General features: G+C 40.5%; 8 protein-coding genes across 10 annotated transcripts; 5 read left to right on the top strand and 3 right to left on the bottom strand.

The window, feature by feature from the left end:
• The first annotated feature begins 3,156 nt into the window (after nucleotides 1-3,156).
• Nucleotides 3,157-9,283, top strand: slc51a (solute carrier family 51 member A). The gene is made up of 8 exons (XM_068304199.1): nucleotides 3,157-3,401; nucleotides 5,122-5,273; nucleotides 5,384-5,457; nucleotides 5,748-5,906; nucleotides 7,351-7,462; nucleotides 8,498-8,644; nucleotides 8,756-8,861; nucleotides 8,981-9,283. The coding sequence occupies exons 1-8, from the start codon at nucleotides 3,326-3,328 to the stop codon at nucleotides 9,127-9,129; spliced, it is 975 nt and encodes a 324-aa protein (XP_068160300.1). The 5' UTR covers nucleotides 3,157-3,325; the 3' UTR covers nucleotides 9,130-9,283.
• A 1,564-nt stretch (nucleotides 9,284-10,847) lies between these two features.
• On the top strand, nucleotides 10,848-18,627 carry LOC137587488 (pyruvate dehydrogenase (acetyl-transferring) kinase isozyme 3, mitochondrial-like). 2 transcript variants are annotated; one of them, XM_068303922.1, is made up of 12 exons: nucleotides 10,848-11,205; nucleotides 12,877-13,018; nucleotides 13,119-13,190; nucleotides 13,674-13,858; nucleotides 13,953-14,042; nucleotides 14,363-14,440; nucleotides 14,858-14,934; nucleotides 15,038-15,139; nucleotides 15,226-15,333; nucleotides 15,452-15,565; nucleotides 16,105-16,225; nucleotides 18,005-18,627. In XM_068303922.1, exons 1-12 carry the CDS (start codon nucleotides 11,103-11,105, stop codon nucleotides 18,022-18,024), a joined length of 1,212 nt encoding a protein of 403 aa, XP_068160023.1. In that variant the 5' UTR covers nucleotides 10,848-11,102; the 3' UTR covers nucleotides 18,025-18,627. The 2 variants fall into 2 exon arrangements, with proteins under 2 accessions (XP_068160023.1, XP_068160022.1); XM_068303921.1 differs by lacking the exon at nucleotides 18,005-18,627 and having other exon boundaries at nucleotides 16,105-17,756.
• Nucleotides 18,628-20,000: 1,373 nt separating this feature from the next.
• On the bottom strand, nucleotides 20,001-25,156 carry LOC137587489 (choline-phosphate cytidylyltransferase B-like). The gene is made up of 8 exons (XM_068303923.1): nucleotides 24,977-25,156; nucleotides 22,907-23,006; nucleotides 22,468-22,584; nucleotides 22,201-22,352; nucleotides 21,654-21,732; nucleotides 21,423-21,565; nucleotides 21,149-21,337; nucleotides 20,001-21,067 (listed from the first exon to the last, which is right to left on the bottom strand). Exons 1-8 carry the CDS (start codon nucleotides 25,013-25,015, stop codon nucleotides 20,843-20,845), a joined length of 1,044 nt encoding a protein of 347 aa, XP_068160024.1. The 5' UTR covers nucleotides 25,016-25,156; the 3' UTR covers nucleotides 20,001-20,842.
• Nucleotides 25,157-27,404: 2,248 nt separating this feature from the next.
• pola1 (polymerase (DNA directed), alpha 1) lies at nucleotides 27,405-77,549 on the top strand. Its single transcript, XM_068344023.1, has 37 exons — nucleotides 27,405-27,536; nucleotides 27,982-28,109; nucleotides 29,030-29,126; nucleotides 29,348-29,425; nucleotides 29,518-29,633; nucleotides 29,760-29,822; nucleotides 30,084-30,179; nucleotides 31,030-31,183; nucleotides 31,276-31,429; nucleotides 31,512-31,681; nucleotides 31,782-31,894; nucleotides 32,109-32,222; nucleotides 32,320-32,394; nucleotides 32,483-32,621; nucleotides 32,693-32,847; nucleotides 32,987-33,071; nucleotides 33,159-33,220; nucleotides 33,406-33,495; nucleotides 33,594-33,710; nucleotides 33,794-33,969; nucleotides 34,123-34,252; nucleotides 35,114-35,233; nucleotides 35,334-35,424; nucleotides 35,500-35,621; nucleotides 35,821-35,970; nucleotides 36,531-36,653; nucleotides 49,119-49,151; nucleotides 49,522-49,614; nucleotides 49,703-49,908; nucleotides 50,006-50,138; nucleotides 50,722-50,853; nucleotides 50,976-51,150; nucleotides 52,349-52,530; nucleotides 55,510-55,641; nucleotides 62,413-62,529; nucleotides 69,538-69,634; nucleotides 76,505-77,549. Exons 1-37 carry the CDS (start codon nucleotides 27,488-27,490, stop codon nucleotides 76,639-76,641), a joined length of 4,404 nt encoding a protein of 1,467 aa, XP_068200124.1. The 5' UTR covers nucleotides 27,405-27,487; the 3' UTR covers nucleotides 76,642-77,549.
• Nucleotides 77,550-80,925: 3,376 nt separating this feature from the next.
• Nucleotides 80,926-88,404, bottom strand: arxa (aristaless related homeobox a). Of its 2 annotated transcripts, none has more exons than XM_068304009.1 (5): nucleotides 88,202-88,404; nucleotides 87,340-87,901; nucleotides 85,919-85,964; nucleotides 83,486-83,817; nucleotides 80,926-83,076 (listed from the first exon to the last, which is right to left on the bottom strand). In XM_068304009.1, exons 1-5 carry the CDS (start codon nucleotides 88,389-88,391, stop codon nucleotides 82,815-82,817), a joined length of 1,392 nt encoding a protein of 463 aa, XP_068160110.1. In that variant the 5' UTR covers nucleotides 88,392-88,404; the 3' UTR covers nucleotides 80,926-82,814. The 2 variants fall into 2 exon arrangements, with proteins under 2 accessions (XP_068160110.1, XP_068160111.1); XM_068304010.1 differs by having other exon boundaries at nucleotides 88,226-88,404.
• Nucleotides 88,405-99,567: 11,163 nt separating this feature from the next.
• Nucleotides 99,568-106,589, top strand: hgd (homogentisate 1,2-dioxygenase). The gene is made up of 14 exons (XM_068304634.1): nucleotides 99,568-99,735; nucleotides 100,850-100,921; nucleotides 101,025-101,113; nucleotides 101,195-101,300; nucleotides 101,780-101,839; nucleotides 101,934-102,025; nucleotides 102,168-102,202; nucleotides 102,318-102,397; nucleotides 102,682-102,781; nucleotides 103,455-103,579; nucleotides 105,322-105,426; nucleotides 105,568-105,694; nucleotides 106,070-106,251; nucleotides 106,435-106,589. The coding sequence occupies exons 1-14, from the start codon at nucleotides 99,721-99,723 to the stop codon at nucleotides 106,576-106,578; spliced, it is 1,332 nt and encodes a 443-aa protein (XP_068160735.1). The 5' UTR covers nucleotides 99,568-99,720; the 3' UTR covers nucleotides 106,579-106,589.
• A 793-nt stretch (nucleotides 106,590-107,382) lies between these two features.
• On the bottom strand, nucleotides 107,383-109,723 carry ndufb4 (NADH:ubiquinone oxidoreductase subunit B4). The gene is made up of 3 exons (XM_068304635.1): nucleotides 109,533-109,723; nucleotides 108,414-108,557; nucleotides 107,383-107,535 (listed from the first exon to the last, which is right to left on the bottom strand). Exons 1-3 carry the CDS (start codon nucleotides 109,707-109,709, stop codon nucleotides 107,473-107,475), a joined length of 384 nt encoding a protein of 127 aa, XP_068160736.1. The 5' UTR covers nucleotides 109,710-109,723; the 3' UTR covers nucleotides 107,383-107,472.
• A 225-nt stretch (nucleotides 109,724-109,948) lies between these two features.
• LOC137587897 (sperm-associated antigen 16 protein) lies at nucleotides 109,949-110,635 on the top strand. The gene has a single exon (XM_068304579.1). The coding sequence runs from the start codon at nucleotides 109,949-109,951 to the stop codon at nucleotides 110,633-110,635; it is 687 nt and encodes a 228-aa protein (XP_068160680.1).
• The last annotated feature ends 2,806 nt before the right edge of the window (nucleotides 110,636-113,441 follow it).

Genomic DNA, 113,441 nt, shown 5'->3' with positions numbered 1-113,441 from the left:
GCTTAAAAATACAACCTATTTATTCTGAAAATGTGAGGGGGCTGTTGGTGTCTCAACAACAACCTGTATTTGGTTTCTCATGAAATTTCAATGATTTATCCATAGCAAGATCAAAGGAACATAAGCTTCATTCATTTCTCAGGTAACACTGGGGTGTACGACATTTACACAGTTTGTTACGATTGTTGGCCCACTAGTAATCCTCTTTATGGACTGGTACATCCTCTGTATCATCCTCTGTGTCATCCTGTGTGATGGCAGCCCACTCTAAGGCAAGTACTGTCTTGAGATGCTGCTGAGTCTGTGCAGGATTTTATCACTATCGCACTTGTTCAATGCAACACTAGAACATCCAGAACTGTGGCATCTTTCCCCACAAACTGGACAGACATGCATTCCTAGGCAGCGCCAGTGGAAGGTTGTCCAGTTCGAAGTCCATCATCAATCAGATATTTCTGATTGTTTTGGCATGGACAGGCCTTTATCTAGTCAAAGTTGGCCAGACTGAGAATTTTTGCTTATGTAGCTTCATCTTTGATTGTGGAAACATGAATTCTGAATTTACAGTACATCACGCTTTACAGGAGATGGAGAAAAGATGTCAGTTTTCAAATGTTCATTACCTAAAAGTTTCTCATGCATTCAGCACAAACAGGTACACGTGTTTAGCTCTGTGCTATCAGAGAAAGACAAAGAGCATTAGATTAACTCAGAAACAAACTAGAACAGACACGTAGCTTCATACTCCCTGCAGACTGAAACCAGATGAACTCTGCCTGTTTGACACCCAGGGCCTTGACTTCTACTGTGGAGACCAATGGAGACAGCTCTGCTCATGCCCTCAAACATTCCTGATGCCTCACTTTAATTCCCTAAGAAAAATGGTTGTGTGTTGTTTTGTTTGCCTTCAAAGCATAATTCAGGAGAACAGACCTTTAGTTTATCCCTTCTGTTTGGTTGATCTGTACTGTGATGATAACGTACTACATGGTGTAATGTCAAGTTGAGGTCAAATATTGCTGCATCTGATGCAGTGGAATCCCAGTATAATTTTAATATTATGTATTGTAAAGTTAAAGAATTGTGACTATGGCGCTTTAAGAGTTTGACAGAGCTTTTTTATTTTTTGCCTATGGGTGTTTTTAAGGTGTGTGTCCATGCACGAGTGTAATCTATGAAGTTAATGACCTCGGTGTCAGTTTTTGAAGGAGGGTAAACAGTGACTTGTTAAAAAACCAACAAGGTCTAATGTCCACGAGCCCAAAGGAATCACACTTTCACTAAAGACTTATGGATAGCTTATCCATTAAAGGGAAAATTCAAAATAAAGCGTGATAGACAACAGTATCGCTTAACAAGAGGCTGAAGCATGGTGCGATCAGGAGACAGCTCAAAGTTGGTCCATTGATTCAGAACCTGCGATTATAATCTCAAGTTCTGATTTTCATCTGCATCTACAGTAATTCTCCAAGTTGACTTCATCTTCCTCCAATCACAGGTGAAATATTTCAGGAAATTTTCCATTCATTCTCATTCTCTCAATCACATCACAGTACTATCAATTTCACTAACTCAGGCCAGTCAGGACAAATCTTCTCTGATAAGATTCCTCAGGGTGAAGGTGTGCCTTGACGTAGTCATTATAAATTACTCAGGTGATTCATGAAATAGACTGTGTATAATAGCGGTGAAAGCATCTATGAGTACAAATGTATCTGAAAAAAATCAGAATTTCAATGAAAAATTCAATATTTTAATCAGTTATTTGAGAGAGTGAAAACTACAGTCATTGCATGGAAAGTCAACAACCATCTGTCCTTCTGCATTCCTCTACTGAATACCAAACCTGCCCATCACCTCCTCCCTGCAACAACATGTCCATTGACTTATCACATGTAAAATATAAAGGTTTTTGTAAATAATTATGGCCTGAATTAAAAAACAACAACATGTACAATAAAGGAAACTTTCACCACTTTAATGAAATTACAGGAATAAAAGAGCATTTCCATGATATTCTAATATTTTTGATGGACATATAAAGCTTTACAAAACAAATCAATAACAAATGAGTCACATTTTACGTGACATCCTTCCTTAATGTTCGAATGAGTGTTGAATCACCAGAAATCTTTCATTTTTGTGGCCTTTTTTTAACCTTTACAAAAGTGATAATGCAGCTCAAGGTTTAATAGATTTAACCTCAGAGCAGAAGAAAAACAAACTGCCCTGACCTCATCTTTGAGACACAGACAGGCAGAGGATGTGGTAAAGAGTGACAAAGGTGACTTTTTCTGTCAATGTGAAGAAGGTTCATGATAATCAAAGATGATTTAGAACAAATTATAACAAGAGACAACAAATATATGAGTGTTTTATCTGATGAAACTACATTGTAGGCATCATGGTCATTCACCGGAAGCTAAATCAGCGACGTCTTTTCTATACAGGCCAGTCAGAGCTGTAGGGAATTATTCAAAGCAGCCAAAGATTTGCAGCAAATGCCTCACATGACAATACCCCCCACACATGTTGCCATGGGAATGGAGGGCGAGTAGGGGTACTGGCATGTGATGTGACTGTATGTGTTTTCAGCAGCCTCTACCAATAAGGTGGAGCATAAATATTAAGCACAAGCAGAAGCTGCAAACTTAGTTTTCCATTATGTCACTGCAAATAAAAGACACAATCCAGTGATTTAGTTGGTAGTGTGTGTGGTAGTTTTAGAGAATATAATCACTATATTTCACCAGTTGTGTTCTTCTTCAGGATGTGAGTCAGCAGCTTTTAAAATGCCAAATGATTCAACACAATTTAAACTGTGACTTCATCTTTAAGTTAGAATGGAAAATGATCACTTCCAGCAAAGTTGAACAGATTCAGGATCCAGATGATGATGATGATGATGATGCTGTGGAAGTGACTTCCTCTTCCTCAAGCAATCTCTTTAAATCCTCTCAGGTAGTCTCATGTTCAGCACATTTATTTATTTATGTGTGAAATGAATGGACTCTTACCTGACACATTTCCTGGCCTGGCACAACGTTTCACAAAAATCCATCCAGTATTTTTTAAAGTATTCCTGCAAAAACAAGACTCCCAGTAGAATGATGCCCTACTTTTTTTTTTTTCTTTTTTTTTTAGCCAGTTTACGACGTCGGGGAAGAGGCGGGTCCAGTGATTGCAACAAGTGTTTCGGGGTGTCACCGGGCTGGAAGCGGTGGAGCACGCTCTTTTCGGAGAGAGGACACTCCTGAATTTTACGCACCGGGCGTAAGCGGGTGGAAGCGGGGCTTGAGACATCACTGTGGAAAATCCAGCCAGCATGAATAACGGATCAAACCGAACGATGGACCCGAGCTGCAGCAGCAGTCCTCCTCTCGCCATAGAAATCATCCTCAGTGAGTAGAAAACACCAGGTTTGTTTCAGGTCTTCACCGAGAGATCACGTCAGGTAGAGAGGCTCGTTAATCCTATCGTTAAACTATCTCTGTGGATGCGTTTGAGGTGTGATGGGATATGATCTAGGATTCCCATGGTGACATCTGCAACTACTATCAGGAAACAACCAAACAGACCAAAATAGAATTTTAGAATTAAACTTATTGTATAAAATATACATTATAATAATCCATGTGTGTGTGTGTGTGTGTGTGTGTGTGTGTGTGTGTGTGTGTGTGTGTGTGTGTGTGTGTGTGTGTGTGGTGGGGTAATTTAAAGAACATTTACAGGCATTTTATGAAGGTGCATAAATTAATTTTATTATTGCATTTATCTTTTTTTTTAACATATATAAATTAGTTTTTAAAGCATGTGTTTAATTTAGGTTCACCCAGAAAAGTTCCTCCAAGAGAGCTTTCACAAACGTCAATTTTGAAATGGTCTTATCACTACATACCTCTGTTATATTTCTTTAAAAGAAAAAGAATGATAATTGTCTTAGTTTTGTTCATATACTGTAGTTTGCTAAATTGAGCTCTCCATGCCATATTCTAAATTTGTTTTGGCCGGAGTGCTTCTGGCGCTAAAGCTTTGAAATCCTCACCTGGATCACCTCACCTTGACAATGTGTCTAAGCTTTACTGCACACTAGCTGCACATGCATGTGCAGCTGCATAAATTAGATGGTTAAGAGCATAACTAATAGAATACAGAAGAATACTGAAGAAAAAATAATTTGTTAGAATCAATCCAAAATATCAGAAGAACTTTAAACTCTGAAAACCTAGATGTACAAAGTCGACAGGACCATGGTGACCACCCAGAGAGACACCAGTAAATACTACTGTTTGTTTTCGTGTCATTATTTTGGATACCAGTGAATAAATGATTCAGTTATTACCAGAATACCCACAGTCACTGGCACCATGTTGGAACAATTTACTCCAGCCTTCCTCTCACTTATTGTTTCATCGTGACTGAAGTAGCAACTCTGACAGCATCCACCCATGTCTGAGACATCTGGCAGAGAAATTATCAAGCCCTCCATTTATTGATGCAACGTCATCCATCTGTGAGCGTATTTTTAGTTTGTTACCAGCTGAAAAAGAAGTAAACTACTTTGATGCACATCATAGACTGTTCTGTTTCATCAAGCAGAATCATTCCTTTGCTTAAGTGATCCAAATAAGCACAATAAGGTGGACAATAGAGCTGAGGTCAGCGTTTAACACACACTGCATGAACAACCCTTTAAATGTTAGATCCATTATCCCTGTCAAAAACTTTTGTCACATTTTGTTTTCAAGGCATAACTCAATAACTGTCCAAAATTTATTCATGTAACTTTCTATAAACATCATTAAAGTATCAAAGTGATGCCTTTTGCCAATTTAAGAATTATAATAATTTCTGTTTTCAATTTCTGTGGTTTTAAAATTAATTTATGCTCATTGTGTGAGTGGGGCATGTCTCAGGTGAGGGCTCCTGGGGTGTAGCTCAATAAATATTCTGTCCACCATAGTTTCTCAGCAGATACACCATTTTGCTGCAGAGGCTCCAACATAAATACTGGATAATTACTTTTAAAATAGTGCAGATCAAGTTTCAGTTCCTCGACAACGACCTGAGGGTCCAGCATGACACGTTTCAGTCTTTGTGACTTCCAATCTCTTATTCTAGAGCTGAACACCCTTGGCATCATCCTGTACTCTGTGCTCACCTTCATGGCGGCTGTGTCTGTTCTGGTCTACATAGAGGAGTGTGTTTACATCTACAAGAAAGTGCCAGCCAATAAGAAGAGTGTAATCATCTGGGTGAATGGGGCAGCACCGGTGAGCATAACACTGCAGAAAAATAAAAGGCACTGCCCATATCTATCATCTGTAGATTCTGATGAAAAATAGCACACCGTCATAGCCCCTCTTTCTCCCGTTTGTTTCAGGTGATTGGCACCATGGCCTGTTTGGGGATGTGGATCCCCAGAGCCACCATGTTTACTGATATGACTTCAGCCTGGTGAGACTTTCTGTCTCTGCTTCTCTTTTACCCACCTCTCACACTGTGAGGTGTTCATCTTACCCACAGATCCCTTCTGTTAAAAAAAAAAAAAAAATCACAACAGGAAAACTTGGTCTTTACAACCTGCTGAGAATTTATGAGAAACAGTGATGATGTTATGTAATGTCTGACTGCCATATGGCTTCCATTCTTTACCTCTCTAATTCCAAACTTCTTGCATCTGTTATTCTCCCTGCTTCTGTAACTCTGCTTCCATCATTCCCACTCATGGTCTCATCTCTCTCTAGTTATTTCGCCGTTGTGGTGTTTAAGTTCCTGATACTGATGATCGAGGAGGTGGGGGGCGACGAGGCCTTCCTGCGGCGAGCAGGGAAACATAAACTGAAGATCAGCACGGGCCCATGCTGCTGCTGCTGCCTCTGCCTGCCACATGTTGCCATCACAAGGTCAACACCCTCCCCCACAGCCTTAAACAGTCTGTAGTTTGCTGAATCAATACATCCTTTCTGCTTTTTCAGGACGTGAGAGCTGAAATGAACATTTTTTCCCCTTATGAACCTGGAAATGAAAAGCTTCTGAGGAAAACAGAAGCACATATTTATCTTGGTAACGGCAGCAGATGAGTGTTGGTCAAGGATTACTTGATTGTATTCTTAGGAATTTTGATATCAAAATTTGGCCTTAAGTCAATAATGTTAATATTTTGCCTGGCACTGACCTCCAGTTCAACTGCATGCTCTCTGTTTTGATTGTTTACCATGACACTCTCACAGCCTGACATTAATTTATTTTCACACCTCCGCTAACCTGAGCAAGTGTAGCTTTTTCATTCATCCTTGAAGGATGAGTTGTACATTAAATAGAAGGCCACAGTCTGCAAATGGCTGTCTTAGCCAGCTAAAGGGAAATCTACTAACCTGGTTTGAATTTTCTTTTTTTTCTTTTTTTTTTTTATTTGGCAAATAGAACAAACAAAATATAACCTGTTAACAAGTGAGATTTTGAGATTATGAAAAGGATTGTTAAGGGGCTCAGATAACAGGGAAATTACCCATTCATCCAGAATCTAACCTAAACTGACCAGCAGTTAGCTCCAGCTCAGAAAAAGAAAAAGGGGATTTTATCCCCATATGTATTCAAAAACTTTTTAGCATAAAGATAGCACTCCTATTGCTTTGTGGGATTCCACCTTCTCCTTACTCTCTGTTACGCAGATAGTGAGCGCTACCTGAAGAGAAATACATCAGGGTCTTATACTTTTTTATTCAGCAGTTGTTGCCTTTCTGCTAATGGAACACAGATCCTGTGCAGCGTCTGAGACTGACATGACTGGCTGCAGTTTGAACTGTTACATCAGAGATGTGCACACAGCATCGGAGGGTTTGATGCAGGTTGAGCACACGACTGGTCATTCAACTCTGTCAAGGCATAGCACAAGATATGCAGCAATCACATCATGCTCCTTTCTGGCTGTACTTCCAATTTGCTTGATTCGATTTGTTGTGTGCATCAGATATACTCGATTCATCACAATTGAATCACATCACATTCATCACATGTGAAACACAGAAAATCCTTTTCAACAAATCTTCCTGCCTTCCTACACAAACCAAACAGTGATGACGATCTCTTGAACAAGTGACACAGGTCTGATGCATTTCAAAGGAACTATTAATGTTGTTGGTGTGTGAGAACAATTGAACATAGAGAAAACAATGTTCCCAAGGCCTCTTTCAGTTATCTTAAACATCCAGTAATCTACATTAAATCTGATGGGGCTATCGGGAATCCCACAATAGATTTCAAATATTTGTAAAACCATTAATAAGTGAACACCATTTGTTTTCTTCAGAACGTACTGTAAAACCATTTCCTGTCTTCCAACTCCAGGCGTTCTCTCTTCCTGCTCAAACTTGGCTCCTTCCAGTTTGCTCTCCTGAAGCTCGTCTTCACCGTTCTCTCCATTGTCCTCTATACCAACGGAACTTTTGACCTGTCTGATGTGAGTAAGAAAAGCTGCTTTCTTTTCTATTATCTCTGATTTCTGTTTAAATCTCCAATTTCCTTACTTTTCACAATTAATGAGGCAGGGAAACACAATAGTTTTGAACTACAGTCCAGACTGACATTATTCTGAATTGTTTGATTGCAATTTAGGAATTTTAAGAAATGAAAAACACAACGCTGCCGAATCATCATGTTTAATGAACAAATTATGTCTTACTCTTGACGAGTCTAGTAATTTAAACGTCCATGAACCCTCCCCATAATGATATTAAAAGTCCTTCTATCTGTATTACCTTTTCTCGCACTTTTATCGACTGTTTAAAGCACTTTTGTGTCCCACGAAAGTCCGAGACTCACAGAATGTAGCGCACTTCCATGTGCCGTCAGCCAATAAAATGTGCGTACGGTATGACGTGACTGCCTACCAAAAATAGGCTGGGAGCAATATAAGTGAACCCAATGTTGGGTGATAATGGCTCCAGCTTGCTTTGACCCACAAAGTACAAGCAGCTCTAGAAAACGATGGATGAAGAAATACCTGAGCCTTGCAGGCCATTTTCTAAGTAGCAATTAATTTGTGGCATAAACACCGATTCATGAAGCAACTGGGAGATTACGTTCAATTGCTCATGATTCATAAGTGCCTACTGATCACATACCTACACGGTAATTTGATCCTAATGATGGGCAACAGGAATTCAAATTACACACGGAATTAGTTGCATGAAATTTCCATAACTCACTTATTAATAAGTATGTTTTTGCAAAGTTATCACAACGCATGTCCTATTTTGCTTATGACATAATAGCTTACAATCAGAATAAAGAAACTTGGTGTAATGAGAAAGCTGAGAAGTAACTGACTACATTGCATTTAGTCTGTTTATAACCCTGGCAGTATAGACCGTGTTTTCTTTCCTCATTGGTGCCTGCTATTTCCGTTCACTCTGTGTCATTATTATTATTCTTCATTGCATTTGCCTTCCTTGATTCTTCTGCTGTATGTGTGTGTTCATGTTTCCATTTTTAGTTGACCATTACTGGAGCTGCTATATGGATCAACCCATTTGTGGGTATCTTGACAATCACAGCCCTATGGCCGGTCGCCATCATGTTCATGCACCTGAAAACAACCTTGCGGACAATCAAGATTATCCCCAAATATGCCATGTACCAGGTAAGGTTCTGAAGGTGCCTTACACACATAAGCTGGACACTAGCACTGGGCTTTTACAAGATTTTTTTGGTAACCTATTTGTCAGTTTAAGCAGTATATATTTGTTTATAGCTGGTGCTGGTCCTCAGTCAGCTGCAGACAGCTATCATTAACATCCTAGCTTTGAACGGAACCATTGCCTGCTCACCGCCCTTTTCTGCTCCAGCCAGAGGATACAGTGAGTGGACATAGAACTCATCCATTGATCAACAATCCATCTTAAAGAACTCTTGTAGGTTTTTTGTGATCCTCATGTGGTCAATTCCTTTGCTCTCTTACTCCTCTTTGTCTCCATAGTGATGAGTCAGCAGCTTTTAATCCTGGAGATGTTCATCATCACACTGGTGACGCGACTGCTGTATCGTCGACAGTATGACCCTTTACCGGAGGAAGAGGATTATGACAATGAAAACTCCAAGATGGCTGTCTCATCTGAATCTGCGTGAAGACTGAGGCTTGTGTGTGTGTGTGTGTGTGTGTGTGTGTGTGTGTGTGCTTGCGTGCGTGCGTGTGCGCGCGCAGGTGTGTTACCTGTACTCCCATCATGCATATAATTTAGGGATTTTCTAAGTATATAAATAAATATAAATATGAATTATTTGCAAATTTATATTGTGGGTGTTTATTCAGGGCCACAAAATTGTAGACTGACTGCAAACACCAAAGACACACCTATGGAATGCTGCTACAATAATCGACTGACTTTTTTCCTATTTCTATCATTTTAATTCATTAAAGGATGTGATGAGCTCATTCATTCATCAAGCTAGGGTTGTCAAAAAGGGGTATGGTAGTTTGTGGGTTCTTTATAATAGCAACATTCAGATGATATACCTACAATTGTGAGATTCCTTCAGTTTAGGGGCCCAGTTACACCTATCACCAATTAGATTCTTTGGCTTTCACTTTCTATATCTGTTCCTGTTGTTCCTATCCTGTTATTTTGCAAACTTGTCTTGGTCTTTTTTCTGTCTGTCAGCTGAGATTGCCACATCGATCACAATTACTTACCCGCTGTCAGCATTTTAATTGTTTTTTGATATATTGGAACCAGTGTATCTAATGTAGTTTATTTAATCAGATTTCAAATTCAGCTGCACTGTTGCGCCTGGCTTTGGTTTTGTCCACTAGGTGGCAGTAAAAACATTTAAGTAGATTCCTGAACAACCTGAATTGGACTCTGACTACAGTATTTTCATCTGTTAGTTATTATCACTTTAAGGGTTCTCGTTTTCGTCTCTGTTTTGACCCTTTTGCCTCCAATCTCAGTCATCACATACAAGGATGTACAAGGCTATATTTTCTGTAGAGATGTCCATAATGTATTTAGAAAATCTATTTTACGAATGGATTTTGATGTTCTGTCTGGATGGATCTTGGGCCAACAATCATTGCATTTTGCATTGGACATAATTACATTTTGAGGCACATCCAGGTACACAATACAGATTTTGGCCCATTCTATTGAAGATACAGTAAATTTTAAGCATTTGCTATATGAAATGATTTTTTTTTTTAAAGTTTAAATGAAAATTATGCCGGCATAGATGTTATCAAACAGACATGTTAAAGACGTCAAACGCCGAGAAAGCTAAGACATCTAGCAACAGTCCACACGTCAGTGTCCAATGGGGCCTTTGTTGTTTCTCACATCCGGGTTGTAGACCAATCATCGCAATGTAGAAAACAAGCCACGACTAGTGCGGTATACGTACTGCCCAAAATGTCACAATAGGCCGGAAGTGTTAAAATGTGAACTTCAAAATAAATAGTTTCAGGCGTTCGGGTATTGTCTCGTTTGCAATTAGGCAGTTACAACTCACTATTTAGAAAGCCACTGGCAAAGATGAGTATTTTGCAAATATAATCAAGGTATTAATAATCGGCTCTTATAGAAATCAATTAAATCTTCATTCGGAAATGTCGACACATTTTTTAAATACACTTGTCTAGCTTGAATATTTATCATTTTGAAATCAATTTTTGAAGAAAAATGTATTAAAATAAGCTATAGTAAATATTAGGAGGCGGAAATAACGAGAGGTTATGTTAAAACATGATTATCTAAACGTGTTTGGTATTAACCGATGCGTTCCTTTTGTTTAGTCCAGTCTAGTGTTTTATTCTGAAAAAGCGGAAGTCGTCGTTCGATTGGTTTTGACTGAGTGCTTAACTGATGCAGTGAATACATGGACGCTTGAGACGGAGGAAGCACTCTGGAGCACGCAGTTTCTGTCATGTAACCTTAAGGACATGTATTTATCGCTAAGCTATTTATCTCGAGTGGACGAAACAAATGTGGACACAAGCTGGACCTGAGTTTTCGTGTGGCTGTCAACATGATCAGGGATGAAATGGTCGTGTTGTGTTGATTCTCATTCACACGTTCTGATCCGGGCATCTTTATTCAACTTTCAAAATGAGGATCTTCACGTCTTTGTTGAAAGACGCTCACCCCAAAATCGAATATTACTCCAAATTTTCACCGTCCCCACTCTCCATTAAGCAGTTTTTAGATTTCGGTAAGTAGCATCTTCAATAATAGGACCATTTGGCCTTTTTATTGCCTTTCATTTTGTCATGACAGTCCTTATTTGTGTGGATTTCAAGTCTCCCGGTCATACTATGATGGTTATTAATAGGAGTCCCCTCCAAGCTGCTGCGAAACATAAAACTTGCTAATGCTCGGATGACATTTGAATTAGCTGTTTACTTTTAGCAGCTCAGTCATGACAGCACCAACAATCCCGCGCAGGTTTGTTGACTCTGCTCGAGTACTTTCTGTTTCAAGTTTACTGGGAATGACATCCACCTCATTGAAAGTCATTTCAGGAACAACATCATGCCCACAGTGATGGATGCAATTTATTTTACCGTACTTGTCAGTGTGAAATTATGTTGCATGAAGGCTCTTTGTTTGATTTTTTTTGTCCTCTGGCGTGTGTGTCTTGTCTCAGCATATAGTCAAAAACACTGAAATGAGACATAGTATGTAAGATGACAGTGTAGAAGCTTCACTCAAAGCTTTTCTTAATCCATCCCTGATTAAATACAGTCATCTCCTTATGTAATTTGTTCTGACAGCTGTGGATCTAATGTGAATGCTGTTTATGTTTGTACAAGGAACATGCAAATATTAATTGTCCGTCCCATCAAGGCAATCCATGGTGTGTGTCAAAGGGGAGCAAGTAAGACATCCCAGAACAGTTATCTGCAAAGGGTTTCTCTCTAGTGCTGAGTCAGTGTTTGATGGTTTCACTACCCTGTTTTCTAATTATTTGGGCCTAATTTTACGCCACTAAAACAGACCAAATGTGCACTTTTTAGCAGCGATGACAGGACATTTCGTTCCATTCATTTGTAATTATGTGTTTGCACTGATTGTGTTAGAAAACATAACCATTGTTCTCCTTTAGCTGGCATAACCAAAACACATGTTCCCTGCAAATTTCCGTCATATATTTTCTGTGCTGAAGGTTAGGGATCATATGAGTTCTCACATGCACTCATGAGGAAGGCTGAGATATTTGCATGCTGAGTTAATTACATTTTATCTTAGGAAAGAGTTTATCACGCATAGTAGTTCTTCACATACTCACTACACTCACTGTAGTTAAAGTTACACCACAATAATTGAGTTTTTCCTGTTTAGACCTAAACCATAAATCCCCTCCAACCTTTCCATGACTCCATCCTCTCTATTGGATAACAATATTTATGATTTCCTTGTATGGTTCAAGCTAATGTTAGCAAACATGAAAGAGGGGGATTGTGAAATTAATTGCCCCTCTGGCATGAAGAAAGTTTCTTGAATCAGGAGTAAATGGAGAAAAGTTAAAGATGGAATATTAAGAGCCACAAACTGTATCCCATCCAGATAATTATGTTTTAGATTTACAGTAGTTCCTATGTAAACCTCCTCTAAAAGTCAAGTAGTTCATACTTTTTATCCGATGAATCATTGTCAGTGAGTGAAAAAAGAGGGTATTTTGTGTTATTTCATGTTGACTGAAAGGACTTAGCCTGGCGTTTTACATGAGGTAAATTTTGTTTCATATATGTCACTAAAATATATTTACCATAAATAAATACCTTGGGTGAAAAAGTCCACACCCCCATTTGCCTGTTTCTTCTATACTGCATACTTCCCTTTCACAGGAGCAGCTTTCAAATAGTACAGCCATTTCTTTCAGGCAGGGAAAATGCTTGTGAGAAAACATCCTACATGTTCCTACGTAAGGAGCTGCCGGTGCGTCTAGCCAACACTATGAGGGAAGTCAACCTGCTACCTGACAACCTGCTGAACCAGCCCTCTGTCAAACTGGTTAAGAAATGGTGAGACACCCTGGACCAGTAACTCTAATAACACTGTCACTCGTGAAATTTCATAACAATGGTATTTAAAGCCGCCTTCTGGCCTCTCCTTGCCTTATAGGTACATGCAGAGCTTTGTGGAGCTACTGGATTATGAGAACAGAAAGCCAGAAGATCCCCATGTTCTGAATGAGTGAGTGGATACAGCCCGGATTAATAATTCAGAAAAGCAGGTGTGATACCAGTGGAATAAATGCCACCTTCTTGGAACTCTTCCATTCTGGATTTACAACATGTATTAGTGACTGCAAAATTTCTTCAGCTGCAGTTTTCATACCCACATATCTCTGCTGACTGTCCTGGTAACGGTGCATATTTATACTATAACAATGACTGTGTGATAAACACAGTTAGGAATTTGGATAGGGCTGCCTGTTTAGAGAGCACATTTTCAGGAATTGTTCAGTTTGCTGAAAATAAAAGATAAGCGACATTGACCCTGGTGCCTCCATACAATCAAACAAGGTGGATTTAAGATGGATGACTGTTACTTTTTTCCCCCCTGAATTTAAATTTACAACTATCAATTTGTGGAGGATAGCAATGTGCTTTTCTGTGACGGTTACTGAACTACTGATTTATTTTCTCCCTTGTATTTCTTTGCTTTTCTATTCAGTTTCCTGGAGGCCTTGATCGACATCCGTAATCGTCACAATGATGTGGTTCCTACCATGGCACAGGGAGTCATTGAATATAAGGACAAGTTTGGCTTTGACCTCTATATTAGCGGCAACATCCAATATTTCCTCGATCGCTTTTACACCAACCGCATCTCTTTCCGCATGCTCATCAATCAGCACAGTGAGTCTTACAAACTGATCCTGTTAATTTGTATAAGGAGCACATATTTCATGCTGTCCCTGTAGCTAACATATTTCAACATGTTTTGGTGCAGCGCTCCTTTTTGGTAATGACATCAACCCTGCTCACCCAAAACACATTGGCAGTATTGATCCCACATGCAGTGTTGCTGAAGTTGTCAGTGGTAAGTCGATCAAGTCATTGTGTGAAAGTTTTGTTATCCACAAGTTCAGATTTCTGTCTTTGCTGCAAATATTTTGATAGTTTTTATGGTTTATGGAGTTGTGTCGGTGGTCAGTATTTACACAAATCAAACAGACCCGTTTCTATCTGTATTGAATGTCATGTTTATTTATGAGAGCTTGTAAAGATTCCAGCTAAGTTTAACCAAAGTTGTCCTCTCAATGACCCAGAAACAGAGCACTACATTTGTTTAACAGGAATTCAAGTTATTCTCATTCTGCATGTTCTGCTCTGATTTGTTTTGTCCTTTCTGCTAATTAGATGCCTATGACACTGCTAAGATGCTTTGTGAAAAGTACTACCTGGCTGCTCCCAAGTTGAGGATCGAAGAGTTTAACAGTAAGTCTTTATTTTCTGAAAAATTGCAGCTGTTCATGTTTCAAACTGTAACTTACATTTTTGGACAATTTTCTGCCTGTTCTAAGTTAGCTTCCAGCTGCTACAAGCTGCTTTATAAATCCCCTGGATGCATGTTGCACATGTAATACATCAAAATGTCCTACCCCTTCCTTGTCCTGTTTCATCGCTGTCTCTCTGTTTCAGCAGATATGAATTCAGTTCTGTGTCTTTCTCAGATCTGGAAGTTCAAGGTCCCCAAATTATGTCTTTGACTACCTTTTTTACAGAACAGCAAGGGGCAACAAATGCTAGGATCTTGCGGATGAAGCTTTGGATGATTTTAGCATCCACCCTCCCGTTAGCATCAAGTTTTGTAAAAAAAATAATTTGTGACTATTTCATATTCTTATCTTCCAGTGAAGGCCCCTAAAAAGCCAATCCATGCAGTGTATGTTCCCTCACATTTGTTCCACATGCTGTTTGAGCTCTTCAAGGTGAGCACAGTCAGTTTGCTTCGCTTTAAATGTAATTCATATGTAGAAATACTATGATTCTAAAAGGATTTGTGGTGAGGTTATTAACTTTGGGACTCTGTAGAACTCAATGAGAGCCACCGTGGAGCTTCATGAGAACAGCATAGAGGAATTACCACCAGTAAAAGCAAAAGTTACTCTGGGTAAAGAAGACCTCTCTATAAAGGTAAATCTAACACAAGTGGATATGCACCAAATAAATATATGTAAATTTGTTGCTTTCACTCCTTCGCTCACACACTCCTCCTTCAGATTAGTGACAGAGGAGGAGGTGTTCCTCTAAGGAAGATGGACCGACTATTTAACTACATGTACTCCACTGCTCCTACACCAAGTCTGGAGCCAGGAGCTGTCCCTTTGGTAAACTCTCTCAAATGATCAAAAATCAAATCAATATTGGCCGTGGTTATTATTTCAAACACAATAGTTACCCACAGCCATAGAAATTAAAGTCTATCAATCTCCCTCCTCCATCCAGGCTGGCTTTGGATATGGTTTGCCAATTTCTCGACTGTATGCTCGATATTTCCAAGGAGATCTTAAACTGTACTCCATGGAAGGTGTTGGCACTGATGCAGTCATCTATCTGAAGGTGAACTGATAAAATGTGGAGTATGTTGTAAAAAAAAAGTCATGTTACACAGCATGGTCAGAGATTAAAAATAGATGAATCTGCTTATACCCTTTTTAAGAGTTGGATGCTGCCGTTCTCATCCTGTGTGACAGGAAAGCAAGCAGACACTTAGCATAAAGAACAGTCTTAGTTGGAAGCAGTTTTTCCAAAATATGACTCCAACATTACCATATTTTTAATAATAACAACAATGTAAATATGTCTACTGGAACATTCTTAGAAAAACATGTCAAACATGACTAAATCCACAACAGAATGAGAACATTAGTGGTAGTTTGTTTATTTAGCAAAGGTGGAAGAATTGGTAGCTATTGCCTGGTAACTATTCCACTTCGCGACTAGTCATTATGCTAAACTAAGTTAATCACCCCTGGCTGTTGTATTCATTTCTATTCAGTTGTGTTAGGTAGGAAAAGTTACAAAACAAAGTGCTCCCTTCGAGACAAATACCCAAACGTTAACTCATATTGGCTCTGATGTTTTGCTCCTCTTTGAAGGCCCTTTCCAGTGAGTCCTTCGAGCGCCTGCCTGTCTTCAACAAGTCAGCCTGGCGACATTACAAGACCAGCCCTGAGGCAGACGACTGGAGCAACCCCAGCAAAGAGCCTCGTGATGCCAGCAAGTCCAAATACAAAGCCAACAGATAACTGCCTGGCATGCTAGTGCATCTCCCAGCTGGGAACCCAAATACCGGCGCTCTGCCCTTGAGCATGTTTGATGAAACGTTGCCCTTGGGTTAACTCTCGGTTTCTTCTCATGACTCATTTTTCTTTTCAGTTCCTAAAGCTTTGGAAAAGACGAGTGACCACAACTTGTATGTATACCCAAAGGCAATGGCATTCATCAGTGTAGCTTTGAGCGTTTTCACATTACCTCTGGCTGTCCTAGAAGTTTAAAATGAACCTCTTCCACATTATAAATTCTCACTGTCGTTTAGTCACTTAGTCACCACTTATTCATTTCCTCTTGTTTTATTATTTTAAGCAAAATTCACTAGAGCACTGTTTGCTTTGTCTCTGTCTCATGCTCAGTTTGACGTTGCTTATCTGTGCTGACCGAGACACTGCTCTCTTTTGCTGAATAAGCCATGCACAGCCTTGCACAGTCTTTGCTTCCGCGGTGTAGACGAGGATCCTGTTGTCGTCATCTGAAATACAAGCAGAGTCAGGGATTCTGAGTTTCACTGCAGATAGGAAGGGGAGGAGGTTCATTTCCATCCTTTGGGAGACTCTTCATTGAACAAATAGGCCAGTGGGTCACTGATGGAAAAAAAATTGTGTAGAAGAGTATTTTCAGGATAGATTATAACTCCTTTGCAAACATTCTAAGGGAAGTGCATCCAAAGTTTAAAGGTCCCAGATTTTGATTTCACATTAAATAGAGAAAGCCTTACTTCTGGATATTTAAAGTATGATTCAAGATGAAGAATCTGCCTTGAAGGTTCTGTTGGAACTCTGGAGAATGTTGGGAAGTATTGTTTTTCAGTATTTTGTTTAGAGTATAACCATTAAACCCTCACCAGATATCCGTCACTGATTTACCAACTATTTAAGGACCAAAGTAGCACCTGTAAGATGCTTATGAAACACCACCATTTCAACCTTGTCTGTCACTTAGCTTTGACCACCAGCATAATTTATTATATGAACCATCATAGAGAGAAAGTAACTTATTTCATTCAACCAGGCCTTTGAGAAATGTATACTTCACAGATGTATTCTGCTTTCTGCAAACCTGCCATGTTGGATACATAACTTTCTCGTAAACCTAACAATGCAATGTTTGAGTGAAGCTTGTGTATTGTTCAATTGTGTGTTACCATATGTTTAATACGTGGAGAAAAGATTGATTATTGACTGCTTTTTATTTTCTCTAAGAGCAAAAAACAGTTTAATAACTGCGATTTCATTCTCCTGCACTGTTTTCTGTTTTTCACATTACTTTTAATGATTATTACTTCCAATTTTGTTTTCTTTATACATTAAGAAAATAACTATTGCAAAAGCTGGAAAAGGAGTATTTAGTTAAAGGAGCAACTACTGGAATCAAAAAGGTCGCTCCAATCCAACGTGATTGTCTTTGAATCAAATTCAATAAGTTTTTAAAGCACTTTATAAAGTTTTTTTTTTTAATCAGTTTTCTCAAAATGCTATCCAGGAATAATATTAGACTTCTGTCAATAAATTTTTTACAAAGGGAAGAATATTTCTGATCTTCTAAGAACCCAGGTCACCACATGCACTCCCAAAACAGCTGTAATTGCAGCTGTAGTTGCCTTTGAAACTACTAAAATTGACAAATTCCAAATAAAACACAGTCAAAACCAGATAGATTTTAGGACTGAATGGATGGGAAATTAAAATAATCTGAAGTGACTTCTTTTCTCATCTTGTTTAGCTCCATCAGATGTGAAATGAAAAGAGTATAGATGAAGAATTCACAAAAGAAAGCCGCCTCATCCTTGTCAACCTCACTGTAAGATCTCGTCACTGATGCCTTCATTTCCTGTGAAGTGACAAACCTGCTTTAGAGCGAAAACAATCCTCATTAAAGGACTCAGTTCACCACTTTTAAGGTGAAAATCATTAGTAGAGGCCTGAGGATCCTTTTTCTTCAGTAGTTGTTGAACTTCAATGTTAGAGAGTGTTTCTGCACCTGCTTTATTGTGTACATAACTTTAATAGTGTGTTTGCTGCCAGTGTGGCGTTCCTGTACCTCAAGCTTAACCAACAAATGTAAATCCACAGGAACCCATCACTTTAGAGGTAGTCATAGAAAGGGGTGCATTTAATGCAATGTAAATACATACATAAAACAAGTCACAGAAAAGTTTGATAATTTCATCCAATGTTGTCATTGTCTCAACAAATGTTGAACCTGACAATAAAGAGAAATGCTGTTGTCCAGGGCATCCTGCCAATAATGCCACGTTTGTAGTGGAAAGTCCCCAAATAAAGATTGAGATTAAACTTGTTTCTATTAAGCTAATTAAAAAAAATGATGGACTAACTGAAAATGGAAGCATTTGTTATTGGTGAAGCCAAGTGTGTGTGTCTGTGGCCAGTATATATTTGGATACAGAATAAGTAATGTCTGCATTCATTCCTGAGATGTCTTTGTGGGGTGAGGCCTGAGGCAGCACGTTTTTGTCTTGTTGATTAGATAACTTAATAATCCCTCAACAGTTTCAGAACAGACAACAACAAACATTTTCTCAAGTAGCTTCCACCTTAACTTAAAAAACAATCAAGAAATCAAGACCAAGAAAAGTTTCTGAATTCTAAGACCTTATAGCAGCTGTTACAAAAAAAAGACTTCCTGTATCTCTCAGATTTGCACATTGGTACAGTCTCTGGCTGAAAGTGTTGCTATTGATGACCTGGAGTGGGTGTGTGATTTTGGTTATTATTTAACCCTCTGCTCAGAATTCTGGCCTCATCCACCAGCTAGACCATTTGTTGGCCTTGTCAACAAGCTTATCTTGTCTGGTTTTGCCTGTTGTGTGGGGGCCGTCTCCACAAAAAAACAGGGCAGTCCCCACAGTGAGTTTTAGACACTGCACAACAGGGGTTAGCAGATGCTAAATGACCCAAACCCCCAAATAGTGTGTGGAGCTGAGATTGTGTTAAGTTACTACAAAAATAGCAACTTAACAGAATCAGAGTGTGACCAGCTCAGAACACCTTGAGTCACAGTAGGTCCACGGAAAAGGGAAATCAGGCCTACTACAATTAAAAAACTTCCATCAATTACATCATTTGTGATTTTCTGCATGCTGTGTGTAAGGAGTTGAAATGCACTACAATCAACATTCAGCTATAGTGTTTTTATTTATTTACACAACAAGCTGCTTGAACAATAGAAAAGACACACATTCCCAAAGTTTGTACATATAGTGCAGATTAACATGTATTGCGTATGCGACATTAAGGTCTCTACATTGCATTAGGGTAATTATTGTATTATTTCGATAGAAGAGAGGTCTGCTTCAGCCTGCATGAGCGAGTACACCTGAGGAATACAGTTATTACATACATCTCCAGTAATTCCAAAGGATGTTCTGGCTTTTGAGGACCTGACAGCAACCTGGAAAGCTTCAATTCTTGTGTGTTTCAAGTATTATCAGAATCCTGGAGAAATTCTTAAACCAAGTTCAAACAGCTGACATCATAATCCAAAGAGCAAGAGCGACTGCAAAACATGGAGTACTGTACTGTCAAGAAAGAGATGGACTTTATCAAATCAACACACTTATATTAATAGAAGAACATACAGTATGATGCTTGTGTGGCTGATTGAATGTTGAAAAAGAATTTTTGTGTTTGTATGGCTTGTGATTGGAAATTAGAGTGATTATATTTATTCTCTAACATTAGTGTGGTCTCAAACACCCAGTTTACATTCAAGAAGCTAATAAATGAAGGCTGTTTTTCTGTTGCATCAAAATTAGACACGGTCCTAAAACGTTTCCTGTGTTTGGGAGTCTAACTGGACCTTTGATTTTTGCACCGATCTTCCAAACTGCTGTTGCCAAATGCTAGTCTTATATATTTCTTTTTACGCACAGTACTAATTTTTTTCTGTTGTATAGCTGGGGACAAGTGAATCAAAGTCTGTGAGTCTGAATTTTATTTTTCTTGCAAATCATGCTAAAATGTTAAACTAGCTTTGAGTCTTGGTTAAAGTCCGTTTGTTTCGTGTCCTTTTGTTAATTCCGGTCAGTTGAACAATGACCCACACACACACACACACACACACACACACACACACACACACACACACACACACACACACACACACACACACACACACACACACAGTGACGAATGGATCAAGTTCAAGTCACTGAATGCACAGTGTCTGTAACTCCTATTATTCACATCTAGTGATTACAGTACTTACAAGTAAGCATCATCTTAACCAGTAATGCTAACCAGAATATATTGAAAACAATGAAGTGACAGTCTGCTGCAAAGCATTCTGGGCCATCTTATGGTACGTGATCCTGTGTACATACATCTTTGTCCTCATTTTCCTTTCTCAAGTCGGCTCTGGTGCCCTGGTAACAGAGACGGTGATGGCTTCTATGCTCTGCAGCACAGAACTTAATTTCCCATGACCACCAGCTACCTTGCGTATCAGCCGTTTCCTTGAGAAGACCTATTTTCAGTGTCCGGCCAGTGTTTGCAGGAATACATGTGTGAGTGAAAGGTGTGTGTGTTTTCAACAGTCCTTTCACTTCTCATCTTCATCACCTTCACTCATGCTGCTTATAGATGCAGACGCTCCTTTGGGGGAAGTTGGGGGTGAAGGCCGTGCATTATGCCAACGGGCAGGGGGAGATGGGGGCGAAGGAGATCGCAGAGGAGACAGTTCACGGGGGGGACTGTTACACGGCGACTCCCGTGGGGACAAAGCGTAAGACAGCATCCGTCCACTGCGCTCCTGAAACACCTGTTTCTGTAGGAGCAAAGAAGAAGTTAGCAGATTCCTCCAAATATGACCATGATGGTTATTTCCTGTATTAATATTATTGATTACCCAAGTCCCATCCGGTCCGAAAAGTTCCAAGAAGTTGCCAATAAACTCCCTGGATTTCTCTTCCCACTTCTGAATGAGGTCATGACTTTTCTCCTCCACGCGATAAACAAAATGTTTGCTCTTCTCCTCAACAGTGCGAACCTTCTCCTTCATTCGGTCCACTTGATTCTGCAGGCGGTATTTCTTCTCCTGCTCGGAATTGAAGGTGAAGAACAAGAGTCACAAAAAATTCATACCTTATTAAGGTGACATGTACATCTGATCAGAATCTTACATTTATGTAGCTGACGTTGAGTTCTTTGGCTGTGTAGCCACGTTGGAGGTTGCGTCGGGCGTAGACGTCATAGTCTCTGACGATTCTGGTAATTATGTCAGATGTGGAAATTCCTTCTGTCCGTTGAGTAGGCACAAACATCCCTAATTTAAACACATAAAAACATGGCCGAAATGTATTTGAAAGAGGAAATATATGTTGTTTCATCTTCCTGGCATCACAAACACGGACCTGCCTCCTTGATGTGTTTGTAGACGTCCTCAGTTCCTGCTGAGGAGTATGGGATGTCATCATGAGCAACAAAATCGATCTGAGGAGCAATCAGAGGACACATACTGTATAGCAGAAAAGACAAAACACACATGACAGGGATTTCATTCTATAATTTATGTCAACACATGTTATTACATGTATTAAATTAAAAGTGGACACTAAGTGGAAATGAATTACCTTAACATTAAAAAATATTTTATAAATTTTACAAAAAATCAAATGAAACACAGTAAAAGATTGATTTTTTATCCTGTTTTCTACATTCACCATAAATTTTTCACACACTCTTCATAGCATGGAATTAGCTTCATTGCATTCAGAAACAAGTCTCTGAGACTGATGACATATTTCTCTCAGTCATTTAAGGCTAACCAAATATGTGTTAAGTGGTCTGAGTCAAACATCAAAGACTGACATGACTGACATGTTTTGTCCCTTAGAATTTACTTTTGCCTGGAGACCTTATGCGCTGTTTGACTGTAAACAATAGCAGTCATACACGCACCTTATGTTTCTCTAGAAACTCTGGCGTGAGAGTCCAGGGCGCGTCTCTCAAAATCTCATCGACGTATCGACAGTGTCTCAGGGCCTCGTAACGCTCAGTCTCCGTCATGACTGTGAAACCCTTGTACTTATGGGTGAGCTCGTCACTGCACACTGTTCCAAACACACAAGATGTCGACCCCACAGAACACAGCAGTGTTTCAATCAAGGTCAAATAGGAGCTATTTTTGAATTTCAGTGCAGTGTTTTGTCAGTGGCTGAGTCCTACCTCCTACGATGAGGTAGGTGTTGGGGAAAAGGTTCTTGGCCTGCATGAGGGCACGAGCATGTCCAGAATGGAACAGGTCAAAGATGCCATCTGCGTACACTCGGACTGGCCGATCCACTGGAGAAAAAAAAAGAATAATCAAACATTTTTCAAAATATTCAACAAAAACAGTTCATAGTGTTCTTTTTTTTTCTACTAGGTTCGTAATCATTTTGCTGCAAGTAAAATCAGTCGATTTTCCACTTTGTTAGTAGCATGACTAGATTAACCTGCTGGGCCAAAAATTTGAGCTGCACAAAAACACATTTGTTTTAGAATATCCCCTACAGCGTCAAACCACACGACAAACATATTTGAAGCTGATTAAGCAAAACACAAAACAGAAGTATGTCACTAATTCCTGTGGTGATAGTGATAATACCTTTGCTAGCCATCATACCTGGGGTGCCTCTGCGGGCCTGAGCAATGGTAAGTTTTTCATGAGGGGCACGACAATCACAGCTGGTCTCCCTGGCAAAGATGGCAGGCTCTGTCAAAGTCTGAGACACAGACACGGAAGGTGATCACGTATGGATGGTACAGCATGTAAAATACCATCAGACACAGCCACTCATGCCTTCAGTGGGACACAATACATCTCCCTTTAAACGCTGGACAGTTACAGTAACCTCCATTAAGTAATTGACCACAGCCTATCCCTTCTCTGTATTAGGGCGATGGATGGAGAGACATGCAGAGATGCACTCAGCTTTATTGATTACTCCGTGTGAGAGCAGACTTCTCTGCAAAACCTGTGTGTGCAATAACATGTGGTAGAAAGGTTAAACTAACTGATCAGTGGTCAAAGACCTTTGAAGAATAACTTCATATTCAAAAGGAAGGAAGATGTAGATGGTTCCAAAACATGACAGGGAGAAAACAATCAGCATCTTCAGTTATATAGAATTAAACATGTTGAAAAAATACAAAATGAGCATGAAACAAATATAAAGACTGGAAGACATGTTGAAGGATGAGGCTGGTTTTGAGCTTAACAGGCAGACTACATCAAGGTTAAAGTGGTGCAGTGTCTCTGCCTGGAAATTTGTCTTTTCATGCCATCTGTTGACTGCAGGGAATATTCACTGAATCTCATTCACACTGTTAAAAGAGAATCAGAGACGGCATCAAACACAATGCTGTGGGAGTGTGAGAGGAGGAGGAAAAAACGGAAACAAATTCAGTGCCAGGGGATGAGATATCGCCTGACGTCATCATATCCTCTAGGATCAGCAACAACACCAATATATGCCGTGATAAAACGGTCCACAGACGCAGATGAACAAGTTTGGAGGGTGAGAGATTTCACATATACCTTATCGCAAAAAATAGACACCAGAGAATGTCAGCTCAAAAACATCTCGCATAGAATTATCACCTTGATGCTGTGTGACCGTTCTTCATGTAAGGAAACTTTACGTAAGATGGTTTTGAACTGACTACTCCACAGGAGACTCAGTTCGTTGAATGAAACATAAAGTACGATGGATTTCATCTGCTGTCTATCTGTGATTGTTTATGACCAGCAAACAATGAACCTAAACAACAGGGCATCACTATTAAGGAAAACATATGGTGCACTCCCTCTTTTTGTTAATATATATTTATTTACAACCCATATAAATGTATATTTATCACTGATAATAATAGGAAATAGGACTTATTTTGAAACATGTAAATGTCATGGTAGAAAACAGAGTTTGCAACAGTTTGGGATCTTGAGACAAATTATACATGAAGAGTATGACTTTTAGGAAAAAAAATGTTTCTACATGTTACCTTACATTTTAATGTAGATTCACTGCTTGATGTTGGCAGCAGTAGTCCACCCTGCAATCAACATGTAATTCATGTAGGCATAAAAAAAATGTAATTCCAGTAATGGGGCCCATGTGCCCCAGCAGGGCTTTATGTCTCGTGACGCCCCTGGAGTTTATGTTCCACTTGGTTGCACATATTGTTTAAAAAAACCCCCCAAAACATTAGTCCTGCTGTCTTGTGTGTCCTTTTTCGAGAAGCTGGTTGAGGGAGCATCCTCATCACCCGTGATCCGTTGAGCAAGGTGATAACAGAGGGTAGGTTTACTAACAACCAGCAGGATAAACCGTAAACAGTAAACGAAAGGACACGTCAGTCAAACAGTCTCTGGATCAGGAAAAGAACATCTGGCATGTGGGGATTAAAGGAAAAGCCATGAGAAAACAACCACAACAGACAAAGATGTGCCGAGGGGACATGCAATGCCAGGATGAGGAATGGCATCAAAAAAATGAGGATTAAAAAGAAAAAATGCAAATACAGAATTACACCAATGCATGTGGTTCATTCATATGTCCACTCTGCATTCTGAGCATAACCCATGATAGAGGAGATGTGTTTCGTAATAGGAGAGAAAGCAGGACCCTTTGTCTGCATCTTTCTCCCACACACAAGAAACACAAGAGGTAATAAAACACACAAAACGCCCTACCGTCCGAGGATGAGGGCAGGTGTGTTCAAGCTCCTCCATGATTCCCAAAGACACATGGGATTTATCTGTGGTCCCTCTATTATGTGACTCAGCATCAGTCGGACGATGCCTCTCTCCTCTCCACTCAGCCTCTGTCTTCAGCAATTGTTCACCCCTCCCTCCCTCTGATCTGCCTCCCTGTCTGACCTCCCTTCTCCTCCTCCTCCTCCTGCTGCGGTCTGATCCCCTGCTGCAGAGGGGAAGATAGAGCGATAAGGTCTCACTCTGCAATTATGTCCCGATACCACAAAATCACAGATCTCTGTCTAAATGATGTCACACAAAAATTCAAGTAAATTCCGTTTTAATATGTTTTATACTCCCTATTTACAGCTTAACGATGTTTCAAAATGTGATTAATGTGCTATATCTATATTCGCATTCAGCATTGATAATACAGGTGTTCAATAACGTCAAAAATGCACCTATGTAAGAATGTTTTTTAGGGCGAAATTGATATGGAATCAGACATGAATAATTTATGATAAACAATACAGCGCTATTAATGTGTAGTGTTTCTAATATTATTATTTTGGATTTTTAAAAATTATTTTTAAAGCTGTGCGTGAGTGTGTTGATAAAGAAACGATCTTCGATCACAGAGCGACGAGCTCTCGCCATGGCGACGGAAAAGAGGAGACGGCTGTAGAGGAAGAGCCAATCAGAGAGGAGGACTAGAAGTATGGACGGAGATGATTGGTGGGGTGATAATCACTGAACATACAGCATGTCGTGATGCTCGGGACCATCTGCTGATTATAACTACATAACTGTTAAGAATATGTGAACATGCGTGTTGTTTATGATTTCAAAGATGTTTCGAAAGTTTGTTGCTGACCTAATTAAAAAAAACCGACGAGAATAAAACTTTCAACTCACTGTATAGCTTGAGATACCATTACAATGGTAAACCTCTGGTTGGCTCTTTTATGGCTCGATCTTCAGCATGTCTAATGTTGATTATTGTGTGCAGTCGGAAAATTGTATCTTCGTAAAAGCTGCAAATTCACATTTATTTATTTTTTTTAAAAAACCTGGTCTGTATACTTTTTATATTGCAGTGTAATCGAAACAAAGTTTTAATGTGGAATTCCATTGAAAGGGATGCGTGTTTACCTTCAGTGGTCCTCTTCTGCAACAAAGACGCGCCACAGATGCGCAAGAGGAGTGTGCTCGGGAGCGCCGCTGTTTCACCATGGTGTCCAAATCCAAACAGATGAAGCAAAAATATTTTTTTATTTTCTTTTTCTGTTTTGCGATGAACTCAGGAGCACAGCACCTCCGTAGTAAGAACTGCGGAGCGTCGACAGTCCGTCCGTGTGTGGAGGAGAGATCGTCTGTTCACTGCTGATGAGTTGTGACAACTGTGGGCCACTGTCCTTTAGGCGGACCTTATACAGTAGACCATATGGTTATTAAAATGCGCATTCATTAACCCTCATCCTATGTGCAGTTTGTTTCCTTTTGTAAATGGATAACAATAGATCTCTTGCAAAACAAAAACCATATCAAACTGTTAGTTTAAAATTGAGACTAGATATGGTACAAAAACTTAGCTTTGGGGTTGACTGACAACCCACGCTTTGTGTTTTTAGTGCCACTGTAATATCTCTCTTACCCAAATAGGACAGGAACCCTTTGTCCTGTCCGATGTGCCATGGGTACGGACTTCCTTGGGATTCACAGGGCATTGACACTGGCCTCTTTAAACAAAGACGTCTATGTTATAATTAGGCTACAGTATATGCATATGGAATCCTGGTTTAATGACAAAGTTGTGATATCATTCCTTTGAGACACCATCGACTCACTAGAACCTAAGATATTGTCGATAGATGCAGTCTATTAGTTGAAGAATATTTACATACATACATGAATACAGTAAACCGTTTTACTTCATACCTGGAGATTCTCTATCGAACCCTTCCATCATTAAAGCATTTTTACGAGGAACTTTATCAGTGTTTTTATTTATGGAGTAAAATATGCTGGTTAAAATTTTAAGTAAATTGTGTCGATACTTTAAAGTTGTAAGCGTTTGAGTGCCAGTTTCAAGGATTTTTATTTGAAGCAGACTACACCATATCATATACCCATATTAAACTTTTATATCAGTTGCTGCTGATGAAATAATTTTTGCATATTATTTTTAATGATATAACATTTTTAAATTACATCTTTAGATCATAAATACTCTATACGTACTTATTAAAAACAGATAACCCGTCTCAGTCTGGGGAAATTACAGTGCTGGTCAGTTTTAGACGTAAACAACACTGCTACATGGAATAACACTGCCGCTGTGTGGACAACGTGGACGCTGAGGATTTTTATTGGTTGACAGTGCTATGACGTCATTTCCTGCATGTGACATTCCCCGGGAATTTGACGCGGGCTGTTCTGTTGTTCTGTTGCATCGCAAAAGCTGTCAGAACAAATTTAGGGCGGATTTTTTTTTTTAAAAAAAGAAGTATGGCACCAGTATCTAACCCGGACAAAGACATGGAAGGTCCGGACAACGGTGAGTTCTTGATTCACGTCACTTGTCTGCTGGTTTTCGGTGTTTTGCGCCGGGAAAATGATCCGTTGGCTATCACATAGCTAGTTAGCTAGTTGTCGTGCCAAGTGTATTGTTGGCTAGGATAACGGACTCGGCTATCCAAGTTAATGCAAGCTAATTAACGTTAAAATGCAGCTTTCTTGGCGCTCTGCAGACGATGTGGTCATAAATTAAATCTCGTTCCTATTTCAGAAATTTCAAGTTAGCCATAACAAAATTAGAAGAAGTGAGGAAAAAGTTGCACATGTTCAACGAAACAATAAGTACATTATTGTGCTTTTGCGTCACACAAACAATTCACCGCGATATGTCTGATTTATGTATTACCGTATTATGAACACGGTGAAGCGAGCCGTCATGGCCTCTCTGTTGCTGAGTCGTTATGTTGATGTGTTTTTCTCGTTAGTCGATGGAGACGATGCCTGCGGTCTGGCAAAGTCTCGCTCCAGACGAGAGAAGAGGGAGAAGGTCGGAAGGAAGTCTGCGCTGGAGCAGCTGAAGAAAGCCAAGAGGGGAGAGAAGATCAAGTATGAGGTGAGGAACTTGAGTAGTTGTCAGTATTCCACGATCCCAACCTTATTTGGGTGACAACATGATGTAATGTTATTTAATATTACAGGAAACTCAAGCAGCACCTGGATTAAATTTGGTTGGATTAGGATCTGCAGAGATGTTGGCTATTAATGTGATGTCATGAATGTTTTTGATCAAGTTTACTGTGATTTAAGCTTTTGAAAAAGACGGAATTATTTCCACATTTTTAGCTGTCTTTTTTCATTAGCTTAGTCATTTTACCTCTTTTGTTGCATTTGTACAGGTAGATAGATAGATAGATACTTTATTAATCCCGGAGGAAATTGCATATATCCACTGCTCAGGCATTACATAACAAATAATACTGGATAAACACCAGGAGAAAAGGAAACATTGACATCACAGGACATACCACAAGACATACATTACACTAACAGACAGGCACATGCAGCACTAACAGGACTTATATACTAAACTATAACTAAAATATAAACAGTATAAAATTTAAAAATATTACAGTATTAAAATATAAACAGTATAAAATAAAATTTAAACAGTATAAAATTGAATTAAAATATAAAATATAAAACAGTATAAAAAAAATAAAAAAAAGGTGTAATTTATAAAAAAAGGTGTAATTATATAAAAAAGGTGTAATTTCTTCCCAGTATTTATGCATTTTTCACAATGGAGTGGTCCATTTGGGATTACAGTAGTTGAATAAAGGAGTTGTGATTATTATTTGTTTTCAGATTTAAGACTCTTCTTAAAAAATTGGTCAACATGACCAAATCTCATGTTAACAATGATCATACAGCCTTCCCTACATATTCAGAAATGACGTAGTTTTTCTTCTCTTATCCAATAGCGAATTATACTATATTTTGGACATAACAGTGCAGCTTTATAATGTTTTCTAGGTGGAGGAGGTAACTAGTGTATATGAAGAGGTAGATGAGCAGCAGTACTCAAAGATGGTTCAAGACAGACAGGAGGATGACTGGATTGTTGATGACGGTGAGTCTCAGTCTCCTTTTCATTTTCATATGTAAACATTTAGTCACACCTAATTATCATTTTTCATCCAAATCTAATCTTTGCCTCAAGTCGTCTGTGTTTTTGATGCTTTTTCGGAGTCAGTGTAAACTTGGATTTGAAAATATAATTTGGGTTCCATATGTGTAAGCATGGTCTGTGTTTAATGGGGAGATATGATTTGAGTGTTTCTGTTTCTAAAGATGGAACAGGGTATGTGGAAGATGGAAGAGAAATCTTTGATGATGATCTGGATGATGATGTACTAGAAACCAACAAAGGTAAAAATTCATACAAGGTTATCCACATCAGTTTTTGTAATTTGAACAGAAATTTTGGCAAATGTGAAGTACTATTTATTCATTCAATCCAGGAAAAGCCAGAGCTAAAGTAGCAGACTCCAAGAAGAATGTGAAGAAATCAGTTGTCACTAAGCCCAACACTATAAAGAGCCTCTTCATGAACAGTAATGTCAAAAAACCTGTTGAGGTATGTGCTTACTGTCATAATTGACTTTCTTACATGTTTTCTTTTATTACACATATCCCTAAACGTCTTCTGTGCAGATTGACTTCAAATGCCACTTTAAGTCAAACATAACTTTGTCTCTTGCAGAAAGATGTTGACTTGTCCAAAGACGATCTGTTAGGAGATATCTTACAGGACCTTCACTCTGAGGTTGGTGCCATATCATGATGACAATGCAGAGCTTTACCATTATTAAGGACCATTGATGGTTGACTGATTCAGTTAGGGGCTGTGTGTTAACCACTATTAAAAAATAAATAAGTTGCACATTTATTTTTCAGTATTGTGTCACAAAAAAGGACACAGAGTGCTAAAACTAGAATTAAATCATGTTCATAGCTTAGTTTTCCATCTTTGTTCTATCAAGCTAAAGTGTGTCTCATTATTCTTTGTCTCCTGTTGTCCCTGAAGCCGATTCTGACGCCTCCACCTGTTGTCACTGTGAGGAGGAAGAAGTCTCTTGGGTCCCCAATGAATCCCTTTTCCATCAAACCTCAGAACACAAAGGTATCCTTTAACCATAGTTCATTTTACTTCAATAAAGTAGATGCGCTCCAAGAAAAATTTGTGCATCCCAAAAGTAATAACAGAATATACGGTCGAAGCGTGTGCAAGGATTGAGTTTTGCCAGTAGTACAATATAAAAACAAAAAAAACTGTTAATTTTAATGTTTTTATTCATAACATCATAACTGTTTCAGTAAAAAGAAAAAAAACAGTGGAATTAGATATTAGTTTTATCAGAATGTTAAAGCTTGATAGTCATTTAAAAATAAATAAAGATGTAATACAGTTTTGTTTTGTTTTTTCACTTTTGCTTTTCACTCAATAGTTTTCTTTGCCTTTAATTCATATACTGTATTCTCCTGTGGACACTGCACCAAGCTGACAAAATCTTCTCCACACACACATATCAGTAATATGTCCAACCTTTGCATCTTTTTCAGAGGCATGGTGATAATCAATCAATCATTCATTCATTCATTGTCTACCACTTTATGCGTTGTTGTGGGGAGCTTCGGGTATGAAATGGAAAAATTGTGAATATTTTTGTTGAATGGAAGTGCGTTTAAAGCTTGCGTTCCAGGGACGCATGCTGTCTGACGATTGTGCATCGCTGTCAAAAAATGTGCTTCAAAGGCGCAAGGACACACGCAGACGAGAACACTGTTTTAACCTATCGTAGTCTTGAAACTATATAAACTCATTAACGTAGCTTATTCTAAACCACATTATTACCCAAATTATTTTTATTTCAGTTCATTTAATCACAAGCCCCCTGTGGTGTACTATCTTGTTTTTGTGATTATTGAAATCCATAAATGTAAGATATTTCATGTCGCTTCTGTAACACCAGGAGTCACCTTTATCATCAGGGCTGAAAGCCAAAGTCATCAGGCCGCCCCCGCCTTCTGAACCGATCCCTAAGTCATCAGCCCGTCTCCCTCCCTCCACCCCTGCACCCACTGTGGAGGAACGCAGGACAAAAAAAGAGGTTGTTGAAGAAGAAGGTAGAATCGACTGATACTACTTTACCATTGTCTTGTTCTTTTTCATCCTTGTGACATCTTAACTTTTGTGTTTGTTTCTATTTGTATGCCAGTAAGTGATTCCCTGGCATTTAGCGAGGTTGACTTCGATGAGCCAATGGAGGTTGACGTCGAACAGGAGAAGCTTCCAGTGACAGAACCCAAAGCAACCGCTGAGGTAGAACTTAAAGTGGAGCCCAAAGTGGAGCCTCATGTTCCCGTTTTACTGTAAGCTTTCTTCCACATTACAAAAATTGTTTTTTTTACATTTTGATGGCTTGATATTGATATGTTTTCTGTCCTTTTCCAGCTCCAGCACAATTGGAAGCTCATGGGGACAAGAAGTAGATGGGGCAAGTGATCCACAAGTGGAGATACAGGTAGATTCCAGTCAACTTCCTCTGGTGACGGGGGCAGATGGGGATCAGGTTTTCCGCTTCTATTGGTTGGATGCCTTTGAAGAACCTTATAGCCAACCAGGCAAGACTCATCCTCACCTATAGTGAATATATAGTCCACGTTATTCTGTAATCCCATGATTCAAGGATCACTGTACTTATTTATACTTGACTGTGTGTAGGTGTGGTGTATTTGTTTGGAAAAGTGTGGATCGAGTCTGCAAATTGTCACGTCAGCTGCTGTGTTACTGTCAAGAACATTGAGCGGACCATGTACTTCCTGCCTCGCGAATATGTAAGTGTTCTTCATGTGTGACCTCACTCTCAGTATCATTGAGGTGCATCAGTTTTCACATGACTTTATTCATGGCTAAAGAACTCTGATGTCACACTGATGGCTACTCAGCAGTATCCTCAGCACACAAAATGGGACACTGTTTTATGCCTTTGCAGATGTTGCATTTTATGAAGGAATTTTTTCCGTTGGTTTGTTATTTTTTCCCAAACAGAAAGTGAACACCAAGACCGGCGAGGTCTCGGACACTCCTGTTGAAATGATGGATGTGTACCAGGAGTTTAATGAGCTCTCTGAGAAATTCAGGATTATGAAGTTCAAGTCCAAGGTCAGTGATGTCTGTTACACTACTATCTAAAACAAATGTCATCTTCTGCCAGACAAAAAAACTTTATAATTGCTGCTTGTTTTTTATTCTCTTGCAGAAAGTGGAGAAAAACTACGCTTTTGAAATTCCAGACGTGCCCAGTCAGTGCGAGTACCTGGAAGTCAGATACTCTGTGAGTAGATCATGCATCCTGTCCAGGTGATAATTAGTAGCTGTCCTTTATTACATGAAGATCTACCTTATTAATGCTGTTTTTGCAGGCTGAATTCCCTTCACTTCCTGCAAACCTTAAAGGGGCGACCTTTTGTCATGTTTTTGGGACCAACACCTCCAGTCTGGAGCATTTCCTGCTCAGCAGGAAGATTAAAGGGCCTTGTTGGCTGGACATCAAGACCCCACGTGAGGAGGACGGCACTTTAAAAGTTATAATTGTAAAGTTCACATGTTCACTAGCTGTCTGCCTGTTTCAGAGCTGATTGGCCAGCCGGTCAGCTGGTGTAAGGTGGAGGCTCTGGCTCTGAGGAGTGACCTGGTCACTGTAGTCAAAGACCTGTCACCTCCACCTGTCATTGTCATGTCCATCAGCCTCAAGACTGTCCAAAACCCCAAGACTCACCAGAACGAGGTCAGAACACTCTATTTATACACACAGTCGATAAACTGTTTCAGCAGGGGGCACACTGGACTTTGAATGGATAGTCTTATGGCCCAAATGTGTGGTTTTATGGTGGGAGAGACATGATGATAAAGTTATGCCTCTTTAGATCGTGTCCCTGGCAGCGCTGGTCCACTATCAATTCCACATGGACAAAGCTCCTCCTCAACCTCCATACCAGACTCATATTTGTGGTCAGTCATCCACACTTACAATAATGATTTTAATGCAACACAAATGAGGAAATAAATATTTATGAAATATTAATTTTTCCTTTTCAGTGGTCAGTAAGCCGTCTGACTGTATCTTCCCTTACGACTTCAAAGAGGTGGTGAAGAAAAAGGTGAGTGGAGAAGGAAAAAGTCTGTCTTTATGGTTTTCATAGAGACAGGCTTCACACTCAGAACACCAGATAAAATAATGTCAAACTAACTGATGTGGAACTAAATACAAAAGCAATGGACTGAGAATCTACTGCATCGTCACAGCACTGGAACACATGATGACATGACTCCCTCTCTCCATTAGAATGGGAAAGTGGAGATAGCTGCTTCGGAGCGGACTCTGCTTGGCTTCTTCTTGGCCAAGATGCACAAAATCGATCCTGATGTGCTGGTGGTGAGTAAATGTGATGCATTCTGTTTCATCAGTTACATGCTTCTGTGTGTAAATGTAGCACAGGTAAAAAACAAAAAAGATGTCTTTTATGTTTGTAGGGTCATGACATCTTTGGTTTTGACCTGGACGTGATTCTGCAGCGGATCAACGTGTGTAAGGTTCCCCACTGGTCAAAGATAGGACGCCTCAGGAGGGCCAATATGCCCAAGCTCGGGGTAAGAACAATCTTATCCCGCCATTATGTTTTTATCTTGTGCAAAATCAAAACATAATGCCGGTTTCCAATGGTGTTTGGCAGGGTCGGAGTGCATTTGCAGAGAAGAGTGCTACCTGTGGCCGTCTGGTGTGCGACGTGGAGATCTCAGCCAAAGAGCTGATTCGCTGTAAAAGTTACCATCTGACTGAGCTGGTTGCACACGTGCTGAAGATGGAGAGAGCCACAGTCCCTCAGGAAAACATAAGGAATCTTTACAGGTTATTTTTTTATTTTGTTTGTTTTTTAAAAAACTAGCTGCACAAACTTGAATTACTCAGCATGGTTGTCACGTATTCCTGCCACTAAAATTCTGTTTTTGTATTATGTACAAGTTGGAGCTGTGCTTATTGTGTGATGTGTTTGTGTGACAGTGACTCTCCTCATCTGCTTTACCTGTTGGAGCTGACGTGGACAGATGCTAAGCTGATCCTACAGATGATGTGTGAGCTCAACGTGCTACCACTAGCCCTGCAAATCACCAACATCGCTGGCAATGTCATGGTAACACACAGCACTGTCATGGTAACACACAGCTATGGAGTGAACCTCCGTTCACTCCATAGCTGCAACAATTTATACATAACACGAATGCAGTCACTTTGAATACAAACAAAAAATCGACACGCATAAAACACTTCAGCCTAAATTAGAATAGAAAATAATATGCACCATCACAGAACACACCAGACAAAAGAATCAGATGACCAGTTTTACGCTATAGGATTTCTTTAAATGATTTGAATACAAATATTGAAAAGTGAAACAAAACAGTCTCCAGAAAACAGTAAGACTCTTGTCTCTTGTGAATGAAATGCAGAGAATTTATTCACTTGATCAAAAGAAAATCATCTATTTTTATTACTAAATCATTTGAAAATGCTAAGAATTAGTTTCCTCCATCTTCGTAATTGTAAGGATTTGTCATTTATTTAAATTTCCCCTCTCTGGAATGAATAAAAGATTATCTGATTTTATGTATTGAATGAAGAGTCTTTATATTCTGTAGACAAAAACAAGATTTCTCATTAAACTAGATTGTTGTTGGCTTGTTTTAAGTTGCACAAATTGAAATAAGTATATTTCACTATTAATCCTGAAAATATTGTGTAATTTCTGATTAATACAATCATTAGTCAAAGCTTTAGGATGAAGGGAAAAGGCTTGAAGGTTTATATCTCAAGTCAGAGCATGGAGCCAGCAAATTTTGATAACCCAGTTTGTTTCAGGGAGAATTAACACAGAAATTGTGATGGTGTAAAATAACTCAACACACTTTGGTCAACTTCTGATTAACCTCTCTTTACTTTTGAGTGTCATTTCCTCCTGCTCCAGTCACCCGGTGTCGTCCTTTTTCCTCTGTAGTCTCGTACTCTGATGGGCGGTCGGTCTGAGAGAAACGAGTTCCTCTTACTCCACGCCTTCCACGAAAAAAACTACATCGTCCCGGACAAACCCTCCTTCAGAAAGGCCCAGCAAGAAATGGTGAAGCCAAACAATCACACACTTCTTTTTTTTTTTTTTTTGAAGTACATCCTGGAGAGAGATGCTTCATGCTCTTCTACTCTTTGTTGTTGTGTCCCAGCTTGATGGAGAAGAAGATGTGGATGCAGGGAAAGGCAAACGGAGGAAGAAGGCAGCCTATGCTGGGGGTTTGGTGTTGGATCCTAAAGTTGGTGAGTCTCATCTCAGTTTAAGGTCAGTCTCCTTGTGTCTGTGGACATACGTCTAAAAAGTGTCTCCCTTTATAGGTTTCTACGACAAGTTTGTTCTGCTGCTTGACTTCAACAGCCTGTATCCCTCAATCATCCAAGAGTTCAACATATGCTTCACCACCGTGGAGAGGGAGGCTCACAAAGCACAGAAGAAGGAGGTGTGTGTGTGCGTGTGTGTGTGTGTGTGCTTGTGTGTGCGTGTGTGTGTGAATAGTTTGCTCTCCATTGTTATAAAATAACCCTTTTATAAATCATCTTAAGGTAAAATTACCTGTGAAGGTCAGATGTGACTTGTACCTGTACATCAGAGGCGTAAACGTCAGAGCTTACCTACAACTCTTGTTTCCATGGTAACAGCATGAGGAGCCAGAGGAGGTTCCTGAGATTCCAGATCCAAGCTTGGAAATGGGAATCCTCCCCAAAGAAATCAGGAAGCTGGTAGAGCGACGCAAACAGGTCAAGCAGCTGATGAAACAGCAAGACATCAGCCCAGACCTCTACCTGCAGGTACAAACACACTTACATAACTGTTATACTGTACATCTTATACTGTATACACACTTTAACCAAGGGGGTTGGTGCAGATATTCACCTCCCTCAGTTTGGATTTATTATTATTGAGGAAAATGTTGACAGTGTTTTATTATTTGGGGAAACAATTATAATATCCACAGAAGCTTCACAAACACTTCTGCTGAAGTATTGACTTTTCTGTTTGTTTATCACCTTAAAATTTAAAGAACCACATCACGTAGTTTTTGTAAATCACCCATACTTGTCTGTTGTGGCCTGTTTAGGTCATTCTGAGCATTCAGGCAGCTGATATTTGAGTGGATTATATTAGTCTATTCTCATGAAGATTGTTGTTAAGCAGGAAAAATGAAGAATACAATCAAACTACAACTTTATTTAAATAATTATTTTTAGCTAAAGTTAAAATGTATTAAAAATTATTTTTGTCGTTTTATTTGCCATTTAAGCACAATTCAACCTGATCGTTTTCATGAATGATCCATTTAGTCTGATAACCTGATTGTTGTAACTTTACGTCTGTGTGTGTCCATCAGTACGACATTCGTCAGAAGGCTCTCAAGCTGACCGCTAACAGTATGTATGGCTGTCTGGGATTCAGCTACAGCCGTTTCTACGCCAAACCGCTCGCTGCTCTGGTCACGCACAAAGGTAGAGAGGTGAGTTGAACCCCTCCGCCGTTCACACATCAGCACATCTGTCGGCCTTCACAACCCTGCTAGGTTTCACAACCTCCAAGTTAACAAAGTTCAAAGTTCTAACTCAGAGTTAACTTGCTTATCTTCCACAAGAGGGCAGTGCTACATAATTTTCCACCTCGTGCGCAAACCGTTCCTCTGTTCCATTGTCTTTGACTTTTTTTTTCTCCTCCCCTGGTTGTTTTTGGTTTTGTCCTGCCTTTTATTATTTGTCATTCACAGAACTCTTTTCTTTCACTCACCATGTGCCTTTCCATAAATATGACATTCCCTTCAGGTTGATTTGTCAGATTAAGAGACCTGTTGTAGTGTCCGACACATTAATAACATTATGTAGATGTATTTTGTGGTAGAAAAATACCACAAGAGCATGCCTGAAGCTCACGCTCGCTCCATTAAATTTGACTGTTCTATCAATCCACATAAATGCAACACTGTGGGCGTGCACGCTCAGTAAATTGGTGCAAAGAGGCGTGCATACTGCATCACATGAACAGCTAAATCATGTGGTATTGCAACCGAACACCACACACACACTCTCTCCCACCATGTCGGTGGTAGTACTCATGTTCATTTAATGAGCTCTAACAGTACACATCCTCAGCAGAGAGCGTCAAGCTTAGCCTCAGGGGAGTCCTTCATTAAGATCCCCTTACACACTCATTGTGCTCCCTAATAGAGGGCAGGGCAGTTAGTGTGTGCGTGCGTGTGTGTGTGTGTGTGTGTGTGTGTGTGTGTGTGTGTGTGTGTGTGTGTGTGTGTCTGCGCACCGTTTTGTTCATTTGTGCCTCCAGTAATGCTTGTTTGGCTGACAGCTACATTGTAAAAGGCGAACACTTGATTTGCTGGGACAGGTGGGAGTTCCTCTCCCTCCAGACTGCTTGTATCATCGTCAGCAGCCAGAAGTGGATCCCTTGATTACATTTTACATCATTCTGGCTGGATTTCGTCCAGGAAATGTTGCTGCTTTCATGCGAGAAGCCGGCTACTCTGCACTGAAATAGATAGTGGCATTGATGCACTTTGTAAGGAGCGGTAGTTGAATACTCAAATATAGTTGAATTCTATTGCTAATAGTTTCGGAGCTTGTAATAAATCCCTCTACACTAAAGATTTTTTTTTTTTTTTTTAAATATCAGAGGTAAAATATAAGTTAAACTAGATCTAAGGACCCACAAACTACTTACTATGAAAATTAACATTTTTCACTTTTAAAACAACAAAGTTGATCAGTTTCTTTCTTTCTGTATGTTTTTTTTCTCTTTCAACTTTCCTGGAACTTCTCCAGTCACATGGTCTAAGTGTTTTCTAGTGTCTATGTCTGTAACTAACATCAGTGGTGGAATTTAGTTATTTTCAAATTGTGCCATTGCAACTTTTGCTTTGATTTTCAAGTTGGGCTTTTTTTTTTTTTTGAGAACCAACTTGTAATACCATGGTTGAGGAAAAACTGATTTCTCACTTATTGTCTGTAATATTTCTGGATACTTTTTTTGCGTGTAAATTAGCCGCCTACTTCAGCTAGCTTCTGTTGAAATCTCCTTTTTATACAGAATGGGGAGGTGGTATAAATTCATTGTGAAGAGGCTGTGCACAGGGGTGTCTGGTGATGGCCTAGTCTGCCGGTTGCATTTTCTCAGCCTTCTGAAGTTAGCCACCGTGTTGAAGGCATCATAAACAAATGGGGTTGTATTTAATTAGGACTTAACTGCATTCGTACATTCCATACAGTGGGGAGTAATATGACTGAAGAGGACGTGGATAAAAAGGTCATCAGATCAAGCTGAACCCACAATGTGCTGAGGACTAAGCATGGATGTCTGCTTGCACAATCTTAGTGTTTTGTTTACTTTGTATCTATGATCTGAGATGCATCTATTTATACTGCAGGTAGTGTGTTTGAGGAAAACACGGTGTTGACACAACCACAGCGTGTTACTGTAAAGAAGATAGGGTAAATAATGTGGAGGGCAATTTAGTACTCTAAGAATGTGTGCCAACATTTCTTTTTTGTGTGATCATCTTTCTTGAAAATTCTAGAACTGAAACTCAAGTTGATGGATTTTTATCTAATTATATTTGTGCTACTGTTACCTGTATTATTTTTGGTTCTTGTCGATGTGAAATTTCTCTCATTACTCTCGATGAATCATCTAAACCCTGTTTTTTTTGGATCGACATTAAAAAAGTAAGACCAGCTTCTATAACACCACCAGCTGTACTCCCAGTGTATCAGCTGTCACAGCATGACCCTTTTCAGACAACTGTTAAAAATGAGGCAGCTTCTTATTTGCATGGAGCCCTCAGTTTAAATAAACCTGATCTAAGTAGTTTTTGGTGGTTTCCGACTGAGTGATCCAGATCGAGCTGGCTGGAATTTATATCCATGTTTCTAGTATATCTGTGCCGATCGCATTTTGTTGCCAAGCCCGGGTTTTAATTGTCACATTTGCACTCCGCTTTCATATCATGATTTAAGAGGCTTTTTATTTTTGTAATTTAAAATCGCACTCAGGCAGCTCCTCTGTTTGCAGGGTAAATCTAGCCTTCCGCGGCTCCCTTCATCCATTTGGACCTGGTGCATGTGTTCTATGTATTTATTGATTGGCTCGGCTCTCATCTTTCTCACACTCTCGTTTTAATTTGAGGCCTGAACTCCCTCAGTAGTGGGACGGGTCAAGCCGGAGGCAACACTGGCTGACAGAACCTTGGCGGCGTCTCTTCTGATCAGCCTCACAAAGTTAAGAGAAAACCCACACTCCCCTTTTCACTCCAGCGTATGCTCCTTGAGTATGTCTCACATCTATCTGCGGCTGCATGTATGTGATGATGTACATGTGTCGATGCGTGTGCTCACACAAGTGCTACTGGCCGAACTCTGCCCTTTGTTGGGGGACCATTTGTTGTGGCACTACTCTGTCCTGGTATGTGTGGGTATTAAAGGGGGGGATGATGGGTATTAAGAGGAAGGTGAAGGTTTAGGATTACACATCCATAAATTGATGTCCCCCTCAACCCCTCAGCGTTATTTTGGGTTCTTTTGTATATTAGCCAGAGAACAGTTGGGTGCAGAGAAACAGATACACAAAGCTGAGACAGCTTACATGCATGCAGATATAATGGGCTGATAAATGCATTCCTCATGCCTGAAAGACTTTGATTGTCCACTGACTGGTGTAACCCTGACTTAAACTGACAAATAGACTTAAACATAAGACAGGAGTATTTTCTGCAGACACCCTTTGATATCAGAGGGGTTGCAAGAAAAAATGCACAGGGTTTGGCTGGTTGTTGGTGTTAATTTGTTACACTAGTCTTAAAAGTTACCAGTCATGACACATAGAGAAGTGTCTGCTAACAATCAAAGGCAACATTAAAAGCTGCTTTTGCTGGAGTGTAGATAATCTTTCACTTTGGCATCTTGTAATCTGCTGAATGATGCAAAATCATTCAGCAGACTACTTCTTTTACATTTGAATTTTTCTAATTTTTTGACATGATTTAGTTCAGAAGGCTCGTTGACCTTCTGTGATATCTAAATACTAACTATACGCATGTGTGTTAATGTGTGTACGTCCCTCTAATCAAGTAATGTTAACAATGGAGTCTAGTGGAAGCCGCTGATTGTTGCGGAACGCAGATTGGTTCGACCTTTAGACCCCTTTGCCAGCAAATCTGACAACTATTGGCAGGTGTGTGTTCCTGTCCGGACAGAGGACGACTCTTCAGATCCATTCTGCTGTAATTGAGTCCCTGTCCTTGTGTTTAAAAACAGCCTGACAGGAGCTTGTAGTTGACATTATTGGATGGCATGCAGAGCGAAGGCTAGAAGCGGGCTTGGGTAACAGAGCCGGGTGTGTGGAGGGGTCAGAGTTGGGTTTAGGTTAAGCCCCGATGCGCACTTGTGTGTGAGCGCGCATGTGTTTGTAATGAAGTCTAAGTAAATATTATTATGCCTGGTGTCCCTCGATCAGGTTCGGTATCATTCCCCATGTCTCAAGAACCACAAATCATTTCCCAGAATTAGACACAGGAATACCTAACCCAGCCTATCATGACTCATTTGTGTGTTAATGGGGCATGTCTGTCAGGCTGTATTGAGACAAAGTGCAAGTAAATGTCGCTGCGCCCAGTGCTTCCATTAAGGCCCTCGGTTGCTGCTGCTCTCTTAGAATCACAGGGGTCCTTCTTGCATTTCCCTGAATTACACATAAGAATACATAAGCCTTCATCTGTTGATGTGTGTGTATGTGAGCATATGTAGGCTAATGTCTGGGGAAATGTGGGGTTGCATGTTTCCATGGTCATGTAGTCCTCATAAAGAACTGGCTTTACTCCTAATAGCAGTGGGCTTAACAAATAGTCACATGGGAGCAGCGCTGCTATTTTGGCTCCATCGGCTTGTCTGTGAGAGCTGACAGTGGACAAGTATCAGAATCTCAACTGCGACTTTAGTAACACCTTCTAATGAGGCCGTGAGAGACCAGGCTAATGGCAGGGATTATAATTTAATATGGACTGATCTGATACACGGTGTCTTTAACATGGAGCTGTAAATGAGTGGGTAATTAGTACATCGTTTTAGCTGACTTGGCAAGTAGGTGATATGTATATTCTGTTCTATTAAACCCTTCAAATCTCTTGACCTCACGAACCTGATAATCTAATCAATTTCAATGCATCACAGAGACAATAAATGCATCATGTATCTGGTTGTAAGTACTAAATAACAACATGATATGACCTAGTCTTTTTTTCTCTCTTTTGCTTGTCTTCACTTTGACAGTGGGGTAAACTGCAACTTATGATGTTACCAAGTTGTTAGAGAGTTATTTTTTAATATTTGTACATATAAAACAGTTAAAGATCACTGATCATTTGTTACCTAATGAATGAACGCCAGGTAGTCCCTCCCTTTGAGCTCTGTTTTGGGCTCTATTGATCTCTGAGGGAAATATTTCTGGGAAATGCTTCACTCGGGTGCATCGTGTGGATATGAGTAGTTTGTGTACTGTGGTATTTATTGTTTTATAGATTTTCAGCCACTTGTTGAATTGTGCTGGTATACCACCCATTGTTGCACTTGACTCAGCAGTTACCCCCATTGAGCCCATAAAACAGACTGAAGCAGGCCTGAAATCCAACAAGACACCTTTAACACATGTTGATGTTTCTGTTTCTCACAGTCATTAAAGTATAGCTGTCCTCTATCCAGAGCATCATACCAAATAACGAAATAAGGTTCGGTATCATTTTAAAAAACATTTTAGTAGCTATGTTTGAAGTGTGAGATGCTTGCAGCAAGTCATTACTGATGATAGTTCTCTCTTTTATAGCATGCTCTCAAGTAGCCCTACAGAATAATAAAACAGGGAGACAACATCCTGATCTGACACCTCCATCTGATAAATGAAGGTTGAGTTAGTTTGCAGCTAATGAGGACAGGTTATAACAGCTCATATAACCGGCTCTAGTTTTTTTAGAGCTTCCCTGAATGCAGTTTACAGCTGCTGCTGGAAATGATGCACATAGAGTAGAGTGAACCAAAAAAAGAAAAACAAAACAGTGAAGTTGTTAAACAGGTAGCAAAACACCAATCTGAAACTCATGATGAGAATTTGTTCTGAGTGGAGTTTAGATAAAGTATAAATATGATACAAAAAAATATTACAATCTGTAAATCACTCCTCAGTCCTGCATGTTCTCTACTTCACTGAATTGTAAGGATTCATTGGTGTCTGGTTGATCTGTGTCTGGGCTAAAGGGACACATCAGGTTTCGTCTTTACTAACGATTGAAGCAGAATATTTTTAATTGACCAGACAATAAGAGGATTGCTATCATTGAGCTATTTTCAACTAAATGCTGTGTGTGTGATCTCATCCGGTTGTATTAAATCAGACATGGCTTACAACAGATTGACCCTCCCAACAGCAGACATGAGAACACAGCTATGGCATCTGCCAGAACAGGTGTGCGTGTGTGTGTGTGTGCGTGTGTGTGTGTGTTGTATATGCAGCCTTGCACTTTTGCATTTAAGTTAAATTGTTATAACGAAAGAAGGATTTTCATTCTCTGCATGTGCATGGAAGTGTGTGCACATGAGAGTTCACAGCAGAAAAAGGGAACCCAAAACTTTTATGCATCTTTGTGTGAGATTTTCCTCAGTGAATGAGCATTTCTTTGTGTGCGTGTGCATCTGTGCATGCATACTCATGCATCTTGTGTACTTGTAGTGGATAGAAGCCCCCCCCCAACCCCACCCCAGCTCCGACAGTGGTGTGTTCCTTCACAGGTGCTATTTCAGTCTGACTGTCATCCCAAAATGCTTTTCAGTTGAATGCTTTTCAAAACAATCGTCAGCGGTGCCCCAAGCGCTTTTTACGAGGGTCCTCTGCTGCTCTGAGGTTTAACATGCCGATCAGAGCTGCGTGGCTCACATCAGAGTGAGGGGAAGAAAGACGCAACTAATTTTATTATGATTTGTCTCTGTGTAGCAATTGTTTGCATAGCAGTGATGCAGTTTGTCTATTTGTGGCCTCTTAAGATCACTAACTGTAATATGATAATGATGATGAAACAATCTTACCTTTGTTCATGAACATCGTTTACATGTACCCCTACAACTACTATTAGTCCTAAATGTGAAGAGAGAAGTGGGTTAAAGAGATTATATGAGACCAACATTATTAAGTAAATCCCTTAGTAGGACAGACAAAAATTTAAGTTTAGGTTGTTTGCGTTGCACCATTTACAGATCACAAAGATAGAAATAGACAGTTTAAGAAACAAACTAATAAGTGGTGAACAAGGATTGCATAGCAGCATTGTAAAATACATAGCAACAACAAACATGTACAAAAAAAGCTAACCCAGACAGGGAAAACGCCAATAAGAGAAGTAAATAAGATACATGGAACAATTTTTTTAGACAGCTTTCAGCTGCATCATAAAAACATCACTGGATTCTAAAGATGGCAGTGGTCTGGGACTATTCTGTAATTTGGGTGCTGCAGCTTGAAAGGCAATATTCACCTCAGGTTTTGCAGAGAGATTGAGGGACAGCCAGTAATTTTTGAGCACAGGGCAAAGAATAAGAGTCAACTAAGGTCGATTAATGTTAATGGTTGAGGTGTTATTTACATTTGAAATTAGTTGGCAGCCAGCAAAGGAAAGATCAATTTGCAGAATATATTTTTTATTTGTTTTTGTTTTTTTAATAAGGCATGGTCGCTGCATTTTGGCCAACTTCAAGCTTGATCACAGATCACTTATATTAGCACCCCTCATCCCCCTTGAAGATCAAATTAATTTTATTTCATTTTATTCTCTATGTAGCACCAGATAACTGTTTTGTTATTAAACAAACTGAACAGCTGTGTGTCATTCCTCTTATTAACACAATGGCCTGTCATTTCTCTCTCTACATGTTTACACCTTTACAATTGTCCTCTGCTCTCTGTATTTCGCACGGGTGAATTCCACCCAAAACATGCACTCACAGGTGAGCCCACTCCCACCGGGAGACAGAAAGCAAGCATCGGAAAATATGTGACATCAACCACCTGAAAAGACAAAGTATCTAGGGTTGTTGTTTTTTTTTAAACTCTCCTGGAATGGTGAAGTTGACAGCTTTCGCTCTCCTGTGAGTAGCAGCCGTAGTCGCTCTCTGGGTCCAGTACAGAAAAAAGCCCGAGTGCAGCAGACCCTACCCCTGACAAGCAGCAAAAGACTCTGGAAATGTTTTTCCAGAAGCCCAAAAAAAAAATACACTGTGGTGACAGAAGCTCTACACTTTGTGTATAATTGTCAAAAAAAAAAAGAAATGTTGTGAAAGGTTCAATAAATACAGTTCACAGAATTGTTCAGTTGTCATATTGACTGCTGTCATTAAAAGAAACACCTGACCACCATGATGATGTGTTAGTGTGTGTGAGACAGTGTGATGCTTGGGAAAATTGACTCTGATATTACCGACTTTGTCCGCAAAACATTTTAGAAACACCCCAAATGGACATTTGAGCATTTTCTGTTGGAAGAAAATTGATTAAAACAATAAGCATCTGTGGCACCTTTTTAGTAACTAATAACTCATCATTATCACTGAGTAAAACAGGGTGTAATAATAAAGTGAAGGGCAGAGCTCATTCGCAGGCATCAAGTTACATGTCAACATACAGCACGCATTTGCGCATTAACTCTCGCGACTTCACCTCATCGTGGATTTTTGGTAGGCAGTCACGTGATACCGTACGCGCATTCTATTGGCTGACGGCATCCGGAAGTGCGCTGTGTTCGGTGAGTCTCGGACTTACGTGAGACACAAAAGTGCTTTAAGCAGTCTCTATCATAGTGCGGGAAAAGGTAATACAGATAGAAGGTGGTTTAATATCAGTATGGGGAGAGTTCATAAACATTTAAATTACCGTAAATTACAAGATAAATAGTTTGTCGCTCTATTGCGGAATTCATTAATCGCGTGTGGTTCCTGGAACACATTAACCGGAAAGAACGAGGGCACACTGTATTGCTGAAAGGAATTAAAAGGGTAGCAAGTGGCAAGATGCAACCCTTTTTCACTTGTTTCTACTTTATATCAGTTCTGTAGGACCCGCTTTGGGTTTACGCAACTGCACACTACTCAGTTCGACAATATGTGTTTTTCGTCACTGACTTGTGCTGCTGCAGTTGTCTCCCAGGACACTTCATGGCAGCTTTGAGTGTTCCAGACTGCGGTAGCACCACTTAACCCAACTACACCTTTTAGCAACATTGGCAAGGTCAGGTGCCCTGAATCTGTGCCCTCTGTGCTGATATTGGGGTAAATTATGTTTTTTTTTTTTTTAAATGGGGAGTATGAAAGAAAATGTCACTCATAAGTTGTGCAAGTCACTGGTGTATCTGTTAGAATTGAAAGAGCTATTCTTAGCACTATCACGTTTGACTGTCCAAAGCTGTTGAGTCAGAAAGCTGCAGCTACTTTCATCTGTTTGTCCGTCCATCTATAGTAATTGTTCAGTATTAATTTCACCTATTTCACACATTAACTCTTTCATGCAGATTGTATTTTGTTTTGTCTATGGGAAGATGGTTGTGAGGTGACTCTGAAGGTTGGTCATCTTCTAGATAGACAGACGATCCTCAATATACTATTAGTAAGATTGAAGGAAATGATAATGGAAGCAAGTTTGTGTCCCAATTTTTCAAATGTTTTTCCCCATTAAGAGACGCAGTCGCTGTGGTGACGAGTATAGTTATCAGAGGGAAGGCGCGCACTCTTTTTACCCCCTGGGGTATGTGTTTATATTGGTTGGTTTTGTGTATGTGTGTTGGTATGTGTTTAAAGATGAGGGCACGCATTGAATCATGGTCAAACGACTTATCTTTCACAGAGTTGATACCACACAGCAGTTCATCCTGCTGGAACTGACAGCATATGGAAAACCCGTCTAAATGAGTCCACACATCAATTACATCAACACGTTCTCACCTCGCTCTGTGCCCCCTCCCGCCGCCGCCGTGTCAATGTCTTTCCTACATCTCTCTATTCAACACTTCTCTGCCCTTTCCCTCTGTCTATTCTTTGATCATTCCAGACTTTGCTCCAGTCTCATTTCCTCCACTGCTCCTCTTCTGCTGCCAGCAGTTTGAAATAAAACATGGACTTTTATAAGTCTTTTCGACACGGCATTATAGGCATGTGTGAAAATTAAACGATTTGCCTTTATTGTTTCTTTTTGAGACGTTGAAGGATGTGCTTATCCGTAAAGAACCATCAAAGAAATGCTGCAAAGCATGTCTGCACATATTCAACTTACCACACTGTGGTTCTTCGCTGAATGACTTTGAATAGAAGTTCAGCCAAGTTTCATCCAAACAGATTAAAGGGCTCTGCTGTTTTCTAGTGTAGTGTTGTTGTGTGTGACCACTGTCAGCATCTATTACATTTTTGTTTGCATCAGTTACATTACTATTACATTATATTACACTTTGATTATCGAATTAATTTAATTCGAATTGCTGAATATTCTTCTCATTTGGTAATTTCTCAATACATTATTTTGTAATTGATGTGATGTTCAAAAATTGTCGCTGTATAATCTTGTTTGTAGTGATTATTAGAAACTTTGTATTTAAACCAAATATTAGACAACCGAGCAGAGACTTTGGTATCTATATGCTCTGGTATATCTGTAGCTTTTCTGCGTTGCATCCTCCTTTACCTACGACCTTTACCCTTTCCCAGTTGCAGCATTCAACACAGTTCACGGTCAAAAATGTTTCCATATGTGTGGACTTTCTAAAAGTGAGACAATAAATTTGACCTGGCAGGATTTCAACAATGAGGAATGCCTGCTGGCCCGGGGGGAATAAAACGCCACTTTGGTTTAGTAAATCTAGCTATTCAGCAAACTGTGTCTGATTTGGCAGAGGATGTAGTCATAACTTAAATTATGTATTACACTGGTTTGAAGGGCGAGACATGACAGATTCAATATGGTGGTTAATGTGGTCTTTGTTGTCATTTGATCATCTTTAATTCATAATAATCATTGTTTATCAGCTTAAAACATGATTTGATGATGCATTGTGTCTAATGGCATGACTCTTTTCCAAAATAATTGTTTAAAAGCAACATCAGTTGTTTTTTATTAATACTTAATCTAGTGAGGTTTTCAAAACTGAAAATTAACACACCTTGAATGGAATGAGACAAAATCCGGATTCAGGCTCTTAATGAGGACAGGTCTACTTTACAGATTACATCCATTGTATATGGCATTTCTTCAGAGTCATTTTTAATATTAGATGCTGCTGCAGTTGCTCACATTTCACTATAAAAACAAAGTATTCTCCATTTCATCTCAGGCTCGTAGTTCTTAATCTTAATGTACATTCTGTAAGAATCTAGCTGGAGACAGGCTAGTCACTGTCTGCTGGAGAGCTTTGCTGCACAATTTAGTGTGAATGTGCTAACGCCAAGATTTGTGTGTGTGTGTGAATGTGAGCGTTAGTGCCGAGACCTTGACCTTGACTGAATGGAGAAGGCTGTTCTGTGAATGACTCAAACTCCCTCTGTCATACAGTGGTATGTAGCAGCCTATAAAGCATGCTTAAGTCCCACTCTGGTTACAGGGAGTGGAATGCCCCACCCCCTGTCCCACTGTAGCCTGACCCCGCCCCTTCCTCACACTCTGAAATAGCCACGTCCTTGTCCCCACGGAGCACAGTGTGAGTCGGGGTGTGTATATATGCAGCCGTGGTTGATTGAGGAGCAGATTGCTGGTGACAGGTCACACTGCGTTCCGTCCCTCCTGCCCCCCAGATTAGCCACCCAGAGCGCCCCACCTTGCCCTCCCCTCCCCACCTGTTGGGTGGGGTGTCAGGAGGGAAGGGCAAACAAGGCCTTCATCACTTTACATGTGATGAAGGCCATTATGAGTGTTTCTGTCTTTCTGTGTGTGTGTGTGCGCGTGCGTGGGTGGGTGCGTGTGTTGCCTAGCTAGGAAGTGTGTGGGCTGAAAAGATGCCTGTCACAGCAAATTCACATAATTGCCCTTTTAGCCAATTATCCCCCGTTTAAAAGCAAGTCACCTGCTTTTGCTTCCTTGTACACACACACATACACACACACACACACACACACACATATATATGTGTGTGTGTACTGTATATATATATGTATATATATACGTATATGTGTCTATTATATATATATATATATATACATATATATATATATATATACCGATATACATATAAAAAAAATAAAAATAAAGGGAACACTAAAGTAACACGTTGTAGATCTGAATGAATAAAATATTTGTATTAAATACTTTTTTCTTTCCATCGTTGAATGTGCTGGCAACAAAAATTATCAATAAAAATTAAATGTATCAACCCATGGAGGTCTAGATTTGGACTTATATAAAATTAAAGTGGAAAAACACAGTACAGGCTGATCCAACTTTGATGTAATGTCCTTTAAACAAGTCCAAATGAGGCTCAGTAGTGTGTGTGACCAAAACATCATCCAGAAAGGATTGGAACTGAGTGGTCCGTGGTCACCACCTGCAGAACCACTCCTTTATTGGGTGTGTCCTGCCAGTTGCTTATAATTTCTCCTGTTGTCTATTCCATTTGCACAACAGCATGTGAAATTGATTGTCAATCAGTGTTGCTTCCTAAGTTGACAGTTCGATTTCACACAAGTGTGGTTGACTTGGAGTTACATTGTGTTTAAGTGTTCCCTTTATTTTTTTGAGCAGTGTATATACTATATATATGATATAGAAACATAGAAACTAAGTTTGTAATGTTTGCTCCTGATTGTTTACTGTACTGAAATGCTACATCTTTTGTCATACTTGGTGTTTTGTTGTTGAGTTGCCAGTTATAATGTTGTGTTTGCTTTTTTCCCTATAGATTCTGATGCACACTAAAGACATGGTTCAGAAGGTGAGTCTATTACCAACTTTAGGTTGTCTTAACAAGAGTTAATTTTCAGTACTTCAGCTTCAAGTATAGCCAAGTAAAACAAATTGGTTTTGTGTTCAGAGAAGTTTCTAAATCTATAGCGGTTCATCAAGTTTGTGTCTCGCGTGCTCAGCAGGTGTTTGATAAATTGATTATACAGTCCCTTTCAAATCTGATAATGCCAATATTGTATATAAAATAATATAATGCTGTGTAAAATAAACTTGCGCTCAACATGTTAATACTTCTTACATATCTGCTGCCATTGTAATGGTATTAGCAATGTATTGTTTTCCCTCCTTTTACTTACACAACTTTTTTTTATTTTCTCGTATCTTCTTGTGGGATTCAGATGAGTCTGGAGGTCATTTATGGAGATACCGACTCCATTATGATCAATACCAACAGCAGGTCTCTGGAGGAAGTCTTCAAGCTTGGCAACAAGGTATGAAGTAGAGATTCTCTGCATTCATCTTTATCAGCTCTTTTTGTAAGTTCACATTTTCATCCATTCACATTCTTCTCATCCCCAGGTGAAGGCAGAAGTAAACAAGCTCTACAAACTGCTTGAGATTGACATTGATGGTGTCTTTAAGTCTCTTTTACTGCTGAAAAAGAAGAAATATGCAGCGTTGGTGGTGGAGAATCAAGGTGATGGACGATACAGCGTCAAGCAGGAGCTTAAAGGCTTGGACATCGTCCGTAGAGATTGGTGTGACCTGGCCAAGGAGTGCGGAAAGTATGATGAGTACACAAGACAACATCTTAGAAACACATCAAAAGCAAGGGGTCTTAAGCATTTCATTCTAACCTGCTCCTGCATGCTGCTCTTTCAGTTATGTGATCGGTCAAATCTTGTCAGACCAAAACCGTGATGTCATTGTGGAGAACATTCAGAAACATCTTGTGGAGGTGGGAGAGAAAGTAACAGCTGGAGAGATTCCACTCAGCCAGTATGAGATACACAAGGTGAAGATACTATTGTTCATGTGTAGAGTGTATGTTGGGAGGTGATTCAAAACAAATTAAATCAAATCCACTTTTATTCGTCCACACAATGGGGAAATTATGTTTTCCACTCCAGTTTTTTGTACATGCATATATATACGTATATATATATGTGTTAGTCAGAATACACACACACAAACATCGTATACAGGCCCCTGAACACAACACACACTAGGGGCCTGTAGGCATGCAGTTAATGACAACCAGTACAAGAGAGTTGGAGGGACGGGTCGCGACTTCGGGGGTGCAGCTTGTGGGGGGGACGGCGCCTTGCTCAAGGGTGCCTCGGCAGTGGCTGGGAGGTGAGCTGACACCTCCCACGGTCAGCTCACACTCCGAAGATGTCTGGATGGAGTGGGAATTGAACCGCCGATGGCTGGGCGCTGTCTGGTCGCAAGACGTCCGCTCTACCGCTGAGCCACTGCCGCCCCCATTGCATACATTCAATAAAGTACAAGAAATTCAAGAGATGAAATGGAAAAATTAGTAAGACCTGGAAGAAGCCAGAGCAGATATTTCATTATGATCTTTTTCTTTCTTCCAGGCTCTCACTAAAGATCCTCAAGACTATCCCGATAAGAAGAGCCTTCCTCATGTCCATGTGGCCCTTTGGATCAACTCCCAGGGAGGTCGGCGGGTCAAAGCTGGAGATACAGTTTCTTATATCATCTGCAAGGTGTCTATACATGAAATGTTTCTTTAGTGTCATGTCAGTCATGACTGTACTGTACAGCCATTGCCATATAAAGTACAAAGTAAATCAGTTATGATTGCAGTGATTTTTTTTTCTCTCCATAGGACGGCTCCACGCTGGCAGCCAGTCAGAGAGCCTATGCTCTAGAGCAGCTCCAGAAGCAGGAGGGTCTCGTTCTGGACACTCAGTACTACCTTTCCCAGCAGGTCCACCCTGTGGTATCCCGCATCTGTGATCCAATTGAGGGCATCGATGGTGTGCTCATAGCCTCCTGGCTAGGTACAGTAGAGTGGCTGATTGATTGATCAATCAATCAATCAGCCTTTATTTGTATAGCGCTTAGTCACACCAGCAGACGTTTCAAAGCACTTAGATGCCTCTAGATTAGAATGGGTGGCTGTTGTTGAATTATGAATGAATGAATTTTTAAAAATTTTTTATTTTATATACTGATTATAATCCCCGATGGGAAATTAGCAGCACACTCTAGTAATCAAAAGCATGCATACACATATTAGTTTGTATAGTCCCTGAGCACACATGCACGCACACACACACACACAGGGCCTGTAGGTATGCAGTAGGAGGTAGAGTGGCTGGCAGCTCCATCTTTGTGCGCCCTAATGAGCAACTTGTAAAGGGGGATGGTGCCTTGCTCAAGGGTGCTTCGGCAATCCTCAGGAGGTGAGCTGACAACTCTTACTGTCAGCTCACAGTCTGGGTGGCTGGGCGGGAGTGGGAATCAAACTGCCAACCTTGTGATCATTGGACAACCGGCTCTGCCACTGAAACGCTGTCACCTAATTTAAATGACTAATAGGGGAAGTGTAAAATAAAACCAAATGTTCAATGAAATGATTAATTAGAATTAAATGAGTGCAAGGATTCTAATTGGTGGTGTTTAAGTCAATTCCCAGCTCCTTACCAGAGTTGTCATTTTAGGTTAAATCTGCTCTGTAGTATTTATAATTGGTGGCCTTTGGGTATTCATATGGTGCCATATCCAACTACTGCAGTCCCCCTTTGGGACACAAATCCATGCTGAGCAGTATAACATCAACACCCCATAGACTAAGATTTCACATCATGTCAAAATAACTCAGTAAATATCAAACTAAGTGAACAGTTTGCTCTGTTTCAGACTGGTTTTTTTTTGGGGGGGGGGGTTGGGTTTCTATTGGTGCGCCAGCTGCAGACTTTTGTCCTTCTCTTATCCACATCAATGCGAAATTGGGAGCAGGAAACAAACCCACATTGTATTTATGTTTCTGGGAATGGTCGCGAACATCCGGACTGCCGACAATTTGGGTCAGGTTGAAAGTTACTGTCAAAATTGATTCAAGTCAAATGATTTGAATCCATATTTCAAGTATAAATACAAGTATATATACAAGTATAAATGGTCATTCTGATTAATGTAAAAAGTGAAATGCAACAAATCAGTGGTCTGGCTAGAATTATTTTTTATCCATACCAGGTCTGGACCCGAGTCAGTTTCGATCTCAGCAACAGTACCAGAGGGAGGAAGAGGCTGATGGGACCCTGGGAGCTCCGGTCCAGCTGACTGATGAGGAGCGTTACAAAGACTGTGAGAGGTTTAGCTTCACCTGCCCACAGTGTGGCACAGAGAACATCTACGACAGCGTCTTTGAAGGAGCTGTGAGTCGACACACGTTGTTCTTATGTCATTCCTTTGGCCATTAAATAATAAATGAGCATGACTGACGCTTATCATAGTTCCAGAGTTGAGTCTGCTGTCTGTTTGCCATATTTCAGATCTGTTTGTCAGCTGGTACATTGATCATTTTGCTAATGATGTATTTCAATCATGCAATCATTGTTGTCTATCCAGTATAAAATGTTGTTTGAATGAGGTATTCACTGAAATCATGCAGCTGCAAGGTTGAATATTCCAAAGTACTCAGGGAAAGGTTTGTAGTTGGAAAGAGATCAGAATATCAGTCACTGCGAATTCTTTTTCTTCAAGAGGAATGAAAATTATGTACAGTCTAACAACAGTGTACATCATCCCAAAGGAAGCATATCCAAAACGCCTCCAGATGCTGCCCTGTTTAAGAAACTTCTCTGCATCTCAGAGTTCACAAGGTACACCAAGCTAAAGCTAATGCACTTTAATCCATTAGATTTATTTAGCCTAGCCTCATAACATACTGTACAAGCAATAACTAAAGATGAGTAACACAGCTTTCATGGAGGGAGATTTGCTGCAGAACTGTCATCCAATGAATTGGAACCCTGATGTCTATCAAAGCTACACAACTTAGGATGTATAAGTTCTGTAGTCAGGATAGTTCTGAAATAGATTTTTCATATGACTACTGACGTGTTTTGCTAGATAAACGGATGAAAGAGTTGAGCAACCAATAAAGAGAATCGTGTTTCCAGAGGCATTTCAGTCAAACTTCCTGTGCTGGAGTCATCCTCCATATTGTGTCTCTGCCTGTATTTTTAGACAGCTGCCTGGCTCCAATACTGACTCTGTTTTCATTGGCATAGTTTGGACTCCACAACTTGAAAAGCCTTTCCTTAACCCCTGCCGCTCTATGGATGCACACATACACACTGGTCTCCTACCATTTGTCAAGCCAAGGTCGTGTGTGTGTGTTTGTGTGTTATCGGTGTCTAATGAGGAGCAGGGCATGCAGCCTTTTCTTGTCAGAAAGGCACTAATAAAACTGACAAGACTCTGGCACGGAGAGCTTGCATTGAATTAGAAAAGGAGAATTATACACACACTCCATTAAAAGGTTGATATAATTACATGCTTCAGCTGGTGCACTGCTAGGTTTCATTGAGAGGCATTCTCACTTGTGCAGGAATCATACCAGTAAAGCTGTATTAAATTAATTTAAATGAAGCTGTATCCTTATGCACATGTTTTTAACAGTAGAATACAGTCTTTAAATGTTGATTTCTTTAAACTCGCTGATTCATGAAATTACTATGAGACCGACTGTTACTATGAGACTACACATGTGCGTATACACACACACTCGCAGACATAGTGAAATTGATAAGACAAGAAGTTAATTAGGGTGGTCAACATGGTCTAACAGCTCAGTGAGAGGGGAGGACAGATGGGCCTTGACTCGACGGCTGACACCGAGCCAAAGATGGTTGGAGGAGGCGGTGATGGATGGAGGACAGACAGAGGAGGAAAGTTGTTTGAAAGATAAAGTATGCAGGGAAAAGAAATGCTGGATGGAGCTGCAGGGATTTCCCTGAGTTCAGTTTTAATAGAATGTTGCATTGGACGGTTCAGTCAACAGGCTTTGGAAGCCGCAGATTATCTGACCAAGACATGGATGAAAGCAATGCGTGTAGATAGGGCAAATTTTTAAACATTTACAACTAAGTTCAGACTTTAGGGAGTCTAAAAGACAGATGTGAAGTTTCACACAAAAACGAGAGAAATTTCTTTCGCTATTTCATATTTAAAAATTTTTTTTGCTCAGCCATAAGATAACTGGCAAGTCAATGTTGTATAATCATTTTTAATTACTGCTTGGTTGGGGAGTTTTCTTTTATCAGAATGAAGTTTGGAATGAATCAAGGGAGATAAAATGAGTAGGAGGAAAAGTGATCATGTAGAGAGAAGAAGGGAGGATGCTTTCATCCAGAGCAGACAGGAAAGAAAAGCTTGAAGAGGGTTTAAGTGAATAGCTGCATATTAGTCAAATACATTGATTGACTGAAACTGGCAGACTTTTTTTTTTTCTTTCAAAGAAAAGAAATGATTTTGGCAAATAAAAAAAAAACCCTGTGTGGCAGAGTGGGGGGGGGGGGTGTCACATGCATACCTGCGTGTCGTTGACTTCCCTGCAGAAACCATTTTTTGCTGCCATCAATTTGACAGTTAAATGGAGTTCAAGTTTAAAGGAGCAAGTGTTTAAAGCTGTTCTGTTTAGTCTAATTGTAATGTACTGTGGCTTCATTTTAAATTGCATTAACTATAAGCCTGGCTGTCAGGTGGACAATTGAGAAGTACCGGGGTTGCATTGACCTGTTTTCTTACTTACAATATTATTAAAAACATATTGGACCGGATGGGGCTTTAAGCCCTCCACTTCCATGATTGTGACATGTTCTCTGAGGAGTTTCAAATGTAAGCTGAGACATTACAAACTTGGTTTTCCGACTATGTGTTAGTTATATTACAAGAAATGACGCTGAACGCCTTTAATGAGGCTTCTAGTTTTGCTCCTCTGTGCAAACATAAACTTAATAGACATTCATTATGTCGACAATTTTGGATGCATCTAAAGTTTGGGGGAGAGGAATGTAGAAATGAACTTGTGGATCCTTTCTCACTCTGTACAGCTGACAATAACTGCATGAAAAATGTGTGAAAGTAAGATGTCAGCTGCTCTTGAGAAAACAGACTACACAATCGGCATCTTTGATAGAGTTTCAATTTTGCTTCTACATTCACATTTAAGTGTCCTCCAATCCATCAGCGTGTTGCACGTTTGCTGGATTTTGCTGAATTTTTTTCTGACTTTTCTCTCGGTCAGTACTTTTTTACCACACTTCTACGAACATTAAAATTCAAGCTGCAGTATTTGTGTTCATAACCTGAATGGATTTTGTGAATTAATCTCTTGTCATCTTTTTCAGGGATCAAGGTCAGAGCCTAGTTTGATGCGATGCTGTCACATCCCCTGTTCCAGCCGCCCCATCGACCACGCCGTCAAAATCAGCAACAAACTGCTGCTTGACATCCGTCGTCATTTAAAAAGATACTACTCAGTAAGTCACTCTGTGTTACAGTATGTGAATATTACTGATTCTTTGGTTTAACACACACAAGCACACACACGCACTCCTTTATTTTACTTCACCGCCTGAAGCATTACAAATGGACTTCATGTAGTGCCAAAATGGTTAGACTATCACAGCTGGCTGGCTGAAGCTTACCCCATTGTCTTCCGTTTTTCCCTCTTTTGAAAAATAATGTTTGCTCACGAGATACCTCTGAAGTGAAAAGAAGCTGCGTTTTGTGTAATGAAGCAGTCAAAACCTGTTCAAATTGAATCCACAATGTGTTCATTATAGTTTTGGATTGTGTTTGATGCAACATGGGATCAAACTGATGCAGTAATATGAAGAAAAGCCATCAAAAACAAGCTGGACAGGAAATGAGGGAAACCACAGCAGGGCAGTGTTCCAGCATTTTTGACTAAAATGAAAACAGAAATGGAAAGATTAGAAATTGCACGAACTATGAAAATAGTTAGCAGCCGTTCTGACTTTGAATACCAAGTTTTCGATGTTATTTTAGTTTTTCCAGGTACAATAAATTGAACGTATTGACTATAAGGATTGTATTGATTTTGTCTCAATAAGGTACGACTTGCCCTAGCTTGATAAAATAATCATTATGTGACATTCTAAACTTTAAAGGATAACCTGTTTTTGCAGTTAATAAAAGGCAGTCATTGTAAATAGAATGCAGCAAAACGTCGATGCTTTGAAGACATTTGATTAGCATAGTCACTGTACGCATTTCATCAGATGCTTGTCTCGGTCCTTCCTGTTACTTTTGACTTTTGAATACAGACTACTGCCTCCTGCTGGTGTGGAGAGTCACTTTCTCTCTTGCTCAGTGTCAGTAAGCTGTGCCACTTTTTGACCCCCCGACACAGGCAAGGTGATGTGACACAAGCGCCGGTCTTCTTCCCTGCTGGTTTTGTGTTGTTCGGTTTGTCTGCAGCTTCAGGCTGAAGGGGAACCGGAGGAGAAGTAAAAGTCTTTTTCTGAGTCCGAGATGTAAACTGGATGTCTGCGCTGCGCTCTTTGGAAAGGGTTTCTTCTCTCTTGGTAGCGTCTAACACCTTGGTCGTGAGTGAGTGGAATGCACTGTCTGTGAAAGTGTGTGTGTATGTATGTGTGTGGGTTACTCTCCCACAGTGCTGAACAGAAATCAATTAGTTTGGTGAATGTGTGGGGAGCGAGCCCCCTCAACTCCTTTGTCACTATGTGTGAAACAGCTGCTACCACTGAATACTTACACCTCACACAGCAACACACATACACTCACACCGATTGAGGCTGAGCAGCAGTGGACACAGCACACACAGCGGGGCAATGAAGAGGGGTAATATTGTGTAATTAAGGATTCCTTTCAGGCTGAGGGAGAGTTCAAATAGAGCTGTTTGTCTGGCCAGATAGTGAAAGCTCTGCACCTCTCTCTCTCTCTGTCCATGTGTGTGTGTGTGTGTGTGTGTGTGTGTGTGTGTGTGTGTGTGTACCAATAGATGTGTAGGTGTGTTGGCCTCCTAAGCTAGAACCAAAGACGTTAATCATTAGTGAAATTACCTCCTGTCCCCCCCATCCCATCCCTACCATTATCAATAAACCAGCACCCTGAGAATGGGCAAACACTCGTTCACTTCTCACTTTCTTTAACACACACACACACCCACACACACACACACACACACGGAGTTGTCTTTCTTTCCTTCTCCCGTCAAGGGATTTGCTCGTTTCCTGAACCACCCAATTCTTTTTTCCCTTTTTTTTAAAAAAACCCTCCCATCTCACCACCGTTGCCATGGCATTTAACAAATTATTGCAATTACCCTCGTCATGTGGGTCGCCCCTGGAAACGGGCTGAGGGGCAAGAGAAGAAAGGAGGAGGGAGAGAAAAGGGTGAATGAAGACCAGAGAAGGTGATAATCCTGTTTTGAACAAAAGGTCAAATTGTTGAATAGAGAAGCTTTGATTAAGCAGAGGAGGTACAAAGTGGAACCATTTGAGCTCTGTGTGTGCATGTGTGTGTGTGTGTGTGCGTGTGTGTGTGTGTGTGTGTGAAGTAGACTTATTTTATCTCTATTCACTCCAGAGCTGGACGTGTTGACTGCTGAAGGACAAAAACGGCGCCTTGTCTGATGCTGGTGTGTGTTGTGTGAGGCAGGTGGATTCCTCTGATGCAAGAGTCATGTCAGAGGGGCTTCTCCACTGGGTTAGCATCAACAAGGGAACTGAAACCATTAGTCTGTTAATGACTTGGCATAATTTGCATGAATAATAAATAAGTGAGTATTTTTTCACGAAAAAAGTTCTCACAAATGTGTTTATATGTTTTGTCAAAGTAAAGCAAAGATTTGATAATGAAAAACATTGACAATCATTGATGTTGGATAATGATTACAGTATTTTCCGCACTACAAGGCGTACCTAAAAGCCTATAATTTTCTCATAATCCCGTATTGCGCCTTATCACCCGGATGCGCCTTGTATATGGATTAATATTAATACTAGTATTGGTTAAAAACAAGATCGCTGAAAAAAAGCCGGCAGTCATGCTGCACTATGTCACCAGGGGCTCCCTCACACAGTATTCAGGCCGTGCCACGCCCCCTAACAACGGGAGTCAAGGGGCATCGCCAAAGTGCCGACTCTCACACCTGCTGTTTGATGTCAGAGAAGAACACTGGTGACCGGCTACGACAACGTAGCAAAACATTGGGAATTTTCAACTATTCTATTAATAAAGTTTGACTGACTGACTGATCTCAGTATTTCCCAACTACTGTGGCGCCGGAAATAACCCACTTTAAGTTAATTGGTTTAAAAAATGCTATTGTCGAGTGTCAGTACTGGATTCTAATAACAGTCAATTCTGTTAGTTTGCGGAAACACACGGAGAAACTGACATAAAGGCGAATGAAAGACCATCAAAGCTGAACTTCCAGCCTTTTCTGAAATATCAAGAGCAGAGTCACTGCTAGACAACGGTACCTGGTGTGCTGCACTGATTTACAAATGTAGTTGATAGCTCTGAGGGGGCGGCAGAGGGGCGCGTTTAGGTTAGTGTATTCTGTCTGCAGCGGCGTGCGGTGAGATTCACGGCGGTGAGACACCGACGTTAAAGTCAGTTCTAGGAGTAAAACAGCGTCGCATTTGCCAGTAAATTAGCAGCCTGACATAAAAAACTGGTTAAAAATTGTTTAGGCAGCAAATAGGTGCACCTCACCACCAACTGGACTACCGATCGATCGAAACAATATTTAATAAATGAAGACGAATGTTGCTGCTTCAAAGTTCAGATCAGGAAATAATCCGCCGTGTTCGAACTGAGTGGACTCGTAATGAATTTAACCAGTTTTTAATGTCAGGTTTTTTAATATGAGTGTTGACTTCTTTCTAAAATGGCAACATTCCTCTCCCGTCAACATCAAGTGATCAGGTTTCCTTGATGAGGCTCAAATGGCTTCATTGAAATAACAATAGGGACCGTTCACAGCTGACTAAAGGTACTCACAGTCATGAATGCTCTGGCTAGTGGACGGATAGCGCAACTACAGCCACTAGTTTTTTAAATCTATTTTAATATTTTTTATTATATGCGCCTTATAATCCAGTGCACCTTATATATGAAATAAATTATAAAATAAACAATTCACTAAGGGTGCGCCTTATAATCCAGTGCGCCTTATAGTGCAGAAAATGCTGTGGTTAGCTCAGTAGAGTGAAGATGAATTGATAGTGAATGCTGTATTGTTAATGTAATTGATCTAGAGGACGATCATCTGTTAGTGCTACATGTAAATATAATACGATTAAAAAGGAAGCAAGCCACAGCTGGCGTTTACAAAAGCAAACATTTACTGCTGCTGTTCTTACAAAAAGGCCAGTTTAGCCTCAACTGAGAGGTATTATGCTACTACAGACTATTTACTCTTCCTCAGACAAATATTTTTATAAAAATGTCTCCATTGATGTCAATAAGCAGTCAATCTGTTTATTAAGGAGCTCATAATTGGAACAGAAATATCAAACAGACCCTCAGCCATGAAATGGTTCGCTGTATTTGTCTCTGAATCCTCAGTGGATTACAGTCATGAAGATGATGAAATTGTGCCGGATGCCATAAGATGCACAAATAAGAGGTTGTGCAGGAGATGAGAGTTAAAATAACAGAACAGAGGAGCAGAGAGAGGCTAGATTTCGTGGCGGGCTGAGTCGTGGCCTGGTATTGCCTCTGTTTGGTTAAATTATGTGGAACTCATTTGACGTCTGCATTCAGTGTGTCAGGTATCCACTGCTATAATTATGCAATTACGGGCCTTTATTCTCTCACGTCCGACTGTACACCTCCACCCCCACCCTCACGCTGTCGAAATACCTCAATTACGTCTCATGTGCTCTTTGTTTTTTGTCCATTCTGAGCGACTCATATCATTTTCTGCACTTTATCTCAGTGATATTTTGTATTTTTCTGACTGTGTTGTTATGTGTGGATGGGTTTTGGGACACTGCAGCAGAGCAGAAGGGCGTCGTGGGTAGATTTCCCCACATGAATAGGAAATAATGTATTTATTTGCGCTGGAACTGTGTGCGTGTGTGTGTGTGTGTGTGATGAATCCCATGGGAACAGCAATGTGTGCCCAGGCCTGTGCCCCAAAAAAATAAAAACACCGACCCACACACTCTGATACTACTTATCTCCCACATCCATGAATGATTGTCCTGCACATGTCTTTATCAGAGATGTTGAAGCAGTCTCATTTCCCATGATGCCCTGGTCTTTGTTCAACTGCAGCAGAGGTGTTTGGATAATTATCCCCGGAGCTGGGTTTTTGTATATGAAGCTGTGATCTCTGGGACTTTCTAATTGATTTGGACATGCGTGTGTTAGTGTAAACATGTGTGTTTGGTTTTCATTTAGCAGAGATTGGCTTTCCGTGTGTGTGTTTGTGTGTGTGTGTGTGTGTGTGTGTGTGTGTGTGTGTGTGTGTGTGTGTGTGTGTGTGTGTGTGTGTGTGTGTTGCAGGAAGCACTCTCTTTACAATATCTTTTCATTTTGTCTTTTAACTTTTTTTATTATGAAGTTACAAAAATTTTCATGATAGGATGACTAGAAACATTCAGATTAAATGTTTAGTAGGTGGAATTGTTCATCATCATAGAAATATGATATATATTTCAAATATATCCTATATTTTCCATATATGCATAATGTAAAATAATCAACAATGGCTTTGTCCTATTTAAGACACGTTTACGGGTATCTGGTGGTGTTTTTTCCCATCATCAGACAAACTAAAAATAGGTAGTGAATGCAAATTTGTTTCTCTTAGAGAACCTGGTAGTTGTGCCTCTGAGGATGGTTGTACGTTAATTGTTATAACGCTGACATTTGGGATGCATGATGCAGTGCAAGTTGTCTCCAGCAACTTGAGTGAAGTCATTTGTTCGATTGTTAAAAGTTTTGTTGGGAGACGCATGCTTGTGACCACTTTGTTCTGATTGGTTCTTGCCATATTGACAGTTTTTGCACCTATACTCCTCAAGACTGCTGTAAAAATAAAAATCTTTATTTCTTTTGTTGCTGCTCAAAACTGATCAAGAGACAAGACGAAGCTAAACATAAAAATCAATCAGAGACGTGGCGGCTGCTTGTGTTTGTGAGGGGGATGTGGATGGAAAAACAGGTGCAGTGGTTTTGAGGGGGTTTATTTTGAGTGAATGGAAGGAAGGAAAGAAGCAAAGGCGTTGATGGTGGTGGGTCTAATGCTCTGTCATTAGTTGGGCATTAACCCCCTCTCCTATAAACCCCCTTTAGTAATGACAGGCCATAAGAAGCAGAGGATTCTGGAAGAATATGGTGAGATTGAGAGGGTTAGACCACAGCACCTGCCCAGGGTCACTACCTCATCCCAGGGGGTCCTAAATACTGCCGTTTTAGCTGTCCGCTGCTCTGCCTGTCTGACAGGTACTCTCAGAAGAGGACCCTGACACAGCAGCTTAAGATACATTCATATGTAAAGAGTGAAGTCAGTTGTAAACAGCTGTTCTTTATCTCTACCTTACCTGTTGTTGCGCTTGTTTTTTTATTTTACCAACACTTTTCTTGTCAGTTCTGTTGTGCACAATTACATTTAAATGGCAGTGACAATTTTCAGAGAAATTTCCTCATTACCAGAAAGTGTTTATAAAGTGTGCAGAGGCAGCAAAAGTTTTTGTTGGTCAAATTTTTTTTTTTTTACCAACATCTTTATCAGCACAGTTTACAAATAAGTAATCATGTCGGGCTGTAAAGGCTGCTGTGATTTTTTTTTTATCTGCTTATTTGTTTTTCTTCTGTTGTAAGTTTTTATGCTGTAAAATAAAAAGGTTATAATTTAAGGTAATAAATTATATGCTGCAGTGTTTTGAAAAGTGCTTGACATTGTGGTTTTTAGTGTTTTGGACCAGCCAGACTTGCTACAGATAAATAACTGAGGAAGTTCAAATAGTATTTTAATTAATTTTTTTGTCTATAAAGTACAATTGTGATGGAAAAATGATGACCCTAATATTTTTTATAGCCTTAAAATATTTATTTCATCAGATTGAGAGCCCAAAACTACAAAACATTCAATAAAATGAATAGAAATACAGCAAATCCTTTATTATTTACATATTTGCCACTCTACAATCATGTCTGTTAACTATATGTGTAACCTATCAATTAGTTAAGTATAAAAGTTTCACGTTTCATATTCGTAATGTTGACCGGTTTGTCTCTCCCAGGGCTGGCTGGTGTGTGAGGACCAGACCTGCCAGAACAGGACCAGACGTTTGCCCATCACCTTCTCCCGCCACGGACCCATCTGCCCCGCCTGCACCAGAGCTACCCTCAGACCTGAGGTATCTGCGACACGACACGCAGCACGTCCCCGTATGGTTAGAGAGCACTTTAACCAATTTGAACGGCTGAAACAGTCACTCCAGTCCCAGGTTTAGACCAGCGACCCACCACTTTGTTGACTGCTTTGTCCAGGTGGTGGTGCTATGGAGCTGAAGCGCTTATGTTCTGTACATCTTGAATCTTTAGCGTCACATTTCACCATATATTAACAGTAAACGATCAAAACGGCATGTTGTTTTCTCCCCAGCGTGTGTGTGTTTGTTAGTGTGTGTGCGCGCTCATGTGTCTACCTTCATGTGTGTATAAGGCACTCAAAGCTGGTTGGTAGTTAAACCATTAAAAGCATCTGTCCATCTCACGGCGACCGCTGCCATGTGAAAGCTTTGTTAGCTTGACCACTGGATTTAACAGAAACCCTTTCAACACACTTTCAATTTGAGCCTGACAGTTCAATCTGGGTTTTTTTTTTTGTCCTCTCTTTCTCTGTCCCATTCTTCACAGTCCTGTCTTAACCCCTGCCTTAACTCTCTTGTCATTTTTTTATTTTTTTTTTGGTCATATCTGCTCTTCTCCTATTTGCCCCCTTGCCTGCTTTGCTCTGTCTGACTCTGTGGCGACAGATTGTAAACCAGAAGGCCAATTTCTTCTGTCACTGTAGCCACTTAGGCGGCCATCGCTGTGTCTGAGGGCTGTGGCACTTTAAACTGCAACGCTGAATAAAACATTTAACTCTCTGTGCGCACTCATGCACCCCTTCTCAGCTCTAAAACTTATAACTTCTCTTCAGTTTCCCTGCTCCTGAAACAGACTGTTTGAGATCGGCGCACTCGTTCATGACATACTCCTCCTATGAGTGCTGATGGTGACAGTGCCAGCCTACAATAAACTTCAAAAAGGTTATTAATATTTAAGACAGTGGTTACATGTTAAATGCATAATGTCACAGTCGTCTGTGTCACTGTCTGATAAGCTGGCAGAAGGAACCTTAGACAAACAAATCATGGTCTCTATTTTTAATTCATGACTTTCTTTTTATAAACCACTGACTATATAATAAAATTATTCCGTCAGCTCTAGCTGGCCCGTGATAGCCTCCATCTGTTAGATGGTTCCCTGTCAGCAATACTGTATGCTGTTTTGATCTTGTTAGCACCACAACCTGTTGACTGCAAATAAACCAACAGATGGCATGCTATGTAGGCACTGCCCCTGTAGCAGTTGAAATGCACAGCATACATTTTTTTTAAAAGATAAGAGATTTTTTGTGTGGGAAAGTTTAACGAATGCATCTTGTGTAACAGTAAAGTACATACTGTAACTTTACGTTACTTTACCTGGAGGAACATGTGAAAGAGTTCATACTGTGCTTTATTATCTGATACAGTTTTCCACCTCAATTAATGAAACGACTTATGTTTCTATAGCAGGCTAAAATTTTAAATCCACAAATCAAACATGGACTTTTAGGTTTTGATGTACCGTGTCCCAGATGACAGCCAGGACCCAAATACTGCGCTGGAAAGGATTTCTTCTGATTTTATTTTTTTTATTTGGATTTTATTTTGTCAGAATAATAGAATTTACTTCAAACCACTACCCAATTTGTAATGTTGTCATTTAATTATGAAGGATTTTCTTATTTCCTATACATTCTAGCTCCAGACTGTCTGATTAGCATTTTGTCATTCAGTTTTATTTTAATAGCTCAAAGAGATGTGGCAGTCTGCTGCTGCATCTCTACATCTGTTCATTAGTTTACAACTGTGCTGTTCCTTACATTTTATCCTGGCCCATCAAAGTCTGTAATGAAGGTTTAAAGTAAAAATAAATGAAAGAAGATTATTTGATTATTTATATTTCCAAACATATATATTTAATAAATGAATGCCTGTCCTTTTTAATACTTGTAAACTTCAGTGCTAATTAGTCATTGTAACTATTAGTATTGCATTAAAACTCAACCAGTGCTGGATTGTCGTTATACAAATGATACAACACTAATATTATTGTAGCCTAATATGTGTGCAGGAGAACAAAGTTCAAATTAATTTAATGCAGATGCAAACAAAATTTGAAAATAATTTTTAATATGAACTTATGAATTTGAATTTCTTTCTTCAAGCTGTGTTTTGGTATAATAAATATTTCTTCACACTAGTGCTGTCTTATGACTGTTGGCTGAGCATGGAGGGCTACAAGCAGTTTACTTGTTAAATTCCTGCCAGTTATGGCTGTTTGATTCAATGGTGGATCGGCCACATTTAAACAAGCTCAGACGATGGAGGAGCATCCACCGCTCTTTTTTTCTTATGAAAGTTGTTGTTGGATGCTCCGCAAATCTTCTGTGCATCAAGCCAGACTCGGCCTGCTGCATCCCTCTGGCAATGTTTCCTTTTGCTTTTTCAGTGCCAGTTTCATCATGAGGATTGTCAACCAATACCAGCTCTAGCCTGAAAGACAATCAGGGTCTCCTCTTTGTTTATCTTACGCTAAAAACACTTTTTGTGCCAGAGCTTCTGGAGGAAAGGCTCTGGTTTGTGACTCTGCGCTCCCCTGCCTCTCTCTGTGGGTGCTGCCTCTCCTCCCTCCATCCATCTTTTCCACTCTGCCTCTTCCTTTTTTCCTCCCTCCCTTCCTGGACACAGATTCAGAGCGTGATCTGATCTCCATGTAATGGGAGAGTAATAGGCACTCTGCCTTGATTGGTTGGTAATTTGGGGGAGTTATGCACAGGTGCAATTTATAATATTTTCAGTAAATTAAATTTCTTTCTCTTCCCCCTCTCTCCCTCACTCTTTATCTCTCCCACTCTCTTATCCCTCCCTCCACAGTGCTTAACTCAAATGGACTATTTTTTCTTCCAGTTGTCTCAACCTTCTGTCCCGACTCTCATTTTTCTTCCCTTTCTTTATTCAGTGCTTTCTTCCTCCGCTCCTTTCTCTTCAGTTTCTCTCCCTCCTTGGCTCTTACACCCATTCTCTTTTCTCTGGCTTGTTCTTTCTCTCCTCCTGTCTCCCTCCCTTTCTGTCTCTCCACTCGTTTTATTGATGTACGCTCAGGCGCCCATTAGAGCTCCCTTTTTCCCTCTAGTGGAAATTGCAGCATGTTAATTTTCACACAAATTACGGCAATAGCAGGTATCTCTATTTGATACATTATAGCGGGAGCAATCAGAGATAATTGAGTGCCTTTCAGAGGGAGACGGCTGCATTCACTGTCGGCTCAAAGCTGCCCCATTATCGCCTAATCGCTCTTTAAACACTGAATTTTGTCGAACAAAAATTCTTGTCATAATTTTGCTTAAGTGTATTTGGAAATCACAGTCCTTTGAGCGAGGATAATTGAAATCAAATCCCTTTCACTGGAGCTGACATTTCTACATTTCCCTCCAATTGAAATTAATTTCAAAAATTGAGCATGAATATCTTCAAATAGCAGGCAATTATGCCTTTCAATGGGGAGAAATTACCGGTGCTGAATCGTTTGAGGCTTGCGGGCGAGAGCACCAGTTAAATGCCTTTGTTTCCTGCCGTGTTTGCCGAGTAAAGATTTACATATATTGACTCATTATGGTGTCTTGTGAAGCTGATCGGTGTGACTACCACAACCGGCAAGAACGCTCATTGCATCTAAAAAGCTCAAGAGTTTTAAAGCCTGGTGGCCGCACAGCTGACGGAAAATGTATGTTTGTTTCTCTTCACCTCCCTCCCCTTTTCTCTCCGTCTCTCTTTCTGCAGCTGTGGTTATGTGCACGGGCTCTGATACTGTAGCTCCAGTATTTACAATGCACGCTTGACGAGTATACGGAAGAGTGTGTGATGCTGAAGGCCTTGTTTTGTGTCCCTGTAGTCATTTTTCTCCCCCCCCCAAAAGCCACATCCATGTCAAGGCACTAAACAGTTGTAGTTTTTCAACAGCTTGGACGCTTTCCAACCACCATAAACTTTGCATGTTTTTGTTTTTATCCTTTCTGGTGTTAACAGAGACATGTTGTCTAACTACCTTTTCATTAACTGTTCCACTGGCCGGGGCAACAAATAGGGAGTGCAAAGGTTTTTTGGAGGTCATGTGTGTTTATTTGTTGTTTTAGCCATTTTAGTCCGTTTCTCTGTAATTAGGATCAATTTATGTGGTTTAGCATCTTTAGCTTTTCTGGATAGCTTTCTGTTTTCTTCTCTTCTTTCTCTGTCTTCTACTCACACACTTACATCTCTCCTCTTTTTCTTTTTTTCCCCTTAATTGTCTGTGTGTACGTACATGCAGCAAAACATGTGTGGTGCGGGTCGGTGGGGAGGGGCATTCAAGGGAAGAGGGAGGCAAAGGACCAAGGGGTACGTTGTGGGGGGTTGGAGGGTCCTACACTCCCGGGAGAGAGGCAATTTCACAGCTGGTTTGCTCCTTAGGCAGTCAGGCTGAAAATGCTGCAGATTTGTGGGGCAAATTGAAATGGTGTCAGTGCAGGAACAAAGCTCTGAGCTGAATGACGAGGTGTGTGTGCGTGTGTGTGTGTGTGTGTGTGTGTGTGTGTGTGTGTGTGTGTGTGCGTGTGCGTGTGCCTTGGTGCGAAAGAGAGAAAGTAAGGTGGGGTTGAGGGGCCCTAAATTCAATAACAACCCTGTAACATTTTGGCCACGCCTTCCTGACACCTGTCAGTCAATCACTTTGCAGCGGCTGACCCGCCCTCAATCAGCTTTTCATTGTTTGAACGTGTGTTCAAGTGTGTGTGCCGTGTCTGTGCCAGCCAAGTTTGTTCAGCCTTGGCAACCACAAACTGGGTTCCATTATTACATGCATAGCTTGGTTGTTGACTGATCAATAGCTTGACGTGCTATGTGGGGAGCTATAGAAAGCAACTGAATTCACACACACACACACGCGCAGACACACACAGACACACAGTTTGCGTTTTGTTGCATTAGATACACTTGCCACTCAATTATGCCTCAGCAGCGAAAACTGAAATTACAATTACACACATTGTCGATTGGCATTTATAATGGGCACACACAAACTCTTTTTAGCTTGTTCACGCGCACATACACACACACACACACACACAGCTACTGACACACAGCACTTGTCAGGGGATTCTTCTTGGTGGTAATAATAAAGCACTCGTTGCACACCTGATGGCAGTGTGGGGTCGGGGCTTAGCGTGCCCTCTCCAGCGTAGCAGGGAAATGACGAGCCAATAACTGCAATTAAACATGCAGTATAATGGCTAATCAAATTGACAGCCTCGCCTGCTCACATGCCTCTCTCACAATGGCTTATCACAACAAACTATTATGAGGGAGGGTGTTTCAGTCCTGATCCCCCTCTTCTCTTTCACTCTTCCTTGCTGTCTGATTCTCTCTGTCTTCACTTCTTTCTCTTTCTGTTCCTCCTTGTTTTCTCCTTTCTGTTTTCCTCCCACCTTGTGTCTCTCATCCTTTCAGTCTTTTTCCCCCTTTCTCTCTTTCTCCATCTCTCTCTCTCTCTCTCTCTCTCCCTCCCTCCCTTCTGGCAGGCTGTCGTGTGGCTCCGGTTAATTGCAGTGGAGATTAACAAAGCAAGCAAATTTGTTTTCTTGCTGTACTGTGTCACAGAGGAAGGGAGATGTTTTCAGGAAGAGTGCAGTGAATCAGGGCGGTGCACATTTGTAGAGTCATGTTCAGTCTAGCTGTTTCTCAAACTGGTAAATATGGGTTATTAATGTGTTGGAATGTTTGGTTTTGTTTTTACTTTTTAAATTTGGACAGTCTCGAGTCATTCGATTGAGATAACTGGGATTTACAACTTGAGTATACAAACGTGAAATCAAGTGAATTAGTGGCAAGTATCGACTTACTGTGTGCTTCTTTTATCTAGTTGGTTTGAAAAAAGAAACTAGAGCGATGCTTCATTTGCCACATGTTATCAGAACTGGAAAACATTCCAAATTTTTATTAAATATGGGTTTGCCTAACCAGTCAGGTAAACCCAAAGATTTCTGGATAAAAAGCACAAAAAAAAAAACTATTCACATTTGAGAAGCTTAAGTAGAAAAAGTCAAACTTGCCAAGCAATCGTGAATAAATGGTAAAATAAACGACTGGATACGTTTTTGTTCACCACTCATTAATTGGACTGATTGATTTGCTAACCTACAACTCCTTGAACAAGTCCCTGTGTTTCATGTGTGTCAATGCATGAAAATGGGTGCAAACAGGTTAGAATCACATTTACATTCCAATCAAAAAAGCTTCTTTGATACTGATTCCAATCATAATCTGTTAGTATTGATAACCTCCCGTAATAAGTTTAATCAGATACTTATTTGTGTACGTTTTGGTTAACTTTTGATCTAATACTCTAATAGCAACAGCTGCATCCTTTCAAATTCAGACCTGCTTCCCTTTCTTGACTGACTTCATCCAAATACTGAAGGACCCCGGTTCAAAACTATAACATTTACGAGCATAATTATTGATATCATGTGAATTAAAGGTTAACTGGAAGAATTTAGTTGAGTCTGCTTCTGGCGGGGAACACAAAAAAACGCCGACAGTTTAATTTTGGCCTGCCATCTGCTTGTACACATGATTATCATAAATTAGTGACAGATGATATGACCTGCTGCAGGTTCCATTTGTCATTTTAACTAGCAAAAGCACCGGTTTGCACAGACTCCAAGGAGAAGCAAGCAGAATGTTTGCACAATGAGATCTGCTCTTGGGAAAGAAATCACCAATTTGTTACATTCGGGGCAGACAAATCTATGCCTACCTCGGAGTCAGGAAATAATCAAACACCAACACAATCTGAATCTTTTGAAAATTCATACAATCAAATATTTACCCATATGCTCTTAAATGTTTGCGGTGTCTAATTCAGCTGTCGCCGCCCTGTTTTTTCTTCTTTCAGGTAACAATTGTCCACCACAGCAAAGCATTGTTTTTTTGATAATATTTTTTTGTTTGTTTGTTTGTTTGTTTGAAGGTACCAGTGTTTTAATCAGTGTTGGTCTGTGTGTCTTTCCTCAACAGTACTCAGAGAAGGCCCTGTACAACCAGCTCTGCTTCTACAGGTTCATCTTTGACTGGGATCATGCAGTTGCCAAAGTCCTACAGGGTGATGAGAAAAGTAAGACCATGCATACACAAAGTGTTCGTTACAGTTTTGTTTAGTCTGGACATCTCTTTTTTTATTTGCTGTGGGATGAAAGAAAAAAAACTTTCTTTTTCTGCCTCTTCCTCTGCGGTTCTTATTATTCTACAGGTTGGATTGTCAGTTTTACCACTGGTGAGGTTTTAATGTGCTAATAGTGCTTTCTTGCTAATACACATATAACATAGTATTAGCAATCAATTTCTCAATGTAAGGCTTTTACTCTGTCTGCACTATATTATAATATTCACCAGCGATGATGCGTACGCACACACACACACACACACACACACACAGAGTAATGTAATGGGGGATAGGCATTGGATATGGGGAGGGGGGTTAAGGACATTCAGCTCCTCGAGTCGACAGCCCTAATTTAGGAGACGGATTCAATCATGCACACATACAGAATGCAAAACGCTCCAATCACTGGAAGAAAGAAGGAAAGGACCCTCGATCGCTCTCCCTCCATCCCTGCCCTCACTGGCCATCTCTATCACTTTTTCTCTCTCTCTCCCTCCTGTTTCTCTCCCCCTCTCCCTCTCTTGGACAGGCACTTGTTTGGCTGTGTTGATTGAAAACAGGTTTTAGATTTGGGGAAATGATAGGGGGAGTAATGGGCGCGCTGACGAAAGGATAGCCCTTCTCCTATAATGGGACATGGAGCGTATATTTCACCCCTTGGACTCAAATAGACGCTACTCCATGGCTCTGGGCGCGCTCGGGAGGCGTCAGCCACAAGGCCTCTTTACCCATGGTTCTCACTGATTGATGTCACTTGATTAGAAAGGGCCGCTGGGCTGAGTGATTTATTTATTTGATTAAATATTTATGTATGTATGTTGTTTATGTATGTATTCCTGAATGCTGTCAGGCAGTACCTGAGGAAGGCAGCAAATGAGAGAGACAGCAGAGGTAAATATAACGTGTAATCAACAGATGACCACTCACAGGATGGAGGGAGCTGAAATAGACGGATTGGCCATTGTATGTGTGAGGCGGGGGAGAGTACTAACATGATTATAGCCTCCATTTTTGCTTTCTTTTATTTCTGGCTTTAGCCAGATGCAAGAAATCATACCCAATCAATTCCTGACTCGCCTTCTTTATGTGTCTGAGTTGTGCTACGTTTTTGATTGGTTACCTCTTTTTGAGTTTATGCCTTTTATTTTTTTGCTTCACATTGCAGTGTAACACAGGACAACGCTTTGACCTAAAGCATGGTAAATATGTTCTCACAGCGAACAGTGCACAGATGTGTTCAGTGTGCAACACATGTTCCATGGTTGTAGAGCAGTTTGACATCGCGTCATGACCATAACAAGTTTTTTGTCTTCGGTTGTCAGCAGCTGTCAGACATCTCACGTGTCTGTCCACTAAATATTGAAAATCAGACACAGTCTGAATAAGCCTGTTAAGTTCTCAGACGGTACTGTGGGCCAGAACGTCCCAACGTTTTGGGTTGGAGACCCTGGAAAATGAGGTAACGTCTATTCTTAACATGCTGTTTCAGGGAGCATGGTGAGTTGTGAGTGGTTTTAGCTTTCCAGATAGGATAGTACTCACACACTTACATCTGTGTGTAAGTCTGATGTTTAACCATCAGACTGTAGACGTTCAAATGATATAAAACTATTATTTCTTACAGGAAGCAAAGATTTGAGATGAATGTGACGCTTTTATTTCACCTGTGTGCAGTAAAGCTTTAGATTGTTATAAAATCACATGCTGTTAGCATGAATATAGTTGTCAACAAAAATGTTGCATTTTGCAAAGTGTGCAAGAAAAGTGGTTTAAAGTGTGGGTTGGTCTCTACACTATTAATTCACTGTTCCAATTTTATCATGACCATTCATCAAGAACAATGAGTTCAACTTTTCTCAGTTTTTTTCCCTAATTTTCTGTTTCATTCAGGCTGTGATTTGGTAGTCATGCTAAAAAGTTATATAGACAGGAAAATTGACTTTATGAAAAGCTGAACATGTTTCTACAAAAGGTGCCAGATATCGCTGAATAGCCACGTAAATGTAGACCCATTTTTCCCCTCACTGCTTCAGGTAGAAAACCACTGGTCACTGTACAGCTGGGCTGCCCCTGGCTGTTCAACCTCTTTTCATCCATCCATTCAGAATTGCATCCACTCCCTGTTTTTTGATATTTGATGTTACATTGATGATGAAGATATAATGGCGTTACTGTTCTCTGAGCTGTGCTTCCCAAACGCAAAATCTCCACATTGCTCACATCATCCCAGCAGGACATGAAAGCATTCTGTGTGTCCTTATTGTAACTGAGAACTTTATTTAAAAATAATGTGGTTGAATGAAGCCGAAGATAACTCCTCTTAACAGCCAAGAACGACAAGAAAAGCAGAAATAAAGTAATTTTAGTAGTGGTAATAGTTGAGGATGTTGTCCGTGAAGGTTTATTATCATCAGGTAATCTGATGAACACACATCCACAACACATTTTCTCCTCTTTTTTTTTTTCAAATGGGAGAGAATATATGTATACACATTCATGCTGCTATGAAATATCAGCTTCAGGTGTTACCCCTCTGTCCTGGGGTAGTAATACCCCATATTACTGCATTACACACCCAGGATCCTCACAGCTCAGATTACAGGGTGGAGACCTCAAATTCTATATGCCTGCTCTTCTCTGGGTGTTGCGCCTATGGCAGTGTGTGCACACACAGCTATAGAGATTTATGAACCTTGTGTTTGTACACCAGCTGACCTTAACATAGTTGTCTTTTCTCTGTGTCTTTGATGGCTTTGTGTAGTAAATCTAGTTTCATCTGTTACAGTGTCACCCTCAAATGACGTTGCCAATGCTGGGTGTCTACTCTGTTAATATTAGTCTTTGAGTGATGACAAAGAAATTCCCCAAACACGCTGGTTAGTCTGTCTCTGAAGCCTGGCGGGGATTCGACTCAGGCCCAGCAGGCTGTTTGAGATAAAAAGCTGGGGCTGTTCATCACTGGTCTTTGTGTACGACTGTTTACAGGAAACTCAGCTAAACTGCAGTTTTACAAACTTATCACATAAAATCATTCTCCACAGAACATATATGAAAGTCCACTCTACCATGTTTTTTATAAGTTCAGCATTTTAATTCTCATCACCACTTTATTGCAGATTTTACTCACGTACTACGTTTGTCTGACTGTACTCAAGCTAAAACTGACAAACTGCTAATGTCAGTCATGATGTCTCATTAACATAACGTCGTGGTGTGGGGAAACTTTTATGTTTCGTAACTGAACAACCTTCAACATCATGAGCTGAAATTGTCTAATCACACACTTGTTGCATGCGTTTAAATTTGATGCATGAACTTGGATGACATTAGTACCGCTTGGAGAAAAAAATACTCCAGAAACACCTGTTGGGAAAAATCCACAGGTAAGCTGGTTAAATTGTAACTAGTATCATGATTATGCATCTGTGGTGCAGTCACACATTCAATTAGCCCACCATGCATGATTACTTAGAGGACCCAACACCCTGCTCTCAGTTTTTCTATAGCTACAACCTTTTTTTAAAGCTTTTCAAGGGGATAGATTGTCACAAAAGTGAAATTCCAGATGAACAGCAACTTAAAATGTTTGTAAAACTATGAGAGACAAATGGCAGGCTAAAGAGGTCTTAAAGTACTGTGCGACGATGGACACATCTCTGGGTGTGCAGTCGTTCGTTTGCAGACAGGTTCTACTGAAATAATAAAGCACAAGAAAATAATTTGGCACAAAAGATCTTGGAGTCCAGGTTGAATGTGTTTTCTTCAGCTTGAAGGTGTGTGTGTGTGCACATCCACAAAGCCCATGCCTGTCTTATCTATATGTATATTGCATTTTTGTGCCTGATTGCGGTGACTGAGTAAAACATGGAGGTAATTTCATCCACTGCAGGAGACCTCTAATAGATTATACACACACACACACACACACACACACACACACTATGACTAAAAACACTCAGTCCGTTTCTTAGGTGGGAACATCCCATATCAATGACTTTCAAATCATGTCATGTCACTTCTCTTCGTCTTCTCTGCCCCCCCCCCTTTTCTTTCTTTCTTTTTTCTTTTTTTTAAAAACCCCCTCCCTCTGTCTGTGTTGCCTTTCTCTCCCCACCATCACCCCGCCCTTCCAGGTCTCAATCTCGAGTGTGCATGTGTGAACAATAATGTAATTTTGTCGCATTGATAAAATATAAATTGTCCTTGAGCTTCGCTTTCCTAATGATCCATTTACCGACAGCTTCCCCGCCACCTCACAGCACTCTGCGTTTGCTCCTCTTCCACCCTCCCACTCTTCATCTCGCATTCTTCTCTTTCCCTCCTCTCCCTGTCCATCTTCTCTCGCTCTCTGTCTCTCTCTCTCTCTCTCTCTCTCTCTCTCTCTCTCTTTCTATCTTCATCTTCCACTCTCTTCTCCCTTCCTCCGGCGATACAAAGCAGGGTTGCAAAATCCACGGGTGCGATTGTCAAATCAATTATTCATTCTGTGCAATTACACTCACACAAAGAAGTTTCCCTGTGCTCCGAGTGGTGATTAAATTAACTGCTATTCCAGCTGCCCGTCGCGACCAGCTTAATAGAATATTCATGGAGGCGGCCGACGGAATGGCCGATCTCCATTAACTTCATCATGCTCACTTAATTACAGGCTTGTTATTGTATTTACACCTAGTTAGAGCGTGCAGAGCCCCGATCTACTCGTGCCTAGCACTGCCAGACTATGTGCGAGTGTGTGACAACACCTAGTTAGAGGAAAGATAACCCTTGATACACTCACTGCGCAAGCGTTCGTGTGTGGAGAGGGATGGTGTCTAATGCAATCAATTAGGCAGAGGTTGTTGTTGTTTTTTTCTCTGCACCTAACGCTTGAGTCTGCTTCCCATCCGTACATCATTTCCCATCTTTTGGTACAGCCTTCTGAGCGACACCGCCTGCCCTCTCTTCCTCTCTTTCCTCCTCACGCTCGTTCTTTTAGGGAGGCCATTTATTTGAACTACACTCCCCACTGTGCTCCCGACTTGCAGCGAGAGCTCCCTCTCTTTCTTTTCCTCTCTGACTCTCAAATCATTCTTTTATCCGTTCGCCACAGAGTGATTGAGGTAAAAAAGGGAAAGGAGTGACGAAAGTGGAGGATTATTTTCTCCTACCTTACAGAAATGATGACATGATTGCTTTCGCTTGATCACGCATCATCACCCTCCCCCTATTCCATAGTGAAGTAGACTAGTTTGACTCTCCTCCTCTGCTTCCATCCGTGTCCTTGTTAACATGAGGATTATTTGGTTACAGTTGCTGATGGTGTGTGCGTATGCGTGCGTGTGTGTGTGTGTGTGTGTGTGTGTGTGTGTGTGTGTGTGTAACAGGGATGTTTTTTGGTCACCATGACTTAGTGTGCTTTTTAAGTGTTTAACGACCATCAATTGTGTCCGTGTGGGTGTGTGTGTGTGTGTGTGTGTGTGTGTGTGTGTGTGTGTGTGTGTGTGTGTGTGTGTGTGTGTGTGCTCGCCTCACTGTAGATCTCTGTGTATCTAACCTTTGTTCCCCTGGGCAGTCATTGGGATGGTATTTATCCAGAAGCCACTAATGCAGTGGGCAGGAAGGAAAGGACAGGAGATAGGACTGGAGATGACAACGGGCCATATGGAGCGCGCGCGTGTGTGTGTGTGTGTGTGTGTGTGTGTGTGTGTGTGTGTGTGTGTGTGTGTTTATATACAGTAAATGTGTGTGTGACTGACTGCTCATTAAGATTTTTTTTATTGTAGTAAACAGCTTTCATTAGAAGCATGTTCATTTTAATCTTATTATCAATGTTCAGAATTGTAAATAATGGCTGAAAACTGATCACTGATGGTTCTTCCGTGATTAATTGGTCTTTTTATTGAGTAACAATTTAAAAAAATAAAACAAAATCTTTTCCTTCTTCGGATTTGAGGTTTTGTTCTTTTCTTTTGAACCGAAAAGTTTGAGCTTTTGTCATTTGTCAGACAAAAGTGTTTTATTATCCTTGTAAAACAGTGATGTGGCTACAAAGCGATGCTGCCACCACTAATGGGAAACGGGGCGGATTAATTCACTTATTGTTTCCTTTTTCCCTGTAATGATCACCTGATTAGAAGTTTTGCACATTTGCTCCACCTCCAGTTTAGTTATGTTTTGGCGTCCCTTGACTCAGTGACTATTCATCACTGATGAAGAGTCACATTCATCAAAACATGAGTTAGCAGAAAAACCAAGTTCATCAGAATGAATGAGTGACTGCTCCAGGCCATTAGTCCTGATTTAGTTCTGATTTACTTGGACCAAATGTGATGTGAAAGCATGTTATTACTCGTTCCCATTATACTTCATCTTTACTGGAAGCTCTGTATAATATTTTAGATCTGGTGACCACCCTGCCACTACTGGCAGCTCTTAGTCTTCTGTCTGGCTTTATTACAGCCCACCTGAAGGGATAAAAGTGACAAGATATTGACATCATGCCCTCATTGGGCTTTTTTATCGATCCTATCATCTTGTGTGTGTGTGTGTGTGTGTGTGTGCGCGTGTGCGTGCGTGCACATGCTGCCATCGACCCATCAGTCCGGTTGTCAAAGTGATAGCATTACATGAAGCATTACATGGCTCTTCAGTGGGATGAAATGCTCGTCGGTGTTTATTAGTGACCAGTCAAACCCAGTGTGTGCTCTGTTCCGTTTGGCAGGATGAGAGTCATTAGAGAATCATTCAGTAATTTGAAATGCTGTCATATTGATTTCAACCCAGTTAAAGAAGTCAATGATCTTCTGATCTAACTCCTCATTTCTTCCCTTCCTTAATGTCCAGATCGTGCAAAGCAGTGGAATGGAGAAAAAGAAGTTTATCGGAGACTGAAGGAAGTGCCAGACAAAGCCTTGGCCACCAGCGGATACTCTGAGATTAACCTGGCCAAACTCTTCCAGGCCATGTCCTCCCTTAAGTGAAGCGGCACCCACAAGTTGATGAAGATCGCCAAGACCCTCCACCATCTGAGTCAGAACCGGAGATTCACACATTTATTATATCTGGACTGGTGATTTTAGGCTATGACCTCCTGACTCTTATCATCCAGTCTGAACCAAATGGCCTTATTATATTCTGTAAAAACCAATCACACCTCATGCTTTCTCCACGTAGAAACTCGTGACTTGACCCCGTCATCCTGAATCTGTTTGAGAAAAGGAAGAAGCAATCATACCTAAATGACAGCCTATTGTGTGTGCATGTGTGTGAGTGTGTGAGGCGGAAAAAAGTGACTTGTCCTTAGAGCAGCCAGTACACTCCAAAAGCTGGTAATTAGTCAATGATAGTGACCCCAGCCACTAAGACCACTGGATGCCTGCAGCGATCGGACACTTGCTCTGATTACCACCATTCATCCCCCGTGTGTGTGTGTGTGTGTGTGTGTGTGTGTGTGTGTGTGTGTGTGTGTGTGTGTGTGTGTGTGTGTGTGTGTGTGTGTGTGTGTGTGTGTGTGTGTGTGTGTGTGTGTGTGTGTGTGCGTGTGTGTGTGTGAGAGAGAGAGAGATCACACGAAAGAACGGAGGAAGCAGCAAGTGATGGGTGAAGGAGGCCACACGTTGTGCTCCCTCACTCTTTTGTCTCCATATCGAACAGCTGATCTTCTTCCCCTTCAATGCCTCTGTTTAACATGTCATTCCATCCTTTTCACTCCTTTCCTACCCTCCTTCCTCTATAGATTGTGCTTTTTTAATGCCTGAAATTGGCTGTATTTGAGTTGTTGCATTGCTGAGGTGGGTTTATGTGATTGTTCTTTTTCAATGACCAGCAAATTTCACATTGGTTATTTTCATATTGTTCAGGAACTTTTTAATAATGAAACCTTAATAAAAACCTGTATTTCTTTGATGTTAGTCTTTTATTTACAATATTAAGGTGTCTTACAAATGATTTGGTTTATACCTTGAAGGTTCTCCATGTTTCTTTTTAAAAATCGGACTCTTAACAAACATGATAAAAGTTTGTCGAGGAAGCAGTAGATTAGATCAATTTGCTTTATTTGACACCATATTGAAAAACAGGTGATGTTCTGAATTTTTATTCCCCAATCAGTAATTCTAATGTACCGCTATCTTTTTAAAAGTATTCATACTATCTGTACCAAATTAGCATATTCTAACATAAATCCTTGTGCTCTTAGATATTTTAAATTTCTTGCTCTTTTAAAGATGGATTTGAGGTATATGTGATTTTTTTTTTAAGTTGACACTGGACTTTGACCAAACTTTGCATATCAATATAAGAAGTTTTGCATTTTAATATTCAGATTAAAAGACAAAAGATTTCTCATCTCCAAGCCTTCTAGACTCGCCAAAAGCATGGAGGCTTATATCCAAAAGAATTTTTGCGGAACTGAGGTATGTCATTTTCTAGTGATTTCTTCAATATCAACAAATATTTAGTAATTGTATACAATAAAAAATATAGAACATCAAATTTAATCTTTCATGTAGTGTCAAATCTCAAGAAAGATATCCTCAAGATGTGAACTTTTATAATACAGTATGATTCTGTTACATGTGGTGAATCTACGTGGAAGTAATTGCATGAAAAACCAGACCGGCATAAAGCAGCATCACAGCGTCTCTTAATCCAAGTCCATTATGCCGCAGGACATTTACAGTAACTATCATATACATTCTGAATGACTTCATACCATTGTGGTTGAAGTTCAGTTGTTACCTCAACATGACGTGTTTCACCATTTTCCTCCAAATAATTCTTTGTGTTAACACAGTAGAGGGATGCAGGGTACATTTCCATAAATTCTGCACGCTTCATAAATCACTTCAACCCACTGTGACTAGTGAAGGCAACCTTAAGTGAGCTGAACACTCAAACCATTCTCAATACCATGGATAGAACACGCTGTGTGTGAGAAGGTGGGTGCATTTAAATATAATAATTTTGAATATTCAATCATATCAACTCCACTACTACTACTCCCACAGTAGCTGAGCAGGTTTGGTTTTAATCATCTGCAGCCACACATGCACATGTCTGCCGTTCCCAGTACAAGTAAGGGCCTCGTTTTGTCCTCCCAGTTTGGAGGAAAACCAGTCAGATTGAGTCCTTGCATTAATTCAAACCTGCTAAGCTAATAAAGCCGAACAAATCTCTTTGTATTGTTGCGTTAAGCTTTATTGCTGGTCGTTTTGACCAGCGATGGACAAGGTAGGCTTTGATGAGGGAATTAGTCTCCTATTCTGTCCCCGTTATTCATGGCGCGGTGGAACATACAAGCACCAGAGAGGGTGTCAAAAAGAGAGCCGGTCCTATTGCAAAGTGTCTCCCTTGTTGGAGCTGAAAGGCCGGTTATGAGACGATAAACCGCTTAATACACTGAGCTAATTGGATGAGAGCAAGAGAGACGGGGAATTAAGGGGCGATCCGAGAGAGGAGCGGAGTGCCATGGCTCCGCTATTCAGCTCTTTCATCGAGGCCGGTTCTCCGCCTGGTGGGAGGAGGAGAGAGGAGGGGGCCGTTCATCAAAGCGCCTTTTAGAGATCCTCTCCCGGGGACTGAGTGAGGGCTGATCCGGCGGAGTTTGTGGAGTGATTGGACCTATTCTCTAAGGCAAGGGCTCGGTGGGAGAAACGAGGCCCAGGAGAATCCAAATCACCGGCCAAATCAAGTCCAATCGCTGGGGGAATGGTGCTGATGAAAATGGGCACGACAAGTCAGTGGGAGGACATTTTCCGGACACCTGGATTAAACCTGTGAGAGGGCAGACCCAGAGCATCGACACAATCCATCAAATCATGCACATTTCCTTCTTTTTTCTTTCTTTTTTCTTCTTCTTCTTTTTTTTTTTTTTTTACTGCCAATTTGTTAGAAAATACCGCATGATTGAACTGTATTCACATTTCTTATATCAACATTCATTATCATGCAACAGAAAAACCTCATGGGCCTAATCCTGAGTACATGCCTGTCTTTTATTCGGGCGCACACACCCAACAAGTGTGACTTTATAAATCCAGAGCTATTGCCCCGCGACAGCATTTCAATTTTCTCGCCTTTTTTTTTTTTTTTTGCGCTGCAAAGAAAGTTTAAGCCTCACTCACAGCAGGTCACCCGTCTCTCTACATTCCCTAGATATTAGGGACAAATTGGTTTGGTATTCATTAGTTATACTCACATTAGAACTCCCACGACAATCTCATCAAAACCCTACAGAAAAAAAAAAAAAAAAACACGGTCTACTGGGCTTGAAATTAAGAACGGGAATTTAAAAAACACACATCTAGTTTGTAGATGTGGTTTTAGTGCAATTGAGAAAATTATTTCCATCACATTTTTCCCCTCATTTTCCCTCATGGTCAATTACGCGCAAGGGCGTGTGTATGCGTAAAGATAAATGTATAGTCCCCATCTTTCTCTTATCAGACGTCATCCGTGCCTGTTTGAACTAAATTGACTGATTAACAGGTGTAAAACCTACTGAAGGAATGAGTGGAGGTTTTTTTTTCCACATATGAAGACAATGAAAAAGAGGGACTACTTTAAGCCGCAGGGTAATTTCACGCGATTTGGCTGGATACCATGGATGGGTCAAACGGAGGAGAAAAACCATTGATTGCTGTAATAGTCCTGCATTAGTTTGACATCCAGTTGGTGGTGGGTGGAGGGGGAATTAAATCTGCGAGATTTGTGCGTGAAAGCCCTAAAATGAAGTGGTTTGTAACTTCATTAATGACAAAGGAGACTCGCTTCCATCGACAAGGCATTACAGATGTTAAGACCAATTTAGCGCCTTTAAAGGGTTTTAAAGGAAGTTTTGTGACGGGTCCCCCACATAAAGTGGGGGATCTAATTGAAAAACCCTCGCCTTTGTCACCCGTTTCACATGTTGGGGATTAAGCTCATGAATATATGGTCAGTATTTTGTCAACTCCGTTGAAGAGGATAGACGCACGCAGCGCTCCGGATTACGCATTTTCCCTTATTGAGGTGGAGCAGCGCGCCTCCACCTCTGCTCTCTGCAGACAAATTCCTCTCAGGAAAAATGTTTTTTATCTTCCTCAGCAGGCATTTTGAGCACCAGAAAACCTGATACTGAAGTACTTATGTTAACTCCCAGTATACTATTCAGTCAATTATATCAAAATAATTTAAAATTAGAAGAAAAAAACAGACCCATGAATTACAATCTTATCCTCAAATTTAACACAGAAAAAAACACATTTTCTTCATAACACCTTTTATTAATAGTTCTATGGTATTCTATTTCACATCGTTTTCCTGGTTTAGTCCTAAAGTAATTTGAAATAATAAAAGTAACTCATTAATCCAATGTCATTTATTCAAATTAGAATAATTGAACCAGGAAACTCACAATCACTTATAAGAAAGAAAAAGTTCCTTCATTCATTTCCTCGGGTAAAAGTTTTGACATAAATAATTATCTAAAAACCTAATAATTCATGAACACAGGTGAAATTCTACACGGGGCGACATTCATTGAACACTACAACGAGTGCAAATTATCAAAACATGGTCTCCTGAAATATACACGACCTTGTTTTGAAAATCATCCTTTGCTGTGGTATTTTCCCCCTCATTGTACACAATATTTACAGTTTTCTTTCATACAGTCATGTCAGCAGAGACAGATCTCATCTTTGCTCGCGTGTCCTCGAGTCAGACTCGGAGAAAAAGCTGGGATAGTAATAATAATAATAAGGGGGGGGGGGTGTATCTCAAATAGCCACACAATACAGAAATCTGGCGTTTGAATAACCTCAAATAAATCTGCTTTAATTTAAAAATATACATCTAGTGGTGGTTCTGAGTGAGACTGGTGGACAGGTGAGCAGTGGAGATGAGTCAGGCTTGTGGAGAGGGGTGGGGACAGTTTTCCTTTGGTTCTGGTGTGTATGTTCGTGTGTGTGTGTGTGTGTGTGTGTGGGTGGTGTGTTTGTGTCGGTGGGTGGGTGAGTGGTGTGTGTGGGAAGGGGGTCTTCCAAGTTGCCTTTATTAAAGACTGCAGCCCACATGCAAGCATACAGATGAAGCAGTGTTCATGTCGAACACATGATTTGTCCAAGTTTGACGTGAGAATCCTTTCTATAGTTGTGGGTCCCCCCGTTTGTGCGTGTGTCAGTGCGCGAGTGCGTGCACGTACGCACATGCATGTGCCTTCAGGACTTCTTCAAATTAAGTGGAAATATTGTAAAAAAAAAAGAAGAAAAAAAAAGACTTAATCAAAAGTGAAAGTACCCAATGCACAAAAATGGCCGCTGTCAGCAACACCACAATATATTATATTACTGAATTATTATAACTGATGCATTCTTGTGTAAAAGCACTGTAATTGGTTGACATTATTTTTTTTACACAATGGCTGATTATGGAAAACGTACATAATATATCATAAGCTCATGTGTTTTTATGTGTATAACCCTAACATATAAAGTGTTTGTGTATCTCCATTAATGCCACTATCCTACACTGGATAGTTTCATGCAAAACGTTTTGAATCAGAAAAGAAAGTGGCATCAAATGGAAATTGCAGCACAACTCCTTCAAATTTCTAATAGATTCGATTACATACCTGGAGTGGCACTGCTTTGTATTTATTCATGTATGCCTGTGCAAATCAGGTCTTAAAATATATGTACATGTACAACAATAATATGGAGCCTGATTTTAGTTTAGTTAGCTGACAGTAAGTATTAAGAAATCTCTCCTTTTTTTTTTTTTATAAATCCATGAAGGTGTTCTGAAAGAGTCTATTTTATAATTGACGTGAAAAAATGTTGATGTGCTGTCATTCAGGTGCGGGTTTAGAGAGTAAAACAATGGTAGAGTAGCTTTGATTAGGGCGCACACACGCACACACCAACACACGCACACACACACACACACACACACACACACACACACACAGACACACACTTTTTTAGCCAGTGCTCTTTTGAATTTGGTCGTGCTATCTGGTAGGGAAACATGAGGTAAAATGGACGGTTGAATGAGGGGACATCAGGACATCAGCCTCCTGAGGTATGAATGGGTTCGTAGAAGGGGGATAGGGGTGCATGGAATGGGACATTAGCCCTGGACGGGGGGGTGGGGCCTAGCTGGTGTTGAGTGTTCAGCACACCTCCTTCCCTGCGGCTCCGGTGGGCAGGATGTTAAGCTGGGTGAGCTGAGCCGAGTGTTCCTTGGCCTTGAGGCGCAACGCAGCGATACTGGAGGCCCTGCGGTCTGCCGAGGACGAGGAGGAAGAAGAAGAAGTGGATGGATCAGGGAGAACAGGACCCGGGTGGGAGGGATTCTCTACAGGGGGGGCAGGCTGACGGAGGAGAGCTGCAGCTGTGGAAGCACTGGTCAGGGGACCCATACTGGAAAAGAGCCTGAAAAGGGATAGAAATGTAAAAATCTACATTTATTTTAATGAAACATTTGTTGCTTCAGAATGTTATCTTAAATATCATTGTTTCCCAGTTGACTCCCCTAATATAAAACAGACGGCAAGATGAATAATGATGTGTAATAGACAGGCTAAAAGGTCGACAGAAACTGTGACATATGTGTGCAGTGACACCCCCATCACAGCTTGTCTTGCAGGATCACACATTTGATTAATTTATGAAAACATCTAACAGAGGGAACTACACACCAGTATGTGACAGTATAACATATTTACAATCGGTCAATGTGAGATAAAAAGTCTGTGGCTGCTTCTTATTGTTTAAATGTGTTTGAATTGAACAGATTTAATAAAAACACAGATCAAGCTGGAGCAGTGTAGGAGTGGCTCACCTGCCAAAAGTGGGTCCAATGAAGGCAGGGTGGCGAAACATGGCAGCCGTGCCCAGGAAAGTCCCCAGGCCTATAGGTGTAGCCAGGGGTGGGGCCGTCCCATTGTGAGGTGGCGGGGCCAGACCTGGGAAAGCAGCGGCTGCTGCTGCCGCCGCCGTCCAAGCGGACTCAAGGGCAGGATGGGGGTGATGAGGGAACGGCCCTCCCTCCAGGTAGTGGCTGAGAGGGTGGCCTGCTGCCAGGGGGCCTGGGAACGGCAGGCCTGATGGGTGGGTCTGCACGCCGGCCTTCTCACGCTTCCTCCACTTGGCTCTGCGGTTCTGAAACCACACCTGAGGGCAGACAGGAGTGATGACATCACAGTTATTATAAGCAGTTAGAGCTGCGATTTCATCTGTCATACTACATTTCTGGAGTATAATGCAAAAATTGTTTAGGATTATCCCAAAAAACTCAATCACACATCAATCATAACAGGAATCTAATGTTCTCCTTCTCTCTACTTGTGAGGTGCCTTGGATGTTGAAACATTTTCCCTGTCTCCTCAGTTAAAGAATTTATAATCTATGAGTCAAGCAGGGAATTATTGGAAATTATCAGATTCATTCAACAAAACCAGGTCCAATTACTCCACAATATAAAAGGAAAATAGCAAAACCCTTTAGTAGAGTATATTCCATGTCAGTGTTTTATGATTGCTGCCTATTTCTTCATGATAATCAGTGGCCAATATCGGTAAATATTGTTCTTAAGTTGCTTAAGAGGCCATGGGATCTTCATCGACCTTTATCCTTCAGTATTGGGGATCCTGAGGATTTCAGGCTTTTATCACTTTCAATTTAGAAGGGAAAATGACAAAAACAACATCAGATTAATCAAGGTCTGGATGATATGAACGATAATATAGAACAAGAAATAGTCAAATGAATATAAATAGGCCACTTTTACTGCATATACAGCCTTTACTTAAAACGATAAGGGGGGTTTTCTTATGGAGACAACACACGTCACTGTTCATGCAATAAATATTAAAACTCATTTCCAGGTTTTCCTTATGTTTCATTGTCATTAATAAGCCAAGGCCGTTTCACATTGTGTCAGTGCGTGTTAATAGTCGTGTAGTTCAGGTGGTGGCCAATAAACGGAAAGTCAGCGGTAATTACATCCACGGTAAACCCGCCGCTCACGGTCCCTTAAATCTACTCTGTCTAATTAAACCCTCTGTCCTTGCAGACGAGCTTCATGGCGGGGGGAGATAATTAAGAGCGGTGTTAACAAAAGATCCAGAAAATTACCGCTGAACTGGCTCCAATAACAATTAATGCGCTTTAAATTAAATTCTCAAGAGAATGTAGAACGAGTGACTTCCATCCAAGAGACTATTTGACTTTCCCACGCATCCACTGGTGCCCAAGTTTGCACTGGAGACGCAAAATGTCAACACGAGGAAAGGAGATTGAACGAGCCAGCTTGAGCGACACACGCATTATTCCCAGAGGGCTGTTTAGCATCACACAGCCCCCCTCGGGAATTTATGAGTTTTTATCACCTCCTGATGGCGCCCGTTAAGTGATTTGTTCACCTACGGCCCCTAAAGAGACATCTGTTGTTTTACCGTCGGCCATAACCTCCAGGAGCTTCCACCGTGTTTGAACTGTCTCTGTGGTTATGAGCCCGGGCTTTCGACATGCACGACACGCTTTCAGTGCGAGGCGAGGGGGGGGGGGGGATGAGAGAGGGAGGGGGGTGTGTGGATGGGATGGGGGGGAGGCAAACACCTTTAATGGTCTCTCATTCGCTCCCAAGTGCAAAGCATCGGATCAATGCAGGTCTATTGCAATCACATAATGGGAAATCAAATAGCATTATTTCCCCCCACCCCCATTCGGCCCACCTCTCTCTGTCTCCATCACACACACACACACACACACACACACACACACACACACACACACACACACACACACACACACACACACACACACACACACACACACACACACACACACACACACACACACACACACACACACACACACACACACACACACACACACCTCGACCTCGCCCCCCTCTCTCTGTGCCCTCTGATGGGGAATTCAAACACCGCCTCATCCCAACAACATACAGTGTTTGCTCATGCACTAAGTGAGCTTTTTATGAATCACCAGTGTTGTCTTAATTGTCACTAAAACGCGTGTAATAACATTCAATAACAGGAAAGACCTTCCATGCGCAGCGTCTGGGGCCATTTAACACATTTTACTGTAATAAATTACTGACTCAAATTGGCCTATAATCGTTGGATTTCAATCAGTGACGCATGTCACCGGTTATTATCCAGCAGCTTGCAGCGTGAACGTTTTATAGAGGACATAATGGGGACATTTGATTTGCAAATCTCTACTCTGGTAAAAAAAAATAAACACTTACTTGAACGCGGGCCTCGGTGAGATCCAGGCGCATCGCGAGTTCTTCTCTGAAAAGGAGGACGGGAGTAAAGGAAGGGAGAGAGAAAAAAGACAAGATTCAAGGTTACAGGACACCGTTTGGAAGCAATATGGAATTGCTGTTTTGTCCTTTGCTGTTGTTCACTGTCAACAAAAGAAGACGAAAATAGTCTTGAATTTTCCTTCCCTGGCCGCAGAAACACGCCATAGCCATATTCTATTTTCTCTGTCATGGCTGTGTAGAAATAGGCCTAGTGATTGTTAGATTTTTTTTCCAAGCCCAGCCCTGTCACTGTAACAACATAATGGTTGGAATAATGACATCTAAACTAGCATGCCACAGAGCAATTGACGCTCCCTTCAGCTGGGGAGATGGGCTTGCGGTTTAAATTAGACCTAAAGTAAATCGATTGGAAAAATATTAATAATTCTCCTATATGTGAAAAATACGCCGGTAAGGATTCTGTAGTTCAGCTATATCGGGATCATATGTGAGCAGAAAACAGACCTTGATGTGAAATGAAATCTTATATATTAATAAAAGTGCTCCTTGTTTGGTTAATGAAAATAAAACCACACAAATTGTATTTTTTTTCTTAGATATTTTTACCGTTTTGGTTGAAAACCAACAGATAATTCTAAAATTCGTCGTGATTCAGTCTGCGCGCGTTTGTGCGTGCGCACATGCCCGTGGGCTTTTAGGTCGGCCCCCTTTTTTCCACGTCCAGCAGGTAGGACGAGCTGCACCGGTTAATTATACTCTGCTGTCATCAACAGCAGCGAATCCATGTAGCAAAACGTCCCCATTGTTGGCATTTACTGCCCCATTGTGTTCAGTCATCCAACGGGTTGGCACGGCTTGGTGTTCGGGTATTTTATGAGGTGTGACCCGCGCAGTGTCCAGTTAAAGACGTGGAATTACTGGAGCTGTTAGTGGAAATTTTTATGGGGTCAGGAAGTGTTTATTTAAAAGCAAACGCGTTTAATTATCACCCTCGTCCACGGAATTATTGGAAATCACGCTGTCTATTAATTCAGGACTTTAAACCTCTTGGCTTTTGAAGACATATCTGTAATAATAATAATAATAATAATAATAATAATAATAATAACAATAACAATAGTAATAATAATAATAATTTTTACCATTCACAATTATTATAAATTGGTGTATCTGCCTACAATAAAATTCTTAGGCCTACTGCTAGTATTTTCAATTTGGCAACGCATTTCAGAGTATAGTGTATACCTCTTTAATGATAACAATAATAATGATGACGGTGATAATAATAATAATAATAATAATAATAACAATAACAATAACAATAACAATAACAATAACAATAACAATAACAATAACAATAACACTAATAATAATAACAACAATAATAATAATGTTTTTACCTGGTGAAGACGTCGGGGTAGTGTGTCTTCTGGAAAGCCCTCTCCAGCTCCTCCAGCTGGTAACTGGTGAACGTAGTCCTGTATCTTCTCTGCTTCCTTTTCAGCATCCCCTCCTCCGAGTCACTGCCCGCCGACAGACACACGCTGTCCTCCCCGTCCCTTACGTCCCCATCCCCGGCGTTCAAGCTCTCTCTTTCCTCGTCCTTCGGTGACAGAGTGGCTGCGTCCCCGCAGCTCTCCTCCTTCCCCGCGTCCTCCTCGAACTTCAACGGGCCTAGGTCTACCACGCCCAGGCTGCCGTCCTCGGAGCCCTCCCCCGGGCTCTGGTCGCCTTCTCCCCGGCTCAGCGACGCATTCTCCCTGTAGGACTTACTGCGGCTGATGCTCACCTGAGGCGCATGGTTGATTTTTAGGCCGTCGGTGGCTTGCTCCAGGAGGAGCCGCTCTCTGTCCAGCGTCTCTGCGTGGTCGTGGAGGTACTTTCCACCGGGTCCGTACAGCCGGCGGAGTTTGGGCGGCAGGTGCATGTCAGGGCTGAATGAAAGGGCGTCTTTTGTTTGCCCTGAAGATGGAGCGTGACAAAAATATCAAAATGACTGTAACGCAGCAAAATCACTTATAAATAAAGTTTAGTACACATACAGGGGTTCTTTCACGCGTTACAACCACCATTCAGTCTATTTATTAGTCATTATGATGACAATGACATTACTGATGGGAGAATATGACTTACTAGCTGTATTAAAGGCAAATCTTCTGCATATAATTGCACTTTGAAGTTGTTATTTTTCACTCATTCGTCAACTGAAACTCTTGAAAACGACATGCACTCTCTTTTTCATTTGTCTCCAATGAAACTTACTGTCAGCGGACTTGTCGAGCTCACCTCTGCCGGGGAGGCCCGTCAAACTTTGCGCCCCTATCAGCCTGACCTTACAGGGACTCCTGCGGCCCAAAATGCTGTCTATGCAGTAAGAGGAGAGCAGCGTCGGGGATTTACTGCTCTTCCTCTCGCCCAGGTCGTGGATATCTTCCTCAAACTGACCGCTCATGTCGACGTTTCGGTTCGTCTAGCTTCGGTAACGCCTGTCAGTATCCCACTCCCTCCCTCCCTCTCTCTCTCTTTCTCTCTCACTCTTCCTCTCTCTCGCACACGCGTGGGGCCCGGTGCTCTCTTCTCCTCCGTCTTCTCCCTTCTTCTCAGGCCGGTGTCAGTTTGAACCGGTACCTCCTCTCTCTCCCTCTCCCTCTCCCTCTCTCTCCCTCTCTCTCTCTCTCTCTCCCCCCCTTTCTTTCTCACACACAGCCTCACCTAATGACAGACCGCGGTTTGACCGCCTCTCGTTGCGCTCCTGTCCTGTTAGGCGCGTCTCTTCTCTGCGCGCAAGCACCGCAGACGTGGAGACAGTTATCGCGCCTGATTGGCTCGTATGTGTGTATGTGGGGAGAGAGACAGCGCAGAGCTGCTTTATATATATTTTACGATTAAAGTTAATTTGAGGGAAAGGCAACAAAACCTGACATGGAATGGATTTTCTTTCTGGAACGAACTCGATAACTTAAATAATTTAAATTAGTTTTTTTTTCCTTCTCGAGTGTTACTTTCGTTTTTATCGTAATCCACTATACATGTAACATAAAAAAAAAAGAGTTAGATGAGTGGGTCCAGTAGCGATCATCAACCGTTAGAAGAACAGTGAACCTATTTAATGTTATTTAATGTAACCACGTTTTTAAATATACCAATGGGAGACATAAGTATATTGCGTGTCCACATAATATATGCGTGTGGCTGGATTCTAGTCAACACACAGGACTTACTGCTATACATGAATCTTTTAAGTAAAGTCTGTATTTTATTTTACTTAACGAGTCAATGTGTAATAATAATAATAATAATAATAATAATAATAATAATAATAATAATAATAATAATAATAATAATAATAAATTGCCTAATAAATCAGGGTATGGGCCTGTGCTTGTTCTTTGTGTTTGATCTCTGACTTTTTATTAGACCTTACTACACATAAACATGCAACGCCCCTCATTCACTTTTATACTATTCTCTTGAATCCCTGTGGTAAGAAAAGAAATCTGGCGCGGAGTTTGCCTTCAACTTCGGGGCTATTCATACATGTAACCCATATAAAAAAAATTACCATCACTGGATGGGTTCAAAAATGATCCGATATTTTTCATACAAGAACCTTTACTTTTAAAGACAGAGAACGTGGAGTGTTGATCAATCAATCAATCAATCAATCAATCAATCAATCAATCAATCAATCAATCAATCAATCTATCTATCTATCTATCTATCTATCTATCTATCTATCTATCTATCTATCTATCTATCTATCTATCTATCTATCTATCTATCTATCTATCTATCTGTCTGTCTGTCTGTCTGTCTATCCGTCCGTCCGTCCCTCTAATTGCCTCTCAGTTGGACTTATACATTGACTTCAGAAGTACAGGTGCTGCGTCGGTGATGAGTCGGCGCCAGGGGAGCCGGGATAGCGCGCAGGGACTCCGCTGTGGAGAGGGGGATAGATGGAGCGATGGATCGAGAATGTAATTTTAAATGAAAGTCTATTTAACCCGCTGTGAATGGCATGACCCTTATCCTCGCCTCAAAGCCCATCACTGTTAAAAGGATCATTTTCAGAATGCAATCCAAAAACTTCAGCAAGCTGCAATTTACTCTCTCTTACCCTTTCTCTCTCGCTGTCTGTCTCTTCCTCCCCTCCGTTATGTATCTGCCCGGCCTAGAGAAACAAAAAGTAAAAATATAATGTGGTGTATGTCCAGAAAATTGCACAGGTCTTCTTCTTTTAAAAAAAAAAAAGTATCTTAAAACGGTAGCTTTAGGACCCTTTGTGATTGAAACGGCAATAAGGGCACGATTGATCTCTTTAGTTAAGGCACAGGGAGAGTGCAGGAAATTCATTGGAGGTACAGTAGTATATTTTATATAAAAGCCCGAAAATTCTACAAAACACGTACAAAATAATGTGTTTCTTGTACTGCACATGTTCTTACCAGGCAAAGTCCTTCTAAATTCTAAATCACGGTGCACAATTTTATAAACAGATCCTGTCATTAGGCACACGGATGGTGACATGTTCCATCCACCCACAACTTTTTTTGTCACAAACTTCCGAGCGTGTTTATTTGCACGCAAATAAATGTGATGAGTATAATAATAATATAAAATGTTGTGCCATTTCCTGTGCGGTCACAAACAGACGCGCGTAACACAGACGGGTATTTGGAGTCGCTCTGTAATTTGGGGGCCACAATTTGATTCATTTATCCGCACACTGTTATTAACCCTGTGGAAAAAGAGATGTCAGCCGCCATTTCAGCCAGCAGGACATCCGTGCTTTGTTTAAATGCACTAATTACACGCATACATTAGAGGGGAACGGAATTGTCGGAGCACAATTTTCACATTTTCAATTTTCCGTCTGTTTGACGTGCAGGTGAAAAGATGGCGGAGAGAGATGGCTTTCTGTTCCAGCACAAACCTCCTCCTTTCCTGTATTTACATAACATCCTAACTTGATGATTTCCAGTGGAAACATCGGTTTAGCTGCTTTCTTGTCTTTCTGTTTCTCTTAAATCGGGGCCCAAACCATAGCTCTTCAGGCCTTTCAGGCTTTAGGTTGTTGTATGCATGTCATCATTTCATTGTATTTGAAAGTTATGTAGATAACACAAATACAATTGTGTTGCTTGGAAAGTCTCAAGCCTGAAGTCATTGTGACGGTTTTCTCCTAAGTGACACAATCTATCTCCGCTTCCTTGCGGCCCGTTTCCAGTCCTCTCTGAGGGCCGCGCAAGTGATGGTGGTGCGGACCTCCGACCAGCACACCAGAGTCCGGCAGGTCATTCAAATGGCGCCATCTCCTGGAAGAAGTAGTAACTGTCTCGACCAGGTGACACTTATTCTGGATCTGTCTTTCACTATCAATACGCATCATTGTCTGTGCATTTGCCAATTTCTTCCATCCACATCCATCTTGCCTTCCACTTTATTTCTCTGTCCTACCTGGTAGTTCTTATACGTGCACCTGTCTGGTTAGGTCCATTCTAAAATATTTTTATTACTAAAAGTTTCTTTAGACGCAACACCTATAAATATAAGTCCTTACAATGCAAATAGCTGGTGGCCTCGGTGACAACACTCTTCTTCCATCCATCCTTGCGATCTGACATAATTGGACACTCGCTCTGCTAGAGAGGCCTCGCAGGAAAAGAAGGAAAAGAGGGAGAATGGGTACAGGCAGAGGGTGTGTGTTGGGAGGGGCGGGAGGCTTTTAAGGCGCGCGTAAGCAAAGTTAATTAGCGGTTATTAACAGCCCGCATAATGAGAGCGAGAGGGAGTCAATTTAATGACTTTGTTAGAGCGAGTTCGGAGCGACAGGCGATGATCGAAACAACAAAGGCGAGCGCACACGCAGCCATCATCCGTAATTTCCAGTGGTAATGCGGTCTGATCACAAACAAAGGGTTCTAATTTCGCTCAACTGACTCGATAATTTGTCCTTATGTAAGGAAAATAATTAATGACTTAATGCTTCAACAGAAGTGGCTTTCGTTGAGGTGGGATGCCTCGTTTGGTGGAGAAGGTCGTAAGGAAATCAATTTCCAGGCCCATAATTATTTACTACATGAATCTAAAAAACGCGGACGTGTCGACGACGAGAGTCTCCGTTTGTTTCCACCTAACAGTTTATGTATTATGGCAACAAATGAGCCACTACATTTTTTTTTTTTTGGATACACATTCACTAAAAATGAAACCTAAATTCAGGTGATACTTCAGATTTTTCATGAACCCATGTCCTCAGGTGTTGCTCGCAAATAATACCCTGTTATACCGAATTGATGCTCATTCCCGTGCCTGTTCCAGACATTGTGCCAGCTTATTTTGGCTGAAACAGTGCAAAATTATCCGATGCTTGCGCGTCTTTACGCACGATTTCATCATTGCACAGATAGGCTGAGTTGTAGGAAAGATGTGAGCACTATTATCGATTGCGTAGACATGAGCCGCCTGTGGGCCACTCTTGGATTCATGACAGGTGGATAGGTCACCCATACGAGAGCGGCAATTTCACGGCCCCCATTGTCTCCAGTGATTACTGCGTTGATCACAGGAATCAAGAGCCCAAGACTCTCTTAAACCTACCACGGAATCCAGGAGCTCGCGAGCTGAAGAGATCATCGTCATCATCATCATCATCGTCATCATCATCATCATTGCTAGTTGACCATACAAACCTGGGGCGCCGTGTGTTTTCACAGCCGCGTTGCCCTTTTATTGATTGCGTGCCTTAATTTTAATTCGATTGCGCGAGTGTCAAAAATTCCGCAAGGATCATCCTAGTAATGAGATAATCAAAGTAATATATGCAAATCAGTTATGTTGCCAGCTTATCAAAACCGGAGTGCCCCCCCCTTGAGTCTGAAGAAGTCCATTTATTCAGTTAGTGGCAATACCTTGCGCAAATGGCGCGATGCAAATGACAGTTGATTAGACTAAATTAAGAACCTCGTTTCTCTCTGACCTTGTCTGAGTTTTATGTAAATTCTTTTTTTTTTCTTTTATGTAATAAAATGCATTTTATACCCTGGTCTTTATAAATCTGAACAATATTTTTCCACAAGAGAGACAGTGATCAGCCTAAAATAACTCACCGGGATGACTCTTTCTGTCTGTCTGTCACACATCTCAGTATATCTTGACCCCTGCAGCTCCTACAGGGACAGAAAGTGTGCTGCTAGAACTTCCTTGCTGTGGGGGAGTGTGCCTTGAAGATAGACTAGGTGTTTGTGCCTCTGAGTGTGTGCTTACATGTGTGTTTATACGATTATGTGTACTCATGTGTGTACCATAACATATTGTCTTAGGCGACAGTGAGAGTGCAGTTGAGACTTCCTCTCTGTGGGGCGTGTGGGGCCTGTAGATGGGAAAGGAATAAATCCAATATAGATTGCAGGGCTGTGCTGCCTCCCGCTGGGGAACCTCAGACTTGCAGGCCAGGATCGAAGTGCTTTTCTCCCCCTAAATTGGCCCGAGGGGCCACAGGAGCAGCCGAGCTACACCCCCAACACTGGGACTGCCTACCATCTAATGATGGTGTTGGGAAAGAGACACGTTTATACACATGTACACAGACAGAGATGTACCCTTACACACCTAAACTCACACATAGTCCTTCACAGATTGATAGAACATCAGTCACACTCACACACACACACACACACAAACATACTTGGGCAACAAAACAACAGCAGTACAAATACACCCTCCTTGATGTCCAGCAATGAAGACACTCTCAAGTGTCAAGTTTTCCTCTTCATATTTCAGAACACCCATCAAAACTCCGTGGCTGAATGTAGAGGAGGCATCCTCGCTACCTGTCCTCACACTCTAGGGGGACATCTAGGGTGCGATGCCAGGGGGATAAAATTATTCTTTGTTACATGTTGAACTATATTTCTTTTTTCCTTTTTTGTTTTCTTTAATGCTAATGAGAATAAAATATTATGCAGAGGCTGTGCTTAACAATTTTATAGACAATTGATGTTATTTATAGTCGTGGCGGAGAGTTGGGGAGCGCGAATTGTTTTCTTCTGGCTAGGGGGGGCGCAAAAGAAAATAATTGAGAAGCACTGCTCTAGAGGGAGGGGGGGACGGTATAACTGGCACCGCACCCGCTGTTCGGACTGATCCACACCCTTGCCCTTTGGGTGCCCTATTGAGGAAAAGTGTACCAGTAGCCCCAGTGTCATTATGTTCCACTGCCATCATATTGGTCCTGCCTGGGGAACTAATTCTATTTTTGATGAGGTCTATGGTGGGCTCTGTTCAGAGAGACAGTGTGACAGAATTATGACAGTTGGGCATTTGTGGCTCAGGGTATTTTATATGTACTAAAACAGTTGTAAAGGTAAATAAATAAAGCATAATAAAATCAATACGCTTCACGACTCCCTGTTCTGAGCTGGTTTTGTTTGGTAAATACCTTATTATCACACCAACCACATCTTGCGATTACATTTTCCTGCTAAAGCAGTTAAATGGTACATAAGTTCACCAGCACTAGTGTCACTAAAACTTGAAGACCCAATAGTTTCTAATCTATATCTGGATGAATCCTGAGACGGTTCTCATGTGATACATCTTGTGTTACTACAATGAGATGATCAAATATACCTTGGACATAGCTAATATTGTTGAAGAAAGCTTCTTTACCCATTTGTTTATCATTAGTAGTTTGAGTTTTCGACAAAAAAAGATTTTCTATATTGGCGGATCTGGTTTTGTAACTAATTACTTTTGACAAATATATGAAATTCTTCAAAATGACTTTATTAGAATGGCTCTGGATCTGCATTATGGTGACATAGTGGCCTGGTGATTTTGTTTTGTTCTATGATTGCTTATCTTTTTTGGCAAAATGGAAAAAAAATGGCACCAACTCACTAGAAGTCATTCTTAGCTAAAGATTCATTTGTGTTCCATAGAAAATCACTTGAAGGTGTCCCACAACTCTTCCTCAATAAATTATTACACATCAGATCGTCTCATTTTTTTCCCAGTGAATTTGTCCTAACCTGCTTGATGTCTCAACGAATGGTTTAAATAATGTGCCACATCAGAAAAACACACATCCTGGTTCCGATGGTTATGAAAATTTTCTCACTAACTCTACTTTCAAACCATTCATTGGTCACATGATGTGATGGCTGACAAGAGATTAATGATTAAAAGAAATTAGAATGTATACCAATCCAAAAATCAAAACTGTTCCATGGTAATTTAGATTATAATGTGGGATATTTTCCAAATGCATTGGCTAGATGTAACTTGTGATTTTCTTTTTTGGCAAAATGAGTGAATGTCTGAATAATGTATTCTTATTGAACATAATCATTCATGACCTTTATTCCAAACCTTTGTCTTTTCAGAGGATGACCTAATAAGAATGGAGAGAATGACATAAAAGAGCCGTATCTCAACCTGAAACAGAAAAGAGAAGGATGTCAGTGGTGATTTGGACCAACTGAAATGTTGGAATTGAAGAGAGAGTGGAAAATTAAGAGAAAAGTCAAGGTCAGGCTACACGGAGCAGGTTGTAACATCTTCTTTAGGAAACAAACAATCTGTCGTTGAGGTGAGGAAGCAGTATTTTTCCCCCACTCTTCTCCTTCCTGATCCACTCTGACTTATCTTTTGCGGCACCATCTTGTATCTTCTCTCCTCTACTATTTTCCACTTTGTGCTTCTTCTGTTTCCTCCATCTCCATCTGTCTCTTGACACTGATTCACCCTACATCTTTCTGTCTTCCACTCAGTGCTGTAGTGTGCAACATTATGTTTTTTCTTGCAACAGTGTAACAGTTTGGGGCTTTTTCATTGTCCCATTTTGTTTAATACCTCATCTGTGACTGTGTGGAAAGCAACATTGCTATTCTCTGTAATGTCTTATTTAACACACACACACACACACACACACACACACACACACACACACACACACACACACACACACACACACACACACACACACACACACACACACACACACACACACACACACACACACACACACACACACACACACCAAAATACACACTAAATACCTTGAATACAAAGACAGACTTTTACACTACATAAACAGGCCACAAACACATACACAACCAAATCCTTTTGACATCAATAATTGGTAAATCCTCTGATTAACTTGTGAGAAATGTCCTTAGAGTGCTTAAGTAATTGTGTTTGTGTGTGTTCTTTTTTTTTTTATTACATGCACCCCCTCTCTTTAAAGCACATCTTTATAACCAAGCAATTCCAAAGCAATTTTCTCTGTGGGAGGAGAGTGTAATTTTCTATTCTGTGACACTGTGATGTGTAAGAGACTGGGAGCTGGCGCTAAAAGGCGTCTGCAGTGTGTGTCTTGGTGTGGGTGTGAGCCGCTTTAATGGCCGACGTGGGGTGGGTGGCGGCGGCGGTGAACGGGTGCATGTCAGGAAGGCCATCATTTAATGACTCCCAAATAGTGCCCCTCTCGTTAGAGCTATCGTCCTGGAAACGAGAGGCTGTGAACCAGGAGAGCGCCACACGCTGTAACAGTCTTTTATCTTCATATTAAACCATTTGCATAATATTACTGCGGTAGATGGGATTCAGGAGATACTCAACCTACTCAGAGAGACACAGAGAGGGTATGCTACATGTCCTTGCAAATCTAATCAGCGTTAAATGGAGCTGTCAAATGTGTGTGTGTGTGTGTGTGTTACTAGATAGCTCATGTCAGGAGTCATTTAACATTAAGCTGCAACAGTGTGCAACAGGGCTGTAATTACAAAATACAAGAATCCAAGCTACTTCTTCATAGATGTGACATCCAAATACAGCAGTTTCCCACCAGTGATACAGGATGAGGCCGACCGGGAGTAATTCAAACATCATGTGTACTTGTGTCCTTCACAAAGTTATATCCTTGTTTTCTGTTTTTTTTTTTTTCTCGAGCAAATGTTAAGCAGTTACAGCAACTCTACTGAATACAAACAAGTAGGATAAGATGTAATATTTTTCAAATTGCGAATGTAGTGAGCAAAAGGCTAAATGGTTGACTTTTGAGTGATATCAGAAGGCGAGCAGCAGCATCAGTTACATGTTTGTGTAGATTTGACACCTATTTATGTTGTATAAAGTGGTGTTTTGCTTTGTGTCATGTCTAAACAATTTTACAGCTGCGTTCTCCTTCACTGAAAGAAACACAAAGAGAAGTTCAAAAGAATGTCAATGCTGTCAAGAATCACGAGCAACAAAGTGTGGATCGCGCGCTAATTAGTTGTTACTGTTTGCTTCTGCCTGATTAATTTATTTAAAAGTATGCTTGATCAATACCCACCAGTAGGCGTGTAGCCTGAACATCACACATTGAGAGAGGGGCAACTCTGTTAGCTGATCTGTGAAGATCACAGGTTCTTGTCCTTCTTGCCCTGTATTGGTTCTTGATGGGATCCAGCCTTGAAGGACAACCAGCTACAGATAACAGAGGGATGACAGATTTAGTGCTCTGGTGTAATGCTATGCCATATTTGAACATACTGGAGACTAAAATACTCAAAAAGATTAAATACTGTATAATCGTGCGTGTCTTATAAATGGTTTTGCAACACTGAGGCTGACATCTTTATGATTCACATCCAACTGTCCATCCATCCATCCATCCATCCATCCATGCATTAGAGACATCTCCAGCTCCTCCTGGGGTATCCTGAGGTCTCTGGCTATATGTGATATGTGGATATTGTGGACAGGAAGAAGCAAATTATCTTATCCGAGCAATTCCTACACACACAAAGGCATTTAGGCATGCAATGGGAGGTAGAGTGGTGGGCAGCTCCTACATGGTGTGCCCCAAATGAGCAACTTGGAAAGAGGGACGGCGACTAGCTCAAGGGCAGTGCTCTGGAGGTGAGCTGACACCTCCCACTCCGGGGGCGGGAATTGAACCACTGATCTTGGGAACATTGGACGACCTGCTCTACCACTGAACTACTGCCGCCCCCTAGATCTGTCTAGTTTTAAGGTACTCAGGGATCAATTCATCTTGAACAACCAACAACACCTATTTGAGTGCACAAGACCTTTAAATAACCATTTAAGCCAATAAAGAATATATTCCTACAATAAATGAAGAGATCAGACACATTAGAAACTTTCTGATGAGGATCTGACGGAAAATATCCACAGACCCAGAGGTAAGTGGGATACTATATTTTTATTTTTAAATTGTGTGTTTTAAGTAAAATGTCCCTTTAAAGATGACCACAATGCAGTACAGTATATACTTAATATGCTATACATGTACATTGCATAGGGAGATAAGAAAGTTTGTGCTCTAGCTATGAAAACTAAGAATTTCATCCTATCACAAGACATGCTTGTATCTGTTCATGTGTTTGTGTTTGTGTGTGTGTGTGTGTGTGTGTGTGTGAAAGAAAGGAAGAAATAAAGAACGAATGAAAAAAGAAAGAAAGAAAGCCAGAGAGATTGTGTATTTATGCTCACAGGGAAAGGCTGTGCCAGGTGAGTGTACCATTTGCCATCAAGCCATTGAGTTCAGCAGGCATCTAATAACAAAGCGTTTATGACCCACTTACACATGCATAGATATAACTGTCAGTAGGCAGGAGCATCCTCTCTCCTGCCTTCAGCTATTCCCACTTTTCTTAAAACACACAGGCACCATCCGGATTGGACCCAAATACTCTAGAATTCTATCATCAGACTCGGGGATGAAATTAAAATCTCTCATTTTCTTTCTCCATGCAAGGAGCAGATCAATTTCCAGAGACTGGGACGTAATATTTTCCTGTCATTGGGCTTTCCCGTCTTTGGCGCAGCACCCTGACTGGTTGCCAGCGGGGGGCCCAAGCCTAACTGCACGCCTCACCGGAGAACAGTTACTTCTGCCACGGTGAGTTTATTTGCACCTCGCTATGAGAATTGCCATCATTTACCCTTCCCCAACACCTCCCAAAAAGAAAAGAAATAGACAAGAGGGGAGCTGAGGCAAGTATGAGAGAGACAAAATTGATTCTTTTTGATACATGCTGCACAGGGGACATTAGGTACCCATAGTTTGACCATCCAGTTCAAGAAATGAGCTGAATAAATTTTGCGTAAAGTAATGTGAAGGCCGTTTGGAGGCCTTACACTGTTGTTCATAAGAATAATGAATTTTTTGCTATAGTTTGCAGAGGCTCTCCAGTGCATTGTTTTAGTGTTCAAGGCCACCAATTAGTTATGCAGTTGCAGCATTGATGATTCACTTTAAATAAAATAACAACTCATTGTGCAAGTCAAATAGTCAAATTAATCACCTTAGACACAACTGACCTGAATTCTGAGAGAACTTTTGTGTCCATTCTTCAGCCTGGTCTATTCACCTCTGGTTAGTTCCTCTCAAAATTCTGCATTCTAAGTACATGAAAACGTGACTTTACATGACTCTCAGTCACACGTATTGATTACCTGAATTATTTGCTCCAACCTCTCACTTGAGTCCCTGGTTCTTGTTTGTCCGGACGGTGACACTGTGACTTGTTTGCGCACGTATTGCCCATCTGACCCGTCCTTTCAGCTTTTCAAGTTGCGTCAATCCTTTCGATGCCTAATTAAACATGATCACCCGACCCCACTCTACTCCTGTCATAACCGCGCACGTACACGCACTGGAGTGACTTTTGGCAGCGGACAATAAGGTTAAGAGTGAGATTTAGCTGCAAGTTAATTTGTAACACCTAAAATATTTTCAGCTGCTTTAAGGTTTTTCTGAGAGCAGAATGGCCGGACTAAAGGTAAGGTAGAGTTTTCATTATTTTGCACTGTTGTTAGATAATCAAAGTAATGAAACAAATTCAAAGTTTGCACTAAAGAACAAAGAAAGAATAAGAGACAGGAATAGGTATTTTTTTACCTTGTAACTGAATAATGTCAGCTTTTTTTTAAAAAAATTCTTCAAGAAACGCACCAGTTGAGTGAAGGGTGGGTTACCCACGGCCAATCGGAGCGAGACATACCACGTTTGACCAGATGAATAATTATTTAGGTGGAAAAGACTCACACACTCATTTCAGTAGTAATTTTAAAAGCAGTTTGCATTCATGTGTTGCTTGTGTTACCAGCCTCCAAACCATTTAGTCCAGTATTGATAATTTAGACCTAAAATTTACTGGTGATTGTTTCGTACTGTCGTTTAAATTGGACTAGAGTTAGAATGTTTATATGATAGTGCTTCAAAAACTAATACGCCTGTTCTTTCGCAAAAAGTTTTTTTTTTTTTTTTTAAATTACATGTCAATTTAACTTTAGTATTTGAGCCATTTTTGAGAATTTTTTTCTTTCGACAGGAAATAAACGTCCTGGCCAAACAAACGTGATTTGCGCAACATTGTTTAACCGGATCAAATAATGATTTACGCACGCACTTAAGAAGACGCATGAACGCGCACGTATGTGAAACATCCAGGTCTGACGATGCACTATTTCCAGACCAACAGTGACTCAGCAAGATTTCTTTGGTCTGTGCAACTATTGTGCTGTTTTGTGGCATGACAGACATAATTATTAGCGATCATAGCCAATCTTGAGAGATGAATCGCAATAATACTGTTATAATTTAAATGTTGACCAAAAACTACTGTGGCTAATGTTTGTGCAATTAGTCTGAAATAATACTAAGGTAATAGATGACGGCAAGGGGTAAAATTTGGCATAACTGCAGTTTGTTTTATCATGAATCTAATTTGAGTCAATATGACAACAATTAGCAAAAGACAAGCCTTGATGACGAGCCTTTAAATTTAATTATAAGCAGCATGAACACGTTTTTCCTGCATTACAATGAAGCTGCATGGTGTTTTTATTTATTCTTTTAGTAGAACTTGATGATTGATTGTCTTCCGATTGCAGTATCTGAGTGGTTTTGGCAATGAGTTCTCCTCTGAAGACCCTCGCTGTCCTGGATCTTTACCTGAGGGACAGGTAACACAAAAACTGTTATTGAGTATAACCCCAGGAGATGGATATCCACCGTCACACTGCAAACATTATCTCTATGTTGTTTGGCACTTTTGCGTGTCTACAGAACAATCCTCAAGTCTGTCCCTATGGACTTTATGCTGAGCAGCTCTCTGGCTCTGCCTTCACCTGCCCACGACCAGCCAATAAGAGGAGGTAATCATTTATTAGACACCTTCCACCCAGACATAACTGAACATAATGATCTGCATGACATAGGTCGTTTTCCTTCCCCAGCTGGTTGTACCGCATCTTGCCATCTGTCAAACATAAGCCTTATACCCCAGTGCCCTGTGGAAATCTAACAGAAAACTGGAATGAAGTGGGACCTGACCCAAACCAGGTATATAAAGACTCAAAACGGAGAGTTTGAGCTCATTTTGGTTTTCCATTAAGTGCAGAAACTGAGAATGTTGTTAAAATCTCTGAAAAACTGGTTAGCTTTTTAATTGCTGTATAAGTTGTTGTGATTAAATATGTATTGAGTAAAATTAAATTTACGAACACATTAGACAGTGGATGAAGCGGTTCTGAAAATGAATGAAAAAAAAAAGAATTAACATCCTTAGGTAATAAGTGATAAGAAACTCAGTCATTCATTTATTTTCAATACCTGCTTCTTCCGCTGTCACGGGTCGCGGAGTGCTGGGGCCTATCCCAGCAAGGTGGGGGTGTGAGGCAGGGTACACTCCAGGTGTGATGTCAGTGCAGCCTATTTCTTTAACTCTTTAAAGGGCTTTTAAGCATCTCTGCATCCATGAATTGATTTAAATTCTCTGCGTCTCAATTCTGCATTATTTGAGATTAAGGTTTCTTTCACAGTTGCGGTGGCAGCCATTCTCCATTCCCAAATCTACAGAGAAGAAAGTGGACTTTGTGGCAGTGAGTTTACTTTTATCTGTAGTATTTTTGTACTATTTATGCATTCAAGATTCTTAGTTTATTTACTGAGATTATGTACATCTGTATACTGCAGGGTCTGCATACAATCTGTGGTGCTGGAGACGCCAATTCTCGCAACGGCATTGGAATCCACATTTTTACCTGCAACATTTCCATGGTGGATAGGTCTGTATACATTTGTGTTCAAATATGTACCATCGTGTAACAAATGGATGGATTTCTACAAAATGACTACAGAATCTTTGGTTGTGTCCTGGCTATTATTTCCTAGCTTTTTCTGTTGTCTATTTTTTTTTTTGTTCTCCAGGTGCTTCAACAACTCAGATGGAGACTTTCTGATTGGTGAGGAAAAGTGGCATTTCTCTGTCATCAGAAGAACAATGATAGCTCATTTCCCAGTCCTTATTCTCCCTCAATTTTTTTTTCTTGTACTCTGTCTGTCTATTTGTCTTTCTAGTTCCCCAGCATGGTGACATCTTGATCACTACAGAGTTTGGGAAAATAATGGTCGAACCAAATGAGATCTGTGTCATCCAGGTAAGGACAGTGTCTTTTCATTCCCACAATTTTCACACGAAGTTCTACTTCTGTGTCAGATTGGACGTCTTATTTATCATATTCTGGCACTTTTACCAAAAAAAAAAAGGCATTAAAATAATAACAATGGAAAAAGGGTTTCAGCTATGGAAATTCTGACCACAGGAATTTACAGCACAAGTTACCAAACACTTGGACCATGAACCCATAAGTCCCTCCATCCCGAATTGATTCCAAACAGTTATAAACTTCCTCTCACTACCACTTATCACGTGTTTTTTCAGCAAGGGATGCGATTCAGTGTGGATGTGTTTGGGGAAACCAGGGGCTATGTACTGGAAGTCTATGGAGCCCATTTTGAACTTCCTGATCTTGGACCTATAGGTTTGTGTTAATTATATTTGCTAATGTGGAGTGTATAATGTGTAGAGTATATTCATCCTTGAAATCTGCACATTAACCCTTTTGTATTGGAGTTGTCTATTGTCTTAAATTACTTTTACTTTCTCCCCAAATCCGTCTCACTTTCAGCCAAGGTAGTTCCAAGTCTCTACATATGAAAATGTATGACATTTGTTCTGTTCACTGACTTCATCCATTGCACTGCAGTGTAAAATTCATAGCCATGCTCCTCATTGGATAAATCCTACTACATAAAGGTGATAGCGACAGAAATGGCTCAAATGGATGGATTTTCATGAATATCGGCATAAATATTCAAATCCTTCTCAGAAAGATTGGATATTCTGGTAATGCAGTAACATTTTATCTACATTGTCATTAGGTAAAATTCCAATTTGCCCTTAAGCTTTGGTTTCTGATCAAATCTAATAACATTTCTATGAGATGTACCCAGTTGAGCTAAGTAGCTCATTTCAGCACACAAACACTGAATACTAAACTACAGGATACATGATACCTACTTCATGTCAGGATGTTCCTTCTGCTTGCATTTGGCGTCAAGAACTGACATACTGGTGTATATTCTCACTGAGCTCTAATGTAGTATTGCTTGTAAAGGTTTACCGTACATATGCGTATGTACGAATGTTTGCAGGGGCCAATGGTCTGGCCAACCCAAGAGACTTCCTGTGTCCAGTCGCTTGGTATGAAGATCGCAAAGTGGCCACTGGATTCACCGTCCTCAACAAGTACCAAGGAAAGCTGTTTGCCTGCCAACAGGTGATTGTTTTATGACATTTCGGTTTGTGTGTCAGTACAATGTCATATACACAGACACCATATGACAGGGATCCACACATATTGGCCTATTACCCTATTTACGTATGTGTCTGCTTCAGTAAACCATTCAGTAAACCATTGAACCGCAAAAATGACTAAAAGGAAACTGTGCAAGTGAAGCATGTGATCCATTAGCAGCTCCTGCCGATTGAATTGCCATTCCTGATGATTTCATATCAAAGCGTTGGCTGTTATCCGTTCAGCAGGTTTCTTCCTTGACTCCCTTGTGAGTCTTAATGACTCGTAATTAGTTAAAGCATTCTGTATTTAAAGAGAGTGTACCTGTGAAGCTTTGCCATACAGAAAAAAACCCCTCCGAAGTTAAGCATTAATTTCATGATATTTCCCTCAAGAAATGATCCTGCCCCTCCCCAAATGTCCTGTTGGGTGGATAATTGGATCAACACAAAAGGCCTGACAGGAGGTTTTTTACTGAGGCGAGGAGAGGTTTGTCTGGTGTGAGTGTTAGGAGTTGTAGCTGTGGAAACCATGTCAAATACACTATTATTATTCATCAAAGGAAGTACATAAGGGCAAGATACAGTCTTTTTTTGTAGCAAAACAAACATTTTCCATTCCTCCCTTGTCACCTTTTGTTGAATATTGGTTCCCTGTTATGTGCTAGGAGTCAAAGGTAAAACCTGCGTTCCACACCTGGCATTCTTCCTGATGTCCATGCTTTCCAGAACCAGGAGGGTGAGGCTATAGGCGCAGGCAAATAAGATGGGGGAGACAGTTCTCTTCCAAAGGAGGATGCTGTTTCTCCTGACTGGTCCTGCTGTTTTGTTCACCCGCAGAGCACTGAAATTGCTCAAATTAACTTATTATTTGCTTGACTGGGCCAATATGTTTGTGTTTTGTGTGTATGAGCGTGTAAGTGTTTGCTCTCCTCCATTTCTTCCCTTCATTCTAATGAAATCTGGGGTTACCAGAGATAAATGTTGTAGAATTTAGCTTCACTGGATTTCTTTAAGGTCTTTCTATATATTGATGATTACACAATTTGTATGTGATTAAGGATTCTCTGTTATTTATTAGTTACGTAATTCATATTAATATGCAAATTCTTGTGCATCATTAAACATCTCAAACGTTTTGTTGTTACTGTGTTTTAGTCGTTCTTGTGTTCTAGTGTAGCTAAGCATGTGTGTCAGGGACACACAGGTCACTCAGAAGGCAGCTTGAGTTGTAATGAACTATATTGATTTTAGGGCTGCTGTTGAATGTCTTTTTCACAGTGACATTATCAGAACAGAGAACTATATAAAATTGCTGTGGTTTTAACAATCAAGATAAAAAAATATCTCTGTACCCACTGTTAAAACTGCTCCCTCCCCCCACAACTGTGCCGCTGCAAGCTTCAAAAGTTTTGGAAAGTTTGATTGTAAAGCCAATTACCCCACAATACCTAGAGCCTCATTTCACAAAGAACAGGGGGGGATGGAAGAAAAGAAAGAATGAAAGAAGAAAACCTTATTCTACAAACCTTTTCATTATAACTACTTTTTCTTCTCTTTATGTGAAGAAGTACTCTGGGAATTTAAGATTAAAAAGACATTATTCATTATTCAGCTTTCCCTGTGAAAAGCACAATTTAAAGTCCAATTGAAAAGACTTTATCTTTTGTGCTTGTTGCTGGGGCAGAATTGTCTTATTTGCTTCATTCCATGTTCTGCGCATAGGATTTTTCTCCTTTCAATGTGGTGGCTTGGCACGGGAACTACACACCATATAAATACAATCTGAAGAACTTCATGGTTATCAACTGTGTGGCCTTTGATCATGCGGTGAGTTTATGGAAATATTCACACTCCAGTACTGTATAATACAGTACTTTTCAAAAAAACATACAAAAAATTAATTTTCTCTTATGCCCTGGAAGGGATTTATCCTCATCTGTAGATAATTCACTTCTGATCTTCCAATAGGATCCATCAATTTTCACAGTGCTGACTGCCAAATCAACTCGCCCAGGTGTGGCCATTGCTGACTTTGTCATCTTCCCGCCAAGGTGGGGTGTGGCAGACCACACGTTCCGTCCACCATATTATCACCGTAAGGCAACACTAAAACTATTGCTGAGATTTGTTTACATTGTGCACAGGAACATAATTGCAAGATAATACATTTTCAGAGCTTAGTTAACATGAAGCCAAAATTGGAATGAAGTATCAAATTCTGCTCAGTGAGGCTAGTTTTAGCCTATCATGGAAGAAAAAAAAACAGCCAGTAGCTAACGTCCATTTATCCAACCAATGTCAAGAAAGCCGTGAACAATCCACCTTCTGTATGACTGAGGTGCAGCCGAAGAACCTTTTGTCTGTTTTTACCACAGACTTATAAGGCCATCTAGTGGCCTTATAACATGCCATTCATATACCAAAATCTCTTGCACTGCTGTGTTACAGCTCCTCTTATTTGTCACTTTAGGTAACTGCATGAGTGAGTTTATGGGTCTGATCAAAGGCCACTATGAAGCCAAAGAGGAGGGCTTCCAGCCAGGAGGGGCCAGCCTCCATAGCATCATGACCCCACATGGCCCAGATACTGAATGCTTTGAGAAGAACAGCACTGCTCAACTCAAACCTGAGCGGGTCGCTGAAGGAACTATGGTAAAATAATTTAATAAATACATAAATTTAAATATATTAAGTTAGCAAATAAGTAAGGAAATAGGTTTCAAGGCTAACTGGTGAAGCAATGTTACTAGTCTGACGCATTTAAAATTTCATGTTATATAGTTTGTAAAAACTTAACGATGACAGTGTTTATTAATATGTGTTTTCTTCATTCAGGCTTTCATGTTTGAGTCATCCTTCAGCATGGCAGTGACCAAATGGGGCCTACATACATGCCAGAAGCTTGATAAGAGCTACTACCAGTGCTGGGACAATCTTCGCAAGCACTTTGACCCACACTGGAAGCCCAGCAAACAATAATAAAAAAGGAATGAACCAAATATATAAAGAGATAAATAGGATTTTATCAAATTTAACTACCATGAGTCCAGTGTGTAATGTAGCATTCTTTGTTGTTTGATGTCTGTAGAGGAAATGATAGGAAGAGGAATAAGGATTTCTTTTACATAACTAAGATTAATTTACAAACTGAAAATTTCAACAAGAGATTTTTTGTTACAAATAACAAAAAACATGGTGCATAATTTTATCAATTATTTAGTCATACACTTATTTTCCAAGTATCTTTACCTTTACAATTGTTCAACTTCAAACATGAACAGATCACTTGAGTTTGCTAACAATGTGCTAACAATGTACAGTATACAGTATTACTGCTACAAAGGTAAATGGCTAACAAACTGCTCTTTTAGTTTGATATGCTGATTTTTCTCATGACGAGAATCATGTGAGATACTTTGTTTTACTAAATTCAGCAGCAACTCACGATTGTCCCCATGTCAAAGGTCACTGTTTTGCAACAGGTGCCTTGACTTACTTAAAGGGGCGACTGACTGAAAGGCACTTAAATAAACACTGATAACTACATACATTTCCTGCGCATACTAATTTGTTCGGCGAGAGATTTTAACTGAGCTCAATTGAACTTGGCAATGAAAAATAAAAAATCCCCTCAGTATCTGAGTCAACAGATCAGTAGTTTACTACAACAGTTATACTTAAAATGTTAGAGGTGTCCCTTCAGTGGCCCATGGACATGTTCAGTATGTACACATTAAGGATTTAGTGTTTTGATGCCATTCAAACTTTCCATGACCAATAAAAACAACACAAGTTTTTGACTATATAAGTTTATTTGGATAATAATTACAGAGAACAGCATCTCAAAACACTCAGGTCTTTATACATAGGATATCATGATGATATACTAAATTTGCGGTCTAGGGTTCCATTCTTGATTTTCTCCTCTTTACGATCCTGTAAAATAGACAAACAAATAAAGAGTTAATACAATTTCCAGGCAACATCATATCATCGTAACTGTACACCTTCCATACATTTTTCTAAGTGTGCATTTTATGAGTGAGCTTATTATCTTCTAATATTTTTTCCTCACAATGGAGTGAGGGAGAAAAACAAGAAAGTACAGCTGTGCGAATATGACACCAAATTCTCACTGAAATTTCTATTGTTGAAGATTTAGAGGGTGAATCTCCACGACACTGGGGAGGAAATGAAGGCAACATGTGAAGTGCAGCATTTACATCTATGAATGGAACAGTGTCAAAAAGGAAGAAAAAAAAACCTCAGGTAAATTGTGCACTGACATAAATTTAAATGAGTCCTAATACAGTATGAACCTAAATAGCTTTTCAGAGTTACGGTGAAATTCATGACCAACTCATAGATTCATGCTAGGCAGATATATTCCTTTAAATGACAATATTAATATATTCCAGTTGTAAATAAAATAACACTTGTATTAGCGCTATTACATACATGAAAAACACACAGATGCAATAAAAACAGAAAAACATTAGTTATTAAAAATGAAAAAAGGTATTTGAGCTGCATCACAATAGCACTCAAAGGGCAATATATCGCAGTCTTCTTTTAATTTAGAAAACCTTTTTTGTTTTGTTTCAATTTCTGTTTTTCCTAAGATGACCTTCATACTATCCTGGGCATATCAGGTACAGTTCGTAACATATATCAATGTATCTGGTAAACTGATTAAGTAAACAGAAACGGGGTTTTCAGTCAAGTTGAAGCTTAAAGAGTTACAAGCAAGCTGAGTTAATCATTTAACACAGCATCACTGTAATAGAAAGGTAAACTTGCAATTTGTTTCATACCCGGTCTGTCTTGAAGAGAGCATAAAGGGCGAAGAGGGGAACAACTCCAAACATCAAACCCAGTATTGATGTCTTATATGAAGGTCTGAAGTATGGGTAGATACTGGCGCGTGCATGCACCCACCGAGTCAGTGCAGGATCTTCCTGTATGAACAGATATATGCAACAAAATTACAATGGGCTACTAAAAACTTAACCTTTGCAGGTGTTAAACAAACGTGTCAAATGATTCATTACAATATATTCCTACAGTAAAGTTGCATAATGTCTGTGTAGGTTCTCAGTCATCCAGGTCATGGTTATCCAAAAGCTGTTGAGTCGATCCAATGGACGTTATGAACGTTTTTGAAGACGTCTCATCCAAGATACTTCTTCAGTTCGAACTGAAGAAGTATCTTGGATGAGAGACGACACGTCTTCAAGAACTTTAACGTCCAGTGGATCGACTATAAAGCTTTTGGATAAAGTTGCATAAACAATAAAGGATACTGATGTGTTGAGTTTTTTATTTTTGATGAGAAAAAACTTTGATTGGAGATTGAAGGGAGAACCATTATGAACCAACATCGATCCTCTGGGCAGTTTTGCACTTTTTGCATTTTCCCCATTTACATTAAGTTAACAAACAGAGTTGGGTTGGATTGAAGATGTAAACATACATATTAATGACTGCTGAATTCACTTTGTTCCTTTGGTTTCAGGATCCTTATGCATACAAACGATTGCTGTAACATCTTATAAATACAAATAGCTACAACTGTGCTTTCCCACTATGCAATAAGTAAGTAATCTTTGACTAGTTTAAGGCAAACCTGCCCTGTTAACGCCGCTGGATGCAGACATTTGGCATTTATGAGCAACGTGGGTCATTTTTACTTTACTCAAACGTCAACATCAGCGGCAAAATTATCAAGGCGATGTCTTATCACGATATCCTTTGTCATAAATAAACCCGCCCTATGAAACACAACATATTAGCGTTTGAATAAGAAAAATTTGACAACTTGACCATTAATTTCTACTGTATAAAAATGGGTACGTAACACTTACGTCCCGCTACCATTAGCAATTAGCCTGAGCCCACTTCACGGGTGACACTGCTAGCAAGTAGCCACTTACAATGAGCTCTTTCCTGTGGGGGTTATTCAATTGCTGTAGATACTGCCTCTTCAGACTTGCTCGCAGTGCTGCTTTCTCCGCTTCGACACGTCGGGTCTCCTTTGTGACATTAAAGTACTCATTTGGATCTAACGTTTTGGGCCGACTGGACAAGGGCGCTTCCTCGTAGTTCGCCATGATTGTTTGAGGACAGCAGGGACGGGAAAAAACGTGAACTTGTGAAATCTCGCGATGATTGACTGACAGGAACGTCAAATCACTATGGCAACGTCTGACTCCCAGTCGACTCAAAACTAGTATGTGGATGAAAGAATGAGAAAGATGAAAGGATGAAAATGTTATGGCTGAGTGAGGCTGATTTTCAGTGAGAAGTATCTTTAGGAGACAGCTGGAGTTCAGTAGAGGGTGAGGAAGACATGGAGGCCACGGTGGAAGTTATTAAAGACCGGCCAGAGGCCGCTGCCAAACCCGACTCACCTCCGGTCAGTCACAAACCTGAGAGTGAGGCTGATTTTCAGTACAAAGAAGTATCTTCAGAAGACGATTGGAGTTCTGCAGAGGATGAGGAAGATCTGGAGGCCACGGCGAAAGCCACTGAAAACCAGGCAGAGGCCACTGCTGCTCATCCCAACTCAGCTCCAGTCAACCACAAACCTGAGAGTGTGGACCACTTTTTACGCAGGTTTCTGGTCGAGTTCGGTATGATGGAAACGCTGGAGTGCTTTCAGTCTGAGTGGAGCGACATGGTTCAGGAAGGGTCAGTATGTACAGAACAACTCGGCGTGGTGTCCCATGTGTACACCGATATCATGCGCTTGCACAGCGAGTTGAAAAACGCGCAGCGTGAGGAAGCGGAGTGCAAACTGGAGGCGTCTGCAGCAGCTGGAACACTGGAGCTGGTCCAAAAAGCCAGAGACTTTTATCGGATGAAGCACAATCGTATTGACCAGATTAGGAACAAGCTCATCGAGGAGATGAAAAGGCTCAAAGTGCAGTGCGACAGCTACGATTCTGAACTTCAGCGGATGCGTGACAAATATCATACAGTCCTAAAGCAAACCACGCAGATGAGTTTGGAGAGGGACAAGGACACAGAGGAATAGAACCATCACTTCCTGTGGAGAAGGAGAGACGAGCAGGGCAGCTCAGAGAGCCGAGGGTCAAAGAGACAAGACTAAACTCATTTGCAATTTGCAAAAGTGGATTAAAGTGGCAGATTAATGACATTTATGTCAGAATAAAAGATAATAAATCAACAATGACAACTACTTTGTCAATATTTTATTTTTTTTCAGCTTGTGGCAGAATAGTGTTTGATCCAAGCATGAGATCCAATTAAACTTTAATATAATAGGAATATTTAAAGTCTTGTTTCATATGTCAACTTGCCATTAGTCTTCCATTATCAAAATATACCTGAGATCTTTTTTTTTCATTCAGCAAGCCAGTCTTTTTTTCTATTTACGTGTCTTTCAAAAGCTTTTGGGAAACTCTGCTGGTGTGTCTCCTGTGCTTAGTTCCATGTTATGTTGATCGTGCAGGTTCCAGAATCACTTTTTCAAACCTATTGATATATTACTATTCTTTTTCATATACTCTATGGCACATGGAATAATACCTCAATTAGTTTATGTATTTCTTCACTTTCTAACTTTCAGACATTCATCCATTTTCATTTTCCAACTAAGCGTCACAATCATTATTCCCAGAGGATAATTTCCCGACTTGAGAAGATAGAAGTTTTGACATAATTACTCTATTTTTTAAGTCCCTCTTTCATCAAGGACATGATGGCAATCTTGTATTTTAGTTGCTCTCCCTCTCTCTCTCCAGTGTTGGAGCATTTCAGCAAATTTCTTTCCACTCCTCATTGTTCCCAAGTAGAATTACAGACATGACGCGTTGTGTCATAATGACCACAAGAGGGAAATCTCGAGCTAGTTTTGGTTAAAATTCATAGAGTGAATGTAAGGTAGCTGTAAATTGGCACACATAGTGTGAATAAAGTGCGAATTACAAAAGAATCGTTCATTTCCAGATACCAGCACCAAAAATTGTTAACATGGCATTTCTTCAGAAAATCACACAAACTTGTCTCATTTGAATGGTATTGCTGTCACATCATACATTTCTTAGGGTGTAGAATCCACATTTGGACCCATGGACTTACTTATTGGCTTCCTTGTAACATATATACCGGTAATTTCTGAAGTCCTAATATCTAGCTAAATTAGAGCTTTATCTTAAATCAGACTTGGCTAAAATATATAATGTTGAAGCGGTGTTAGAGGTTTAGTATGTGTAGGCACCTGAAGAGGATGCCTACCCACAGGCATTCTCTGAGCTAGTCACATGTTTGTGATGAGGTTTCCCATGTCTCCGGCAAACTCAGCCAGTACCCACCAGTAGTGGATGATGAAGACTTGGAACCCTTGGAGAAGTTCGCGGTCATGATGTATGCCCGATCCAGCACAGCTGAAGGTGTTGATGATGAGAGGTTGGACATGTCTGCTCGACCGAATGAAGCCATCCCTCCAACCCAGTCAGCACTGAAGCAGCCTGGTAGGCAGCAAGCGTGCTGCCTACCAGACGGGCTGCATCTGGAGTCAGTCAACAATGTATCAGCCAGAAATACAAACTCCTGCCAACTGGGGTTGGACCATGAAAGGACGTCTATGGCAGATTGTGTGGACAGACCTACCGCCCATTGCAGAGAGTTGCCAGTGGCTAACTAAGTGTGGATGCAAGTCAGCGTGCTGCAATCGATGCTTGTGCGCCCACTTTGGTCTGACCTGAACAGCACTGTGCAGCTGCAGATGGGAGATTTAAAATGACTGCTTACGTGTATAAAAAACAAAACAAAAGAAAAAAGAGAAAAAAACCCCCAACCCTACTACAATGGAATTGTTACCTTATCGTGATGTGGCAGTTTGCGTGTCTCCATGACCCCTAGAGCTATATTGGTGGAGTCTTGTACTCCTGGAAGGGTCACCCAAGTCAAACAGGTCGAAGGGTAAGGATTATTAGACAGAATCATCCAACAATGTTATTACTACATGTAATGTAAACTAGCTACCAGATGCGGGGGCTTATTAGAAAGCAGTGATAGGCTATATGGTACAAGGAAGCCAGTGAGTAAGTCCACGGGTACAAATTTGAATTCTACATAGTGAAAAATGTATGATTTGACACCAATATTATTCAAATAGGACAAGTTTATGCTATTTTTTAAAGAAATGCCATAATTCTGTATATATAATAGCGGCCATCTTTAAAAATGGCCGCAATCTTTAATTTTCAGATGACTAACGGGGTTTAATCAAAACGGTGACCCCCAAAGGAGTATATGTGCCAATTTTGATGCTTGTATCCAGAAGTTAATGATTATTTCTGTTATCTGCCCCACTAACAGAGAAAGAATAATCGCCACAGTGAAGATGAAACTGTCTCACCCAGAACTAAAGCAGTCAATTATTGGTGTAATTTCTTATAATAAGAGAGCTCCTTTTCCCTCTGACAACATAAACAATAAAAATAATAGGACACCAACTGAAAAGTGCAGCCAATAAAATTGCTAAAAGACTCAATACATGCAATGTGAACTCCAGATTCTTCTCCAGCAAAGAAACTCAGAGTTCTCTGCTGAAAGGACAAGCTAGAGAACACGACATTGTGTTTTCTCCATTTTAAAGGTACCCATGAATTCACTGCATACTGGGCCGCTAATTTAGTCACATGTATGTAGATTCTGTACATACTGTATTTGTAGATTATTAATTTGTTCATTAGCTGACACCAGCCTTGATTTAACTTGTAAACTATTTATTAGAAAGAGGCCATGAAGAGAATGGATTTTAATGTACAGATACAAAACCTGTTTGTAAAGGCTTTTCAAATAGTGCCTTGCTT

Source organism: Antennarius striatus, chromosome 20 (genome assembly GCF_040054535.1).
Source record: "Antennarius striatus isolate MH-2024 chromosome 20, ASM4005453v1, whole genome shotgun sequence".
Classification (NCBI taxonomy): Eukaryota; Metazoa; Chordata; class Actinopteri; order Lophiiformes; family Antennariidae; genus Antennarius; species Antennarius striatus.
The sequence above is the reverse complement of the archived record's forward strand: the minus strand, read 5'-3'. Positions and strand labels throughout refer to the sequence as shown.

What these genes read in the sequence shown, in the direction of transcription:
- slc51a (XM_068304199.1), top strand. Translation starts at nt 3,326, where the DNA reads ATGAATAACGGATCAAACCGAACGATGGACCCGAGCTGCAGCAGCAGT. An exon ending in GGGTGAATGGGGCAGCACCG is followed by an intron (nt 5,274 to 5,383) that starts GTGAGCATAACA and finishes CGTTTGTTTCAG; the next exon opens with GTGATTGGCACCATGGCCTG. An exon ending in TGCTCCAGCCAGAGGATACA is followed by an intron (nt 8,862 to 8,980) that starts GTGAGTGGACAT and finishes TTGTCTCCATAG; the next exon opens with TGATGAGTCAGCAGCTTTTA.
- LOC137587488 (XM_068303921.1), top strand. Translation starts at nt 11,103, where the DNA reads ATGAGGATCTTCACGTCTTTGTTGAAAGACGCTCACCCCAAAATCGAA. An exon ending in TGTTGCTGAAGTTGTCAGTG is followed by an intron (nt 14,043 to 14,362) that starts GTAAGTCGATCA and finishes TCTGCTAATTAG; the next exon opens with ATGCCTATGACACTGCTAAG. An exon ending in AAGAAGACCTCTCTATAAAG is followed by an intron (nt 15,140 to 15,225) that starts GTAAATCTAACA and finishes CTCCTCCTTCAG; the next exon opens with ATTAGTGACAGAGGAGGAGG.
- LOC137587489 (XM_068303923.1), bottom strand. Translation starts at nt 25,015, where the DNA reads ATGGAGGAGCTTGAACACACCTGCCCTCATCCTCGGACG. An exon ending in GGCCCGCAGAGGCACCCCAG is followed by an intron (nt 22,585 to 22,906) that starts GTATGATGGCTA and finishes TTTTTTCTCCAG; the next exon opens with TGGATCGGCCAGTCCGAGTG. An exon ending in CAAACACATCAAGGAGGCAG is followed by an intron (nt 21,566 to 21,653) that starts GTCCGTGTTTGT and finishes TGTTTAAATTAG; the next exon opens with GGATGTTTGTGCCTACTCAA.
- pola1 (XM_068344023.1), top strand. Translation starts at nt 27,488, where the DNA reads ATGGCACCAGTATCTAACCCGGACAAAGACATGGAAGGTCCGGACAAC. An exon ending in TTATGAAGTTCAAGTCCAAG is followed by an intron (nt 32,223 to 32,319) that starts GTCAGTGATGTC and finishes ATTCTCTTGCAG; the next exon opens with AAAGTGGAGAAAAACTACGC. An exon ending in CCAAGACTCACCAGAACGAG is followed by an intron (nt 32,848 to 32,986) that starts GTCAGAACACTC and finishes ATGCCTCTTTAG; the next exon opens with ATCGTGTCCCTGGCAGCGCT.
- arxa (XM_068304009.1), bottom strand. Translation starts at nt 88,391, where the DNA reads ATGAGCGGTCAGTTTGAGGAAGATATCCACGACCTGGGCGAGAGGAAG. An exon ending in GCTCGACAAGTCCGCTGACA is followed by an intron (nt 87,902 to 88,201) that starts GTAAGTTTCATT and finishes CTCCATCTTCAG; the next exon opens with GGCAAACAAAAGACGCCCTT. An exon ending in ATTGGACCCACTTTTGGCAG is followed by an intron (nt 83,077 to 83,485) that starts GTGAGCCACTCC and finishes ATCCCTTTTCAG; the next exon opens with GCTCTTTTCCAGTATGGGTC.
- hgd (XM_068304634.1), top strand. An exon ending in GATCTTTACCTGAGGGACAG is followed by an intron (nt 100,922 to 101,024) that starts GTAACACAAAAA and finishes GCGTGTCTACAG; the next exon opens with AACAATCCTCAAGTCTGTCC. An exon ending in AGCTGTTTGCCTGCCAACAG is followed by an intron (nt 103,580 to 105,321) that starts GTGATTGTTTTA and finishes TTCTGCGCATAG; the next exon opens with GATTTTTCTCCTTTCAATGT.
- ndufb4 (XM_068304635.1), bottom strand. Translation starts at nt 109,709, where the DNA reads ATGGCGAACTACGAGGAAGCGCCCTTGTCCAGTCGGCCCAAAACGTTA. An exon ending in CCCACAGGAAAGAGCTCATT is followed by an intron (nt 108,558 to 109,532) that starts GTAAGTGGCTAC and finishes CTGTTCATACAG; the next exon opens with GAAGATCCTGCACTGACTCG. An exon ending in CTCTCTTCAAGACAGACCGG is followed by an intron (nt 107,536 to 108,413) that starts GTATGAAACAAA and finishes TCTATTTTACAG; the next exon opens with GATCGTAAAGAGGAGAAAAT.
- LOC137587897 (XM_068304579.1), top strand. Translation starts at nt 109,949, where the DNA reads ATGGAGGCCACGGTGGAAGTTATTAAAGACCGGCCAGAGGCCGCTGCC.